This window comes from Cryptomeria japonica, chromosome 7, assembly GCF_030272615.1.
Source record: "Cryptomeria japonica chromosome 7, Sugi_1.0, whole genome shotgun sequence".
NCBI classification, from domain to species: Eukaryota; Viridiplantae; Streptophyta; class Pinopsida; order Cupressales; family Cupressaceae; genus Cryptomeria; species Cryptomeria japonica.
Genome location: NC_081411.1, coordinates 332,061,959 through 332,206,137, shown reverse-complemented (window position 1 = coordinate 332,206,137; position 144,179 = coordinate 332,061,959). Strand labels below are relative to the sequence as shown.

The 144,179-nt window shown below is 36.4% G+C and overlaps 3 protein-coding genes across 5 annotated transcripts; all 3 read right to left on the bottom strand.

Moving 5' to 3' along the window:
- Positions 1–4,884: 4,884 nt before the first annotated feature.
- Positions 4,885–11,310, bottom strand: LOC131046715 (putative flavin-containing monooxygenase 2). 2 transcript variants are annotated; one of them, XM_057980498.2, is made up of 5 exons: positions 10,622–11,310; positions 6,908–7,148; positions 6,601–6,803; positions 6,130–6,479; positions 4,885–6,006 (listed from the first exon to the last, which is right to left on the bottom strand). In XM_057980498.2, exons 1-5 carry the CDS (start codon positions 11,105–11,107, stop codon positions 5,670–5,672), a joined length of 1,617 nt encoding a protein of 538 aa, XP_057836481.2. In that variant the 5' UTR covers positions 11,108–11,310; the 3' UTR covers positions 4,885–5,669. The 2 variants fall into 2 exon arrangements, with proteins under 2 accessions (XP_057836481.2, XP_057836482.2); XM_057980499.2 differs by having other exon boundaries at positions 6,601–6,782; positions 10,622–11,308.
- A 75,022-nt stretch (positions 11,311–86,332) lies between these two features.
- On the bottom strand, positions 86,333–97,774 carry LOC131855856 (putative flavin-containing monooxygenase 2). Its single transcript, XM_059208638.1, has 6 exons — positions 97,152–97,774; positions 91,981–92,100; positions 88,356–88,596; positions 88,049–88,230; positions 87,578–87,927; positions 86,333–87,454 (listed from the first exon to the last, which is right to left on the bottom strand). The coding sequence occupies exons 1-6, from the start codon at positions 97,563–97,565 to the stop codon at positions 87,118–87,120; spliced, it is 1,644 nt and encodes a 547-aa protein (XP_059064621.1). The 5' UTR covers positions 97,566–97,774; the 3' UTR covers positions 86,333–87,117.
- Positions 97,775–136,339: 38,565 nt separating this feature from the next.
- On the bottom strand, positions 136,340–142,016 carry LOC131046676 (putative flavin-containing monooxygenase 2). 2 transcript variants are annotated; one of them, XM_057980461.2, is made up of 5 exons: positions 141,310–142,016; positions 137,929–138,169; positions 137,626–137,672; positions 137,179–137,528; positions 136,340–137,056 (listed from the first exon to the last, which is right to left on the bottom strand). In XM_057980461.2, the coding sequence occupies exons 1-5, from the start codon at positions 141,793–141,795 to the stop codon at positions 136,720–136,722; spliced, it is 1,461 nt and encodes a 486-aa protein (XP_057836444.1). In that variant the 5' UTR covers positions 141,796–142,016; the 3' UTR covers positions 136,340–136,719. The 2 variants fall into 2 exon arrangements, with proteins under 2 accessions (XP_057836444.1, XP_057836441.1); XM_057980458.2 differs by having other exon boundaries at positions 137,626–137,807; positions 141,310–142,014.
- Positions 142,017–144,179: the final 2,163 nt, after the last annotated feature.

Here is a 144,179-nt window from a genome sequence, read left to right as displayed (position 1 = left end):
TTGTCATTGATGACATAATCTATTTTTGTTGTGATTGTGTGTTGAGGTGAAGAGGAATTTGGAGTTGTTCAGTTGTGTTGATGTAATATGTAGTCCCAAAATGAGTGTATAGATGTTGTTATGTTGTTTGTTGGTGATGATAAGTGAGCATGAGGTATTTCCTCAAAGGCTATAGTAGTGGAAGTTACAATATATAGAAAATATTATTTAACGTCCTTATGGAAGAATGCATTGCATTCCTTCATTTTTTATGATGATGGCTTACCGTTTTGAATATAATTTCTACTTTATGTGGATGTTGCACTTTTATGTTTCCAAGTCCTCAGTTTCTTATGGTGGTTAGTTGAAATTGTGGTTGTCTACCAAGACTGGTTTGGAGAATGATTTGCATTACTCCTCTATGATTATTGAAGTGTTGCATTACAATGTTCTAGTTCAGATTTCTTGTGCTGGTTTGATCGGCAAGTGAATTTATGTTGTTCTATGTTCGACACTATCGGTTGTTTTGGTCTCTAGTTGACTCAATTGATTTATCTTATTTGGATCATACTTTTCTATTCTAAAAATGCATTGGAATTTGAGTTAAAATCCTGATATGGGACTTGATGTGGTGTGTGTAGATCAATATTAAGTTATTTGCATTGGGTGATGATTTTTGCCCAGCTAAATGGTTAACGTGTTTCATTATTTTTCTACATGTTACATTGGATGCCAGCTTTTGAGGATTTTCTAGTGTGTGTGCTTCATTAGAATTTACTTAGGAAGATGTATTCATGTGCACTTTATAACCTAGAGTGGACCACATTGTGTATAGTTGCTTGTGGTGGATGACTTTATGTAATTCATGCATATTCTACCTATGGTCGACCTAGTTGAGGGTTTCAATGAAAAACCTAGTATATTTATTGAAGTGTGGTTGTATGAATTAGTTTGGGGATTTTTTGAATTGGATGTGAATGATATGCAAGCATATGTGAAGAAAAAAATTGTGAATTTCATTTTATGATAAGCCTTGATTCTCATACCTATAGTGTTACGATGTTCTAAGATAGTGATTGAAGTGAGATATATTTTCCATGATATTTTTCACTTGACACGGTGTTTAAAGGACAATTTCATGATTAGGAGATATTTTTCAATTTAATTCATCATTTCCCTACACCCGTTGAAAGATAGTGAGTCCTTTTGGCAGCTTGTGCAATCTTTGTATCTTGCCTTGAGATTCTGCATCTCAGTAATGCAAATCCCTTATATCTTGTCCTAAGGTTGTGCACTTAGTTTTGCAAGTGCAATTAGGTATAGTGACATTCCTTGGCCTTGAGCCTAAAACATTGTAATAAGTTATTCATATTGCGAGTGTGATTATCACCATGGTTTTTCTCTTCTTGGGTTTTCCACGTAAATCTAGTGTTTTTTGTGTATTATTTTTCATGGTTTCATGTTTCATAAATTAACTGTGATTTTAAGTTTAAAGGATTATAAATAATTTGTTTTAAGGTTCAGATTGGTTCACCCCCCTCACTCATGTGGTGTGTTCAACAATGCAAACTTGGTATATTAATCAAGAAAGGAGAGTTAAAACTAAGTATTGGGATATAGTTTTGTGCTGATATTAACCATACATTTTCCTTCCAAGACAATAACAAACAAATCCAGAAAGCCCTTTTAAATTTCAAAGACATTATTTTCAAACGAGTACTGAAAAAGATCTCTTTAGAACCCAACCCGCCACCCTAAACTAGAGTATGGAAACTAACAGAATGGTAGGACAAAAAAGAACAAGCTATATAAAACTGATGTTATAAAGTCCACATCGATGAAGAAGACATAGATCCAACAATTAGTATTGAAATAGGAGAAGGAGAAAGGGAAATATAACTCCAAAAAGATTCTAAAATACATTACTATAATCAACCTGTCAAACTATAGGAGGGAATAATTGCACATCAAATATCCCAAAATTGGTGAAGATCGAATATTATTGGAATGAGGCTATTGTGAGAATCATTGCAAAATGATTAACAAAATATAAAGAATTGTTTCCCCTGACATTCACTAAGATGAAGGGCATCAAAGAAAAAGTAGGGACTATGAAAATATAGTAAAATAAAGGTGCCAAACTAATTTGAAAATGCCCATACTGATTAAATCCTAGCATGACTTTAAGAGAGTTAAGATAGAACTAGATAAGATAATGGACAAACTAGTTGACTTGAGGACAAGTCAAAGTCTTGTTGAGGGGATGATAGTGATTAGAAAACAAGATACAGAAACTAGTCCAAAGAGATAAGTGTGTAATATGATAACAAATTTCTCGAATAGATAGCTTAGGAGATAACTAATTTTATAAAGATATCATCTAAGGGTTGTGACCCTAATTGCTCTAGTCACTAAGTGATTGAAGTGACCAAAGATAAGAATAGAATAAAGAGATAGAGATAGAAAATAACTGGATATATACGAATGTACATTGCATATTAAGATATCAATATAAAGGATATTTTTTGTTGTCTCAATAATGTGTAAGACGTTTTCTTTCTAATTATGTACTTACACTAGATCTAGAATACATTTGATTACCACCTCAATAGGACTGAGTCTGGGGTTATAGATTACAACTAGCAGAAATCATTTGGGAACAAAACTTATATCTGTCTCGATCAAATTTATTACTAACACAAAGTGTTGAAGACCTTTTGATCTTTTCCATGTTGATCAAAAAGTCCTTGTGCCTTATTTTGTGTTCTTCCCCCTTTGCACTTGTAGCTGAACTACATTTGGGTAATGATGTCAATTCAAAACAACCATATTTATATATATTATTTATCCTATGGGCATACTTAGCCCAAATATTTGGATCCCTTATGCTAATTGCAATGCTCTTGTCTCTGTTTTATATCACATATATTTTCCTATATTTGGGGGTATTTCATAATTATGATCTTCTTGTCTTTGAATGTATACTACCTTAAAAGGAAATTGCTCTTGGTTGGGGTATGCAATTACTTTTAGATTGGTTCATACATTCCTATGCATTACACTTTTTGCACACATCATGAGATTGGTTGTACACTTTTACCACACACCGTGAACTTGTTTGTGCTATAATAGTACCCTTTTTGAAGCATTCTACCAATTTACATAGCAAGCATTGAATTTTTTTTCCTTGTAATTTGTATTGCCATGAAACTCACCTAGCATAATATAACTTGCTAACCCTCATGTGACCTTCACTTTTTCATGATTACCTAGCGAACATCAAGTTTTCCTTTCTATCATTACCTCTATTATACAACGAACAATATACTTCTAAACATGACACTGCCATATTAACAAAATTTTCCTCTCATAGTTAGCATTCCATAATTATAAAAAACATTTTCACATCTATAATAAGGAATAATGGAACAAGAAAGAAATTATTTCAACCAAAGAGAAATGTAGGAGAGTTCACAACAATAAATAAAAATTTGGTGGCCTAAAAATAATAAGGAATAATAACTGGATGCAAAGTTCCATCATTGAAAATCCTAGTAAAAGTGAACTCATTAAAGAAATACTACATGATCTATAAATAAATTCTCTCGTCAATATTTTAAATGGTTGAATGAAAGAATGAAAAAACTTAGTAACACTCATGTTGTAAAGAAAAACCAAGAGAAAACTTGAATAAATCAAGAAACTTTCATACATCGACTAGGTCGGCTAACAAAAAAAGAAGAAAATTGAGGATTCACAAACCATCTAAAAGTATAAGGTGGAATAAGTAAATAATAACCTCTTCATACTCATTTTCCATGTAAGATAAAACTACCAGAAATGTTGGAGAATCTTCTCATAGCAATCACACTACCAAAGCCAAATTCAATCATTTGAAAGCTTTATACATGCCACCAAGTTGTAAAATAAAATCCTTTTAAAAGTTTATGCTACAATTGAAAGGTAAGAAAAGAGCTTCAAGTTATAAATTTCATTTTACAATGTGATCACAATTTGCATACAACAATAATAATAATCAATTATCAAATCAACACTAAATAACATCAACACTCAAAGTAAATGTTTAAAAATTTCTTTATGTAGTAAAATATAAAGAGACAAGCACTTGAATGTAGTCTTTCTATCAAAGAATAATGCATAATTCTCCTCTATAAATTTTTTAACTCAACTAATAAATAATTTGAATTATGAAAACGAGTCTAAAATATATAAACAAACTAATAACAATAACCCTTTTGTAGCTTCTCCTATGAAGCATGTTGGCACAAGCTATAGAAACAACAATAAATAAAAATGTAGAAACAAAAATCACTAAAAAATTATTAATGTGGGATTACCTGTTGACCCAAATGTGGCATCTTCATCATGGAGTGTTATTCTTATGAGTGGTGCCTATTGGGATTTATGGAGACAAAGACATTATCAAAAGTTGGATTCTATCTTGGATACTTTGATTCAATGCATAGTGGGGGATGTTCTTTTGTTGTGTAGACAATGATTTTGATGACAATTGATTTGTTCCAACCACTTATGGTTTCTTATTTCTCTTTGATCTATATATGGATTATATTTTCCTCAATCCTAGTAGATTTCCCTCTAAGAATTTAGGTTTTCTTAAGTAAATCCATTTGTCTTATAAATCATAACATTTTTCTCTTATTTATGATTAAGTTTATTGTTATTTACTCACCTGGAAAGTGTAGTTCATTAATCATCATTGCCAACTATATATTATGACTAATTATAAGGTCCAACTTTGTCTAGCTTATGAATCCCTTTCATTGGAAAATTTATATAAAAGAAACAAATATTACTAATTAAAAAAAAAAACTAAAATGATTTGTAATCATTTTTCAAAGTAAAATAGTTTGTAAGTTCCCATAATTCTTAATACACAAAATATTTTACTAAAATAGGGGTAAAAAATTTAATCTACATAAATAAGAGATACAAAGCAAGAAGGGCTAACCGCCCAACAAAGAAGAAATCACTACACAATCCTATCTTTATCCACTAAGTGATCGAACATGTGAGACAATTCTAGAGATAATTGTCCCCTATCCACAATATTTCAACCCTGCATATGTTCAGAAGTCCCATTTGGCCAAACAATCTGCTACTCCATTCCACTCCCTAGGAATGTGAATAAAAGTAACAAATTCCAAAGTGCCACACAACCAAAGAATCTATCTAATAATCAAAGCTAAATGCCAACTGACATCATCTAGCCATTGCTCATTTGGCAAAGTCGCCACCACATAAGAATCAGATTCACAAAGAATCCTTTGCCAGCCAAGAACACAACAAGGCTCCACAACATACAAAATGGCGAGAGACTCCATGAGATTATTGATATAAAAACCCTTATAAATCAAAACAATAAAAAATAAACTGATCATCTCCACAGCTATCACACCATCAATATTAATTTTCAAAACTCCATGAGGAAAAGGGATCCAATAACCCTCCCAATTTAACTTTCACAAAAGATGTCTGCATCTATTCCTCATGATCTAGCTAGCCCTCCTCACCCCACAGAAAGGAACATCTGTTTATACACGTTATATTGATGTATCACACCTAGTGCTTTACTAATGCTTATATTATGGATCTTTTGATATCGGTCAAGACAGAAGAGGGCCCATGCTCTTCATCAAAAATAGGAACTTTTAATTATCCATTCCATAATCCATGTTAGAATATGGAGAGAAAAAATCATCATACCAATTCCCTTTTCGCATTTGGTTTCTTCCCATGTCTTTACAAAGATTGTCATTATCAGTAATTTGAAAAATACAAGCTTTCCAAAACATGGGTGTGAGTCTCTTTAGATATTTTTGAAGCTCTTTTGTATTTACCTCCATTTCCCTAACACTTGGCATCACTATTTTGTTAGACAGAAAATGGGCCAACCACTGGGAACGTATTTCTGAAGACTGCAAATTTGATGAACTCTCTGAGTAGCCAAGAATTGCCATTTGAGGAATGCGCGGATGAATGAGCCCCCTGCAATAGAATAGTTTAAACTTACATCTAAGCCCACTTTCCTACTATCAATTTTTTTAATACATTTATTTCATTCTACAATTATAATCAACCATAATAAATTGGAAATAATTTTTTTCATACCTGTACAAAGAGAGTGCAGCACCTGATTTGTCAAAAGCATCTCCAAATTTTGTTGGAAGGAAAGTCTTTAATTTCTCGTTTCCATCATAACCAGTACCCAAAACAACAACATCAGCTTCCACATTTGTTCCGTCATCTAACACAATGCCCTTACTATAAAAACTCCAACTACATGATTTTCGAAAACGTATGAGACCTTCTTCTACTTTTGGAAAAAAATTATTTGGGAATGATCCAGTGTTGCAGGAAGCTATTGACTGCAGAAAACTCGCATCTGGAACAAGCCCATACTTTCTCAATGGATATTTCCAGAGCAAGGAAAGCTCTACAAATTTGGACATTGACCATCTCTGTAGAAAACATCAATAGTTTTAATTGATTGGAAGAATGATCTGAATTAGTAAATCTATGCTGAAATTGTGTTAGTAAATCTATGCTGAAATTGATGTGTAATAAAAAAATAAAAATTACCAATAGAGCGAGTATGCATGATATTGAGTTCAACAGAAAACCCTGTGCCGGTTTACCAAGTAAAAATTGTGAGAAGCGTGTGCCATACAAATATGATAAGTGCACTCCCGAAATCAAATAATCCTCAGGAACAAACCAGTAAGGTTTTCTAAAGACCATTGTACAAGGAGGGCAATTTTCTCCTGCAAACATGAATCGATTATCTTGTACACCAAAAAGCATTTAGAATCAATTTTCTAATTTGGTTAGTTTAGAATCTACAATTGACTCAACAAAACACATATAATATTTAGAGTACTTATTATACCTTGATTTGCCTCAGCACATTCTACAGCAAAATCTATTGCTGATTTCTGATATCCAATAATCACAATTCTTTTCCCTTTGATATTTTCATAAGCATCTTTTTCATTTAAAGCAGAGTAGTCCATTGTATGCAAAACTTTTCCCTGAAATACTTCTGATCCTTTCTTTGGAGGAAACAAAGGAATTTTTGGCAGACCCCCATATTTACCAATGCATAAGATCAAGAAATCAAAATGATACCACTGCAAAGATCTCAAACAAAAACCATGTCAGTAGAGATGTAAAAACAGAGGATAAATACATTAATTCTACTACAAATAAACAATACAGAAAAAAGAGCTTTATTAAATTTAATAGTCCTAACATTAATCAATAGCAATTGCTAATTATGAATTCAGAGGCGATCCTGCACCAGTTATTCATGTCTGAGTCAAGGATTATGGTCTACAACGAGAGTTACTGAGGATTTCTATCAGATTACAGCACTTGCATTGTAGCCTAGTTCTTGCCAGTAGGTTTGCACAAGTTGTCAAGAACTGAAATTTTGGGAAAGACATAAATATTTGTAAGATACAAGTTGTTAAAAAACTAAATTCCATCCATTGCTCTGCCTTTATAAAAAAAAAATAATAATATTTCAATGGGACTACCAGAAACCGAAACTCCAACCAGCAGCAGCATGAATAAAGATAACCTAGAGACTACCCATAGGTTGTCAAACAGCTGAATGACCAGTGGAAAATTTCGGAAGGTTAATAGATATTACAAACGTAGAAAAGAGCCAGCAGGAGTGAGTGACACATAGAATATACTTCTAACCATATTTAAAGTATAATAAATTCGATATAACTCTCAAGACGACGTAATGCAAAGTTCAAATGGTTTACTTTTATGCTTTAAGTGTAACTGATGAATCAACTTGAGAGAAATACATCTTTTTGTTTTGCCAGATATCTGCTAACTTATCTTCAATAGAATAATATAGGTTATTACCACGCATAACCTGTTTAATTTCATTCCGTAAAATACATTGGGAACCCTGGATCATTTGAGTTATATTTTTTATTTTACATGCTGCAATGATGAAGTGGATATAGAACAAAATTCGGTATTGAATATTTCTGTATAACTCTTATTAACAAATGGCCAGCTCCTTAAAAAAGGATTATAAAATCAAATGCCACACAGTTTTATACATCCTAATTAAATTAAATCTCAGTAACATCTATAATAGAATATTCCTAGTCTAATAATTCTCAGATGCAGTGATCATGTTATTTAAAAAAGATCCTTTAGAATTATTCAAGATAGTATTACACTTGACTATCTATGGAACACAGCACACATGTTATGTCAAACTACTTAAGAAGTCCTGGCACGTACAACTTATAGAGCTTTATAAAAGGTACTTCAGTTTCATTGGCTCTATGAAGGGTAGGTGTATCTCAGATGGAAGGGGTGTATTTCGCATTGACAGTGAAAGACCTATCATGTCAAACAATGGCATTGATTTTATGTTTGCTTAGTATGGGTAAGGGGGGCAGGGTACACCAAGAGAAACAGTAACGTGCCACAAGTTTTGACAAGGTGTGAGATGTCTAATGACGTGGAACATAACAGGGTGCCTCTGCTTCAAGGTCTAATTGTCATAGCTATTTGTGCAGTGGAATGGTTGAGAAAGATTTTTAGATTCTTGGAAAATTGAAACAGGAGCAAAAAAGTATTATAGATTGTGGAAAATTGGTATTCAAGATCACATATTTAGGCATAGGTTAGTTTTTCAATCTATTTATCCAAGTATGCATCCATTGAGGAAAAGAGTAAGAGGAACATGAAGTGTGCAAGTTCTTTATGAAAAGAACTCAGACATCTTATAATCACACGTTCAGAGTTGGCAAAATAATATGTTGAGAATAATGATGGAAGGAGACACACTTTATAGGCATGCTAAGCATTCTATCGAATATACAGCATCTAGACTATGTAGGAGTTGAATGAAATGAAAACATAAGATAACAACCCTTACATTATATCGAATCAGAAAATATTGAGAGAAAAAAAACAAATTTGTTTTATTGATAACAATTTTTCAGCTCTATATAATTCATCTCAAAATCATTATTTCCATCATAATATATAATACTGTATAGTATTATATGTTCTAGTAGTTACATCTAATTTATTAAGGATAATAAAATTGAAAACATAAGTATAAAAGCACTTTAAAATAGTTGAAATATGATTACATAGCTATTACATATAAAGCATGAAGATATTTAAAAATAATAATAATAATAAATGTTGCAAGAGCAAATTATAACAAAAAAACAAAACAATAGATCATACAAATTAGATCATACAAACTACACCTGCAATCATATAACTAACATTATTGAGCATGCACTCATTCAATATCCCTCTAGATAATCTATGGGTATTAGGATAATTTATGGGTCAAAGTTACAAAATTATAGTTAAGATCTTTGGTGAAGATATTAATTATTTGTTTATATGTGGGAAAATTTTACGATTCCACTTTCCCATTGTGGATCAAATCTTGAACAAAATGATGTCAAATCTCTATGTGATTGATCTAGCAATAAACATAGTGTTCTTAGTAGTTGCATTGGTGCAACTATTCTCACAGTATGAAGTAGTTATTTGTTCTTCTACCAAATGTAGATCCTTCAAGAGCAATAATATAAAAAATAGAGCCATGATTTTATGTTTCTTACTAGTCCAAGATAAAGGTCTAGATTCAAGTGAAAAAACATAACGAGATATTCGAGTTTATATAATCTATTAAACCTAGTCAAAACCAATTAAAGTCTATTTAATGAACTAATTCACACATTTTCAATAGAAAAATAATATATGTCAAAGTTTTTTGAACCTTTCACGTACCTTAATAGTCTCTTGGTAGCATGCCAATGAGAGTCATGTGTATCCTACACAAAACTAAGAGAAGACTCACAGCCTACATTGTATCAAATCTAGTTGGAATGAGGTACATAAGGCCCCAACTAGACAACTATACAAAATAATTTCCGACTTGAAACTCACATCTTCCTTGATAACAAATTGATAAAGACAATTACAATTACTATGCCTGTTTTCAAATTGCTAAGACAATTGCAAATACTGTATATGTTTTCATTTTAAAGAAATTCAATAAATATGTTGTATACTTTATTTGAGAAGTGAATATAACTTTTTTATTATTACAAATTTATATCAAGATCATACCTAACATTTTAAATTTGTGTTTAATTTTTTTCCTTGAGACGGACATCCTTACAGAAAAGCCAGAAAACATACACGCTAAACCAGTTTCCCAGCTTCCAACCTTTTCTGACATTGTACATCCCTAAACATAGACAAATAACAGATTAGGTTGAAAAAGTTGGTTCCTGAATCGCAGAAAGTAAATCGTTTAATCACTAGTAAAAATCTGCCTGGGCGGCCTGAATTAGTAAAAGTTTGGTAGAATCCCATTTAAACCCCACCTCTTGTATATACTACACCTACAGGATCTACACATCTACCCTATATTTCATCTCAATTCCTGATCTTCCTAAAAACCCAAAATAAATACTTTTGTAAAACACAATTTGAAATAAATTCATAGACAAGGACAAATAAATCCATAAATATAATCGATGGTGGATACTAGATGCCAAAAAGTAACATGTGTTTTAAGGTTACAAATGACCACCTCGATGCTTTCTCCATTGCAATTGTGCACACCAACATCCCAGACCTCTCCGTCATCATAAGCGCCTCCATTCTTACCCCACAATCCAGCAGATGCACCGCTTTCTTTCCCACTATATCGAATTTCCACCACTTTGGTATTGAACTGAATGCAATCCAGCAGCCCGAATTGGTTTGCATAACTGTTAAAGTAATCCAAAACCTGGGAGTGATTGGGTAAAAGGGTGGTCACATGGCTTGGCCATAGAAAATCGGTGAATTGGTAGGCAGGACGAGGGGTTTGCAGTTTTGTTGATGCAAATGTTTCTCTCCACACTCCCCCTATTCCTTCTTTGGCTTCAAAGACAATGGGTTTCAGGCCTATACTGAGTAAATATTTAGTTACTAGAATCCCACTCAATCCTGCTCCCACAATACCCACCTTCTTTTGCCTATAGTCATTAGAACTCTCTCCTTCCTGCAATGAACCCCCTTTGGAACTAGCCATGACCGTAGGTTACTAAAGAAAACCGGAGAAACTTGTTATATGGTTTGAGTGCTTCTAGAATAGCAATAGTGGAATAATGGGTATGAATGAATAAATCAGCGTTTACACCTACTTTCAATTGACTTCCTTGCACTAAGAAAATAATGTCACACAATCATTTAGAAAATAATATTGGAAATATTAAAAATGGGTGAAAAAATATATACAAGATCTCTAAGCGATTAGTGAAATGGAAGAATCCTCATCATCCGATTTGCTCTAAGATTTTGAAACTAAAACGAATACAACACGATGCCACGTTGATCTTCATCACATGCATTACTATTTATTTGGTTTCGGGTAATCACTCTTTTGATCTAATCACCTTGATTTGAAGTAGATTTGAATGCAGGAAATTAAATTGAGACTTTATTGACCCTCCAGTAGCTGTCAGCTCTTTTTGTATTGAATAATTCTATACATAAATCTGAAAAACTGTGTTATTGACGAAATGATAATACAATACAGTACAAGGCAGCAACCTTTTTCCCAAATGGAACATGGAAAGATAATTGGCTTTTCAGACAGAGAAAGACAAAGGGGTCCATCAACAGTAACAGATAATTCTAAATCCTTTCAATAGCTTGTGGCATCCTCCAAATCATATATTTAAACCTTTTCCCCCGTCTCCAAATGAGGTGATAATATTGCATTTGACAAATTTAGTAGCATTCTGAATTTGAGGACAGGAGCTTAATGGTGACTGGTTAGAAGCAATCAGGTTGAGCTTTTAATTAGTTGAAAAGATAATGAAAGTATCACTCCACGTTTCCATTGTTCACAATAAACATTGAATAAAGTAAAATATGATGCCGCATTGGAGTTGTTATATATAGATGGCATATGGCTAATGTTAATAACCTAATATCGATTATAATGTTCATGATTTCTGAAATGAAATGAAAAGAAAAGTTTTAAACAACTTTGCATGTGATGAATATCAACGTGACATCGTGTGCTATTTATTTTAGTTTTAAAGTCTTAGAGCATGATCAAGATTCTTCTTTTTTTTTTCCGTTTTTTTTTTTTTTGATAGAAGTGGATGAGACCACTAAAATTATATTAATTATATATATTTTTTACATGGTGACTGGTTCAAAGAGCACAAAGAACCAGTAAGAAAAACCCTCAGTTTTGCTCAGAAACATAAGCCTACCTACCTAATACAATAACTCATATGCAACCCAATATACCCTGATTACATTCTCAATTACATTAGATATAAAGGAAGCTTTTACAGAAAGCTTGAATTAGTAATTCTGTAGAGAGGATATCATCCCAAAAATGCAGCCAAGTTCAGTGGCATCCCCAAACATTAATCCACTTATGCACCACATGAGTCCAGATATCTGTAGAGAACAAAAAACACAACGAAGAGGGAACCAAGGAGAAGTAGACCTGACAACATGAAAATGGTTAGCATACATAAACCAATCCACATAAGGAGTAGCAGAAGATGGAGACAACTTTCAGCAAACAGGGTGAAACCAATCCATATAATGATCCATAGAAGTAGCCAAACGAGTAACAACATGACAAGGAGCCATTTACCCCACCCAAAACATTGCATTTTCCAATTTCTCAGAAGAATCCACAACCCACCAGTTTTGCCCAATAGATTCCACATCCTACTAAGCATTGCATAATCCAAAAAAAGAAACAGACAAATATGAGCCATACCTGAACACCCATCCAAGATAAATAACAGAGCGGGGGTTATCATTATATGATTATCAGAATATCATAAGAAGAGAATACCCAACCAAATAACACCTCCAAATGATGAAAAAATGCTTCACATACAGCAAACCCAATCAATGAAGCAAATGACTCACCAACATTATACCCGCAAAGCATAAAGATTCACTCAATAGACCAATGCGCAGAACGTGAAACCCAAAAATCATGACACAATCACCCACCACTGCCCGCAAGAAAACATGATTGGCATAAAAGGCAGAGCACGTACTTAAGCTGAACCCCAACATCTAATGATTACCATAGAAAGCAATATAAACCAGTCCCAATAAACCAAAAAGAAACAATGCAACCAACTATCATGATGGAAGAGCTAAAAACTTCCAAATCTACCAATCGTACATAGAACACAACCTCAAACACCAAACGGGAACAAAAAGAAACCAAAACCAAGAAACCCCAACCACCCAAAGTGCAAAAAAATATCAAACCAATGTCGGCTAGTCTCAGAAACTACCACCCTCCATCCTTAAAAATGGCTCCACTTCCAGGAATGACTATAACTAAGGTGTTGTCATAAGGCAAGGCAACACCCCCCTTATAGACATTCAAAGAAGTAAACTCCCCATAAGGCGAGGAAAATTTCCAAGGCTAACACCAAAAACCTCCCTTCAAAATGGGAAGATTCTCCCAATAAATGTCAATAACAATGGTATTATTCCAAAGGCAAACACCCTCATTATAGGCACTTACGAAAGAACAGCCACATCAAGAAGGAATTTTAAGATAGAATTTTCATACATGAGATAGGAAAGTCTGAGAGTGCAAGTTTTATGTGGTTTGCACCATCACTAACAACCTTATTTGTAAGAAAATCTGCAAACACATTAATTTCTCTAAAGAAGTGAGAAATCGAGAAAGTGGAGAAGCCATTAAGTTAAAGAAGAATGTGCTCCAGAAGGTACTGCAAATGCCAAGAGACACATTTTTTGGCAACAACCGTCTGACAAACAAGCATTGAATCCCCTTCAATAACAATATCCTTGATATTTAAAGAATGAGAAAGATAAAGACCAAAGGATAGAGCCTGAAATTCAGCCATGTTGTTAGTGCCATAACCAATGTATTTGCCAACTGCCTTGACAATTTTTGAAGAATGGTCAAAGATAATTACCCCAATCCCAGACTTTCTCGGATTGCCCTTAGAGACCCCATCAAACTGAAGTTTGAAAGAAGGAAAAGGGGGAGGACTCCACTTAGCCATCTTTTGCTTAAAATGTGAAGAAAAAGCATCCGAAATATCCCCATGAGAAGGCACTAAATGCAGAGAGGGCCACCTCCAAGTAACCCAGTTATCCCAATGGGAAAAGGTTGTTAGTCACCCTAAATTTTTGTGAATGAAAAAAAGCACTACTTCACTAATGGAGGCTTGGATTTTACCTATGACGTCTGTCAAAGACATAGACTTATGATTAAAAATTCTTGAATTCCTTTCAAGCCACAGATTCCAAATCACCAGAGATGGAACAACTATCCACAAAGATGAATAGAACGAAGCAGGAAACAATAGGGGCTAGGATTGAAATTGTGAAAGTAGAGTTGAGCAAAGAGTAGAAGACCATCCTAACATACCAAATAGCCAATACCAACACTCAGAGGCAAAGGGACAAAGCAAGAAGAGGTGATCCACCGATTCCATGCAATAACCACAAAAAACACAAGGAAAAACTGTCGTAATCCCAAGCCTATCCAGACGCATTCCAGTGAGGATTCTATATTGAATTGCTAACCAGGAAAAAGCCCCTCCTTTTGGAAGACAAGCAGAATGCCAGAATAGCTTAGTAGGCCAGCAAGCAGATACAGGGGTCTGGATCAAAGAATTGTACCCTCTTTCACCAAATAGGAGCCTACCGCATTTTTAATCCAAACCAAAGAATCCTCTTTATATTGAAAAACTACAGATCTCTTACGAAGTTCTTCAATAAAAGCTAAAACGATATTAATGTTAATAGCTAGGGGAGGGATTTCCTTCCATTTGACCACTTCACAAGGCCCTGAATTGTCAATGATGAAATAATCTGCAACAAAAGGTCCCTAAAGAGTTGAAAGGATATCTGGCAAAGAGGACCAATCACAGATAGATGAGAGAGCAGGATGCCCATTCCAAAATTCATCCCAAAAATGGGCCTTATTCCCATTATGGACAACCCAGGATAAATGAGGCAAAATCACCTCTCTACAAGAAATCAGAAAATTCCAGAACGCAAAGCCCTTCGGAAGGGAAGTTGTTGTAAAAATCCTTTCTCTTGGTGATCCCCTTAAATATTTAGCATGCACAACGGAGGCCCATTTACAACTAGGGGTTGTGTATAATTTCCAAATCAACTTATCCCCCAATGCCTTATTTTGAATAGCCAAATCATGAATACCCACCCCCCCCAGCTCCTTGGGATGACAAACTTTATCCCACGCTAAAAGAGGAATCTTATTCTTTCCTCCTAAATTATCATTCCAAAGGAAAGACCTGAGGGATACCTTTAAACACTTAACAACTTGAGAGGGAGCCTATAGAATAGACATAAGATATGTAGGTATAGCACTCAAGATTGATTTGATTAGAAGAATTTTGCTTGCCATTGTTAACCATTTATGATTCCAGGAGTAAATTCTAGAGGAGGTAGAATGAACAATTTTATCCCAAAAAGAGTTCTTATCTGCCCCCAAAAAGAAGGGAATATCTAAATACATACAAGGGAAGACAAAACTTGAAAGTTCCAAAAGCGGATAAGATTATCCCTAACTAAAGTGGGGACATTGACAAAAAAGATTTTGGACTTTTCCTTATTAACCTTTTGGCCAGAAAAGGTTGTATAGTCAAAGATAACTTTCTCAATAGCTCGTCCTCTCTCATAGTGGCCTTCCCAAACAAAAGCATATCATCAGCGAATAAGAAATGAGATTGTGAGGAAGGGAGGCCATCCATTCTGATACCTGACCAAAGACCCAAGGCCGTAGCATTAGAAATAGCCCTACTTAACGCTTCTGCCAGAGTAACAAACAAAAAAGGGGATAAGGGATCTCCTTACCTAATACCTCGAGAGGAGGCAAAAAAACCCGAGGGAGTCCCATTAATCAATACTGAGAAGCAGGCAGAGGATATACATGAATAGATCCACTTAACCCAACACCTTGAGAACCCAAACCGGCTCAAGATAGCAAGCAAGGACTGCCAATTGACATGATCATATGCTTTAAGCATGTCTAATTTGAGGATCATTGCTAACACCTTTTGCTGAGAAATAGAATGCAGGATTTCGTGAGCTACAATGGTTCCTTCAGGGGTTTCCCGGCCAGGCACAAAACCACCCTACCCTAATGAAATAATCCAAGGAAGGAGCTTAGAAAATCTAACCGAAATTGCCTTAGTAAAAATTTTGTATAGTGTGGTACACAAGGCAATTGGATGAAAGTCTAAAAAAGATGTAGGATTATCTACCTTAGGGATGATCGCAATAAGAGTAGTATTTATTTCTCTTAGAATCACCCTATTCCTTCTAGACTCCTCCAAGGCTAACAACACATCTTTCCTTATAAAGTCCCAACATTTCTGGAAAAATAATGCCGTAAATCAATCCGGTCCTTATGCCTTTTCTAGGTGCATGGAAAAGACTACCTCTTTCAATTCAACCAAGGAAAATGGGGCCATCAGCATCTTATTATCTTCTTGAGAGACAAGGGGGGGGATCAAATTTACAAAACCCTCATCAACCACCATTGGCTCTGCTGAGAGAAGAGACTTAAAAAACCTAACAGCTTCAGAAGCTATTTCATCTTCATCTAGCAGAGTATTCCCATTAGAATCAATAATACAAGAGATTCGACTACGAAGTCTCTTGAGCTTAGAGGAGGAATGAAAGAATTTGGTATTTCGATCATCTTCAGAGAGAAAGAGATCCCTAGATTTTTGTCTCCAATAAGATTCTTCCCTAGCTATAATCTCATTCAACTGAACATTCACTAATTTAAGGTCATCGTACATTGCAGCAGACATACCAGAAGCAACAATTTTTTTGTTAAGTTGCTCATTCTCCTCCTGAATCCTATCCTTCTCCCCAAAGACGTTCTTAAAATGTTGTACGTTCCAATCCTTTATTCTTGTCTTCAAGAAGCCCAACTTTTTAACTAGCTAAAACATCCTAGACCTAGGAAAAAAAGGGGTTGAATTCCACCAAGATTTTAAGGAAGGCAAAAAAGATTGGTCCCTAAACTACATTGGCTCAAACTTCAAAGGTAACTTTTTAGGAGCCCTATCCTAAAAAATATCAAACTAGATAGGAAAATGATCAGAGCTGGTAAAGGGAAGGATTGAGGATACAAAATCCTATCCCAAACTAAACCAATTATCTGAAACCATGAAACGATCCAACCTTTCCGAAATTTGAGAAAATTCCCTGCGCATATTAGTCCATGTAAATGAACCATTAAGAGGCATACAATCAACTAGACTCAAGGACTGAATGAAATTGCAAAAATCTGAAATGACATGCTTGTTAAGAATAATTCCTCCAACCTTTTCATTCAAACTCATAATTGCATTAAAATCACCCCCAAAAATCAGAAAAACATTCTGTAGAGGATTAGCAAGAGAAATCAAGGAGTTCCAAAGCATTCTTTTCTCTAAAATCCCAGAAGGGCCATAAACATTAAAAAGCCAAAACTTTAAGTTTGATGTTCTACTCTTAACTATTCCAAGCATCCAATTAGATGATAACGCAACTAATGAGAAGTGAACAACAGAATCTCTCCAAATAATTTCTAGCCCACCTGACGCCCCTAAAGAGGGAGAGGAACAAAAATTCCAAACTTTCCAAGAGGAGAATAACCTATTCGCTGATTGCAAATTAAGCTTAGTTTCTTATAACAACACCAAATCACACTTCATTAAGTCTAATTGTGACTTAATCAAGCATTGTTTGTTAGGGGCATTTAAGCCCCTAACATTCCAGGAAATTAACCTCATTATTCCTGAGGGGAGGCCTCAACTCCCCTTGAAGCGTTCAACAAGACTGGGGAAAACACTCCTACCGAAAAAACCTTATGAAGACTATGTTTAGTAGCTAAAGCTCTTGTAAGAGGAGGACTAAAAGGTTTCTTCGACCTCTTCTTCTTCGAAGTTTCTAAGGAAGACAAAATAGTAGATTGGATCCCCGCATCAATTTCTAATTTTGTTTTAACATTCTTAGGCTTATGCCCCCTTTTCCCTAGAGTAGACAAGGGTGAGGAAGAAAGAAGAGGAGTTTGAACCAAAGGAAGCCCTGGAGCAGCCACCATGATGGCCTTAACTCCCCCATTCTCCTCCTTGTTTGAGACCACAGGAACTAGTGGTGACACAAATCCTGGAACCACCAACGCATTATCCCTATCAAGGAGATCAAAAGGGTTATTGATGGGAAAAGCAGCCAAATCATTCTCCAAAACACCTAAATCCACTGAAATCGAGGAGATTACCTTGTTAGCTAAAGGGGAATCCAGAAGAGCCTTATTAGTATTAGCTAAATCCTGAACCTGAGCAATGAGAAGGTCATCCGGAACAATGTCCACCGAATTAACATTTTCACCCTCATATAATTGCGAAGCATGATCTAACAAAGTCCCCTTAATTAATGCAACTACATTACCTATATCTTTATGAGGGAAACCAGAGGCACCTATATCAGCCCCAAACCAATTGCCCAAGTCAACCGTAGGCTCAGAGATGCCTAGATCAACCTCGAGCTCAGAAGATGGAACCAAATTAGGGACATTAGGTTTGTTCAACGGCAGAGAATTTGAACGGCCAATCCTCACGGAAGGAACATAATTATTGATAGCCACTGCAGAATCCATAGTAGAGACAGGTTTGTTCACAAGGGGAGGAGGGTTGAAAGCAGGACCCGACAATTGTATTTTTTCCTAGATATGAGGTTCCACAATATCAACAAATGGAGATTTAGTTTCCCCCAAACCAAAACGGATGGATTTCATGTGAAAAAACATTGGGGAATCCATAACTACAACAAATTGACCAAAAACCCCCGAATCTTTAACCAAATTTTGCCGCCATAAACCAAAGGGAGACCTAATATTACAAAAATTTGGCAGCGGAGTGTTAGGGCAAGTTAACACACAAATTTTAACAACCAGTACCCCATCCTCAAGCAATGAACAAGACATCAAAAATTTGCCCAATGAATCACCAATTTTTGTTAATATGTCAGATTCAATAAATTCAGATGGAAGGAGTGGAAGTTTAAACCACACAGAGACCTGTTTTGGACCAACTCTAGGAACTACCAAAAAAGGTTTCCAGCTTTCCACAAAACTCAGGTTTTTTCCAAGCCAAAAAAATGGAGTACTAAGAGCCTTATCCCTAGCAGATGCTGAATCAAACACAACAAGAAACAAGCTTACAAAAAGCACATGAAAGAACAAAGTGCCATACCATTGAGCGTGAATTTTACGGTGAAGCTTGAAAAGGGAAACAGGATCACCCCAGACCTGAATCACAACCGCAAGAGCTTGAAGATCCAGAGCTTTCTTCCCCAAAACGGCATCTGAGGCATCAATCAACAAAATCAAAATCGGAGCAGGCTGCAAGGGCAAAACTGAACTCTATCCATGACCCCCCAAATCCTTAACCAAGTTCGCAGAGGCATTTTCCAAATGACTCGGAGCCTTATTTTTTGAAACCCTCCAATTTTGTTTGCCCTTATGCCGAGCTCCTAGATTTTGAGCCCATTTTTGATCTCGCCGAAAAAACCCTCTGAAGTAAGCAGAAGAAGGGACAAATTGAAATGTTTTCTCCTCCAATGGGTGAGTGGGAGAAGCCAACACATCCACCCATCTACCTTCCTAGAAAACCCATTGCGGCACATGTCCAGCTCGAGTGCCAAAAGGGTCCTTTGGAGGAAGCGGATCAAACACCACCTCATCCCCCCAACGCGGAGCCCTCTACCTACCATTCGCATCAATCTCCAAACTTCTCATGCCCCAAAAATTTGCCATCATGGATTCTTCTTTATTATTGCATGAATTGATTATTTCATCTGATTTTATAAAAATCGGTTTTCTATATAGGATATGAAACAATCTTAGCCTTGGTTTTTTTGGTAAGGTTTCTTGATGGAACAGTCAATTCAATAATGTCATCATGACAAATAATACATTCAATAAGTACAATATTTCATTCTTAGACACATGAAAATTACATGGAAAATATGATTTATGGAATTTCTATAATTTTTACTAACTTTCTTAAATGTGCATGTTAAAGTTTCCAATTTTGATAGGAACATTCATGATCACTTCTGCAAAAGAATGAGAACATAAATGAAAGAAAGAGAATGCATATAAATGGAATTAGTAGCATCACATGGCAAAGAAAAACCTTATATCTCTAGATTAGAATTATTCTAGCTTTGAGTAAATTGCTTTCTAAATATAAGTTGTGCTAGAAAACTACAACAAATCTATAATGGTATTTGGACAAAATTTCAAAAGTACCATCAATTCAACACAAAAAAGGCTTTGAATTAATTGAGAATGTTGTGATAGATTGATGTTTGTGAAATATGTTTCTAATTGATATTTCATCTAATGGGAGGCATTATACAAATCTAGTTAATCACATCTCCTTCTAAGATAATTGTTCCATGTTTGGAGAAATTATGGTAGATTCTGTAATCTTGTAATTATTCCATTTTTTTCCCTTAGTCTATTGGAAGTAATGCTATTAAATTATTAAAGATAAAAATTACAGAACCAATAGGATGAGATCAATTGATACTCTAATTGGGTATTTCTTGTAGAGCTCCAACATCAAACCCTTGCAAGACATGTTTTGTGAATCTTGGGTATAGTATACAAGATGAGGCTTGGTGCATATTTTGGGTGAATTTGATAGGAAAGATACTCCCAACATGAATGGATGTCACTAGGCATGAAAATCTAAAATTTAGGTTTCCAATAAAGTGGTTATTCACCAATAAAAATAGTCCAACAAAGGCATACATGCTAACTAGAACTAATGATAAATTATTCAGGTTAAAACTAAGATTTCCTATGCATTATCTCAAAGAAATGTATCAAGATGCTCCAAGATACTTGTAAACACTTTAACGATCAACCAACTAATACTCACAAGCAAAAAACTAGACAAAACAAAACCATTTTATGATGATTAACTTTCTAGGATTGGGTCCATAGGATGAAACATATGTTAATTGCTCGAGAATGCAAGACTAGACAAATTCCATCCCCAATTGCATACAATTAGTTTCAACTTTTTATAAACTAACAAACTACATATAACTCTAGAATTTATATATAACAAGTGTAACTTATACAAAAGGGTATATAAGATACTACATCAATTTAACTCTCACTCCTCTAAATATATATAACTAGCAATTGCACCTTGGTGTGCGATGGGTATGCCAAAGAGGTAGGGAAGGTCAATAGGTAAAATTTTGGTCTATTTTTTGTATACATATTTATAGAACAACTAATTGGTAGGCCAATTAGAAAATGGTGTTGTCTATGCAAGTAAGGTATCAATGGAGAAGTGATGGTTCTATTTATATGGATCCAAACACTAGTGAAACAAAACCTCTAAATCAAGAGGATAATCAAGATCCATTATAAATAGGCTTATCATATGTTTACAATAGCAGAGAGAGAGATATAGAGGGGAAAAGAGTGAGAGAAATAGGGGTATGTAGATAGAGATGAAGATGGAGAAGGAGAGGGAGAGGGATATAATAGAAAGAGATGATGAGAGAGAGAGAGAGAGAGAGAGAGAGAGAGGTAGGAAGAGAATGAGAGAGTTAGAGATAGAAAGATAAAGATCTAGAGATAAGAAGTGATCCATAGATAGAGTTAGATAAGAAGAGATATAAGGAGAGAAAGAGATGGAAAGATAATAAGATAGAGATAGAGGGAGAGAAAAAAAATGGAGAAATAGAGATAGAGAGGTAAAGAGATATAGGGGAGAGAGGAAGATATAGGAAGAGATGAAGATAGAGCAAGAGAGAAAGTGGGAATGAATTTATCAAGAGATAGAGAGAGAGAGAGATAGGGATGGAGATTTAGAGATATAGAGGAAGAGAGAAATGAAGAGGGAGATATAGGTATAGGGATATATAGAAATGGAGAGAGAGAGAGAGAGAGAGAGAGAGAGAGAGAGAGAGAGAGAGAGAGAGAGAGAGAGAGAGAGAGATGGAGAAAAAAATAGGGGGAGATAGAAACAAGTAAAGAGAAAGTGTGAGGGATAATCAAACCTTTGAATCATGAAAATAATTAGGCTCAATTACCAATAGGCTCATGTTATGTTTGCAATAGGGAGAGAGGGAGAGAGGGAGGAGGAAATTTTTGAGAGAGAGGGGTAAGGATATAGAGATAGAGATGGAGGAGAAGGATATGGAGAGAAGGAGAGTGAGAGAATGAGAGAGATATAGAAAGATAAAATTAGATACAATGGAGTGATATATAAGATATGGATAGATAATGAGATAGAGATATATGCAGAGATGGAAAAATAAATATGGAGAGATAGAGATAGAGAGGTAAAAATCGATAAAGAGGAGAGAGGTAAGATAGTCTTCTTATCATATACATGTCAAGATAGAAGTCATCTAAAGGATCAAAATATAAAATATTTGCAACTATGATATTTGGCATGTCACCCACAATTATACTAATAGTATTTTGGATTTCGTAGTGGAGAGAGTGCTAAGAGAGGATGATACTTGTAAATTGCATAGGATGTGTCATTTTTGGTTGAATATACATGAAGTTATAAAATATTTGTTGGTTTGACTTTGTGACAATTGATCTATTGTATCTTCATTCTCAATTTTCTTGTTTGTACCTGTTTCTCACCTTTGAGAGTCTTAAATCACACTATCCCATTATTTTCTTTATACCCATAATTACTTTGTTTAGTTTCACATACAACATCATGACTAAATATACTATTTTGATTATATGTTCTTGACTATCAATACATTATCAGCTCAAGTTATCCTAAGGACATTACAACCTCACACCTTTCTACTAACTTTTTTGTGTTGATAATCACATTCTAAATTGAATTGACATTAGCCTTAAATTTCTATCCAACAACCATACCAAGTTTAATTTAATCTAATTTTTTTTAGACTATATCTATACATTATTTATAAATTAATTATTAAGTAAAAAATATTATAGCTATAAATACAAATAATATTAAAATAATTAATAAATAATTAATAATATTATTAAATTAACTTATCATTTTTTATAAAATATTACAAAGAATTTTCAAAATATCAAATATTGATTAATAATTTGAATATCATATAATATATATAGAATTCTTATTTGTATAATTATAAATTTTTGTTAGTATAGTTTATAAATTAGTATAATTATTCATTATATACAATATTAAAAAGAATTAATCATTTACATATATTATATTTAGTAATTATGTAAATATATATTATTAATCATTAAATATAATGGAGTTGAGGAAAATCAACTCTACAGCTCCCAAAGATCACCTGCATGCAAACCTGTCATAGAAGGAGAGAAGCAAAAAAGCTATGGAGGCCAGAATTCAAAGATCCAGAAAAGAGGAGTCATATTGTTGTGAAACAAGAATGCAATTCAATAATTACAGTTGTTATGAAAATACAAAGAGAGAATCCTTATAAGAGGATACTCGCAACCCTAAAGAATTATAAAATTCATAAGTTTAGCTTAAGCATAGAGTATAATAGACTAATAATTAAATAAATAATTATTAGCTAATAAAAGATTACTCTAACACCCCCCCTTAAGATGAAATTAGGGAGTATCTAAAAATCAACTAAGGACTAAAAACAAATGTAAAAAATGTATGAAAGCAACAATGGGTTCCGACAACTAGGCCTGATGAGGTACCCAGGTACAATAAAATCTCTGTAAAGTGGAGAAAAAAGGAGAAAACCCTGTGGGAACAAAACTCCTCTCCAAGAAAAGATGAAATCTCAAGTGAAGGACTAAGAAGCCTCAAAACAAGAGTGTTCCAGAAGATAGGAACAAAAAGAAGAGAATGAAGAACACCACTGAAGCATGAAATAGATGTAAACACCGTCGAAGAGTAACTGCTAATCTGAAGAACCTTCACTAAAATAGAACATGACCAGATAGAGAATATTGTAGTCTGCATGAGTGCTCTCAAATGACACTACTCGAATCAGATGGCAAACAAAGGGAAACAACTAAACTCAAAGATACACATGGCATGAAACACCAAAGCCTAAAGAGCTGATCAATCGAACCAAGGAAGCATTAGAACAACATGACAAACCTCCCCATAATGTTGAATAGGGAGAGGGACAGGTACATTGAAAAGAATGACCAACAAGAACTCCATGACGAAGAACCAGGAACAATGAAGTTGTAGAGAAAGTACATAGTGTCATGGGAGGAACACTCACTTGACACACATCATGAGGCTACTGTCGTGGAAGGAACACTCATGTGACAAAGGTAGATGGAAAAAATGGCAAATATCAACCCCCTATGACACTTTATAAGTAGTGCATGCACATTAAGACACAAGATGTGAAAGATCCCAAGTATACAATGCAAGGTGGCACTTTATCTTAGTGCATTTGCATAAATAAAATGCTACAATGATCAGAAGAGACAAAAGACTATAAATAGAAAGAACAACCAAAGATGAGACATCCTACTCAAAGAGAGAGATCCCAAGACCTAAAACATCCAAGATATTCACCTGAGTGCTGAAAAGAAAAATACTGAATAAAATATACCTGGAGCATAATCTAGAAAGCAAACTCATATGAATGGAAAGTAGACAGAACAAGCTTTCCAACGATATAAAGTTTTCAAAAAATGGTGTTCGAATGCTCAAGTTATGTCTCTCGGAGTGGAAAAATGAACCTCTGGATTTGACAGCGAAAAACACCATTAAATTTTTTTTTAAAAATTCAAACCTCCAGATTTGGATAGAGCTCGGAAATAGATTTCCGACTATATAAGGTTTTTGAAAAAGCGCCTCCGTATGACCAAGTTACGGCCAAAAGGAAAAAAAAAAAAAAAAAACCCCTCTTGTAGGGCATAAAGATGGTAAAAAAAAAAAAAAAAATTTCTGATGCATTTGTAGGTACAACTGTACGGATTTTTGTGCCTCGAAAAACATGCCAATAAAAAATCATGCCCCAGATGCCCTTGGAACTAAAATAGGTCAAATTATATATCAAAATTCGTGGAATCGGCCTCCTGAATCCAGCCGTGAGGTTCTTTTGGCATCAAAATGTACCAAAAAAATCAATTACCCCCAGAGAGAGAGAGAGAGAGAGAGAGAGGCAAAGATAAAGTTAGAAATAGATAGGGAGATACAGAGAAAAATAAAGAGGAAGAGATAGAGAGATATAAAGGAAGATAATTAAAATAAATTTAAACTTAAATCTAAATTAAAATAAAAATAGAATAAACTAAATTCAAAGTAAAATATATAAAAATTAAAATATTAATAAAAATAATAATTTTGTTAAATAATAATAAATATAAAACTTATTTAAATTAATAAGTAATTAAATAAAAGAGTAAAACTATTTTTAATTTATTATAACTGAAATATTAATAAACTATGTAGTTAAAAATATAGTTAATATATTAAAAACAATATTACAAAGATAATCTCAATATTAAAAATTTAAACATATAATATAATTGAAGGTAAATATAGTTAAATTATTAAATAAATCAAATTTAAAAAATTAAAATCATACTTAAATAATATTAAATTTTTAAATTTTAAATTTTGTTTTTATATTAGAAGTGACAAGTAAAACTAAATTTTATTTTATTTTTTATTGATCTTAGGAATTGTTTTTAGGAGAGAAAGGTCAAAATCTATCATGTTTTAAACATCAAAATCTCATATAATTTTCTTTGTCTACTCAAAACAGGATGAAGAAGTATAGGATGGGATGCACATAGCCTGAGGCAGGGTTTAGACCACCATGCAAACAAGTGACATTAGTTTTGAGGTAAGAGACTAGAAATGGGCTTGGATAAGATAAAAAAGCATACAGACTAGCTAAGGGTCACAAAAAATGGTATAAATTGTGTAGGGTTATAATTTATGATGGTACATTTAGCCCCTACTTTAGCGGGAGTAGTAACCTACATGCATATTCACCATAAAGTAGAAGAAAGAGATATAGATAGAAGAAAATGGGAGAAAGATTAAAAAGAGATAAGACATTAAAAAATTTAATGAATAGGCACACTTTATTAATATTAAAGATAGAAATACATATTCACAAAAAAAGGATGGGTGGTAAGAAAGCACACCCCCGAAAGTCACATGGGCCTAGCCCAGAGAATCAAAAATATTATAAAAATGTGGGCCTAGCCCGGAGATCAAAGTCACATGGGCCTAGCCCAAAGAGTCAAAAAATACAAAAACAGGCCATCAAGCTGCAAGAGCAATGCTCATAGAAGACAAGGGATCACGGTCATCAGGATGACCCCAACCAGAAGTGGGGGCTAGGGTGACGTCAAGAAGAGACCAATCGTCGTCATTGTGCTCCTTCTCTTTATCTTCTTCATCCCTAAAGGGGGGAATTTCCAGGGCAAGCCGTAGGAAAAATTTTCTAGAGGGCCCTTCAGAACCACTAAGAGGAGTGGAAGTAGGCCACCTAGAAGCACTATCAAGCCACCTAGAAGCACTTCCAAGACACCCAAAAGCACTTGCAAGCCACCCAGACATGCCACCATCAGGAGTTGTCGCTCCCCTGAGGGCCACCCCAGGTCCACTCTGAGAGGAGGAAAATGTGTTTGCCTGCAAGGATGAGAACCACATCAAGAAGCTTGAGAGCGGCTGGGCCGCCGGCCCGAAGAGGGCAACCGAAGGAGGAAGGAGGAGGGTGAGAGAGGCACATGCGCCACAATGCAAGGGGCATTGGCCCAATGGTCAAGCAACTTCTACATGTGAGAAACCTCAAGTGCAACTTTATTAGCTTGCACCTGATTCTACAAAAGCACATTGGAGCATATAAAAGCTTTAGAATAAAATGAAACATGTATATCCATGTGAGAATGAGAAAATATGCAAGCATTTTGTCTTTCCATATGTGAAAGAGAAACTCCACCCTAAAAATGCATCAAATTTGGGAAAATTTGGTGGGTAACTTGGGAGAATCTCCCAGTAGAATCATATACCAAGAAAAGGGTTTAGGCCTAAAGGGCCGAATGAAATCATGAATCCAACACCAAAGCTATTAAGCTCTCAAACAAAACCAGAAAAGATGCTTGAAAGATTCTACTTGCTCATAGAAAGGTCAGCGAGGGTCAATGACCCCTAGGTGAATGAGTTGCGACCCCACTGATAAGCGTTGGAAAAGAATACACCAAGCAAAGTGGGTGAGCTTAGGCTCAACTCTAGCAAACCACATAGTAGAGAAATGTCGGTGCCAAACACGCCTAGCAGACTGAAGATGTCATCTGTGATTCAAGGAATCCACCATCGGAAGATGCAGACAGAGCCATGAGTAACCCATATGTGGCTTATAACTCCTAAAACGAGAATCAAGATACCATTTCCAATCTTTCTACCAAGGCTTAGACCCACGAATGCCCACCTTGTGAAGCATATCAGAGGGGATGGTCTGCACCAACCCCTCAAAGGTGGCCCAATTATTAAGACCAAATAAGAGACGAAAGTCTTCCCAAAAAAGAATAAAAAAGAATATGCATGGAAGGCCTATGAAAAATATGATGGACGGACGAGATACCTTTCTTGTGAAATTGGAGCACCTTTAGCCTAGGGATTTTAGCGAGGGGTCTGCCATAAAAGGAAAACCGAGGCAACCACCAGACATTGTGAAGGTTGAGGGAGAGCCCATCTCAAAATTGAGCTCTAGACCAATAGAACCACAACTTGACCATTTCCCATGCCTTCCAAATGATTTTACCAACAAAAGACCCCACAATATGAACTGGTTCCCGTTTAACCAAAAGGGTTTGAAGACCAATGCCTTTCCAGGTTGGTCTATGTAACAAAAAACTAGACTGAATACAATGCCAGAGGAGAATTTTCCAGGCTTCATCACCAGAAAGGGCTCTGATAATCCATTTAACACAAAGTGGTTCCCTACCTCTGAGTGGAGAGCAGACCCAAACCTCCCAAGTCTTAGGCAAAGCAAAAGAAATCACAAGCGACTCTATGAAAACCTCTATGAGAATCTGATGAGGACCAGAACAAGTCACGCAGAAGCTTCTCAAGCTTCAAGTAGGAAGCTTTCAAAGGAGCCCAACATGAATAATTGTACACATGGGTGGCTGCCAACACTTTAGAGAAAATTTAAAACTTTTCTGCCAAAGAGAGAGGCTTGGTAATCTAGTAAGCCATCTTGTTCTCAATCCGAAGCAGAATAGCTTACCAAAGCTCAACTGACGAAGCTTCAAAGGCAAAGGTTTTGTCCAGGAAGCAAAAAATTCCCCTTTCGTGATCCATTTCCAATCATAATGTTGAAGCCAATCTAGGCTAGGGAGAGCAGACTATCTATAGAAAAGTGTTTTATGTCACTAGATAGCTGAGCTAGAGGCCAGGCAAAAATTTTCTAGGCAGGAAAGAGTGGCTTTGATATTATCCTCTTCCTCCAAAAGAGTGAGGAAAGAGTCATCAACAAAATGGCCATTGACAAGCTGAGAGGGAGAATCGAACAAATAGATCCCATGAACCTTCCCTTGTGAAACAGAGTGTGCCAGCAGATACCCAAACCCTTCACTAGCAAGCACATATAGAGAAGGCGCCAACGGACAACCCTAGTGGATGGAACAAAAGAGACCAGAGGCCTTAGATTGGCAGTCATTAATGGTGATACAAGAAGATGCCTCAACAAAGACCATCTCAACAAACTGAAGGAATTTGGGCCCAAACCCCAATGCAGACAACATGGCAAGGATGAAAAGCCACTCAATACGGTCATAGGCTTTGGAGAAATCAATCTTAATGAACATAGTTTTTTGGTGTGAGTGATGAGCCCATTCCATACCTTCCCAAACCATGATAATATTATCCAGGATGAACCTGGATTTGATGAAGCCTGTTTGTTCAGGAGGAACAACTAGTGACAACATGTGCTAAATTTTTAGAGCCAAAGCTTTAGCTATTATTTTGTATGACACATTGAGGAGTGTGATGGGACGCCAATTGCAGATATCCTCCAAATATCCTAACTTAGATATGAATTTAATATTTCCTTGATTGATAATATTTCCTAGGGATTTATTATGAAAAACCTCGAGATAGACTTTATGTAAATCAGGCTCAATCTAATCCCAAAGGACTTTGTAAAATTCACACAGAAAGCCATTAATGCTAGGGGCCTTGTCATTGGCCATCGAGCATATGGATTCCTTGATATCTTTAATAGTTAGGAGTCCCTCATAAAAAAATGTTGAGCTGAAATAAAAGCCTATTTGGCACGACAACCAAACATTCTTGGAGAGCACGTTGTTGCTTTGGAGTGTAATCCTGAGCTGTAAAAATAAGTTCATAATGATGAGAAAATGCTTGGAGAATATGGGGAAGCTCAAACAACACTTGAGTACACTCCTTAATTCTCTAAATACCTTGAGAGGAGTGTTGAGTTCGTAAAGCCAGAAAGAATTCTTTAGAGGCATGATCCCCAACCTTGAGCCCGTGCAATTTGGCCTTGATCTGAGCCCCTCTGGCAATGTAGCTATTAGCAACTTGTTTGTGATGATATAGCTCAGCAACCCTGACCTGAAGGGTTGAGGAGAAAGGATTGGCAGCCAAGGCTTCTGTGGCACTACGGAGAGCTTACGTAATCGCCTGATAAGACCGTCTATGAAAAATGGCCAGCTGGCACCCATAAATACAAAGGAACCTCACAATATGGGAAATGGCAGAATTCCACCAACAAATCCAACCAGTATTGTGAGGTGGTCTGTACTCCAAATTCCAAACAGTCATAAAGTGGGTCAGAGTGGGCTTATGATGAAGCAATAACATGTTAAGGAAAAATTGCATTATGCTAGCATGTGTCTATCTGGACTCCCATTCAATGCAAAAGTGAATGGGCAAATGATTAGACAATATGATATCAACAAGCAGCATCACCGGCAATGATGGGGAGTTTGAAAAACTAAAAAAGATTGAGCTGAGATCATGGCACGATCAAGCCGTTTAAATATCTTGTCAAAAACTGCTTGAAAGTTACTCCAAGTATGCCAAAGGGCATGATCATGGTGGTGGCCTATATTAGGATCGAAAAGACCCAATTTATTATGCATGTATACTAGGCCTCATGTTCATCAGTTGTCCATCTAAAAGGAAGGAAGGCATCCTTGTTATAGGTCATCTTCACCATATTGAAATCCCCACTAACCAGCTAGGTGGCTATGGGAAAAGAATCAACAGCCCATCACCAAAGAAGGTATCTTTCAACAGCATCATTAGAGGTGTAAATATTGACAATACCAAAAGAATGATTACCAATATTCAAGAGTGCCCAAACAAGCTGCTACATAGGATCAGTGCCATAATCGACAATGCAAGTATGCAAGCGTGGGGATAACAAAGTAACTGTGCCACCCGACCAGCCTCATGATAAGTATAAAAGGTAGTACTAGTAGGCTAAATAGAATGAGAAGTTGAGGCAGGCAAAAAACCAGCAACCTTAACTTCTTGAAGGAAAAGAATATCAATTCCGCCTATCTTATTCATGGTATCACTGATAGAATACTTCTTGGTGAGGTCAGTTAGACCCCAAATATTCCATGATCAAAAATTCATGGATTAAAGGCATCTATGTTCTAAATCTTGTGCTCTTCCAACTGGGAAAAGTTGTACAAAAAATCTAGAGGAAATGAACCTATTTGCAAGTTTGGCAAATATCTTCATTTCTCCTATACCTTCAACTCATCTCCGTGAGATCGAGAAGGACTGCGCGACAGCCTAAAGCAGGAGGACAAACATGGAGAACTAGAGTGTTGTATGGCCAAAATGGAAGCTGCCTATGACATAGTTGTGGGCTTAGGCTGAAGCGAGGTCTCATTTGAAACCGCATTCCCCTGGATGCTAGGGTTTGAAACCTCTTTCGAGGGATCAGCAGTTCTGGGAGTAGAACCAAAACTAGAAGCTTTATTCTTATAGCTAACAACCATAGTCCATTTTTCCTCAGTTTTTGGCACGCCCTTGTCACCCTGGAAGGAAGACTCACCCCACGCTTGCTACTAAGGATGGGGAGTGACTAAGGGACAATCCTTTATCTTATGCTTGATCGATTGACAACAATAACAAGTATTGAGAAAGTTGAAATAGGTGACCTTCTATGTATGTCATATTGATCCTATTTGAATATCCAATGACTCCTTTAAGTCTTGGGATAAATCAATTTCAACATAGACCCTCTTCTGAGGGCGAGACTAAAAGAACCTATCAGGTTCAACACACGGGACCTTCCTGATAGAAGCGATAATGTTTTGCAAAAAAGGCACGCATGGCAAGGATAACCCAAGAAACTCTATCCAAACTGGCACTTGAAGCCTTGTGTCATTAGAGTGTAAAGTCTCGGGTCCAAGGCTAAAAGACAAGTAGAGAGGACCTGACATACCAAGGTCCATGCTAGAGAATCTCAAACACATATCTAGTTAATTTGAAACGAAAGAGAAAAAACCCTTTGGTCAGGTTGTGGACCTTAGCAAGGAGGACCTCATGAGAAGCCCAGATCTTGGCAACCCAATCTTTAAGCACACTCTTAGGGAGAGTTATTCAAACAAATTAAGTGAAAAAAGTATGATTCTCTAACTAGTGAAATGCAAGATCAAATTCTCAGGTGGGTTAAACCACATCCATCGGGGATTTAGAAGACTTACGTCGTGAAAAACCTTCGAGACAAACTTCTGAGGTCTCTTTTTCTAGGGAGGATCCATTAAGCACAATCGAACCACCAACGCCAATGAAAATAGATGGGCTAGGGCCAGAGGTAGATATTTGGAAAGGCTCAAAGGCCCGCAGTAAATTTGTATTTACTAAAAGAAAACTTCAGAATCTTGTGCCAAAGGTGCGATATGATAGAGAAACTGCCAGGCAAGAGCCAAAAGCTCAAAACCCTAGCAGAGCACACACCATCCATTTTTATGTTTGACATAACTAAATTTAAGGGAACAAGCCTCCCACCATAAGAGATTAACTCACACAATCACATTGAAGGACACACAAAAGGAGATCAATACAAATAAAGACATAAGATGCACAAAAAGGTATTACTACTAAAAACAAAGGTTCCAAGTCAACAAGTTGAAGAGACCTTGATAATAAAAATGTCTGAATCGTTAATATCATACTTTGAATGCTAATATAAGAGCACATGTGGTCATGTGAAAAGAGAAAGAGCATACATCAAGTGATGATCCATGATCCAATCACTAGCAATGTATGTTATGCTATGGGTTCATGGGGAAGGAGAAAGTAAACATAGATTCCACTAGCTAGCAAGTTGTGTTATTCTAGGTGATCCATGGGAGAGAGAAAGAGAGGGGACGTGGATTTCACTGGCTAACAATTTGTGTTATGCTAGTTGATCCATAGAAGCATTGATTCTTATAGGACAACTACTTGTGTTATGTTGTGTTATGCTAGTTTCACTCATCCTACAAAAATGGTGCCAAGGAAAGATTTTTCTAAGTGAATCTTTTTTATCACAAGATAAGAAACTAATAATAAGGTGTTATTGGGACACCACAACTAAGATAACCAAACAAATTATTGCATGTAATAACATTCACAAAAATGAATTGAAACAAATTATTTTTTCAAGTGAAGATTTCTTATTTCAAGGCAAACAACTAAAAGGAATGTGTTACTACAACACCATAACAAGGATAACCAAACAAAGCATGTCGTTCGTAAGGAAACCCTATAACATGGATTAAGAATAACCAAATAAAGCACATTGTTTGTAAGCAAATTTTGCAACATAAAATTGAAAAGAAAGAATAAGGAGACTACATATATGCGCCCCCCCCCCCCCCCCCCCCTTCCTTCCCTTAAGATATCAACATATCCCTATGTTTATGTCTTAAGGTAGAAAGAAAAGATAAGGATAAAAACTTTCAACAATTAGGAGATATACCTTAATCAAAAATATAAATTAATCAAAGCTAAAGAGGCATAACTATTTTGAAGAAAGGAAGAGATAGTTGTAAAATAAATATCTTGCAAAAAGTGTAAAGGGTTCCTTTTGAGGGTATCAAAGTTAAAGGAGAAAGAATTCTTCACCTAAAGATAGACCTCCAAAAATAGAGGAGATCTTTAATAAAGATGAAATCTTTGAAAGGGGAAATAAGCTAAAAATACACAATTTCCCTATTGCTAGAAAAAAAAGTGGGTTCTTAATAAAGGATTGCACACATTCACTAAGGAGAGTTTATTCATAAAGATGTATTATTTCAAATGTTAAATAGACCTCCTAACTAAGGGATACACATGTACTCTCATGAAGGACTATCCTATGCAAGAATGAACATCAAGTTATGAAAGATGCAACTCAACAAAGGAAAAAGAAATCCTTGAAAAGATAGAAGAATGAAACACTATTCTTGGACCCCAATCATGGAGGCAAGAATAAGAAATACTATTATGTTTCTAACCAAGTATGATTGCACATGAAATTGTATTACCGTTAATGAAAAAGAGCCCTGAAAAGGTAAACTGCTAAGATCACATAGTAAGGAACAAAATAATAGGTGAAGGGATTTTTGTTCATCTATTATCTTAATAGTACCATTATCAATAAGTTTTGAAATTTTATTTTGTAAATCATGACATTCATTTATAAGATTGCCATTAATTTGATGATATGTGTAGAAAGGATTATTTTCTTGACTAGGTACATACGGATTCTTCTTTCTTTGAAAAATAATGGGAGGTTAATTGAGCTTTAAGGAGATTGTCCAAAGATGTTTGAGGTAATGAGTGAGGATATCCTAGCATTATGCCTTCTCTAGTGAATTGTGAGTTAGGATCTATAGAGATCCTGATTCCTTGTTCTAAACTTCCAAGGCCTTGTCCACTATAGGCTTATTTAGAAATTATATCATAGCCAACCTCATAAAATATTTTCAGTTGTGAAGGAGAAGGACTCTCATTATGGACTTCTTTATAATTTGTTGTGTAAGAACATGCTGAAGGGCCAAAGGGATGAATAGATGAGGAAGGAATATCCTTTGTAAGAAGATTCTCATTTCTATGACCACTATTCATGTCCACTTTTTTAGGTTGGGAAGAAGTATTCTCATTATCTAAAGCTTCACCTCTACTCAATGTTATGTTAGGAGATAGGTCATAAATAAAATGCATAACATAATCTTGTCTCGAGATATGTTGGTGATTAAGACAAGATCTAGGAGAATAAGAAGGATCTGGAGGGATATATTTACTAAGATTAACATGCTTACCTTGTCTCTCTTGCACCAAAGTATCTTTGTGAGAAGAGAATAACTCGATGTTACTCTTCAATCTTACATCTCCATTGGAGACATCATTGATAGGAGTATTGATTCTTTCATCATGAATAAAAGATTCTCTAGGAGAGACACAAGTATGATTCATTTCAATATCATCTCTAATATTATCAAGGGTTTCATTTGAAACATCTACCAAAGCTTGTATGAAATCCAAATATCACATTTATTTCTTTAAAAATATCATTATATGATAAAATGAAATATGTATGATAACTTTGAGAAATAAATTGAATGTAGGAAAAATTATTGAAACCCTCATAATGCAATGCATTAAAGTTGTATGAATGAATGAAAGCAACGTGAAGTAAAAGAAGCTATTATCCAATAGATGATTTTGATATAACTAATGAGTAATGTAATCACATGTAAAATATAAAACCAATCATATTTTGTAAATTTAATTATGAAAAATCAGATCTGAAAACATCGAATAAAAAATATGCAACATATTAAAAGCATCAGGTTCACCAAAATGTAATGCATTGAAAATAGGGTATTCACAAGTTTAGCTATGTAAAAAAGGAATAAGCCTATTTCCACTACTCAATTACATTATAGGGAGATGAAATAAAAAAAATCACTCCTAAAGGATGAATATTGATTGACTTCTTGGTTTTTCCTTTGTTTGAGTTGAAATGGGCTATGCAAAGATGTAAATGGAATGTTAGATCTAAGGATAAAGGTGGGAAATTGATGTAAATCATCATGAATAGATAATTTTAGATGTGATATGTAGTTGTAAACATAGATCTAGAATAAGGAGATTTTGGTGAATGCTCAAAGATCAATGAAAGAAAGGACAAAGGAATAAAGAATGCTACTGAGGATAAGAAGATTTTCATGCCTAATCAAAGCTTTCAAAAGTTTGTGATGGACTAGAGACCTCCTCCTATTTCTTCCAGGTATTTATCTTTCAAAGGAAAAATAATTTCATGTAATCAAGTAGGACACAAAGTGAGTGAATGCAGAAATCAGATAAGAAATTATTCTTTCAATGGAAATTGTCGTTATGCAATAAGTTTGGACACAAGGCTAGTGAATGTAGAAGCAAAATGAATATGAATAATAGAGTTGGGTCTTTCAATGGATGTTGCTATGCTTTCAATGGATATGGACACAAAGTTGTTGAATGTAGGATGAATAGGAATTTCAAAAGAAATGTGAATGCGAGTATGATGCTAAGTGGTCTGGTATGCTATAACTATAATATTGTTGGGCATATTGCAAAATTTTGTAAAGGTAGTAAAGGAAAGAATACTAGTTCGAATAATGTGGTAGACTCTAATGAAAAAGGAAAGAAGTTGTGGGTAAAGACATCAGAAGAGAAGAATGAGTGTTGAAGGTGGTTCGGAATTTGTTGAGGGTGTAGTTCCCTCTTCTGGTAATTGACTCAAACAATAGGGTTTAAGGGGTAGCTTCAATGAAAACACCTTTCAACCCCTCTTGGTTTGATGTTGGGTTTTCTCTCAGCATGGCAAATCTGTGCAATGTTTTTCCAAAGGTTTTGATCCTATCTTGTGGTTAAAATGTAATTTTTAGAGGTTTGATAGATAATGTATCTTCTTTTTGAAAACCTAATTCGTGAGTATTTATTTTGATGATTACATTCATTTGTGCACTTATGATTTGGAAAGCGAAGGAGTGAATTCAAGTGAAAGTGTGTGAAAAAATAATTGTAGAGTAGTGATTTGGCAAAATGGTGAAAATTGTATTGATGGGGTAAAAGTATGGATCTATGTCAGACTTAGAATTAATTCATATGATCCGGCCTGAACCGTTCCAGCCAAACCAATGTGGTAGTCATGTGGCAGCCGCGTGGCAAAGGGGTTCCAGCCAGAACCCCTTTGCTATATAAGTTGGAAAAAAGCCTTTTGCCTCATTTTTCACTAACCAGCTTAGAGTTTAGCAGCCAAGGAGAAGAAGGGGCAAAGAAATTAGTGTTAATATATTAATGTTTTAGTTTTTTTTCATAATTTGTATAGTTTATTAGCTTTTTAGTTTTTTAATGCTTAGTAATATATTAATTTTTAAAAATTTAAATGCTTAATAATATATCAGTTTTAAAATTATTTAATGGTTAAAATATTTTAATCGTTAAAATCTTTTAATGGATAAAATCTTTTAATGCTTGATATTTATAAATGTTGTACACATATACAATTAGATGTCAAAATGTTATCCTATGACTCCTTAGCACATACTAGGACCTCTTAAGACACTTAGGAAAACTTAGTACATCCTAGGACCTTTTAAGACATCATACAACCCCTTAGTACATCCTAGCAGCAATTAAGACATGAACTACCTCGTAATACATCCTAGGACATCTTTTGACCCCTTTTAGCATCCTAGCATGTATAACATAAGACCCCATATGACACCATAAGAACCGTTAAGTCCCCCTTATGAACGTTAATGACTCCTACTAACCCCTACTGACCCTTGCTGACCCCATATAATCATTTAGTGTCATAAGGGGTCATATGGTGTCCTAAGGGGTCATATGGGGTCCTAAGGGGTCACACATGTGTGACCCCTTAGGACCCCATATGACCCCTTAGGACACCATATGACCCCATAAGATCATATAGTGTCCTAAGGGGTCATATGGGGTCCTAAGGGGCCACACATGTGTTTTAACATGTGCGACCCCTTAGGACCCCATATGACCCCTTTTAACATTCGAGTAGGTACAACATAACTCTTAACGCACCATATGACCCCATAGGGTCATATAGTGTCCTAAGGGGTCATACGGGGTCCTAAGGGGCCACACATGTGTGACGAGGTCATATGGGGTCATACATGTTTTCCATTAGAACACATGTGTGACCCCTTAGGAGCCCATATGACCCTTTTTAAAGTCCTAGTAGGTAGAATATACTTCTTAGGACACCATATGAACCCATGGGGTCATATTGTGTCCTAAGGGGTTATATGGGATCCTAAGGGGCCACACATGTGTGACCCCTTAAGACCCCATATGACCCCTTAGGACACCATAGGGTCATATGGTGTCTTAAGGGGTCATATGGGGTCCTACGGGGTCACATATGTATTATAACACATGTTTGGCCCCTTAGGACCCCATTTGGCCCCTTAGGACCCCATTTGGCCCCTTAGGACACCATAGGGTCATATGGTGTCCTAAGGGGTCATATGGGGTCCTAAGGGGCCATACATGTGTGGCCCCTTAGGGCCCCATATGACCCCTTTTAAAGTCCTAGTAGGTACAACATACCTCTCAGGACAGCATATGACCCCATAGGGTCATATAGTATCCTAAGGGAGCATATGGGGTCCTAAGGGGCCACACATGTTCTAACACACGAGTGACCCCTTAGGACCCCATATGACCCCTTTTAAAGTAATAGTAGGTACAACATACCTCTTATGATACCATATAACCCCATAGGGTCATATCATGTCGTATGAGGTCATATGGGGTTACACATGTGTGACCCCTTAGGACCCCCCCTTTTAAAGTCCTAGTAGGTATGTAACATACCCCTTAAGACACCATATGACCCCATAGGGTCATATAGTGTCCTAAGGGGTCATATGGAGTCATAAGGGGCCACACATGTGTGACCCCTTAGGACCCCATATGACTCGCTTAGGACACCATAGTGTCATATGGGGTCCTAAGGGGCCACACATGTGTGACCCCTTAGGACCCCATATGACCTGCTTAAGACACCATAGTGTCATATGGGGTCCTAAGGGGCCACACATGTGTGGCCCCTTAGGACCCCATATGATCCTTTTTAAATTCCTAGTAGGTACACCATACCCCCTAGTACATCCCAGGAGCTATTAAGACATGAACAACCCCTTAATACATCCTAAAACATCTTTTAACCCCTTTTAGCATCCTAGCATGTATAACATAAGACCCCTTATGACTGTAATGACCCCTTATGACCTTTAATGATCCCCTAAGACCCCTTATGATCCCTAATGACCCCTAATGACCCCATATAACCCCATAAGATCATATAGTGTCATAAGGGGTCATATGGTGTTGTTAGGGGTCATATGGGGTCCTAAGGGGTCACACATGTGTTAGAAGACATGTGTGACCCCTTAGAACCCCATATGACCCCTAAGGACACCATATGACCCCTTACGACATCATATGACCCCATAGGATCATATGGGGTCCAAAGGGTCCAAAGGGGCCACAAATGTGTTATGACATGTGTGACCCCTTAGGACCCCATATGACCCATTTTAACATCCTAGTAGGTGCAACATACCTCATAGGACACCATATGAACCCATAGGTTCATATAATGTCTTAAGGGGTCATATGGGGTACTAAGGGGTCACACATGTGTTAGGACCTTATATGACCTCTTTTAAAGTCCTAGTAGGTACAATATACCTCTTCGGACACCATATGATGCCATAGGTTCATATAGTTCCGTATGGGGTCATTTAGGGTCCTAAGGGGTGACACATTTGTTGTGACACATGTGTCACCCCTTAGGACCCTATATGACCACTTTTAGAGTCCTAGTATTTGTTGGATATTGTTGGTCATTGTTGCTTCTAGGCTATGTTGTTGTCATTGATTTCAACATATTCCTATGATTTTCTCTAGTGATTGCTGATTGGGAAGATCTTATGATCCGGTTTGCAGTGTTGTTTTGTTGATCACTATTTTATAGAGTTAAGTATTTCCTCTGGTATATTCCAATGTGACCGGATCTTGTGCTAAGATTTTGGGATATTACTTGGGATGGTCTTGTGTATCTTTATTTCAGATGGTTCGTGATTTGGTGCTCCACAAGTTATCTTTCTTTGTGATAGTTGTTGATTAGTTGTACTCCTGAGTTTCAGATGTTGATCGATGAAGATTTGATAAGTGGTGTTGGTGCAGTTGTTCTTAATGATTTGCATTGATTGTTGTGTATGTTTTTGATAGTTTCTATGAACTGGTGATGATTTTCATGTTATGCGGTTGTTCCTGGTGGTGTAGCGTGTTGCATTTGATCTTGGTGAGATTTCTGGTGGTAATGAGTGTTTGGGAATTTGAATTAGGTCCATGTTATTTCATATAAATCATTATATTGGTCCGGTGGTCAATCATTGTATCATGTGATATAATTTTGTAATTGAGGGTTGAGGGTTTAGTCGACCTTATTGTCAAGGTTGATGAATTGTATATATAAGTGATATATTCTTGCAATTTAGGTGTCAATATCATTTATGCATTATCAGAGAGTGGTGCATGTGTGAACAAGAGATTTATCCTTTGGTGTTGTGATTGTGTGGAAATTAGTGTGGCAAAGAAAACAAATGTGCTTAACTAGAACTATAATTAGGCATGTGGAGATGCTATTCTTTCAGTTCATTTCTTCCAGATTGTAGTCTAAATCTTGTTGTAAGTCAATGAGACTTCTCTGAGGGTTGTAGCCTTCTAGGCCATTATATTTTGAGAAGTGAGCCATAGGAAGTGTGCTTGAATGCATGTGCATTCCCCATTGTAATATTTCACATACTACTGTAGAGTATCATCTTATTGTGGGAAGGTTCCCACCGTGGTTTTTTCCTTAACCGATTTTTCCACGTCAAAATCTTGGTGTTGTGTGTTGTGTTATTAATTTTCTTATCTTTATTATTGATACAGTTTATCAAATCTATTTTTGTGATTGAGTTAGGAGATCCGGTGAAGACTGACTCACTCCCCCCCTCTTAGTCTTCCTCCTCTTTTCTACTAACAATATTAAGGGTTCGTCCATGTCTTAATAGCTCCTAGGATGTACAAGGGGGTATGTTGTACCAACTGTAACTTTAAAAGGGGTCATATGGGATCCTAAGGGGTCACACGTGTTCTAAGGTGTTCTAATGGGTCTTGTATAGAGTCCTAAGGGGCCACACATGTGTTATAACATATGTGCAACCCCTTGGAACCCCATATGACCCCTTTTAAAGTCATAGTCGGTACAACATACCCCCTAGTACATCCTTGGAACTATTAAGACATGGACGACCCCTTAATACATCCTAGGACATCTTTTGACCCCTTTTAGCATCTTAGCATGTATAACATAAAACCCCATACAACACCATAAGATCCCTTAAGACCCCTTGGTACTTTAATGACCCCTTATGACCTCTAATGACCCCTTAAGACCCCTTATAACTCCTAATGACCCCTACTAACCCCATTTGACCCCATAGGATCATATAGTGTCGTAAGGGGTCATATGGTGTTGTTAGGGGTCATATGGGGTTCATACGGGCCACACAAATATTCTAACACATGTGTGGCCCCTTAGGACCCCATATGACCCATAACGGTACCATATGAACCCTAACGACACCATATGACCCCATAGGATCATATAGTGTCCTAAGGGATCATATGGGGTCCTAAGGGGCCACACATGTGTGACCCCTTAGGACCCCATATGACCCCTTTTAAAGTCCAAGTAGGTAAAACATACCCCTTAGAACACCATATGACCCCATAGGATGACATAGTGTCCTAAGAGGTCATATGGGGTCCTAAGGGGCCACACATGTGTTACCCCATAGGACCCCATATGACCCCTTTTAAAGACCTAGTAGGTACAACATACCCCCTAGTACATCCTATTAGTTATTAAGACCTAAATGACCCCTTAATTTCAATTATTAAAAAAACTACACAAACACTACAAATAATTACAAAAATCTTTAAAATAAGGTTTAATAAAATATAAATAATATTTAGTTTAATATAAGTACTTCAAAAAATTTGAAGCCTTCTAATATTAGATATTTATTTAATTAAAAAAATAATAATTTAATATAACATACTAGAAAAAATTGAAGCCTTCTACCAAAATCTTTTAAAAAATTGGAAATATTCATCACTTTATATAAAAAAATGTCGCTTCTATTTGCAAAAACAATTGAATTATTCAAAAATCAATTATATTATTTCACACACCTTTATTTTCATATTTTAAAACAAAAAAAAAATCATTATTTGTATGGGGTTGAAGAGGCATGGTCTCTCAAAGGACCGGTTGCACCAACCTCTAATGATCTGACCGAAAGGGTTCTGGTCGAAACGTCCTAAGTGGCATCCTAAGTGTCACCCACATCACTAAATTTGACAAATTTCTGAAACTTCTGACTTCTGCAACAAAATTCAATAGGTAAATTCAATTTATTAAAAGAACAAAAAATACCCTTTTGTAGAAATCAAAGTAAAGAATCTACTCATATAATATTTATGATGTTTTGATTAGATTTAATATATATTATTTCAAAAATTCTACAAGTAGGTATTCCAATATTCAGTAAGAGGCTAGTTTGAAAAACAAACAAAAAATATTGAGTCACCTCAAAAAAAATTGAAAAAAATATGGTTCACTAGAGGAGAGAGTCTTCTCCAAAAGGGTTTTTCTTTTGATTATCATAAATTTAATAGACAAAATGTGGTGGGAGAATAAAACTATCAAATTCAGGTATATTCAACTTTAAAATGTTATAACGAGAAAATATACATTGAATTTTTTATTTTTTTTTATGCACTGTATATGTATTTCATCTATTAAGGATATCAAAATAAAAAAAAATAAGTTGATTTATATATTTTTTTTGGTGGGAACTAGACCTCCTAATTTTCAGCATTTTTCAGCAATAAATTTTTTGACTTTAACAGTAAAAAAAAACATATCAATTATTGATAAATTTTTTTAAAAAAATAATAGACTTAAACTTCATCAAATTTTACACATTTCATCAGTTTACATCATCTAAAAATTCAAAATACAAATGCCGCTTTTATGACATCGAAATTGAACAGTTATTGTAGTGTTAACCTTTTCCTTTATAAAAGTGTGACACAGGTTTGTACTTTTACCCAATGATGAACCCGGACCTAAGTCTGAGTTGAAATCTTTTTTCCATCAAACATAGTTTTGATTGGAGTTTTTTCTAAAGTTGATGATCATGTTATTCATAAATAAGATGTTTTTCAGCATATTCATGTTGTTTTAGAATAGTATGATCATGCAAAGTGTTAGCACCTCAAAATTTTAGCAAACTTTTGAGTGCCTATGTTGAAAAAGTCAATTATATTAGTCAAAATCACATTTGCAAAATCTACCCCAAAGGCCTACTTTGGAGGACCATAATTTGAAACTGTATAACTTTCATGTAAAACCACTTGGTGAGAATGTTAACCTACTATCAATGAGTCTATTTAATCATTTGCAACCCCCCATAGTCAAATCTGGTATGTTTCCAAAGTGACAAGTTTTAGGGTTTTGAAACAATTTTACAATCTGCATATAACACATCTTTCTAATAGGCATTTTCAAATCTCAATATCTCGGTGCTTAGTGTCTTTCTAGCGAAAACAATTGTTCCTCTCAATTGTCCCTATGACGATGTACCCTCTTTGCCCATTTTAAGATCCTCATTATCAGATTTAATATCTTTTCAATGCCCAAAGCAAATGCAACTTTTAAGGTTTTACCACTATTGTTTACAATATCTGTTAAAGTACCCTTATGTAGAAATTAATATTTCACACTCAAATGACTTTTATGCCAAACCATTTGGTCTCTATAGTTTTCTATATCACAATGAACTCTTATGCAAGTTTTGAGAGCCCTGACACAACACGTGGTAGTTGGTTGCTTCATCGCAAGCCCTTTTTGATGATGTTGCCTATCTATGCGATTGTGTGATTTAAGTTTCATGTGAAGTCTCTCATCACATCGTGGACTAATTTTTAATTACTATCTCCAAGCTACAAGGATGCGGTGTAGCTTCTTCTATGATAATTCACGGTTAGATTGCAAGGTCACAAGTAATAGTAACAATTAACCCTAACGATTGTGAACTCACGCCTGACAATTCATCAAATCTTTGTAGTCTTCACTAGCGATTGGTCTTGACTGCTAGGATCTTGCGCCTAACATTTTATGTCACCATGATGCATGCTCCAAGTCAGACAACAAAAAGCATGTGAGCTATTTCTCACTTAAACTACACTCACCTCTCTATATAAAATCTTGATACTGCCACCATACTACCAATGTGGGATAAATGGTTAGAACCATTACACACACAGGTGTGTCCATTTTGCACCAGGTCTATCTTTTTTGCCCGATTGCACTAATTGATTCTCTGTCCATTGTCTTCTCTATCAAAATGCCCCTCCTACTATTAAGACAATAGAAAGAAAGGTGAAGGTGGTAATTGATGAGCTTAAATACATTTCTATAGAGGGTCCCGATGTAAAGGCTAAAATTGATTCATTCCATACACTCAAGCACTATACTATCCCACCAATTGTTGACCAAGACAAACATGTCAAAAAGTTTGATGACTAGAAGAGTGAATTTGGTCAAATGGTTCTAGGGATTCTTTTACATATGCAGGAAGAAAAGGATGTTAGTGTTTATAGCCTCAATCTCTTCCTTGATAGGATAATCACATTGGATAATGGATATGCAAGATTCATCTTTGAAGTGCATGGGATAATCGATAAAACTGTAAAGTAGAAAATCGCGATCGAACCCTAAGTGTTCCCCTCACCACTCCCAGGAGAGAGAAAGGAGGTCACTAGGGTTGACGGTTTTCACTTAGGGGAGACTTTACATTCAAAAGAGGGGTTGAAACCCACAAGATCCAATCCCACACAATGCAAGATTGGATTCTAAATGAGTTTCAAGGGTTAAGACAGCAAGGCTACCCTCTTTTGTAAAGAATGTAGATAGAAGGATTGAGCTAGGAATGCATGTAAAGTGAGAAAGATTTGCTTATAAACAGAGATAGGAATATATGATGAAGCTGCGGACCTGGAATTAGCAGTAAAATGTCGAGACGGCGCTGTCCTGCAAATTTGAGCAAAAATTGACAGGACGATGGCGCCCGGCATGCACACGGTCCTCCAAAAAATCTGCGAAATGAAGGGGGATCTGTTCGTCTCTGCACAAGGATTCCAGATCTTCAATTACAGCGACGTACCTACAACCTACACACAGAAAAGAGAGGACGATTGGGGGGTTAGGGATTAGGGGTTTGCCCTTAGGTCAAACCCCGGTTTTGGAATTAACCAAGAAATGAGAAATGTTGTAAATGTAAATAATTGTAATGTAATAAAGTGCCAATACCTTGTTGTAAGAATCTTTGTATTCTTACATGCGAAGGTGTAAATGTTGTTGTATGTTGTATGTTGTATGTGATCTCCTCTTCAATGGTTGAATCCTTGTCTTGAATGCAACACGTAGCCTTGAATGGAGACTTAGAATGCTCAATTGCTTGAAGGAATGCTTGAATGCTTGAATATTTGAATATCGCTTCCGCCTTTTTCCATCTACCAAAATGGGAGAGGAAATGTAGTTTATATACTTGCCAATTAGGGTTGATAGACTGATTTTTCCGAACTTAGACCGACCAAGAAACATTATTTCCCGAATTGCAAACATAAAGACCCGATGCCCAAAAGAGACCGGGCCCAAAAATAGGGCCAGGGACCAGGGCGCTGGGCGCCATGGTCCCACCTCCAGGGACAGCAGGGTGCAAGGAGGAGCAGGCCAGGGTGCTGAAAAATGCAGTTTTTGATGTCATGAACAAGTTTCGGGGTCTCCATTCAGGTTCTGTGTTGCGTCGCCATCGTGAAGACCCAAATGCGGTCGAAATTGCAAGTGTCGCAATTTTAGGACGCTACATTTAGCCCCCACTTTAGCAAGAGTATAAGTGTATGCTCATACTTCCAGTAAAGTACAAGAAAACAACATTGAAAAAATTTCACCACGTCAAGGAGGCAAGACACACCAAGCCCCCCAGTGGACTAAGGATCTTACAACTTCGATTGACAAAGTAAAAGGGAAGATCACGAGGGAGAACCATGACTGTCAGTAGTAAGGTTCCCTCACTATGAGTCATGCAAGAGAAATACCAAAAATTTTCAAGGCAAAGCTAAGTTCGCCAAGAAATTTTCAAGTATCCTAAAGGGATAGACGGGGTGTATGCCCCCTATGTTAAAGCGATCGCACACGCCTCAACGGGGGTGATTGCTTTAAGGTAGTGATACACATAAGAAATGAGAGGGGAAAGGAGCACGTTATCAAAAAGATTTAGCCCCCAAGTGTGAGATAAACCCAAGGATAATAGACACAAAACACAAAGCACGAGGTAACTTTGCTTTTCCTCGGGGTCAGTATGCTGTATGATAATTCATGTATATCATATGTATGTATGCATAATTGTTCTTCATTCCCCAATCAAGGAAGGTCACCTAGAACAAGGGAACACATGTGTCTTTTGAGTCAACATGAGAGAGACCAAAAGAGATCTCAATGCTTTGCATCGTCCTCAAGTAGACAACACTAAGGACAACAAATAGAAGAATGAGAATAACACATAGAAGAAGTAACAAAAGAGAGGAGGAGAGAGTCTACTATGCTAATGAAACTAGTCTAGCATGCCATCTACCCCCCGATCTTGCTGATCAATATTTCGGGAAGGCAGGAAACACGCTAGAGGAGGAACATCCAACACGGCAGATGGAGCTATCACAAGATCCAAACAAGGGCTATGTTCATGTTCCAAGCCACGTTGTTCTTGTCTAGGAGCTAGGATAAGTGCTTTAGAAAATTCGTTAGATAAATGGTTATCAACATCAACATATTCATATTCACTATCAGAAGCAAGAGAAGTAACATCTTCATCATGAATAACATTTTCATCTATATCATCATCAAGATTTATAAAAATAGGATCTTTAACTCGCACAGGATCAAAACCATCATGCATCTTATGTTTAGGAGATTTTGGAGAAAATGGAATAATGCTTGTTGAAGGTGTGTTTGGGGATTGCAAAGTTTGAGAAGCAGTTGCCTGATCTCTAAGACGATGCTTTCGTCGACGTTCACGCACAGAACGATTTCGTCTAGTCTTAGTAGGAAGTTCAGAAGATTGAGGAGGAGGAATGTTCTCATCCTTATCACTTGGGTGTTTAGGTTGTGGTCTCTTAGGCTAAATAATAGGAGAAGAGGAAGGTCTCTTCTCTCCATAAGAGGAAGGAGGAGGAACTGCTCCATATAAAGGAGGAATATTTGGTTTAGGAAGGAGACCAAGTCCATCATGACGAGGAGGTATAGGTCTTCTTTTTGAAATTTTATTAGACATGGACATAGTCACATCCATAGGAATGGGTTGGGAATCTTCTTGAGGAAAGACATTAGTTTTATCTTTCAAAGGAAGAACTTCCTTCTCAAGAATGATAGGAATATCAAGTTTGGGTGTTCTAGGTTCACTTAGAGATAGGATCATATCTATTTTCCACTTTTGATAAGATTTGAAAAGATGATCACTTCGTGGAGGAAGAGATTAGAATTGTTTAGGCCAAAAATAATCAATAGGAACGCTAGAAGTTCTTTCAGCTGGTTTAAAGAGACTATGATTGACAGTAACAACTTCACTATTACGGGGAAATTTCAAACATTTATGAATAGGAGAAGCAATAGCTTTCATGGAAGATAGCCAAGGATAGCCTAGCTTCACACGAAATTGTTCGGATGAAGGAATAATAGCAAAGTTCACATCAAAGGATTTGTTATGGACCTCAATAGGTAATGTAATAGAACCAATTGCAGGAGAAGAAAATGCATCAAATAATTTCACAATCACATCTGTTTTGTCATAGATCACTTGATTCAATTGCAAAGTAAAAATAAATTCTTCAGTAATAATTGTAAAGCGGAAAAAATCGCGAGCGAACCCCAAGTGTTCCCCCCACCACTCCGAGGAGAGGGGAAGGAGGTCACTAGGGTTGATGGTTTTCACTTAGGAGAGACTTTACATTCAAAAGAGGGGTTGAAACCCACAAGATCCAATCCCACTCAATGCAAGATTGGATTCTAAATGAGTTTCAAGGGTTAAGACAGCAAGGCTACCCTCTTTTGTAAAGAATATGGATAGGAGGATTAAGCTAGGAATACATGAAAAGTGAGAAAGATTCACTTATAGACTGAGATAGGGATATAGAATGAAGCTACGGACCTGGAATTAGCAGTAAAATGTCGAGACAGTGCTATCCTGCAAATTTGAGCAAAATTTGATGGGACGATGGAGCCCGGCGTGCACACGGTCCTCCGAAAAATTCGTGAAATGAAGGGGGATCTGTTCGTCTCTGCACAAGGATTCCAGATCTTCAATTACAGCCGCATACCTACAACCTACAAACAGAAAAGCGAAGATGATTGGGGGGTTAGGGATTAGGGGTTTGCCCTTAGGTCAAACCCCGGTTTTGGAATTAACCAAGAAATGAGAAATGCTGTAAATGTAAATGATTGTAATGTAAAACAAGTACTAGTACCTTGTTGTAAGAATGTTTGTATTCTTACATGCAAAGGTGTAGATGTTGTTGTATGTTGTATGTTGTATGTTGTATGTGGTATGTGATCTCCTCTTCAATGGTTGAATCCTTGTCTTGAATGCAACACTTACCCTTGAATGGAGACTTAGAATGATCAATTGCTTGAAGGAATGCTTGAATGCTTGAATGCTTGAATGTTTGAATATCGTTTCCACCTTTTTCCATCTTACCAAAATGGGAGAGGAAATGTAGTTTATATACTTGCTAATTAGGGTTGATAGACTGATTTTTCCGACCTTAGGCCGACTAGGAAAGGTTATTTTCCAATTTGCAAACATAAAGACCCGAAGCCACAAAAGAGACCGGGCCCAAAAATAGGGCCAGGGACCAGGGCGTTGGGCGCCATGGTCCTGCGGGACCAGGGCACTGGGAACCCTGGTCCTGAAGGACTAGGGCACTGGGCGCCATGGTCCCACCTCCAGGAACAGCGGGGTGCAAGGAGGATCAGGCCAGGGTGCTGAAAAATGCAGTTTTTGGTGTCATGAACAAGTTTCGGGGTCTCCATTCAGGTTCAGTGTTGCATCACCATCGTGAAGACCCAAATGCGGTCGAAATTGCAAGTGTCACAATTTTAGGATGCTACAATAACATTAACCATGAACGAAGGATCAATAAGCACTCCACGACAAGGTGTATTCTTGACTTTTGCAACTATGTATAAAGGACCATCAGGTGCCCTGATAGTTTCACTAGAATCAAATGTGATGGAAGGTTCTTTAGGGATTTTTTGTTGCTCTACAAAGTTAATCACATTCGGAGTCATAGACACAAGATCATCAGGTGAGACAGAGGAATCATCAGTATCAATCGCATTAGAGGTATGAGAAGGCAATGGATCAGTAAAAATCTTAAGATTTTGGTTAGGAGGAGCTACAAATGTGTTGCCTTTATCATTCACACCAGAAACAGAGATAGTATTATTATCAATCAAATCTTGAATTTTACCCTTTAAAGCAAAACATTTTTCAGTATCATGCCCAGGTTGACGATGAAATTGACAAAAAGATTTGTTATCAAAATAGGGTGAATTAATCTTTGTAGGATCTATTTGCCTTATAGGAGGAAGAGTAAGCACATTTTGTTCCAATAATTTATTCATAATACTATGCAATGATTCATTCAAAGGAGTAAACTTTCTTTCTTTCTTTCTTGAAAAACTTGGAAATAGGAGGCACACCTGATGCTGCATTCACATTGTTGTTGATGATGTTTTCATTGAATTCAATGGACTCTCTATTCGGTTTAAACTTCCCAAATGGTTGTTGACTACTATCACCCTTATCACTCGGAGCCATAGGATTTGCTTGTTCCATTTGACTCACAGTCAGTTGATAATTGTGAAGAGTTGCACACAACTGTTGGAAAGAAGTAAACTCAGAAAACAAAAGTTTTTCTCTAATGTCTTTTTGTAAATTAGAAATAAAGATCCTTTAAATATCATTTTCAGGCACTAGAAAAGAGATTTGAGCATACAAATGCTTATATCTACTGATGCCCTCCTAAATGGCACAATGGTTTAGTCTAAGATCAAACAACACAAAAACACACAAAGTATTAGCGTTAGTCAATCAAAAACTAAAACATATGAAGGCATTCCAAGAGAGACACTAAAAACATGCTAATGAATTTAACTAAAGAAGTAAAGACAATGAGACATCTCCAACTATCTCTTAGCATGATATTAGCTCCTTCTCCCTTGTTCCTCTCCTCTCCAAGTTCCAAAATAGTGTAGCTCTCAGTAGCTTTTTGCACTATGGATGCTTATGGAGGATTGAGATTGTAGTATAGCTCTAAATGTGAAATGAAAAGCTATTTTTATGCTAAAATGAAGTATTTTAACCAAAAAGACAAGATTTAGTTATGCTATGCTAAATGCTCTCTAAAAATGCCTATAGCTTAAATGCTTACAAGTTTTCAGGATCTGGATTATGAAGGAATGGGCTCTATTTATAGGAAAAATGGAGCAATGGATGGCTAGGATTGAAGGGTTTAATCAAGGGTCAAGCTTGAAAGTTGGGGATCCATGTGCACAATTGGCACCAATGAAATGGTGACAAATGTCAACATAGGGTTGGGTTGAAAGAAGAGGTTGGAGGCATTAAAGGCCTGAGAAGACCTCATGGTTATCTAAAGGCTAAGGGTCAAGCCTAAATTAGGATTACCCACTCGATTAGGAGTTAATCCAAGGATAAACCTTTGTGCAAATGATTAAGAGATAATCATGGTCAAAGCATTAAAGGCTTGATGAGACCCTTGGGTTGGGTAGAGGTTGAGTCAAAACAAATGTTTTAACCATGTGGGAGGGTTGAATTAACCATTAATGGTTTTTGAAGACTTTGGGGGATTAAGTGGTTGAAAGTTGAAAGCCTTTAATGGTTATCAAAGACTTTGGGGTCTTTGAGAAGTGACTCCATTTTGCTTAGGAATGTGACAAAGTTTAGAAGATGGATTAGACTAATTAGGAAGGGGTTAGAAGAATCTAGAAGGGGATTAGATTTTGCAAGTGGATTTGGTGGGTGAGGGAAAATAGGCTTTTATTTAAAATAAAAATTCATTTATTTCAATAAATGTGTGCAAGTTGCATTTGTAGGAAAATGCAAGTGGGGTGGGGATAATGATTTAAATAAATGTTTTATTTGATTTATTTAAAAGAAGAGAAGGGGATTTAATTAAATAAATAGATTTTATTTATTTAATTGATTTGTATTTGGTTTAATGAATTAATTAAAATAAATTGAATAATTTATTTAATTAATAGGAGAATGTTTGGGGATGAATTAATTAAATATTAATTTAATTAACTGATGGCTAGTGGATTTTTAACCAAATAAATAGCAAATATTCATTTAATTAAAATGGACAGATTTATGTGACTACATTTGCCCCTCTTTGAAACGGTGTGGTTTATCGCGTCATTTCAAAGAAAGAAAAATAGGTGTGAAGAAATGCCCCATAAAATGTAAATTTAATGGGTGGTATGCCCCCTCGAGAGATGGGCCGAAAAATTTCAAAAAACCGGGCGATCTCTTGAAAAAGAATGAAAATTGGCGAGGTGATAGAAAAGAATAAGTTAGCAACGTGGGTGAAAAATAGAAGAAAACGGGGATAAAATGGAGAAACATCAAGCCAGTGAGTACCCTAAGGTCATGCAAGAGATACATAGCAAATGTAGTGTGGGGTTTGGATTGATGCTATACAATTGATCAAAATTGGTTGGACAATCTGGTGCAATCGGTTTAATTGCCCCGGTCAAGTCAAAGCATGACAGTTGATGCCAGTTGTTTGCTTGGACAAGATAAAGTCTGAGTAAGTGAATCAAAGTGACCTGATGGTGACTTAGACAATTGATGTAATTGCCCGATGAAGTCAAGGTATATGAAGCGAAGATACTCGTTGAGACTTAGACAATTGATGTAATTGTCCGTTGGATTGTGTTTGATTGGTTGATCAATTGATAGTGTGTGCATGTGATGGATGGTTGTGGGGAATCATGGCAACCCCGTTGAGACTAGGTCATTATGATAAATGCCTGATGTAGTCTAGGATTACCATAATCGATTACCTGTTGAGACCCGAAGATACTTGATCAGAGTATCTGTTGATAGTCTAGGTGTGTGGGAGTCGATGTATCTGTGTAGACAGAGTAACTTGCTTGATTGTGTGGATGAATGAGGATGGGAAACACAATCCCTCCTATTAGAGATGGATGGTGATGAACGTGGCTTGATTGGGTTGATTGAGAAATGATGTAGGGTATATGATGCTGATTATCGAGATGGGGAGGGTGAGGGGGGGGGTTCAATGTTAGATAGAAGAAATGGAGAACTTATGACTCATTCCTATGGAAGAAGAGGAAAATAGAGTATGCATTATTATGACTATGTATGCATGATATGTAGCTATTATGAATGTATGGATGGTTGGAATGCAACGGAATGCAGTATATACAGATGAGATGAAATGACGATCCATAGTGCTCTATTTTCATCATTGAGCTTTAAAATGTTGGAAGAGAATACAAGCATCTTGACACAATGATTCAAGATGACCTGAGTATTTCTTTCATGGATTTTAATATAGCAAGTTAATACAAACGACTTGATATAAGGGTCAAGTCGACCAGAGTATTGCTTGCGGAACAGACAAGGATTATCTCCGTTCATGCATGACTTGGATTGTCCTCCTTGATCTTAGGCTGATCATATCCTGAGACAAGTGCATACCGTAATAAGAGATAAAACCTTTATCCAGTTTGGATGAGGTAGGAGGAACCAAAGAAAGAGAATTGTACCTGCAAACAAATAGTATATACATAAAGAATAAAGAATATGGATCCTTGGTAATGGTTCATGCTCATATGGTCGAGGTATACGCTGTAGTCAGCAAGCCGTAGTGATCGATGACTGTATTTTGCATAAGATCACGTAGCTTGGTGAACTTCCCACGTAGACACCATTAGTACATGCCCCAGAACTTCATCGGAAATAATGCACAAATGATACAAAACAATGCTAAAAGATTCTGATACAGATAAACAAACGATTGTACTCACAAATCAACCAAGTATTTGATAGCCTAACAGAATTTTCTTTTCAAAGAAAATGTCATCTTGTCTTTGTTTTGGTAAGGAAGGATGCATCCTTGTTTAAAGACAGGTTTGGATTGTTGAAGTCGATTGTGTTGGTTTGATTGGTAAATGGTCAGTGTGTGAGTAGTTGTCAATGTTTATTTTGTATCTGATTGGATAAATATGTACAAGGTGTTGCCATGTTTTTGTGTGATTTTTGATGGGTTTTCGGATGTTTTTTGGATTTTGTGAAACAATTTTGAATGTTTTTGGTATTTTGAGAGTCATTTTTGAATGTTTTTGATATTTTCTGATGATTGCCTAAATGAAGAGCATAATGATATATAAGACAATGTAGAATCCACTTCCATCACTAGGGTAAGGGTATTGCCCCCAGTTTGTAGACCTAACTGTGAAAAGGTGGGATGTGAGATGCATGGAGTACTTTCTTAATTGTAGATCAAATAACAAGCCATGGTTGGGATGGATGGATGTGTGTGTGCATGAATATGATCGCAACGAGTCTGAAAAGATAATGGAGCCATTGCCTTTACGAGTGGCGCCTGTTTGCTAGGTTTTCACCATCGTACTTACCCAAGGTGCCACCGGAGTGGTTGTTCACCATTTGGATGCATGATTTTTCTTTACTTTTTTGAATGTTTTTGTATTTTCTTCAGGACATTTTTTGAATGTTTTTGGTATTTTTTGATATGCAGTGGAGCCTGATGCTCTGTACACCTTAGGTATAAAACCTTTTGAGGTGCATGCTATTGATTGGATCTGCAAGCGGTTCTCCTTCTGAAGTAGCCAACTGATATGCCCCGGACCCGAACACAGCAGTGACAACATATGGGCCCAGCCAGTTTGATTCGAACTTGCCCTGATGTTCTCGGTTTGGTTGGTTACGAGGATTCTCTCGAAGAACAAGATCACCTACCTCAAATATACGAAATCTAACTCGGTGATTGTAGCTTCTACTCATGCGCTGCTGATAGGCTTTGAGGTGATTGTATGCAGCTTGTCGCTTCTCATCTAGTAACTCCAAGTCCTAAAGACGGGATACTCTATATGCTTCATCATCGATGAGTTTATGCAAGGAAAATCGTAATGATGGTATCTCAACTTCAATAGGTAAGATAGCTTCTGTACCATAGACCAATGAATAAGGAGTTGCACCTGTAGGGGTTCGAATGCTAGTTCGATATGCCCATAGCGCTGGATTTAATTGAACATGCCAATCACGACCGGCATCATTGACTGTCTTCTTTAGGATTCTCAATATGTTTTTATTGGATGCTTCGGCCTGACCATTGCCTTGTGGGTAATAGGGGGTGGAAAAGCGGTGTTGGATATGAAATTTCTCACAAAGCTCACGGACATCCTGATTTTTGAAAGGAAGACCGTTATCTATGATGATGGACATGGGCACACCATACCGGCAGATGATGTAGTTGAGGATGAATGAGGTGATCTGCTTGCCGGTGACTTGGGTAAGTGGAACAGCTTCGATCCACTTGGTGAAATATTCAGTGGCGGTAATAATGAATTTATGGTCGTTGGATGAAGATGGATGAATCTTACCCACAAGGTCAAGGCCCCATTGACAGATCGGCCATGGTGTTGTGATTGGTTGCAGTTCTTGTGCTGGTGCATGTATCAGGTCGCCATGAACTTGACATTTCTTGCATTTCCTGACAAAGTAGTAGGAATCCTTTTCCATAGATGGCCAATAGTATCCAGCTCGCATGATTTTTTTGGCTAGTGATGGACCACTTGAATGAGTCCCGCAAATTCCTTCATGTACCTCTTCCAAAACCTTTGTTATCTCACCTTGTTCTAGACATCGAAGGAGAGTACCATCAAGACTACGTCGGTATAGGGTTTCGGCAATAATGGTATATCGAGCAGTTTGGCGAATGAAGGTTTTACGTTGGTTATTTGATTGGTTGGGAGGAAGGGTGTGATCGCGGAGATAGGTGTAGAACTCACCGTACCATGGGGATTCGGAACCAACAAGGTGACATATCATTTCAGATTCGGGGATATCATAAGCGGGAATCCAAAGTTGTTCTACCAAGAACTCGCAGCGTGTTGAATTTTGTGGAAGATCTAGGAGAGATGCGATGGTAGCCATGGCGTCAGCAGCTCGATTCTGATCTCTTGGTATCTGCTCAAAAGTGATAGTAGTAAATGATGTCTTTAGACTGTCCACCATTTGTTTGTATGGCATGAGTTTATCATCTTTGGTCTGATATTCATCTGTTGCTTGTCGAATGACTAGTTGGGAATCGCCATATACTTGTAGTTCTTTTAATTTCCATTGTATGGCTAGCCTGAGTCCTGTGATCAAAGCCTCATACTCTGCTATGTTGTTTGTGCATGGAAATGTGAGCCTGTAAGACTTCGGGATGCTATCACCTTGAGGTGTGATAAATAGAATGCCTGCCCCCGAGCCATGCCTAGTGTATGAACCATCAAAGTATAATTTCCATGGCTGTGCTTCTGTGATCATGAATATCTCTTCATCTGGAAAATTGGAAATGAGGGGATGATCGCCTATGAGTGGTGCATCGGCCAACTGATCTGCAATAACTTGACCTTTGATAGCTTTACGGTCTACGTAGTCAATGTCAAATTCACTTAGAATCATCACCCATTTGGCCAAGCGACCTGTCAATGCTGCTTTGTTGAGTAAATACTTGAGTGGATCAATCTTTGCGATGAGTTGTACCTTGTGTGTCAACAGATAGTGCCACAATTTAGTGGCTGCCAAGATTACTGCTAGGCAAGCTCGCTCAATAGGTGTGTAATTGAGTTCATAGCCAACCAGTATGCGAGAGATGTAGTAAACAGCACACTCTTTGCCTTCTGCATTATGTTGTGCCAATAATACACCTAGTGCTGTACTTGTCACTGAGATATAAAGTAACAACGGTCTACTTGGATCTGGTGGCATCAACAAGGGTGGATTCATGAGATAGCCTTTAAGTGCCTGAAATGCTTGCTGGCATCTGTCATCCCACTGAAAGCGGATGTTCTTGTGTAGTAGATGTGTGAATGGGTGACACTTATCAGCCAATTGTGCAATGAATCTTCGGATGGATTGAAGTCGCCCTTGTAATGTTCTTAGCTGACTGATATTCTTTGGTGGTGGCATGTCCATGATTGCCTTAACCTTTGCTAGGTCGACCTCAATACCTTTGATTGAGACAATGTATCCTAGAAGCTTCTCGGAGGTTACTCCAAAGACACATTTCTTTGGGTTGAGTCGAACATGGTATTGTTCCAGTCTATCAAAGATTTTATCTAAGATGTGGAGATGTCCATCTCTAGTGAGTGATTTTGCTAGTAAGTCATCCACATAATCTTCCATCATAGTATGCATCATGTCATGGAAGATGGTGGTCATTGCTCTCTGATAGGTCGCTCCTGCATTCTTTAGACCAAAAGGCATTACATTCTAGCAGTATGTGCCCCATGGACATGTGAAGGCTGTCTTATGTTGATCTTCGGGTGCGATCTTTATCTGATTGTAGCCGGAAAAGCCATCCATGAGTGAAAGCATTGCATGTCCTGCTGTCAGATCCACTATGATGTCGATATTTGGTAAGGGGAAGTCATCCTTAGGACAGGCCTTATTCAGATCTCTGAAGTCTGTACAAATGCAGATGCCCCCTTTTGGTTTGCCGACTGGCACAATGTTGGAGATCCATTCTGCATAATCAATCGGTCTAATGAAACCAACATCCAGGAGTTTCTTGAGTTCTGTTTTGACTAGCACGGCAATCTAAGGATGCATTTTACGAAGCTTTTGTTTGACAGGTTTGGCTCCTTTTTCTACTGTGAGATGATGCATAACTAAATCCGGATCAAGCCCAGGCATGTCTGCATATGACCATGCAAAGTTGATCTGACGCTACTGGAAGAACTCTATGAATTGAGGCTGTTCCTCTGGAGTGAGAAGAGATGCCAGATGTATGATATGAGGATTTTCAGGAGTCCCCACATTGTATTCTTTGGTTTCCTCGATGAGAATCGTTGATCGTTCCTGTTGTGCGTTAGCAGGGAGAATGTCAAACCCTTCATCCTCAGGTGCCTCAAAGAGGTTTTCACCATTGGATACGCTCTTTCTTTTTACTTTTGTGGGATCAAACAGTGCCACAATGTGGTTTTCACTGGAAGATCCATGTTTCATTGTTATATTTTTGCAGCTGAAAGGTTTGGCATCCGCCCCGAAGTATGTTGCGCTATTAAGTTCAATGGCAAATCCAGCTTTGTGATCCCCGCTTGGTAGATTATCCCGTAATTCCAAAAAGTCAATGATAGCCTCATCGTTTTGGAAGAGGTCAAGGCATGGAGGATTTGATTGGTTCCATTCGATGAGTTCAGGGTGGATAATGGGCATTACTTCATCGATTAGGTTAAGTGCAGGAGATGTATCAGTGAGGGTTAAGACGTTATGGTGAAGGTCATTAATGGTACTCTCCCTATCAGAATCAGGCGTAGGATGAGAAGTAGGGTCTGTGGAAGATGTTTCCACCTCAGGTACCCAAGTGGTCTTTATCTGTGCTTCTCCGTAAACAGGGATGTCTTTGCGGGGCGGAGGTGGTGATGTGTCTTCCTCATCTGAAGTGTTAAGTTGTACAGAATCAAATTCCCACTCATGTGAGTCGGTCTCTGAATCACTCTCCAGCATCCGATTGCTATACCATACTGGGATGTCACTGGAGTTGAATACTGCAGGTGTGATTGGTTTATGTATCTTTGTAGTGATCGGTGCTGCAGGAACCGTGATGGGATTTAAAGGATTTGTCACTGGAAGTATCGGCAGTGTTGACTTAGTGGCTTCTTTTGGAACGGCTGGTGCCATAGATGCTGCTGCGGGTTCGGATACAGTTGCTGCTATGAATGGTTTTATGGATGTGATGGCTGCCGCGGATGGGATTACTGATTTGATTGGTGGGATGTTTGGCACTGGTGATTGTTGCGGTGGAGTTGTGAGCCTCGATGGGGCAGTGGGGATAGTGTTTGATGGTGCTTTGATTATGAAAGGTGTCCTCTTTGCAGTAGGTGGGCAAAATGGTTTGCTGGGTTTTCCTTTGAATCTGAGTTTAGGAAGGACTTCTCTTTCAAAGCCTAGGCCTGTATTACCTTTGGGTTTGAACTCTGGTAACAGCGGTTCATGTCATCCTTGTTTGCAGGATCCCAAAGCACTCTGACCATCATACCCCATTCTTTGCATAATGAGGAGGCCTTTACCATACTATTCCATAGGAAGTGTAACTTGCGGTTTATCAGTGGTGATGGGATCCTTATAGATCCATTCCGCTAGGTCCTCATCTTGTGTTTCTTCCTCTTGACTCTTCCCAAGGATGAAAGGCGTCAAAGCACATGCGGGCGTGACTATGGGTTTTTGGAGTAACTGCTGTGGTTTACCATGCGTTCTAGGAGAAGTAGGCATTTGTCCCACACAAAAGAGCTGACTTAAGTTATATTCCCCGGGACCTTCCTCTGCAACTTTCATCTTAAGCTTTTCTTGCTTGGGTATAGTGGTGTTCGAACTGGCAAGAGAGGCAGGATTTACATATGATGTGGAGGAAATGGCTTCCCTATTATTAGGAATAGTAATCTCTGGTTGATGGCTGATATTATGGCAAAATGCAAAGGGATTTGCATCACCCAGGATTGTGATCTCTACACCATTATGTGGGAACTTGATACATTGATGGTAGGTAGATGGAATGGCTTGCATGGCATGTATCCAAGGTCTCCCTAATAATAGATTATATGGCAGCGGAAGGTCCAGAACCTGACAAATGATGTGCTTTACCACGGGGCCTACTCAGATTGGTAGTACCACAGCTCCTTTGGATGAACGCTCTGCATCATCATAGGCCTTGATGGTGATCTTCTTGCGAGGATCCACTGATTCTATTGCATATCCCAATGCTGTGACCAACTGTAGTGTACAAATGTTTAGGCCTGCTCCATTATCTATCAAGACTCGCTTGATCCTGTGTTGGTTGATAAAGCCTTCAATGTGTAGTGAAGCATTATGAGGTTGTTGGAAAGAAGAGTTGTCACTTTCAGAAAAAGTGAGACAAGGTGATGACTTTAGATTTCCAACCATGGCTTGAAATTGGTCCGTGTTCAGGTTTGCAGGGACTGACGCTTCTTGGAGTGCTTGATCCAAGATTGTTTTATGAGATGGTGATAGGCGTAATAGCTCTAAAATGGATATGAGCGCAAGCGTTTTATCTAATTGTTCCACAAGATTGTACTGCTTTGGGATGGAGGTGGTGCCTTGTGGAGCTGCCTTGATGGTGACCTTGCCACGACGCGTAACAACATTGCAATTGGAGTTGGGATTTTTGAAGGTTATAGTTGCAATTTGTTCATTGGCATCATACAGGTGATTTACAGTGTAGTTATACGCAGCCTGCGTATAATCAGTGGTATCGGTGCCTCTCCTGGAAGTGGAAGGACCCCTTTGATCTTGTGATGGAAGTGGATTCTTGAACATTAGGTGATCATTATTTGTCATTTTTGGATCATGTCCTTCAATCTCAATTTCTCCTCGATCAATAAGATCTTGAATGAGATCTTTCAATCGGTGACAATTACTTGTCTTGTGTCCTCTTCCTTGATGGAACTCACAATGTTCAGTATCTCTCCACCATGCCGGTTTGACTTGAGGCTCATAATTCGATAACTTAGGTAGAGTGACCAAATTTTGAGAGAGGAGTTGTCGCAACACTGTTTCAATGGGTTCCCCTAAGGGAGTGTATGTGCATTTTTGTTTTTGCTGACGAGGTCTTGGTTCATCATGAGATGTGATGTGACCTTGATTAGGAGGAACATTTGTGTTATTTTGAGGTGGAGGATTTTGTCCTACAAACCGAACCACCGGTTGTGCATTTTGGATAGTTCGAGCATCCACAACTCCATCATTGACGGTATTTTTGTTCTTGTTCCAGAAGTTCGGTATATCGCTATTGAAGCGCGTGCGAGGACCATCTTTTGGTTCATTAAAGATTTTGATGAGTCCTTTTTTGATGAGTGCCCTTTCACATTTTATACCTTTGGTGATCATATCGTTAAAAGAATCTGTGTCTTTGACATCCAGGTGAAATTCCATTTCTTCGTTTAAGTTGGAAATGAAAATTTCCACTAGTTCTCGTTCAGGTAACTGAAGAGAACGTCTGCTAGACATTTGTCGCCATCATTGCAGGAATACTGAGAATAGTTCACCTAGTTTTTGTTTGGTGTTGCACAGATCAGCCATGGTGATGTCGTGTTCAATATTATAAGAGTAATGAGATAGGAACTTCTGGATGAGTTCCTCAAATGTTCTAATGCCACCTGGTAGTCGGGAAAACCATGATGTGGTTGTTCCTCCCAAGCTTTGGGGAAAAAGACGCATTAGATATGTGTCCTCATAAGCTACTTCAAGACAAGCAGAATGAAATTCTCGGACATGATCACGGGGATCCCCCTTTCCTCTATATTTTTCAAATTTGGGTGTTTCAAACCCGCGTGGAAAGGGTGGCATATAAAGATTCCTATCAAACGGATAGGGATAGATGTCGTTAAGTGAAAATTGATTGGTCTTAACACCACTATGAAGTTGTTGGGCGAGATTCGCGACTTGTTGCCGCAACATCTCCATTTCATTTGGAGGAGGAGGTGGTGGGTTACCTCGAGGGATGTTATATCTGATGGGATCTCTACGCCTTTCCTCCTCATGGCAACTTTGTCTTTCTGATGCTTGTCTTAATTGGGCAAGATCAAAGTCTGAGGGGAGTTTGGCTCCTTCTTGAGCAAGTCTTAAGAAGTGAGCATCCGCATTACTCCTAAGTATTTCGTCAAACAATCTGTTAAAGTGAGGTTTATGTTGAACCCTTTCAATTGTTGAAGGAGTGGGACTACTTGGGTTTTCATCATTTACATTTCCTCCAAGTGCTTCTTGAAATTCATTGAGGTTGTCCTCTTCTTCCTCAATTTCTATTTCTCGTTGCCTTGATCGCGATTGGGTTTGAGCCATTTTGTTTGCATGTTTGTGTTGAAGTTGATTGAAGATGATGATGAGTTGTTCGATCAAAGATGGATGATTAGTGGATTGTAGATTTCTAGCACTCTAAAGATAAATGTAACCAGAATTCTTTCGTTGAATTGCTTGTTTGTTTTGATGATTTTGGATGTGATAAGGTGTAGAGAAATCTGAGATGTGTTACAGATTTTGACTACCTAGTAATGAGAGGATTCACTCATGAACTAGTTTTAACATGCGTAGATGTGTCTCTTAGGATGAGCTTATCCTAGATGTAGAAACAATCTAAAAAGTGATGCGATGTGTTTGATTTCAAGCAATATCTAAAAGAGAATTTGGGACAAGAACCTCTTAATGTTTTGAGAGTTTTGGGATGGATTGATGATGGAATAATGATGTATGAATGAGATGATGGATGAAAATGTTTTCAACTTCAATAAAAACTTTGTGTTACAAATGGAACAAACGCTACCTCTTCCCTTTCAGGCGTTGGTGGCACTTCTCGAGGTGTGTTGTAGGTGATACAGATGTTTGGGAAGAAGTTGGGATTAATCTTTCCTCCTTGATTTTTGTGATAACTTAGAGCTCTATATTGCATAAAAGCTCTGCGGTTCAATGATTCAGAATCAAATTCGTTTGTTTTTCCTTGAAGGTATAGACGCATGCGATGTAGAAAGATTCTATGTGAGACAAAGATTTGTCTATTTAGATAGAAGAATTTCCTCCTTTTGATTAAAGCCTTTGAGCTTAGTGGTCTCCTTTTCAAGGTGATATTCTGATGACACTTCTTCTTTCGCAAGATGTGAAGAATGGTCATAAAATTTGACTCTTTGTTGTTTGCACTTTGTTTTTGGTACTTTTGTTTTTGAGAAATGTTGGATGAATACTTTGTTTTTGGGAAGTGATTTTCTGATTTTTCTTTGACAAGAAAACAAAGCAAGCACACAAACACAAAATTGTAGCCTCAAAGGCACAAATGAGTATGGGTCTAGATCAACCCAATCCTTGGACTTGTTTTTGACCCTTCCTTTAGATTTATTTTAAGGTGTATTTCCAAAGCCTGAAGTCAGCTCAATTTGCACTTGGTCTTTAAAACAAACACACTTCAAACACTTTTTATCCCTAAGGTCAAATGGCCAGTTGTGATAAATTTAGCCCACATCTTGATATTTCTTCGACTTTGGTACTACATACCTTATAAATCCCGCCTTGGCAGGTAAGGATGTGATATACTAAGTCTTGCATGAGCATAACAAATAGATGATCCCTATGATGGGGGAGTCACCACTTTTATCAAGCCACAAGTGACTTTTCAAAAAGCTATGTTTCTACTCAAGGAAATATGTATGGTGAGTATCTTGGGAGCAAAACCGTCTATGCTCTTGCACTAAATTCTATCTCAAATATCCTCAATCAATAGAACAGGTGGGCTACTACTTAAAGGTGTTTAGTCATGTTCGATGTTTTTGGACATAAGTTCATTCTGCAGTGACTCACTTAAGAGCCTTGTAACTGGTGGTGGGGCCCATTTGTCCTTTCGGCCAGTTACACTGTAGGAACAGCTATACCCAAGGCTACAGCTTTCGCTCTCACCTGATTTCTATAGCAGCTCGAAGGATTTAGCGCTCGAGGTCGTTCCCAAGAGTATCGATCCCTTGGCAGGCCTCTCTTAAAAAGATAAAATGTGAGTGTTACTAACACTTTTCTCTTGCACCTAGGACCACGAAAGCCAAGGGAGAGGACCTGAATTGCAAACATAAAGACCCGATGCCCAAAAGAGACCGGGCCCAAAAATAGGGCCAGGGACCAGGGCGCTGGGCGCCATGGTCCCACCTCCAGGGACAGCAGGGTGCAAGGAGGATCAGGCCAGGGTGCTGAAAAATGCAGTTTTTGATGTCATGAACAAGTTTCGGGGTCTCCATTCAGGTTCCGTGTTGCGTCGCCATCGTGAAGACCCAAATGCGGTCGAAATTGCAAGTGTCGCAATTTTAGGACGCTACATTTAGCCCCCACTTTAGCAAGAGTATAAGTGTATGCTCATACTTCCAGTAAAGTACAAGAAAACAACATTGAAAAAATTTCACCACGTCAAGGAGGCAAGACACACCAAGCCCCCCAGTGGACTAAGGATCTTACAACTTCGATTGACAAAGTAAAAGGGAAGATCACGAGGGAGAACCATGACTGTCAGTAGTAAGGTTCCCTCACTATGAGTCATGCAAGAGAAATACCAAAAATTTTCAAGGCAAAGCTAAGTTCGCCAAGAAATTTTCAAGTATCCTGAAGGGATAGACGGGGTGTATGCCCCCTACGTTAAAGCGATCGCACACGCCTCAACGGGGGTGATTGCTTTAAGGTAGTGATACACATAAGAAATGAGAGGGGAAAGGAGCACGTTATCAAAAAGATTTAGCCCCCAAGTGTGAGATAAACCCAAGGATAATAGACACAAAACACAAAGCACGAGGTAACTTTGCTTTTCCTCGGGGTCAGTATGCTGTATGATAATTCATGTATATCATATGTATGTATGCATAATTGTTCTTCATTCCCCAATCAAGGAAGGTCACCTAGAACAAGGGAACACATGTGTCTTTTGAGTCAACATGAGAGAGACCAAAAGAGATCTCAATGCTTTGCATCGTCCTCAAGTAGACAACACTAAGGACAACAAATAGAAGAATGAGAATAACACATAGAAGAAGTAACAAAAGAGAGGAGGAGAGAGTCTGCTATGCTAATGAAACTAGTCTAGCATGCCATCTACCCCCCGATCTTGCTGATCAATATTTCGGGAAGGCAGGAAACACGCTAGAGGAGGAACATCCAACACGGCAGATGGAGCTATCACAAGATCCAAACAAGGGCTATGTTCATGTTCCAAGCCACGTTGTTCTTGTCTAGGAGCTAGGATAAGTGCTTTAGAAAATTCGTTAGATAAATGGTTATCAACATCAACATATTCATATTCACTATCAGAAGCAAGAGAAGTAACATCTTCATCATGAATAACATTTTCATCTATATCATCATCAAGATTTATAAAAATAGGATCTTTAACTCGCACAGGATCAAAACCATCATGCATCTTATGTTTAGGAGATTTTGGAGAAAATGGAATAATGCTTGTTGAAGGTGTGTTTGGGGATTGCAAAGTTTGAGAAGCAGCTGCCTGATCTCTAAGACGATGCTTTCATCAACGTTCACACACAGAACGATTTCGTCTAGTCTTAGTAGGAAGTTCAGAAGATTGAGGAGGAGGAATGTTCTCATCCTTATCACTTGGGTGTTTAGGTTGTGGTCTCTTAGGCTGAATAATAGGAGAAGAGGAAGGTCTCTTCTCTCCATAAGAGGAAGGAGGAGGAACTGCTCCATATAAAGGAGGAATATTTGGTTTAGGAAGGAGACCAAGTCCATCATGACGAGGAGGTATAGGTCTTCTTTTTGAAAGTTTATTAGACATAGACATAGTCACATCCATAGGAATGGGTTGGGAATCTTCTTGAGGAAAGACATTAGTTTTATCTTTCAAAGGAAGAACTTCCTTCTCAAGAATGATAGGAATATCAAGTTTGGGTGTTCTAGGTTCACTTAGAGATAGGATCATATCTATTTTCCACTTTTGATAAGATTTGAAAAGATGATCACTTCGCGGAGGAAGAGATTAGAATTGTTTAGGCCAAAAATAATCAATAGGAACGCTAGAAGTTCTTTCAACTGGTTTAAAGAGACTATGATTGACAGTAACAACTTCACTATTACGGGGAAATTTCAAACATTTATGAATAGGAGAAGCAATAGCTTTCATGGAAGATAGCCAAGGATAGCCTAGCTTCACACGAAATTGTTCGGATGAAGGAATAATAGCAAAGTTCACATCAAAGGATTTGTTATGGACCTCAATAGGTAATGTAATAGAACCAATTGCAGGAGAAGAAAATGCATCAAATAATTTCACAATCACATCTGTTTTGTCATAGATCACTTGATTCAATTGCAAAGTAAAAAGAAATTCTTCAGTAATAACTGTAAAGTGGAAAAAATCGCGAGCGAACCCCAAGTGTTCCCCCCACCACTCCGAGGAGAGGGGAAGGAGGTCACTAGGGTTGATGGTTTTCACTTAGGAGAGACTTTACATTCAAAAGAGGGGTTGAAACCCACAAGATCCAATCCCACTCAATGCAAGATTGGATTCTAAATGAGTTTCAAGGGTTAAGACAGCAAGGCTACCCTCTTTTGTAAAGAATATGGATAGGAGGATTAAGCTAGGAATGCATGAAAAGTGAGAAAGATTCACTTATAGACTGAGATAGGGATATAGGATGAAGCTACGGACCTGGAATTAGCAGTAAAATGTCAAGACGGTGCTGTCCTGCAAATTTGAGCAAAAATTGACGGGACGATGGAGCCCAGCGTGCACACGGTCCTCCGAAAAATCCGCAAAATGAAGGGGGATCTGTTCGTCTCTGCACAAGGATTCCAGATCTTCAATTACAGCCGCATACCTACAACCTACACACAGAAAAGCGAAGATGATTGGGGGGTTTAGGGATTAGGGGTTTGCCCTTAGGTCAAACCCCGGTTTTGGAATTAACCAAGAAATGAGAAATGCTGTAAATGTAAATGATTGTAATGTAAAACAAGTACTAGTACCTTGTTGTAAGAATGTTTGTATTCTTACATGCAAAGGTTTAGATGTTGTTGTATGTTGTATGTTGTATGTGGTATGTGATCTCCTCTTCAATGGTTGAATCCTTGTCTTGAATGCAACACTTACCCTTGAATGGAGACTTAGAATGATCAATTGCTTGAAGGAATGCTTGAATGCTTGAATGCTTGAATGTTTGAATATCATTTCCACCTTTTTCCATCTTACCAAAATGGGAGAGGAAATGTAGTTTATATACTTGCTAATTAGGGTTGATAGACTGATTTTTCCGACCTTAGGCCGACTAGGAAAGGTTATTTTCCAATTTGCAAACATAAAGACCCGAAGCCACAAAAGAGACCGGGCCCAAAAATAGGGCCAGGGACCAGGGCGTTGGGTGCCATGGTCCTGGGGGACTAGGGCACTGGGCACCCTGGTCCTGAAGGACTAGGGCACTGGGCGCCATGGTCCCACCTCCAGGAACAGCGGGGTGCAAGGAGGATCAGGCCAGGGTGCTGAAAAATGCAGTTTTTGGTGTCATGAACAAGTTTCGGGGTCTCCATTCAGGTTCAGTGTTGCATCACCATCGTGAAGACCCAAATGCGGTCAAAATTGCAAGTGTCACAATTTTAGGATGCTACAATAACATTAACCATGAACGAAGGATCAATAAGCACTCCACGACAAGGTGTATTCTTGACTTTTGCAACTATGTATAAAGGACCATCAGGTGCCCTGATAGTTTCACTAGAATCAAATGTGATGGAAGGTTCTTTAGGGATTTTTTGTTGCTCTACAAAGTTAATCACATTCGAAGTCATAGACACAAGATCATCAGGTGAGACAAAGGAATCATCAGTATCAATCGCATTAGAGGTATGAGAAGGCAATGGATCAGTAAAAATCTTAAGATTTTGGTTAGGAGGAGCTACAAATGTGTTGCCTTTATCATTCACACCAGAAATAGAGATAGTATTATTATCAATCAAATCTTGAATTTTACCCTTTAAAGCAAAACATTTTTCAGTATCATGCCCAGGTTGACGATGAAATTGACAAAAAGATTTGTTATCAAAATAGGGTGAATTAATCTTTGTAGGATCTATTTGCCTTATAGGAGGAAGAGTAAGCACATTTTGTTCCAATAATTTATTCATAATACTATGCAATGATTCATTCAAAGGAGTAAACTTTCTTTCTTTCTTTCTTGAAAAACTTGGAAATAGGAGGCACACCTGATGCTGCATTCACATTGTTGTTGATGATGTTTTCATTGAATTTAATGGACTCTCTATTCGGTTTAAACTTCCCAAATGGTTGTTGACTACTATCACCCTTATCACTCGGAGCCATAGGATTTGCTTGTTCCATTTGACTCACAGTCAGTTGATAATTGTGAAGAGTTGCACACAACTGTTGGAAAGAAGTAAACTCAGAAAACAAAAGTTTTTCTCTAATGTCTTTTTGTAAATTAGAAATAAAGATCCTTTAAATATCATTGTCAGGCACTGGAAAAGAGATTTGAGCATACAAATGCTTATATCTACTGATGCCCTCCTAAATGGCACAATGGTTTAGTCTAAGATCAAACAACACAAAAACACACAAAGTATTAGCGTTAGTCAATCAAAAACTAAAACATATGAAGGCATTCCAAGAGAGACACTAAAAACATGCTAATGAATTTAACTAAAGAAGTAAAGACAATGAGACATCTCCAACTATCTCTTAGCATGATATTAGCTCCTTCTCCCTTGTTCCTCTCCTCTCCAAGTTCCAAAATAGTGTAGCTCTCAGCAGCTTTTTGCACTATGGATTCTTATGGAGGATTGAGATTGTAGTATAGCTCTAAATGTGAAATGAAAAGCTATTTTTATGCTAAAATGAAGTATTTTAACCAAAAAGACAAGATTTAGTTATGCTATGCTAAATGCTCTCTAAAAATGCCTATAGCTTAAATGCTTACAAGTTTTCAGGATCTGGATTATGAAGGAATGGGCTCTATTTATAGGAAAAATGGAGCAATGGATGGCCAGGATTGAAGGGTTTAATCAAGGGTCAAGCTTGAAAGTTGGGGATCCATGTGCACAATTGGCACCAATGAAATGGTGACAAATGTCAACATAGGGTTGGGTTGAAAGAAGAGGTTGGAGGCATTAAAGGCCTGAGAAGACCTCATGGTTATCTAAAGGCTAAGGGTCAAGCCTAAATTAGGATTACCCACTGGATTAGGAGTTAATCCAAGGATAAACCTTTGTGCAAATGATTAAGAGATAATCATGGTCAAAGCATTAAAGGCTTGATGAGACCCTTGGGTTGGGTAGAGGTTGAGTCAAAACAAGTGTTTTAACCATGTGGGAGGGTTGAATTAACCATTAATGGTTTTTGAAGACTTTGGGGGATTAAGTGGTTGAAAGTTGAAAGCCTTTAATGGTTATCAAAGACTTTGGGGTCTTTGAGAAGTGACTCCATTTTGCTTAGGAATGTGACAAAGTTTAGAAGATGGATTAGACTAATTAGGAAGGGGTTAGAAGAATCTAGAAGGGGATTAGATTTTGCAAGTGGATTTGGTGGGTGAGGGAAAATAGGCTTTTATTTAAAATAAAAATTCATTTATTTCAATAAATGTGTGCAAGTTGCATTTGTAGGAAAATGCAAGTGGGGTGGGGATAATGATTTAAATAAATGTTTTATTTGATTTATTTAAAAGAAGAGAAGGGGATTTAATTAAATAAATAGATTTTATTTATTTAATTGATTTGTATTTGGTTTAATGAATTAATTAAAATAAATTGAATAATTTATTTAATTAATAGGAGAATGTTTGGGGATGAATTAATTAAATATTAATTTAATTAACTGATGGCTAGTGGATTTTTAACCAAATAAATAGCAAATATTCATTTAATTAAAATGGACAGATTTATGTGACTACATCTACCAATGAAATCAATCAATTTTTCTTTAACACCTTGTTTACAATGCATTAAATCAATCAAAGTAACTTTAGGACTTATATTGTTTTGAAATTGTTGAATAAAAGCATTTGCAAGTTGTTCGAAAGAAGTAATAGAATAAGAAGGCAACGAGCAATACCATTGTAGGGCTTTATCTCTTAATGTTCTAGTAAACAGTTTTGCAAGCAACCTTTGGTCATAAGCAAAATCAGTACATATTGTTTGAAAAGTCTTAACATGTGTTAGAGGATCACCTTTACCATTATAAAGCTCCAAATGCGGGATTTCAACATGTTTAGGAGGGATAGCTTGAACAATGTCAAGAGAAAGTGGGCTCGCAACATCAAATGCGGGCACACTAAACTTAGATTGATTCATAGAGGCAATTTGTTGCTGTAAAGAAGAGACAGTTTGTGCAAGATTATTAATGGTCGCTTCAGTCGAAGAGTTCATATTAGACGTGTTAGATTGAGATGGAAGTATTATGTTATTGAAAGAAGGTATTGATTGAGAGTAAGGTGGTGGGACACTATGATAGTTAGTCATAGGAGATGATTGGAAAGGAGGAACACTACAAGGAGGAATGGAATGGTTAAATGAATTGCCCCCTTGCGTCATGTTCATTTGTGGAGATGTAATAGGGACACTCATTGAAGGAATGAATGAAGAAGTTGGATTGAATGAAGGAAGAGGGTTTATTGAAGAGGAAGGATTGCCCCCATGACTGGTGACCATAGGCGGAATGTCTTGTATAGAAGTAGTCATTATGTTTGATGTAAAGGTAGGTATGCTAGCAATAGAAGTTGTCAAAGGAATAGAATGATTGACTTGAGTGGGAGGTTGTATATAACCTAAAGTTTTGGCACAACTCTTCATAGGCATCACATTCGAATCCACAATGTGTGCAATACCACGCAAAATATCGATTCCATTCTTATCACTTTGAACCATACATTTTAGACCCTCAATTAATGAAAGAGCTTGGCTATCGGGATACTCTTGAGACATCCATTGCTGAAAATCATCAAATTGGTTATCCAATTTCAAAAGTTGTTCTACAGAAACCTCATGGAGAGCTTCTTCATCATTAGGAGGATTAGAGGAATTACCCGTGTCCTCGTTAAAAAGGCCATTCAAATTAGGTTCCATCTCCTCAGTAATTAAACCTTGGAAAGACTTAATTCTACGGCTTCATCTAACGGGAATAGTGTAAGTAGGGCTTATTGTTGTAAAACTCATGCACTAGAGAGAGAGAGAAAATTTTGAATTTAAAGGTAGCAAATTTCAGTAAAATCAGCCAATCTCCTAGATTTAGGCTGGTAAATGCAATCACAACAATCTCCCGAAATTTTGAAAAAAATGTCAGGGACCGTGGCGCTCGGGGTGCACACGGTCCTCGCAACTTTGTTCGAAATTTTCAGGGATGAAAGTTATGATGATTTTAAAGCTAATCTGAAAAAATTGAGTGATTTTACGATCAGTAGATAGGCCAAATTAAAGTTGCAATCTCAAAATTGAACCCTACCAAGATTGTTGAAAAATGCAAAATTTGAATTTTGAAAAAGAGAGGGAAACTGAAATTTTGAATTTTATGATTTTAGAGGGAATACTAAAAGCAATGCAGGTTTTGAAATTTAAAAATTGACTCAACTTCACGCAAAATTCAATTTTGAAAGCGGATATCAAAGTGGGTATAATTAAACACTTAATTTCAAAAGTCACAAATTGCAAGAATTTGAATAAAGCACTAAAATTTCGAATGAATGCCAACACACTTTTCAGATTTAGGACAGTAAGAACAAAATTTCGACACAAAATTTCAATTTCAACAATTTTTGAATGATTAGGAGCCTTAATCCAAGCAATCACTAGACCAACTTTGACTTTAATTTTGAAAGTGTTAGAATTGATAAAATCAGCCAAAATTCTGGATTTTAGCAGAAAAATACAGTAAGATCTAACTCCCAAAATTTTGGAAAAAATGTTGGGGACGATGGTGCTCGGGATGCACACGGTCCTCGCAACTTTTTTCCAAATTTTCAGGGATGAAAGATATTATGATTTTGTTGCGGAATCCAAAGTTAGAGCTGATTTGGAGATGTTTTGATCAGTGAAATTGTCGGTCAAAGGTTGAATCAAGAGGGTTTTAAAAATTAGGGTTTTGACACTTAACCACTTAATTTTCAGAATTAAAGCACAAATATGAACTGATAATTTGCAATAGAAGGGTAGATCTGAAACAAGCATTAACAATTAAACATTTCACAAGCTCAATTACTAAAAAGAAAATTTAGGGTTTTTATGCAATTAACCTCTAAAATTTGCAAAAGATCAAACATAAAAATGTAATTAAGGAAGCAAATTTTTCAGATCTAACCATGAATAATCAGAAAGGATGTTCACGTTGGGTTCACCAAAATGTAAAGCGGAAAATCGTGATCGAACCCTAAGTGTTCCCCCCACCACTCCCAGGAGAGAGAAAGGAGGTCACTAGGGTTGACGGTTTTCACTTAGGGGAGACTTTACATTCAAAAGAGGGGTTGAAACCCACAAGATCCAATCCCACACAATGCAAGATTGGATTCTAAATGAGTTTCAAGGGTTAAGACAGCAAGGCTACCCTCTTTTGTAAAGAATGTAGATAGAAGGATTGAGCTAGGAATGCATGTAAAGTGAGAAAGATTCGCTTATAAATAGAGATAGGAATATAGGATGAAGCTGCGGACCTGTAATTAGCAGTAAAATGTTGAGACGGCGCTGTCCTGCAAATTTGAGCAAAAATTGACAGGACGATGGCGCCCAACGTGCACATGGTCCTCCGAAAAATCCGCGAAACGAAGGGGGATCTGTTCGTCTCTGCACAAGGATTCCAGATCTTCAATTACAGCCACGTACCTGCAACGTACACACAGAAAAGAGAGGACGATTGGGGGGTTAGGGATTAGGGGTTTGCCCTTAGGTCAAACCCCAGTTTTGGAATTAACTAAGAAATGAGAAATGTTGTAAATGTAAATGATTGTAATGTAATAAAGTGCCAATACCTTGTTGTAAGAATGTTTGTATTCTTACATGTGAAGGTGTAAATGTTGTTGTATGTTGTATGTTGTATGTGATCTCCTCTTCAATGGTTGAATCCTTGTCTTGAATGCAACACTTAGCCTTGAATGGAGACTTAGAATGCTCAATTGCTTGAAGGAATGCTTGAATGCTTGAATTCTTGAATGCTTGAATATTTGAATATCGCTTCCACCTTTTTTCCATCTACCAAAATGGGAGAGGAAATGTAGTTTATATACTTGCCAATTAGGGTTGATAGACTAATTTTTCTGACCTTAGGCCAACCAGGAAACATTATTTCCCGAATTACAAACATAAAGACCCGATGCCCAAAAGAGACCGGGCCCAAAAATAGGGCCAGGGACAAGGGCGCTAGGCGCCATGGTCCCACCTCCAGGGACAACAGGGTGCAAGGAGGATCAGGCCAGGGTGCTGAAAAATGCAGTTTTTGATGTCATGAACAAGTTTCGGGGTCTCCATTCAGGTTTCGTGTTGCGTCGCCATCATGAAGACCCAAATGCGATCGAAATTGCAAGTGTCGCAATTTTAGGACACTACAAAAACGTGAAAGGGTCACTTGACTAACATCCTAGATGTTCAATAATATAAATGGCCCAGTGATTGTGATGTGTACCAATGGGAGAATATGTATTTGAAGCCATCAAAGGAGTGATGAAGTACCATAGCAACTAGCGAATATGAGAATATGCTCCATCTTTCAATAGAACCTTGTCAGGCCAACAGGTCACAAATTGCTACCTGAATTTTGAAGATAAGGAGTTATGTTCATTTTTTTTTATGTTGACTTTTCTTTTGTTGTTACAATTTGGAAAAATATAATCGTATTATGTTATCTTTTTAATGAACAGACATGTCTTTTCATTTTTTGGTGGGGATATAAACGGTTCCTGTGAACTGTTTGAAGATTGTTGCTTCTCCCATTTTTGTATATAAGGGAGAAACCAAGACAGTGTAAGAAGTAAGATATTATTTTATAACATTGTATTATACATTTTTAGGGCTTTGAAAGAGGACATGCAGAAAATATTTTGTTCTGATGATGTTTTCAGTTGTTTATTGATTTTAATTTAAAAATATCAGTTAACTATCTCCACATTTATGTCTTCCCAAACATATAAACCAATGCATCAAGGATGCTTCTGATTTGTCAATGTACCTTAATGTATTTGCGTATCCTATTTGGTGGGTCTCTTCAAGGAAGAGTTAAATTCTATTGAACAAATACAGTGATTTGGAGGAATAAACTAGATCAGTAAGTAGGGTTATGTGATTAGTATTCTTTCACATTTATGCAAGGCATAAACAAGAGTAGTGATAAGTAGTTCAAATTTCTAGACATTACCTGATAAAATACTCATTATTACTTGGTTTCCCTAGATCACGGCACCAATCATTCAACTTTTGAAGACAAACATTTAAACTTTTCATATATTTTAGTTTTATGTTTTAAGAGTGGGAGTAGGAGTAGGAGTTGGATTAATATATTTCAGACATTCATGCCAGCTTGAAGTACAGAATGATTTAAAACTTCATAAGGAATTTTAATCTACTTAGTTATCAAAACGGTACACCCACCTAGGCAAAGCAGAACCTGAAGAGTAAGGAATTGCAACCATATTGGGTCATTTCATTTGTTGGCCAAAATCAATTGTTAAGATTGATCATAAAACCTATCATATTCTTTGAGTTTGGCGAAACTGCGATTTTGGGAACCATGAGAATATTAAGGCTTTCAATTAGAATAATTTGGTTGGCAGTTCGCAGAGGTTGAAGAATGAATTCAATAGCCTAGGGCACAAGGGTTTCGATACATGGAATTGTTTTCCAATGTTTGAAGATGACAAAATTATCAAAATTGTTCTTAGTAGAATTCATGACAAATATATCTGGCTTGGTAAACCATACTTGATTTTGAAGGAAGTGTTGAAGGTTGTGACAGGGTTATGTGTGAGCGTAGAAGAACCGATGTTGAAATCTATAAGAATATCGAATTAAATTGATTGTCTAGAGTGATTTAAGATGGAAGAGCATTAAGAATTGATTCTATCAGAGATGTAGATGTCAAGTATGCAACAATAGGGATATCATACAAAGTTTATTATAGGAATAGAGAAGGTTCTTGTGCATATACCAGAGCATATGTGGCTTACATGATGGCTAGGGAAAATGCTAAATATGATCTATGTGAGATTCTGAGGCAATGGTTGTTCGATAATCTCAAGATGACAAAGAGTGATATGTATCCATTCCATTATAGTTCTCTAATTGTTTGTTTAGCTATCTATTTTTTGAATGCTTTACCTAGTGTTGAGAATGTTTCATGGAGAGGAGATATGATTGTTGGATGTATATTAAGAGTTACTTAGATGGATTGGATGATAGCTTGAAAATGTATAGAAATTTCTTTGAAAATATTAAAGGTGTGTTGATTTTGAGGAACCATATTCCTCCTAAGATATTAGATTGGTATGAGAATGACATTATGTTTTTGGTAGATAAAGATAATTGCTTTTTATAAGTTATGGTTTTGATATTTTTTTGGATAGCTCCATTATCCTATGAAGTTTTAGAAGATGAACGCATGAGGTTAGTAGAAACACTTCTCAAGATGCCAAATGATCAAAATGCAGAGAGATTTGGAACTAGGGAAGATATTCTTAGAAGGTCCATAATGATGAAGCCGAAGAAGAAAGTAAAGAAATCTAGAAGACTATCTATAGAGGTTCATCTACTACCTATTCTAAGGTTTGGAAGAAATGAAAAAGAGTTCTCGAGAAGAAGGATATTCAACTGGTGACTATATAAATAGTGATGATGAGGAAGAAGAGATGAATGCAAACTAGAAAGTTGGTCAGAGTAAGAAAGCCGAATGGTGTAGAAAGAAGACGTTGAGGAAGCTGATGATGATGAACTTATAGAGGAAAAGGTATTGGAAATGATCAAGAATCCTAGCAGTGTGAAGTCTTTTGGTGATTCATATCAAAATTATGTATCCTATGAGTAGGAAGTTATTGAGAAAGAATTTATAAATTATTTGATTTAGAAAATTTTTGTTGATATTGATGTTGTTGATATTCTTCTTGAGAAGCTTGTTGAGTTACTTATAGAGAGAATGGCTGAAGAAGATGACAATACTGCTAAGGATTTACTGAAGGAAATTTAAATGGTATGATGACGAAGAAATTTAGGAAGGAACATCAAGTGCTAATTATTTATTCATTGAATTTCAGGAAATCTATAGGAGTGGCTGAAAAGTTGTATAAATTTTTTTTGAGGTGGCCTATTGCCACACAGAAGTTAAAAGATGAAATTGGTTGAATTGAGTCTCAATTGTTTGAAATGGATAAATATTATATTTGTCTAAAAATATTTATGGAAAAGAAAGGGATAAGGTATGAGAGCTGCATAGCCAATTATCTCTAAGAAGGAGACAAAGAGATGAGTTTAAGAGAATGTTTGGAGAGCTAAGAGTTGACATGGAATTAAAACTTTTTTCTTATTTGAGATTTCTAGTTGAAGCAGAGTGTTGAGAAGGTTGCTAAAGACATAAAATCTTTTGATGATACCGTAAATAATTTTGGATGCCACTACTCGTGCTTGAAAGGCCTCAGTGATCAAGTTGAAGAATCAATTCAAAGATATCTAGCTAGGTGATTTTGAATGATTTCGGTGCTTTGTGTTCTAGCCTTTGTCCTTGATGCTAAAGGGGAAGAAAGGTACTGAAAAATGTTTTGTTATTTGTTTTGGTAATGTTATTGTTAGGGGGATTTGTTATTGGTGGTTGTTATTCAAAGGCTTGATGTGAAAACTTTTTTTTGGTTCTTTACCATCAATGACAAAGGGGGATATTATTACAGATGTGTGCATTGTTGTGAAACAGTGTGGTCTAGATATGTTATAGTTTGGACATTTGTTGTGTGGAATTCAATGTTGAAGTATTTCAAGTTATGCATTTGTATCGGTTGTTATGGTTATGGTAGTACTGGAGGTTGTTATGGTTGGTTTTGTGGATCAGATGTAAACAGGTTGTGTTAGTAGTTGTTCCAATTGATATCAGCTTGTTTTATATGTTGATGACAATTGGAAGATTTATCTATATGGTTTGGGTATTGCCTATTTTGGTTTGGACTCTTTCATTTGTGTAATAACATGATTGATATATGTGTTCATGTTTATAAGTGACATACATTTATTGGTCTGATGATTTCATGTGATGTATCATTTTGGCCCAGTGTTGCTCGTTGGATATTGGTTTAGATCCAGTTTATGTTCCATATTTTATATTTTTTATCTAGTTGTATATCTTGGTTTGGAAATGTGTGTACACGTTACAATCTATCTTTTGGCTGACTTGGTGAAGATGTTTTTGTTCCAGTTTGGTATATATACATGATGATTTGTTCAAAAGAATATAGATAAGTGAGATGCATGTAAGTTGGATCATTATGAACATGCGAGTGGAGTTTGGAAGTAAGTATGTGCGAATTGATGTAAGGATGTCGATTTGAGTTACTATATCAGATGGTATTGTAGTGTAGAAGTGATAGTGGATGTAGATATAGTGATCTAGAAGGTTTGGTGGTCCGAATATTTTAGTAAGGTCAAAGATTGTGCTTTAACAGTGACTGTAATTATCATATTGAGATGATTTTTCTCATACAGTTCTTTTCTCAAAAGTTTTAAATCTATATCTTTCCCTATTGCAGTTAACTTCCGGTTTACAAGTCCTCTTTTGTATCTTGCCCTATTGCAGTTAGCTTTAGGTTTGAAAGTCCTCTTTTGTATCTTGCCCCATGCACAGTTAGCCTTTGTTTGCAAGCCTGGAGTAGTGATCTCTCTCTTTTATAAAACATTTCTATATAGTGGATTGATTATGTGAGTTGGCACTCACTGCATGTTTTTTCCTAGTTTAGGTTTTCCACATATAAAATATTGGTGTTCTTGTGTGGATGGTTTATGATGTTATTGTTTAAATCTCTTTGACATGCATATCTAAAATTAACTAGTTAAGATAAGTTTGTAATTCAGAATTTTAATTTTTGTTGATTCACCCCCCCCCCCTCCTCTCAGTATCCAGTGTGTGTTCAACTGTTCGCTTCATGACCAAAATAATATAGTGAAAGATCAATGACTATGAAGATTGCATTGCATATAAAATTAGAACTTGGAGCTTGGATAAGTGATTTCAGATGCTCAAATCATATGACAGGAGACAAAAACAAGTTCATAGACTTTGAAAAATATGATGGTGGATCAATGGAATTTATTGGTAAAAAGGCCACAACTATTTGTGGTAGAGGAACTATTTTTATTGATGGTAAGAATAAGACAAATGATGTTTATTGTGTTAAATATTTGAGATATAATCTTTTGAGTGAGAGTCAAATGGGCAATAAAGGCTACAAGCTCATATTTCATGAGTCCAGATGTGAGATCAGAAAAGGAAATTATAGAAGGTTAGTTCGAGAAGGCATAAGAATAAATGGTGGCATAAGAACAAATGGTAATGTATACTATGTGAAAGAAAACAATGGAAGTAGCTGACTATTGGTGCAGAGAAGTGAATGATAGTTATGACGAAAAAGGTTGGCACATATTAAAATTGACAACATGGTGAAGATCAGTCCTACTCATGCTATGAGAGATTTGCCAAAGATTATCAAACCTACTAGTACAATGTGCAAGGAATTTCAAATGGGAAAGAAAACAAGGAACATATTCAAGAACAGGACAAGGCCTTACAAGTTAATTAATACAGACTTAAGAAGACCTACAAGGACAAAATGACTAAATTGTGAAAGGTGTTTTATGTTTCTCATTGAAGATTAATCTAGAATGACATGGGTTACTCTCTTAAAAGAAAATTCTAAAGTATTTGATAGATTTAAGATATTCAAATCTATGGTTGAGATTCAAATATATGTTAAAACCAATTTTTTGAGGTATGATAGATGAGGAGCTTACATCAAATGAATTTGATATATTTTGTGGAAAACATGGTATTAGGTGGCAATTATTTGCACCTAGGACTCCACAAAAAAATGAAGTGGTTAAAAGAAATTAAAGAATAAAACTTATGTTAAGATGTCTAGAACAATGTTGAAATATGTTAACTTGCCTTATGTGTATTAGAAGTAAGTTATGCATACTATTGTATATATATAATGAGGTACAAGTAAGAGTAAATCATGCAAAGAAACCTTATGAGCTATGACATGAAAGATCACCTATTGTTAAGTATTTCAGGATATTTGGAAGCATACATGGTACATAAGATGAGATGAAGATGACTTGGGAAAGTTTGATGAAAGATCAAATGAAGGAATATTCTTGGGATACTCTACAAAGAGAAAGTAATGTTGATGTTACAACAAAAGGTTGAAGAAAATTGTGGAAAGTATGAATGCCAAAGTGGATGAAGAATGGAATCATGTTACACTTGAATTTGAGGTTGAGATAGAGGATGTTTTTGTTGTTAGGGTTTCAAGCAGATCCGAAGCAAATATGAACAAACAATTATATGCAGATTTAAATACAAAAGATAAAGAAATAAAATAGGACACAGATAACATAGAGATTTAACGTGGTTCACCTAGAATGGTTTACGTCCACCATACACAGTCGTCCAATCTTTCTTATTATCCAGCAAAAATAGTACATCAACCTTACAATGCCTTGAGCATCCAACCGCTTATAACATGCATTTTTAGGGCAACAAACAAAGTCAGCCTTTTTAGGGTTTAATTACAATGTCGGTTTTCATCAACAAAAAATGGCAAATTTTTTTTTTTCTTGGGGGCTGCCACCCCCAAACCCCTCGTAGAGAGCTCTGCCCACTTTCCTAGGGCCCAACCTGACCTAGGACCCTAGCGAGAATATGTGTTGAGTGTACAGTACTTTGTTGATCAGTCACCACATATCAACATTTTTTATTGCAGAAGATAAGAAATCTCTAAAAGACAAAGAATAAACAATTTCAAAAGAGAAGGAACCTAAACAAGAACCTAAGACACCTACGAAGTATGTGTGAAAGAACTATTAAGAAGATCAAATCATTGGAGACAAAGACAAAGGAGTTCAGACATGAATAAGACTTTCTAAGACTATTGAACAAGAAAACTTCTTCTTCCTATCTCATATGGAGCTTGTAGTCACATGAATCTGTCCATTTTAATTAAATGAATATTTCGTATGTATTTGATTAAAAATCCACTAGCCATCAGTTAATTAAATTAATATTTAATTAATTCATCTTCAAATTATTCTCCTATTAATTAAATAAATTATTCAATTTATTTTAGTTAATTCATTCAACCAAATTCACACTCAATTAAATGAATAAATTCTATTTATTCAATTTAATCCTCTTTCCTCTTTTAAATAAATTAAATAAAATATTTATTTAAATCATAAATCCCCTCACTTGCATTTTCCTACAAATGCAAGTTGCAATCACAAGTTGAAATAAATTAATTTTATTTTAATTAAAATCCCATTTTCCCTCACCCACCAAATCCACTTGCACTCCTAAACCCCCTTCTAGATTCTTCTAAACCCTTCCTAATTAACCTAATCCATCCCTTAATTATTGTCACATTCCTAAGCAACTTGGAGTCACTTCTCAAAGACTTCAAAGTCTTTGAAAAGCATTTAATGCTTTGTGTGTTCAACAATCTAACCTCTAAAGTCTTCCAAACCATTAATGGCTCTTACATGACCATTTATGGTTAACCCCTAACTCAACCCTCATATGACTCGTGTCTCCTCAAGCATTTATTGTTTTGACCATGGTTATCCCTTTTACCTTTGCACAAGAGTTTATCCATTGGATAAAAGCTTTATTCTTTGAATAAAGAATTTATTCACTCAACCCAACCTTGACCTTAACTCCCAAGTTAACCTTCAAGTCATGTCAAACATTTAATGCTTATTCCCTCTCCTCTCAACCTATATCATATTGACACTTGTCATCCTAGGATTGGGTTGAAATCCTTCACATGGATTTGATATCATTCAATCCTGACCCTTGTTGAGGTTACTCAATCTCAGCCATCCTTTGCTCCATTTTTCCTATAAAGAGAGCCCATTTCTTCATAATCCAGATCCTGTAAAACTTGTATACATTTAATCTATAGTTAATTTTAGAGAGCATTTAGCATAAATCACATATATTGTCATTTTGAACTAAAATAAATCTTAGTTCATTAAGTTTGTTTTACACTTGCATAACATAGTTAAAACATTCCAATCTTGAACCTCCATAAGCATCCATAGTGCAAAAAGCTGCTGAGAGCTACACTAATTTGGAACTTGGAGAGGAGAGGAACAAAGCAGAAGGAGCTAAGAGAATGTTAAAAGGCATTTGGAGATGACTTGTTGTATTTACATCCATAGTTGAATACTTTAGCATGTTTTTAGTGTCTCTTTTGATATGCCTGCTTAGATTAGTTTTTGGTTGAATAACGCTAACATTTGATCATTGTTTCTTGTGTTTTTGTGTGTTATACGACCACAAGTTTTAGTCTAACCATTGGGTATTTTGCAAAGCATCAGAGCCAAAAAAAATTGTGGAAGGTAGAAAAGATGAAGGTTGGATGAAAGCAATGAAAGAGGAGCTAACTCATATAGAAAAGAATCAAGCTTGAGAATTGGTACCTAGACCATTGGACAAGAATGTGATAGGAATAGAGTGGATGTTCCAGAATAAGCTGATTGAAGATGCATAAGTCACAAGGAACAAAGATAGACCAGTTTGTAAAGGCTATTCATAAGTTGAAGGTATAAAATTTGAGGAGACTTTTGATCCGATTGCTATGATGGATTCTATAAGTATGTTTATTGCATTTTATTCTTATAAGAACTTTAAGATATATTATATGGATGTCAAGTCAGAATTCTTGAATGGATAACTTGAAGAAGAGGTGTATATTTCAAAGTTGAAAGTTATAAACTTTTAATAGTTGTTGTGTATGTTGATGATATCATTTTTAGAGGATATGGTGGATTTTGTAATAGATTTGTAGAATAAATGCAAAAAGAATTTGAGATGTCCATGATTGGTGAGTTTATCATTTTTCCTTGGTCTTTAAGTGACACAATTAGAAGATGGTATTTTCATTTCGTAGACCAAGTATATCAAGGATATGTTGAAGAAGTTTCGTATCCAATGGAGAATTGTAAACTAGTTGGAACTCCTATGGCTACTGGTTGCAAGTTATGTAAGGATGATGGATATCTAAAATTTGATCACAAATATTATAGGTCCGTGGTTGGAGAATTGGTGTATTTGACTACTTAAAGACCAGATATTATGCATGCTATTTGTTTGGTTGCCATATATCAAGATAATCCAAAGCAATAGCATGATTAAGAAGTCAAAAGGATATTCAGATATTTGAAAGGGACTCTGGATTTTGGTTTGTAGCACAAGAAGAATGATTATTTCACTTTGAAGGAATACACAAATGTTGATTGGGCCAAATGTACTAAATGATAGAAGAAGTACAAGTAGTGGTGCATTTTTTATTTGGAGATAGATTGGTCTCTTGGTTGAGAAAAAAGAAGGATTTAGTGTTTTTATCTATAGGATAAGTAGAATATATTGTATCAATATCTTGTTGCACTCAAGTTTTGTCAATGAAGAAAACTCTCAAAGATATCAAGGTGATGTATGATGAGGCAATTTCTATTATATGTGACAATACAAGTACAATCAATATTTCAAATAATCTAGTAATGCATTCAATGACTAAACGCATCTCTATCCAGTATCATTTCTTAATAGATAATATTATAGAGAAGGAATTTAGATTAGAGTATGTGCCTACAAAGGATCAGATTATAGACATCTTTACCAAGGCATTGGAAAAGGATACTTCTGAGTATCTTCGACAAAAAATAAGGGTTACTTCCCCTCCTTCAAACTATATGCATAGAAGAGGTGCATCTTTCTAGGGAGAGATCAAAAGTTTATCTTTTGTCTCCTAGATTGTTGTGGTGGATACTCTAAATGGGAGCAATGAGGGTTGTGACTTTCTATTTGTAGGAAAATGGTTGGAAGAGAGATATACCTGTAACAGGGAGTGTTGCAGTTATCAAAGCTATACTCATTAAAGGGAAAGGTAGATTTACTATTGGGGAGAGAGTTATAGAGTTCAATACAAAAAATTACTGTTTACAATTTTCTGCCCTTTTTCCTTGATGTCGAAGGGGGAGAGAGTGCAGTAGAATGAGTTTATTGCTAGATAGTGGTACAAGTGTTGTCATCAATGACAAAGGGAAAGATTGTTGGAAACTTGAGGTGCATTGTCATTGATGTCAAACTTGTTTGGTGTTGTCATTGATGACATAATCTATTTTTGTTGTGATTGTGTGTTGAGGTGAAGAGGAATTTGGAGTTGTTCAGTTGTGTTGATGTAATATGTAGTCCCAAAATGAGTGTATAGATGTTGTTATGTTGTTTGTTGGTGATGATAAGTGAGCATGAGGTATTTCCTCAAAGGCTATAGTAGTGGAAGTTACAATATATAGGAAATATTATTTAACGTCCTTATGGAAGAATGCATTGCATTCCTTCATTTTTTATGATGATGGCTTACCGTTTTGCATATAATTTCTACTTTATGTGGATGTTGCACTATTATGTTTCCAAGTCCTCAGTTTCTTATGGTGGTTAGTTGAAATTGTGGTTGTCTACCAAGACTGGTTTGGAGAATGATTTGCATTACTCCTCTATGATTATTGAAGTGTTGCATTACAATGTTCTAGTTTAGATTTCTTGTGCTGGTTTGATCGGCAAGTGAATTTAGGTTGTTCTATGTTCGACACTATCGGTTGTTTTGGTCTCTAGTTGACTCAATTGATTTATCTTATTTGGATCATACTTTTCTATTCTAAAAATGCATTGGAATTTGAGTTAAAATCCTGATATGGAACTTGATGTGGTGTGTGTAGATCAATATTAAGTTATTTGCATTGGGTGATGATTTTTGCCCAGCTAAATGGTTAACGTGTTTCATTATTTTTCTACATGTTACATTGGATGCCAGCTTTGGAGGATTTTCTAGTGTGTGTGCTTCATTAGAATTTACTTAGGAAGATGTATTCATGTGCACTTTATAACCTAGAGTGGACCACATTGTGTATAGTTGCTTGTGGTGGATGACTTTTTGTAATTCATGCATATTCTACCTATGGTCGACCTAGTTGAGGGTTTCAATGAAAAACCTAGTATATTTATCGAAGTGTGGTTGGAATTGGATGTGAATGATATGCAAGCATATGTGAAGAAAAAAATTGTGAATTTCATTTTATGATAAGCCTTGATTCTCATACCTATAGTGTTACGATGTTCTAAGATAGTGATTGAAGTGAGATATATTTTCCCTGATATTTTTCACTTGACACGGTGTTTAAAGGACAATTTCATGATTAGGAGATATTTTTCAATTTAATTCATCATTTCCCTACACCCGTTGAAAGATAGTGAGTCCTTTTGGCAGCTTGTGCAATCTTTGTATCTTGCCTTGAGATTGTGCATCTCAGTAATGCAAATCCCTTATATCTTGTCCTAAGGTTGTGCACTTAGTTTTGCAAGTGCAATTAGGTATAGTGACATTCCTTGGCCTTGAGCCTAAAACATTGTAATAAGTTATTCATATTGCGAGTGTGATTATCACCATGGTTTTTCTCTTCTTGGGTTTTCCACGTAAATCTAGTGTTCTTTGTGTATTATTTTTCATGGTTTCATGTTTCATAAATTAACTGTGATTTTAAGTTTAAAGGATTATAAATAATTTGTTTTAAGGTTCAGATTGGTTCACCCCCCTCACTCATGTGGTGTGTTCAACAATGCAAACTTGGTATATTAATCAAGAAAGGAGAGTTAAAACTAAGTATTGGGATATAGTTTTGTGCTGATATTAACCATACATTTTCCTTCCAAGACAATAACAAACAAATCCAGAAAGCCCTTTTAAATTTCAAAGACATTATTTTCAAACGAGTACTGAAAAAGATCTCTTTAGAACCCAACCCGCCACCCTAAACTAGAGTATGGAAACTAACAGAATGGTAGGACAAAAAAGCACAAGCTATATAAAACTGATGATATAAAGTCCACATCGATGAAGAAGACATAGATCCAACAATTAGTATTGAAATAGGAGAAGGAGAAAGGGAAATATAACTCCAAAAAGATTCTAAAATACATTACTATAATCAACCTGTCAAACTATAGGAGGGAATAATTGCACATCAAATATCCCAAAATTGGTGAAGATCGAATATTATTGGAATGAGGCTATTGTGAGAATCATTGCAAAATTATTAACAAAATATAAAGAATTGTTTCCCCTGACATTCACTAAGATGAAGGGCATCAAAGAAAAAGTAGGGACTATGAAAATATAGTAAAATAAAGGTGCCAAACTAATTTGAAAATGCCCATACTGATTAAATCCTAGCATGACTTTAAGAGAGTTAAGATAGAACTAGATAAGATAATGGACAAACTAGTTGACTTGAGGACAAGTCAAAGTCTTGTTGAGGGGATGATAGTGATTAGAAAACAAGATACAGAAACTAGTCCAAAGAGATAAGTGTGTAATATGATAACAAATTTCTCGAATAGATAGCTTAGGAGATAACTAATTTTATAAAGATATCGTCTAAGGGTTGTGACCCTAATTGCTCTAGTCACTAAGTGATTGAAGTGACCAAAGATAAGAATAGAATAAAGAGATAGAGATAGAAAATAACTGGATATATACGAATGTACATTGCATATTAAGATATCAATATAAAGGATATTTTTTGTTGTCTCAATAATGTGTAAGACGTTTTCTTTCTAATTATGTACTTACACTAGATCTAGAATACATTTGATTACCACCTCAATAGGACTGAGTCTGGGGTTGTAGATTACAACTAGCAGAAATCATTTGGGAACAAAACTTATATCTGTCTCGATCAAATTTATTACTAACACAAAGTGTTGAAGACCTTTTGATCTTTTCCATGTTGATCAAAAATTCCTTGTGCCTTATTTTGTGTTCTTCCCCCTTTGCACTTGTAGCTGAACTACATTTGGGGAATGATGTCAATTAAAAACAACCATATTTATATATATTATTTATCCTATGGGCATACTTACCCCAAATATTTGGATCCCTTATGCTAATTGCAATGCTCTTGTCTCTGTTTTATATCACATATATTTTCCTATATTTGGGGGTATTTCATAATTATGATCTTCTTGTCTTTGAATGTATACTACCTTAAAAGGAAATTTCTCTTGGTTGGGGTATGCAATTACTTTTAGATTGGTTCATACATTCCTATGCATTACATTTTTTGCACACATCATGAGATTGGTTGTACACTTTTACCACACACCGTGAACTTGTTTGTGCTATAATAGTACCCTTTTTGAAGCATTCTACCAATATTACATAGCAAGCATTGAATTTTTTTTCCTTGTAATTTGTATTGCCATGAAACTCACCTAGCATAATATAACTTGCTAACCCTCATGTGACCTTCACTTTTTCATGATTACCTAGCGAACATCAAGTTTTCCTTTCTATCATTACCTCTATTATACAACAAACAATATACTTCTAAACATGACACTGCCATATTAACAAAATTTTCCTCTCATAGTTAGCATTCCATAATTATAAAAAACATTTTCACATCTATAATAAGGAATAATGGAACAAGAAAGAAATTATTTCAACCAAAGAGAAATGTAGGAGAGTTCACAACAATAAATAAAAATTTGGTGGCCTAAAAATAATAAGGAATAATAACTGGATGCAAAGTTCCATCATTGAAAATCCTAGTAAAAGTGAACTCATTAAAGAAATACTACATGATCTATAAATAAATTCTCTCGTCAATATTTTAAATGGTTGAATGAAAGAATGAAAAAACTTAGTAACACTCATGTTGTAAAGAAAAACCAAGAGAAAACTTGAATAAATCAAGAAACTTTCATACATCGACTAGGTCGGCTAACAAAAAAAGAAGAAAATTGAGGATTCACAAACCATCTAAAAGTATAAGGTGGAATAAGTAAATAATAACCTCTTCATACTCATTTTCCATGTAAGATAAAACTACCAGAAATGTTGGAGAATCTTCTCATAGCAATCACACTACCAAAGCCAAATTCAATCATTTGAAAGCTTTATACATGCCACCAAGTTGTAAAATAAAATCCTTTTAAAAGTTTATGCTACAATTGAAAGGTAAGAAAAGAGCTTCAAGTTATAAATTTCATTTTACAATGTGATCACAATTTGCATACAACAATAATAATAATCAATTATCAAATCAACACTAAATAACATCAATACTCAAAGTAAATGTTTAAAAATTTCTTTATGTAGTAAAATATAAAGAGACAAGCACTTGAATGTAGTCTTTCTATCAAAGAATAATGCATAATTCTCCTCTATAAATTTTTTAACTCAACTAATAAATAATTTGAATTATGAAAACGAGTCTAAAATATATAAACAAACTAATAACAATAACCCTTTTGTAGCTTCTCCTATGAAGCATGTTGGCACAAGCTATAGAAACAACAATAAATAAAAATGTAGAAACAAAAATCACTAAAAAATTATTAATGTGGGATTACCTGTTGACCCAAATGTGGCATCTTCATCATGGAGTGTTATTCTTATGAGTGGTGCCTATTGGGATTTATGGAGACAAAGACATTATCAAAAGTTGGATTCTATCTTGGATACATTGATTCAATGCATAGTGGGGGATGTTCTTTTGTTGTGTAGACAATGATTTTGATGGCAATTGATTTGTTCCAACCACTTATGGTTTCTTATTTCTCTTTGATCTATATATGGATTATATTTTCCTCAATCCTAGTAGATTTCCCTCTAAGAATTTAGGTTTTCTTAAGTAAATCCATTTGTCTTATAAATCATAACATTTTTCTCTTATTTATGATTAAGTTTATTGTTATTTACTCACCTGGAAAGTGTAGTTCATTAATCATCATTGCCAATTATATATTATGACTAATTATAAGGTCCAACTTTGTCTAGCTTATGAATCCCTTTCATTGGAAAATTTATATAAAAGAAACAAATATTACTAATTAAAAAAAAAAAACTAAAATGATTTGTAATCATTTTTCAAAGTAAAATAGTTTTTAAGTTCCCATAATTCTTAATACACAAAATATTTTACTAAAATAGGGGTAAAAAATTTAATCTACATAAATAAGAGATACAAAGCAAGAAGGGCTAACCGCCCAACAAAGAAGAAATCACTACACAATCCTATCTTTATCCACTAAGTGATCGAACATGTGAGACAATTCTAGAGATAATTGTCCCCTATCCACAATATTTCAACCCTGCATATGTTCAGAAGTCCCATTTGGCCAAACAATCTGCTACTCCATTCCACTCCCTAGGAATGTGAATAAAAGTAACAAATTCCAAAGTGCCACACAACCAAAGAATCTATCTAATAATCAAAGCTAAATGCCAACTGACATCATCTAGCCATTGCTCATTCGGCAAAGTCGCCACCACATAAGAATCAGATTCACAAAGAATCCTTTGCCAGCCAAGAACACAACAACGCTCCACAACATACAAAATGGCGAGAGACTCCATGAGATTATTGATATAAAAACCCTTATAAATCAAAACAATAAAAAATAAACTGATCATCTCCACAGCTATCACACCATCAATATTAATTTTCAAAACTCCATGAGGAAAAGGGATCCAATAACCCTCCCAATTTAACTTTCACAAAAGATGTCTGCATCTATTCCTCATGATCTAGCTAGCCCTCCTCACCCCACAGAAAGGAACATCTGTTTATACACGTTATATTGATGTATCACACCTAGTGCTTTACTAATGCTTATATTATGGATCTTTTGATATCGGTCAAGACAGAAGAGGGCCCATGCTCTTCATCAAAAATAGGAACTTTTAATTATCCATTCCATAATCCATGTTAGAATATGGAGAGAAAAAATCATCATACCAATTCCCTTTTCGCATTTGGTTTCTTCCCATGTCTTTACAAAGATTGTCATTATCAGTAATTTGAAAAATACAAGCTTTCCAAAACATGGGTGTGAGTCTCTTTAGATATTTTTGAAGCTCTTTTGTATTTACCTCCATTTCCCTAACACTTGGCATCACTATTTTGTTAGACAGAAAATGGGCCAACCACTGGGAACGTATTTCTGAAGACTGCAAATTTGATGAACTCTCTGAGTAGCCAAGAATTGCCATTTGAGGAATGCGCGGATGAATGAGCCCCCTGCAATAGAATAGTTTAAACTTACATCTAAGCCCACTTTCCTACTATCAATTTTTTTAATACATTTATTTCATTCTACAATTATAATCAACCATAATAAATTGGAAATAATTTTTTTCATACCTGTACAAAGAGAGTGCAGCACCTGATTTGTCAAAAGCATCTCCAAATTTTGTTGGAAGGAAAGTCTTTAATTTCTCGTTTCCATCATAACCAGTACCCAAAACAACAACATCAGCTTCCACATTTGTTCCGTCATCTAACACAATGCCCTTACTATAAAAACTCCAACTACATGATTTTCGAAAACGTATGAGACCTTCTTCTACTTTTGGAAAAAAATTATTTGGGAATGATCCAGTGTTGCAGGAAGCTATTGACTGCAGAAAACTCGCATCTGGAACAAGCCCATACTTTCTCAATGGATATTTCCAGAGCAAGGAAAGCTCTACAAATTTGGACATTGACCATCTCTGTAGAAAACATCAATAGTTTTAATTGATTGGAAGAATGATCTGAATTAGTAAATCTATGCTGAAATTGTGTTAGTAAATCTATGCTGAAATTGATGTGTAATAAAAAAATAAAAATTACCAATGGAGCGAGTATGCATGATATTGAGTTCAACAGAAAACCCTGTGCCGGTTTACCAAGTAAAAATTGTGAGAAGCGTGTGCCATACAAATATGCTAAGTGCACTCCCGAAATCAAATAATCCTCAGGAACAAACCAGTAAGGTTTTCTAAAGACCATTGTACAAGGAGGGCAATTTTCTCCTGCAAACATGAATCGATTATCTTGTACACCAAAAAGCATTTAGAATCAATTTTCTAATTTGGTTAGTTTAGAATCTACAATTGACTCAACAAAACACATATAATATTTAGAGTACTTATTATACCTTGATTTGCCTCAGCACATTCTACAGCAAAATCTATTGCTGATTTCTGATATCCAATAATCACAATTCTTTTTCCTTTGATATTTTCATAAGCATCTTTTTCATTTAAAGCAGAGTAGTCCATTGTATGCAAAACTTTTCCCTGAAATACTTCTGATCCTTTCTTTGGAGGAAACAAAGGAATTTTTGGCAGACCCCCATATTTACCAATGCATAAGATCAAGAAATCAAAATGATACCACTGCAAAGATCTCAAACAAAAACCATGTCAGTAGAGATGTAAAAACAGAGGATAAATACATTAATTCTACTACAAATAAACAATACAGAAAAAAGAGCTTTATTAAATTTAATAGTCCTAACATTAATCAATAGCAATTGCTAATTATGAATTCAGAGGCGATCCTGCACCAGTTATTCATGTCTGAGTCAAGGATTATGGTCTACAACGAGAGTTACTGAGGATTTCTATCAGATTACAGCACTTGCATTGTAGCCTAGTTCTTGCCAGTAGGTTTGCACAAGTTGTCAAGAACTGAAATTTTGGGAAAGACATAAATATTTGTAAGATATAAGTTGTTAAAAAACTAAATTCCATCCATGGCTCTGCCTTTATAAAAAAAAAATAATAATATTTCAATGGGACTACCAGAAACCGAAACTCCAACCAGCAGCACCATGAATAAAGATAACCTAGAGACTACCCATAGGTTGTCAAACAGCTGAATGAGCCAGCAGGAGTGAGTGACACATAGAATATACTTCTAACCATATTTAAAGTATAATAAATTCGATATAACTCTCAAGACGACGTAATGCAAAGTTCAAATGGTTTACTTTTATGCTTTAAATGTAACTGATGAATCAACTTGAGAGAAATACATCTTTTTGTTTTGCCAGATATCTGCTAACTTATCTTCAATAGAATAATATAGGTTATTACCACGCATAACCTGTTTAACTTCATTCCGTAAAATACATTGGGAACCCTGGATCATTTGAGTTATATTTTTTATTTTACATGCTGCAATGATGAAGTGGATATAGAACAAAATTCGGTATTGAATATTTCTGTATAACTCTTATTAACAAATGGCCAGCTCCTTAAAAAAGGATTATAAAATCAAATGCCACACAGTTTTATACATCCTAATTAAATTAAATCTCAGTAACATCTATAATAGAATATTCCTAGTCTTAATAATTCTCAAATGCAGTGACCATGTTATTTAAAAAAGATCCTTTAGAATTATTCAAGATAGTATTACACTTGACTATCTATGGAACACAGCACACATGTTATGTCAAACTACTTAAGAAGTCCTGGCACGTACAACTTATAGAGCTTTATAAAAGATACTTCAGTTTCATTGGCTCTATGAAGGGTAGGTGTATCTCAGATGGAAGGGGTGTATTTCGCATTGACAGTGAAAGACCTATCATGTCAAACAATGGCATTGATTTTATGTTTGCTTAGTATGGGTAAGGGGGGCAGGGTACACCAAGAGAAACAGTAACGTGCCACAAGTTTTGACAAGGTGTGAGATGTCTAATGACGTGGAACATAACAGGGTGCCTCTGCTTCAAGGTCTAATTGTCATAGCTATTTGTGCAGTGGAATGGTTGAGAAAGATTTTTAGATCTTGGAAAATTGAAACAGCAGTAAAAAGTATTATAGATTGTGGAAAATTGGTATTCAAGATCACATATTTAGGTATAGGTTAGTTTTTCAATCTATTTATCCAAGTATGCACCTATTGAGGAAAAGAGTAAGAGGAACATGAAGTGTGCAAGTTCTTTATGAAAAGAACTCAGACATCTTATAATCACACGTTCAGAGTTGGCAAAATAATATGTTGAGAATGATGATGGAAGGAGACACACTTTATAGGCATGCTAAGCATTCTATCGAATATACAGCATCTAGACTATGTAGGAGTTGAATGAAATGAAAACATAAGATAACAACCCTTACATTATATCGAATCAGAAAATATTGAGAGGAAAAAAACAAATTTGTTTTATTGATAACAATTTTTCAGCTCTATATAATTCATCTCAAAATCATTATTTCCATCATAATATATAATACTGTATAATATTACATGTTCTAGTAGTTACATCTAATTTATTAAGGATAATAAAATTGAAAACATAAGTATAAAAGCACTTTAAAATAGTCGAAATATGATTACATAGCTATTACATATAAAGCATGAAGATATTTAAAAATAATAATAATAATAAATGTTGCAGGAGCAAATTATAACAAAAAAACAAAACAATAGATCATACAAACTACACCTGCAATCATATAACTAACATTATTGAGCATGCACTCCTTCAATATCCCTCTGGATAATCTATGGGTATTAGGATAATTTATGGGTCAAAGTTACAAAATTATAGTTAAGATCTTTGGTGAAGATATTAATTATTTGTTTATATGTGGGAAAATTTTATGATTCCACTTTCCCATTGTGGATCAAATCTTGAACAAAATGATGTCAAATCTCTATGTGATTGATCTAGCAATAAACATAGTGTTCTTAGTAGTTGCATTGGTGCAACTATTCTCACAGTATGAAGTAGTTATTTGTTCTTCTACCAAATGTAGATCCTTCAAGAGCAATAATATAAAAAATAGAGCCATGATTTTATGTTTCTTACTAGTCCAAGATAAAGGTCTAGATTCAAGTGAAAAAACATAACGAGATATTCGAGTTTATATAATCTATTAAACCTAGTCAAAACCAATTAAAGTCTATTTAATGAACTAATTCACACATTTTCAATAGAAAAATAATATATGTCAAAGTTTTTTGAACCTTTCACATACCTTAATAGTCTCTTGGTAGCATGCCAATGAGAGTCATGTGTATCCTACACAAAACTAAGAGAAGACTCACATCCTACATTGTATCGAATCTAGTTGGAATGAGGTACATAAGGCCCCAACTAGACAACTATACAAAATAATTTCCAACTTGAAACTCACATCTTCCTTGGTAACAAATTGATAAAGACAATTACAATTACTATGCCTGTTTTCAAATTGCTAAGACAATTGCAAATACTGTATATGTTTTCATTTTAAAGAAATTCAATAAATATGTTGTATACTTTATTTGAGAAGTGAATATAACTTTTTTATTATTACAAATTTATATCAAGATCATACCTAACATTTTAAATTTGTGTTTAATTTTTTTCCTTGAGACGGACATACACGCTAAACCAGTTTCCCAGCTTCCAACCTTTTCTGACATTGTACATCCCTAAACATAGACAAATAACAGATTAGGTTGAAAAAGTTGGTTCCTGAATCGCAGAAAGTAAATCATTTAATCACTAGTAAAAATCTGCCTGGGCGGCCTGAATTAGTAAAAGTTTGGTAGAATCCCATTTAAACCCCACCTCTTGTATATACTACACCTACAGATCTACACAGCTACCCTATATTTCATCTCAATTCCTGATCTTCCTAAAAACCCAAAATAAATACTTTTGTAAAACACAATTTGAAATAGATTCATAGACAAGGAAAAATAAATCCATAAATATAATCGATGGTGGATACTAGATGCCAAAAAGTAACATGTGTTTTAAGGTTACAAATGACCACCTCGATGATTTCTCCATTGCAATTGTGCACACCAACATCCCAAACCTCTCCGTCATCATAAGCGCCTCCATTCTTACCCCACAATCCTGTAGAATTTTGAACCTGACCTATCCTCTCTGAACCAACTGATTAGCAAAAAATAACAACAAAAAGAAGAAAACACCAATATCTTTATTGAAGCTTAATTAAAAAAATTACATAGAGGCTGTATATATAAAGAATTTGCAGTCTAGAAGAATAAATAATAACTGCAGTTCTAAATATATTCCTAGCTTTGCATGGAAAGCTACTAAGGCTCTCAAACTAAAAAAAGCAAACTGCTCCCTAAATTAAGAATACAATAAGTGCATGCACAACATGCTTTATTTACTAAAAAACAAACTCATGCAAAAAGCAAAACTAAAAATAGTCCTAAGGATTCATGCATGTTGGAGTACATGCTTTATTTGCATGAATAAACAAAAAAACTATTAACTAAAAATAGCTTATGCATGGTGATGAATGGATAGCTTCATGTCCAAACTGGAGTTGCATGGAGCTGCATGCTAGAGCAGCATCACTTATCAACATACTCCCCCTTGATGCTGAGAGGGCTAACAATCTTATCTCGTAGTGCTATAAACTGAGCTTTCGCAACCACTTTGGTGAATATATCTGCTAGCTGATCCTGGGTGTTGATGTGCTTCAATTCGACATCCTTCTTTTGCACCAAATCTCGTATGAAGTGATATTTCAAATCAAAATGCTTTGTTCTGCTGTGATAAACCAGATTCTTAGCTAACTTGATGGCACTCACATTGTCACAATAAATTACTATAGGCTGAATTTGTTTTTCTCCAATTTCTTCCAAAACTTTTCTGAGCCAAAGGGCTTGTGTACCTGCTGAGGTAATTGCAACATACTCTGCTTCTGTAGATGAGAGGGCAACAATACTTTGTTTTTTCGAGCTCCTGGTAATCAAACCAGAATCAAAAGAAAAACAATTTCCAGGTGTAGATTTACGGTCATCCATACTACCTCCCCAATCTGAATCACTAAAGCCTACAAGATTGAACTTTTCAGAAGAGTAGTAATGAATACCAAAACTTGAATTCCCTTTCACATACCTCAAAATCCTCTTGGCTGCCTTCATATGTATTTCAGATGGATTTGTCATATACTTTGAAACAAGTGAAACTGAATAAGCAATATCTGGCCTCGTGTGGGTTAGAAACATCAAGCTCCCCACAATACTTCTGTAAGTTGTCTCATCAACTAAATCAGCACCATCATCTCTACATAACAAATCTCCATGAGCACTTGGAGTGGACGCAGGGTTACAATCAGTCATATTAAATTTCTTCAGCATATCTTGTGCATACTTTGTTTGACAAATGAAAATCTCATCCTTACTTTGATAAACCTCCATTCCTAGAAAATATTTCATTAGACCAAGATCTTTCATCTCAAATTCTTTCATCATAGCAGCTTTGAATTCATCTTTCATCTTAGAACTACTACCCATATACAAAAGATCATCAACATACAAACTTATGATGAGAATATCAGTACCTTCTTGTTTGTAGTATAGGGTAGGATCACTCTTACTTCTCTGGAAGCCATTCTCCTAAAAGTATCCATCAATCCTGGCATACCACGCTCTTGGTGCTTGCTTGAGGCCATACAAAGCCTTCTTCAACTTGTAGACATAATTATCTTTTCCTTCCACTTCAAAACCTTGTGGCTGCTCCACATATACTTCCTCTTCTAAGTACCCATTCAAGAAGGCACTTTTCACGTCCATATGATGTATGCTCCACTTCTTCTGAGCTGCTAATGAAATCAACATTCGTATGGTCTCTTGTCTTGCTACTGGTGCAAATGTCTCTTCATAGTCAACTCCATATTTCTGTGTGAAGCCTTTAGCAACTAATCTTGCCTTGTGTCTTTCAACACTCCCATCACTATTAAATTTGGTCTTGTAGACCCATTTGGTGCCAATCCTTTTTTTGTCATGTGGAAGTTCTGTTAACTCCCAAGTGTCATTCCTGTGAATGGAATCCATCTCTTCTTCCATGGCTTTCACCCAAACTTCATTAGTACATGCATCTTCAAGACATGATGGTTCAAAATCAGCCTTGGCTAATAAAGCAAAATTCATTGTCTCACCTATTGGGTTTTCTTCATGTACTTGATTTCCACTCTTTTGGTAGATATCACTCAATCTCCTTACTTTCCTTGTAGAACTTGGAGAAGAAGCTGGACTTGAACTTGGTACAAAAGTACTTGATGAAGGATTGCTTGGTGGAGTTAAACCACTGGATATAGAAACATTAGATGGCTGCTCATGATCAATATCAGCAATTATATCATCATTCAAAATAGATTTTAGCTTCTCAACATGGCCTTTTTTATGACCATAAACTCCCCCTTCATCAAAAATCACATCTCTTGAGACAATAAGCTTGTTAGTGAGGGGATTATACAATCTATAAGCCTTGCTTTTCTAACTATACCCAATAAAAATACATGACTCACTCTTTGCATCTAACTTCTGTCTATTCTGATCCGGTACATGCACATAAGCCAAACAACCAAAAACTTTGAAATGATTAACATTAGGCCTTTTACCATACCAAGCTTCATAAGGAGTCCTCTTTTCTAGTGTACTGGTGGGGCTACGGTTGAGGATGTACACCGCTGTAGCAACTCCATCTCCCCAATAAGAATTGCTCAATCCCTTGGTTTGTAACATGCACCTTGCCATTTCAACCACAGTACGATTCTTCCTTTCAGCTACTCCATTCTGTTGAGGTGTGTATGCAGTAGTAAGTTGCCTCTTGGTGCCATTAAAATCACAATAATTTTGGAAAGCCTTTGAGCAAAATTCTCCTCCACGATCAGTCCTTAAACATTTGATCTTGCACCCTTTCTCATTTTCCACAAGGGCTTTAAACTTCTTGAATGTATCCAAGGCTTCATCTTTGGCCTTCAAAAAATATACCCAACAATTTCGTGAGTAATCATCAATAAAAGTGATGAAATATGATGACTTACCCAAACTCTTAGTCTGCATAGGACCACATATATCTGAATGAACAAGCTGAAGTGGGTGATGAGCCCTCCATGCATTGCCCTTTGGAAAATTTTCTCTTGCATGCTTTCCTTTAGCACAACCTTCACAAACCTCCTTGTGTTCCTCAACCTTGGGCAAACCAAAAACTAATGCATGTGAGGTTAGAAACTTCAAACTATGAAAATTTAAATGCCCATACCTGAGATGCCATAACCAACTTGAATCCTCATAAGCCATATTTGCCAAACTGTTGTTACGTTCACCAAACCTCAAAGGGAACATCATATTTCTTGTCATAGGAACAACAGTGATCACCCTATTATCCTTATTCTTATCATAGATAGTACAAGTCTTATTCTCAAAGACTACTTTATAATTTTTCTCACATAGCTGCCCAACACTTAACAAATTGTGCTTCAATTGTGGAGTATAATAAATATCATGAATATTCTTTATACCTTCTTTTGTTTGGACCTCCATAGCTCCTTTGGCAGCAACCTCCAATGATTTATCATCATCAAGCTGGATCTTGGATTTGAAACTTCCATCCTTTGTTGAGAACAACTTCTCATTCCCTATCATATGGTTAGAGCATCCAGAATCTAGGTACCAAACATCTTTACTAGTATTTTCACCCTTGGCATAAGATAAAAATAAGTGATCACGAGGATTGTCACTACTTTCTTGAGCATAGTTAGCACTTTTACCTTCTTTCAATCTGCATTCTCTTTCAAAGTGGCCATACCTATTACAATGGTAACATTGAACATTTCTCTTATCAAATCTGCCTCTACCTCTTCCTCTGAAACCACCACTTCCTCTTGAGCCACCTCTTCCTCTACCTCTTGAAGAATTTTGGCTTTGCCCTTTACCTTGGCCTTGATTGATTTTGGCACTACTACTGCTTGTATCTTCATCTTTTGTGATTAGCAATTTAGAGGAAAACGCTTTCTCTACACCTTCAAAAGAATCTTTCAATCTTTCTTCATGAGAGATCAGGGATCCAACCAGTTGATCAAACTGTAGTTTTGTCAAATCCTTGCTTTCTTCTATGATTATTGCTACATGATTCCATCTGGGTGTCAAAGATCTCAACACCTTTTTAATCAAAACTTCATTGCTTACAATTTCTCCAAGTGTAGCCATTTTATTGACTACATCTTTGACTCTGACACAATAATCACTTATACTTTCAGCTTCTTGCATCTTCAAATTCTCGAACTCTCGCTTCAATGTCTGAAGCTTTACCACTTTAACTTGATCACTACCCTGGTAAGCTTCTTGTAGAGTCTTCCAGGCATCTTTGGCAGTTGTTGCTCCTGATATTCTTGGAAATAAGCTCTTATCAAGAGCTATCTGAATGTGAAACAAAGCTTGAGCATTCTTTTTCCTTGCTTCCTTTCTTGCTGTTCTTTCATTGGCTGTAAGGGCATTCCAATCAGTTGGCTCTTCATAACCTAATTCAATAATCTCCCACAAATCTTTTCCAATCAAAAAGGTCAGCATCTTAATGCACCAATAATCATAATCATTCCCATCAAATTCTGGAATGGGCATATGGTTAGAATTCGACATGATTAACTTTGGTGAAATTCCAACAATAAAACTTTAACCCAAAACAATTTTACCTGCTCTGATACCACTTGTAGAATTTTGAACCTGACCTATCCTCTCTGAACCAACTGATTAGCAAAAAATAACAACAAAAAGAAGAAAACACCAATATCTTTATTGAAGCTTAATTAAAAAAATTACATAGAGGCTGTATATATAAAGAATTTGCAGTCTAGAAGAATAAATAATAACTGCAGTTCTAAATATATTCCTAGCTTTGCATGGAAAGCTACTAAGGCTCTCAAACTAAAAAAAGCAAACTACTCCCTAAATTAAGAATACATTAAGTGCATGCACAACATGCTTTATTTACTAAAAAACAAACTCATGCAAAAAGCAAAACTAAAAATAGTCCTAAGGATTCATGCATGCTGGAGTACATGCTTTATTTGCATGAATAAACAAAAAAACTATTAACTAAAAATAGCTTATGCATGGTGATGAATGGATAGCTTCATGTCCAAACTGGAGTTGCATGGAGCTGCATGCTAGAGCAGCATCACTTATCAACAAATCCAGCAGATGCACCGCTTTCTTTCCCACTATATCGAATTTCCACCACTTTGGTATTGAACTGAATGCAATCCAGCAGCCCAAATTGGTTTGCATAACTATTAAAGTAATCCATAACCTGGGAGTGATTGGGTAAAAGGGTGGTCACATGGCTTGGCCATAGAAAATCGGTGAATTGGTAGGCAGGACGAGGGGTTTGCAGTTTTGTTGATGCAAATGTTTCTCTCCACACTCCCCCTATTCCTTCTTTGGCTTCAAAGACAATGGGTTTCAGGCCTATACTGAGTAAATATTTAGTTACTAGAATCCCACTCAATCCTGCTCCCACAATACCCATCTTCTTTTGCCTATAGTCATTAGAACTCTCTCCTTCCTGCAATGAACCCCCTTTGGAACTAGCCATGACCGTAGGTTACTAAAGAAAACCGGAGAAACTTGTTATATGGTTTGAGTGCTTCTAGAATAGCAATAGTGGAATAATGGGTATGAATGAATAAATCAGCGTTTACACCTACTTTCAATTGACTTCCTTGCACTAAGAAAATAATGTCACACAATCATTTAGAAAATAATATTGGAAATATTAAAAATGGGTGAAAAAATATATACAAGATCTCTAAGCGATTAGTGAAATGGAAGAATCCTCATCATCCGATTTGCTCTAAGATTTTGAAACTAAAACGAATACAACACGATGCCACGTTGATCTTCATCACATGCATTACGATTTATTTGGTTTCGGGTAATCACTCTTTTGATCTAATCACCTTGATTTGGAGTAGATTTGAATGCAGGAAATTAAATTGAGACTTTATTGACCCTCCAGTAGCTGTCAGCTCTTTTTGTATTGAATAATTCTATACATAAATCTGAAAAACTGTGTTATTGACGAAATGATAATACAATACAGTACAAGGCAGCAACCTTTTTCCCAAATGGAACATGGAAAGATAATTGGCTTTTCAGACAGAGAAAGACAAAGGGGTCCATCAACAGTAACAGATAATTCTAAATCCTTTCAATAGCTTGTGGCATCCTCCAAATCATATATTTAAACCTTTTCCCCCGTCTCCAAATGAGGTGATAATATTGCATTTGACAAATTTAGTAGCATTCTGAATTTGAGGACAGGAGCTTAATGGTGACTGGTTAGAAGCAATCAGGTTGAGCTTTTAATTAGTTGAAAAGATAATGAAAGTATCACTCCACGTTTCCATTGTTCACAATAAACATTGAATAAAGTAAAATATGATGCCGCATTGGAGTTGTTATATATAGATGGCATATGGCTAATGTTAATAACCTAATACCGATTATAATGTTCATGATTTCTGAAATTGAAATGAAAAGAAAAGTTTTAAACAACTTTGCATGTGATGAATATCAATGTGACATCGTGTGCTATTTATTTTAGTTTTAAAGTCTTAGAGCATAATCAGGATTCTTTTTTTTTTTTCTTTTTGTTTTTTTTTTTGATAAAAGTGAATGAGACCACTAAAATTATATTAATTATATATATTTTGTACATGGTGATTGGTTCAAAGAGCACTGAGGGGAAAGAACCAGTAAGAAAACCCTTCAGTTTTGCTTAGAAACATAAGCCTACCTACCTAATACAATAACCCATATGCAGCCCAATATACCTTGATTACATTCTCAATTACATTAGATATAAAGAAAGCTTTTACAGAAAGCTTGAATTAGTAATTTTGTAGAGAGGATATCATCCCAAAAATGCAGCGAAGTTCAGTGGCATCCCCAAACATTAATCCACTTATGCACCACATGAGTCCAAATATCCGCAGAGAACAAAAAACACAATGAAGAGGGAACCAAGGAGAAGTAGACCTAACAATATGAAAATGGTTAGCATACATAAACCAATCCACATAAGGAGCAGCAGAAGATGGAGACAACCTTCAGGAAATAGGGTGAAACCAATCCATATAATGATCCATAGAAGTAGCCAAACGAGTAACAACATGACAAGGAGCCATTTACCCCACCCAAAACACTGCATTTTCCAATTTCTCAGAAGAATCCACAACCCACCAATTTTGCCCAATAGATTCCACATCCTGCTAAGCATTGCATAATCCAAAAAAAGAAACAAACAAATATGAGCCATACCTGAACACCCATCCAAGATATATAACAAAGCAGGGGTTATCATTATATGATTATCAGAATATCATAAGAAGAGAATACCCATCCAGATAACACCTCTGAATGATGAAAAAAACGCTTCACATACAGCAAACCCAATCAATGGAGCAAATGACTCACCAACATTATACCCGCAAAGTATAAAGATTCATTCAATAGACCAATGCGCAGAACGTGAAACCCAAAAATCATGACACAATCACCCACCATTGCCTGCAAGAAAACATGATTGGCATAAAAGGCAGAGCATGTACTTAAGCTGAACCCCAACATCTAATGATTACCATAGAAAGCAATATAAACCAGTCCCAATAAACCAAAAAGAAACAATGCAACCAACTATCATGATGGAAGAGCTAAAAACTTCCAAATCTGCCAATCGTACATAGAACACAACCTCAATCACCAAACGGGAACAAAAAGAAACCAAAACCAAGCAACCCCAACCACCCAAAGTGCAAAAAACTATCAAACCAATGTTGGCTAGTCTCATAAACTACCACCCTCCATCCTTAAAAACGGCTCCACTTCTAGGAATGGCTATAACTAAGGTGTTGTCATAAGGCAAGGTAGCACCCCCCTTATAGACATTCAAAGAAGTAAACTCCGCATAAGGCAAGGAAAATTTCCAAGGCTAACACCAAAAACCTCCCTTCAAAATGGGGAGATTCTCCCAATAAATATCAATAACAACGGTATTATTCCAAAGGCAAACACCCTCGTTATAGGCACTTACGAAAGAACAGCCACATCAAGAAGGAATTTAAAGATAGAATTTTCGTACATGAGATAGGAAAGTCTGAGAGTGCAAGTTCTATGTGGTCTGCACCATCACTAACAACCTTATTTGCAAGAAAATCTACAAACACATTAATTTCTCTAAAGAAGTGAGAAATCGAGAAAGTGGAGAAGCCATTAAGTTGAAGAAGAATGTGCTCCAAAAGGTACTGCAAATGCCAAGAAACACATTTTTTGGCAACAACCACCTGACAGACAAGCATTGAATCCCCTTCAATAAGAATATCCTTGATATTTAGAGAATGAGCCAGATCAAGACCAAAGGATAGAGCCTGAAATTCAGCCATGTTGTTAGTGCCATAACCAATGTATTTGCCAATTGCCTTGACAATTTTTGAAGAATGGTCAAAGATAATTACCCCAATCCCAGACTTTCCCAGATTGCCCTTAGAGGCCCCATCAAACTGAAGTTTGAAAGAAGGAAAAGGGGGAGGACTCCACTTAGCCATCTTTCACTTAAAATGCGAAGAAAAAACATCTGAAATAGCCCCATGAGAAGGCACTAAATGCAGAGAGGGCCACCTCCAAGTAACCCAGTTATCCCAATGGGAAAAGGTTGTTAGTCGCCCTAAATTTTTGTGAATGAAAAAAAGCACTACTTCACTAATGGAGGCTTGGATTTTACCTATGACGTTTGTCAAAGACGTAGACTTATGATTAAAAATTCTTGAATTCCTTTCAAGCCACAGATTCCAAATCACCAAAGATGGAGCAACTATCCACAAAGATGAATAGAATGAAGCGGGAAACAATAGGGGCCAGGATTGAAATTGTGAAAGTAGAGTTGAGCAAAGAGTAGAAGACCATCCTAACATACCAAACAACCAATACCAACACTCAGAGGCAAAGGGACAAAGCAAGAAGAGGTGATCCACCGATTCCATGCAATAACCACAAAAAACACAAGGAAAAACTGTCGTAATCCCAAGCCTATCCAGATGCATTCCAGTGAGGATTCTATCTTGAACTGCTAACCAGGCAAAAGCCCTTGCTTTTGGAAGACAAGCAGAATGCTAGAATAGCTTAGTAGGCCAGCAGGCAGATACAGGGGTCTCCTTGCCTAATACCCTGGGAGGAGGCAAAAAACCCGAGGGAGTCCCATTAATCAATACTGAGAAGAAAGCGGAGGATATACATGAATAGATCCACTTAAGGGTATGTGCAAGATCATGGTGTGCCAAAACAGGCCCTTAAGTGGCAATGAAATTTTAAAAAATCAGAGTTTTGCAACTTGACATGAAAAATTGAATAAGTTATGAACATTATTTTTAAAATATGTAAGAAGAGAATCTATAGGAAATTGAATGTAGTTTCTAAGCTACTACTTGTTTTTTGAAAAAAAAAAATTCTATTTGATGAAAATTTCAAATTTCAATGCAGTGGTACAAAAATTTCAGGAAAAAGATAAGAAGTAGGTGTATGTCTGACCACCCTAATCACAATCAAATCATAATATTTTTTTATAAGATTTATAATATAAGTATTAGACTCATGTCCGGATGTGACACATATTTTTTTATAATTTTTTATAAAGTAAATAATTATTTATGAAATTTTTACTACAGCTTTTCAAAAATCCAGAAACTCGTACGTCTGACCACCTTAACTTGGTCAAAACCTTATGAAATTCAATTTTTTTTAATTTTTCCGTATAGTAGATGAAGCATAGGATGTGACGCATGTTTCAAATTCAAAAAATGTTATGCGGTTTGAAAGTTATGAGTATTTTTCAATCAGTTCATCAATCAGGACTTTTGTCAGAATTCAATTAGAAAATAAATAATAATTAGTTATTAAAGTCAAAATAAGACAAGCCTTATATTGTTGGAAAGCTGAGAACGTCCTTAAAAAACCCTTTTCATTTAATTAATTTTGGCTATAAAAAAAGTCGTCAGCCACTAGTGTAAAGTCTGGAAAATCAACGAATACTGAAAAACACGTTTTTTCAGTTGACTTTCCAGGCTTGTCACTTCCAAGCCAAATCCCAAAGCAAACCCGAACCAAAATATGGAGGGAAAAATTTATGTTTTAAAATCAGATATCGGATAAAATCAGATATCAAATTTTATTGGATAAAATCGGATATTTGATAAAATCGGATATCAGATTTTATTGGATAAAATCGGATATCAGATTTTATTGGATAAAATCGGATATCCGATTTTTGAAAAAATAAAAAAATATATTTTAGTAAATTGGGCATAACTTTTGCGTTTTATATCGGAATTTTGATTTTTTGCAGGCGTTGGAAAGGTAATTAAGAGCTCTATGATATGGAATAGGTATATTTTAAATTTATTGTTTTAAAAAATAATTATAATTCATTTAAATTCATCCTTCATTTTTAAAACATAAAAAACTCATGACTTTTTCATATGATTTCTCTATTGCATGAATTTTTGTAACAATCATCTCAAAATAAACTAAATAAGTAATTAATTAATAATAGAAAATTTATGAATTTTATTGAGTTTGATAAATTTTGATAAACCATGTTATCTATGTTTGTTCCTTTCTCCACCTCTCTCTCCTAAACCTATCACACCACCTATTTGTTTCTTCCTCCCTCTCTTTTGTCCATATTTATACATCTCTCTCTAGACCTATATCTCTAGCTATCAATGAATACCTCATTAAATCTCTCAAGCTCTACAAGGTGCTTATATTTCTACCTCTTCATAATTTCCTCCTCTATGTCACTCTCTCTTCCCTAAGATCTAGACTAGTCTCTCTGCATTTCATTCTCATCTCTAGCAACAAAATTCAGAGGGGACAAGGAGAGGCGTAGGGAAGTATCAAAAAAAGGAGAGGGGGAGAGAGGTGAAAAGGAGAGATTAATTGGGGGGAAGAAAGAGTGTGAGAGAAAGAGCTATAGGTAATTAGGTGGAAGGCAAAGAGAGAGAGGGAGGGGGTGATTGGGGTGAAGAGAGAATGAGAGGGAGAGTTTGAGATTATTAGGGGGTAGGAGGAGAGGGGGAGAGGGGAAATTATCAACAAAGAGAGAAGAGAGATGGGGATAGAGGTGAAGAGAAACATAGAGAGTAATTAGGGGGTGGGTAGAGGGGGAGAGGGAAGTATCTATAAACCCATAGGAGGAGAGAGGTGATTGAGGGTAATTGAGGAAAAGAAATAATGTGAGAGAGAATATGATGTCCTAAAGGGTCATATGGTGTCTCATGAACCTTTAGGACACCATATGACACCTTAGGACACCATATGATGTTGTTATAAGTCTTATGGTGTCCTAAGGGGTCATATGGTGTTCTATGAGCTCTTAAGACACCATATGGTGTCATTACAAGTCGTATGGTGTGTTAAGGGGGTCATATGGTATCCTATGACCCCTTAGGACACCATATGACCCCTTAGGTATTTTTAGGGGTCATATTGTGTCTGAACGGGTCATATGGTGTCATTGGGGGTTGTATGGTGTGCTAAGGGGTCATATTGTGTCCTAAGGGGTCACAAGACATCGTATGACCCCTTAGACACCATATGATCCATTAGGTTTTGTTAGGGCTCATACTATGTCCTAAGAGGTCATATGGTGTCCCATGACCCTTTAGGGCACCATATGACCCCTTAGGACATCATATGGTGTCTTTATAGGTCTTATGGTGTCCTAAGGGGTCATATGGTGTCCTAAAACCCCTTAGGACACCATATGACCCCTTAGGACATTATATGACCCCTTAGGATACCATACGATACCTTGGGACACCATATGGTATCGCAAGGAGTCGTATGGTGTCCTAAGGGGTCATATGGTGTGCTATGAGCCCTTACAACAATATATGACCCATTAGGTGTCATTAGGGGTCTTATTGTGTCCTAATGGGTCATATGGTGTCGTATGACCCCTTAGGACACCATATGCTTGGAGACAATATGGTGCTATGGGTCGTATGGTGTCCTATGACACCTTAGGATACCATATGACCCCTTAGGATACCATTTAGTGTTGTTATGTGTCGTATGGTGTCCTATGACCCTTAAGTGTCATTAGGGTTATTTTATGTCCTAAGGGGTCGTATTGTGTCCTAAGGGGTCATACGGTATCCTATGACCCCTTAGGACACTATATGATGTCGTTAGTGGTCATATTATGTCCTAAGGGGTCATATTGTGTCTTATGACCCCTTAGGACACCACATGGTGTCGTTATGTGTCGTATGGTCTTCTAAGGGGTCATATGGTGTTCTATGACCCCTTAGGACACCAATTTTATGTTATTATGGGTTGTATGGTCTCCTAAGGGGTCATATGGTGTCCTATGACCCCTTAGGACACCATATGGTGTCATTAAGGGTGGTATGGTGTGCTAAGGGGTCATATGGTGTCCTATGACCGTTTATAACACCATATGACCCCTTAGGTATCGTTAGGTGTCATTTTGTGTCATTAGGGATCATATGATGTCCTATGACCCCTTAGGACACAATATGACCCCTTAGGTGTTGTTAGGGGTCATATTGTGTCCTAACGGGTCATATAGTGTCCTATGACCCCTTAGGACACCATATGGTGTCGTTTGGGATTGTATGGTGTGCTAAGGGGTCATATTGTGTCCTAAAGATTCCTGAGACATCATATAACCTCTCTAGACACCATATGACCCCTTAGATATAGTTAGGCGTCATATTGTGTCCTAAGGGGTCATATGGTGTCTCATGACACCATATGACCCCTTAGGACACCATATCATGTCGTTATGGGTCTTCTTATGTTCTAAGGGGTTATATGGCATTCTAAGGGATCATATGGTTGTATATGACCCCTTAGGATACCATATGACACCTTAGGACACCATATGGTGTCGTAAAGGGTTGTGTGGTGTTCTAAGGGGTTATATGGTGTTCTATGGGGTCATATGGTTTTGTATGACCCCTTAGGACACTATATAACGTTGTTAGGGGTCATATTGTGTCTTATGACCCCATAGGACACCACATTGTGTCATTATATGTCATATGGTGTTCTAAGGGGCCAAATGGTATTCTATGACCCTCTAGGACATCATATTATGTTGTTATGGGTCGTATGGTCTCCTAAGGAGTCATATAGTGTCCTATGACCCCTTAGGACACCATATGTTGTCATTATGTGTGGTATGGTGTCCTAAGGGGTCATATGGTGTTATATGACCCCTTAGGACACCATATGATCCCTTAGGACACCATATGGTGTCGTTAGGGGTTGTATGGAGTGCTAAGGGGTCATATGGTGTCCTATGACCCCTTAGCACACAATATGACCCCTTAGTACACCATAAAGTGTCCTTAGGGGTCATATGGTGTCCTATGACCCCTTAGGTGTTGTTAGGGGTCATATTATGTCCTAACGGGTTATATGGTGTCGTACAACCCCTTAGGACACCATATGGTGTCGTTAGGGGTTGTATGGTGTGCTAAAGGGTCTTATTTTGTTCTAAAGGTTCCTAGGACATCATATAACCTCTTAGGACACCATATGACCCCTTAGGTATCGTTAGGGGTAATATTGTGTCCTAAGGAGTCATATGGTGTCTGATGACACCATATGACCCCTTAAGACACCATATTGTGTGGTTATGGGTCTTCTTGTGTTCTAAGGGGTCATATGGTGGTATATGACCCATTAGGATACCATATGACCCCTTACGAAACCATATGGTATCGTAAAGGGTGGTATGGTGTCGTAAGGGGTCGTATGGTGTCCTAAGGGGTCATATGGTGTCTTATGACCCCTTAGGACACTATATGACGTTGTTAGGGGTCATATTATGTCCTAAGGGGTAATATTATGTCTTATGGCCCCTTAAAACACAACATGGTGACGTTATGGGTCGTATGGTGTTCTAAAAGGTCATATGGTGTTCTATTACCCTCTAAGACACCATATTATGTTGTTATGGGTTTTATAGTCCTCTAAGGGGTCATATGGTGTCTTATGACCCCTTAGGACACCATATAGTGTTAGTATGTATCAAATAGTGTCCTAAGGGGTCATATGGTGTTCAATGACCCCTCAGGACACCATATGACTCCTTAGAACACCATATGGTGTCTTCAGGGGTCATATGGTGTGCTAAGGGGTCAAATGGTGTCCTATGACCCCTTAGGACACCTTATAGTGTCACTGTGCATCGTATGGTGTCCTAAGGGGTCATATGGTTTTCTATGACCCCTTAGGACACCATATGACTCCTTAGGACACCATATGGTGTCATTAGGGGTCATATGGTGTGCTAAAGGGTCAAATGGTGTCCTATGACCCCTTAAGACACCACATGGTGTCGTTATGGGTCGTATGGTGTTCAAAGGTGTCATATGGTGTTCTATGACCCTCTAAGACACCATATTATGTTATTATGGGTTGTATGGTCCTCTAAGGGGTCATATGGTGTCCTACGACCCCTTAGGACACCATATAGTGTCATTATGCATTGTATGGTGTCCTAAGGGGTCATATGGTGTTCTATGACCCTTTAGGACACCATATGACTCCTTAGGACACCATATGGTGTCATTAGGGGTCATATGGTGTGCTAAGGGGTCAAATGGTGTCCTATGACCCCTTATAACACCATATGACCCCTTAGGTATCGTTAGGTGTCATTTTGTGTCGTTAGGGGTCATATGGTGTCCTATGACCCCTTAGGACACAATATGACCCATTAAGACACCATATAGTGTCATTAGGGGTCATATGGTGTCCTATGACCCCTTGCGACACAATATGACCCCTTAGGTGTTGTTAGGGGTCATATTATGTCCTAACGGGTTATATGCTATCCTACAACCCCTTAGGACACCATATGGTGTCGTTAGGGGTTGTATGGTGTACTAAAGGGTAATATTGTGTTCTAAAGGTTCTTAGGACATCATATAACCCCTTAGGACACCATATGACCCCTTTGGTATCGTTAAGGGTCATATTGTGTCCTAAGGAGTCATATGGTGTCTAATGACACCATATGACCCCTTAGGACACCATATCGTGTGGTTATGGGTCTTCTTGTGTTCTAAGAGGTCATATAAGTGTGGTTATGGGTCTTCTTGTGTTCTAAGAGATCATATAAGTGTGGTTATGGGTCTTCTTGTGTTCTAAGAGGTCATATTGTGTTATATGACCCATTAGGATACCATATGACCCCTTAGGAAACCATATGGTGTCGTAAATGGTGGTATGGTGTCGCAAGTGGTCGTATGGTGTCCTAAGGGGTCATATGGTGTCCTATGACCCCTTAGGACACTATATGATGTTGTTAGGGGTCATATTATGTCCTAAGGGGTAATATTATGTCTTATGACCCCTTAAGACACCACATGGTGTTGTTATGGTGTTCTAAAAGGTCATATGGTGTTCTATTACCCTCTAAGACACTATATTATGTTGTTATGGGTTGTATAGTCCTCTAAGGGGTCATATGGTGTCCTATGACCCATTAGGACACCATATAGTGTCATTATGTATCGAATGGTGTCCTAAGGGGTCATATGGTGTTCAATGACCCCTTAGGACACCATATGACTCCTTAGGACACCATATGGTGTCATTAGGGGTCATATGGTGTTCTAAGGGGTCAAATGGTGTCTTATGACCCCTTAAGACACCACATGGTGTCGTTATGGGTCGTATGATGTTCTAAGGGGTCATATGTTGTTCTATGACCCTCTAAGATGCCATATTATGTTGTTATGGGTTGTATGGTCCTCTAAGGGGTCATATGGTGTCCTATGACCCCTTAGGACACCATATAGTGTCATTATGCATCGTATGGTGTCCTAAGGGGTCATATGGTTTTCTATGACCCCTTAGGACACCATATGACTCCTTAGGACACCATATGGTGTTATTAGGGGTCATATGGTGTGCTAAGGGGTCAAATGGTGTCCTATGACCCCTTAAGACACCACATGGTGTTGTTATGGGTCGTATGGTGTTCTAAGGTGTCATATGGTGTTCTATGACCCTCTAAGACACCATATTATGTTATTATGGGTTGTATGGTCCTCTAAGGGTCATATGGTGTCCTATGACCCCTTAGGAGACCATATAGTGTTATTATGCATCGTATGGTGTCCTAAGGCATCATATGATGTTCTATGACCCCTTAGGACACCATATGACTCCTTAGGACACCATATGATGTCATTAAGTGTCATATGGTGTGCTAAGGGGTCAAATGGTGTCCTATGACCCCTTAGAACACCATATGACCCCTTAGGTATTGTTAGGGGTCATATTGTTTCCTAAGGGGTCATACGGTGTCTTATGACACCATATGACCCCTTAGGACACCATATCATGTTGTTATGGGTCTTCTTGTGTTCTAAGGGGTCGTATGGTGTTCTATGACCCTCTAGGACACCATATTATGTTGGTATGGGTCATATGGTCTCCTAAGGGGTCATATGGTGTCCTATGACCCCTTAGGACACCATATAGTATCAATATGCATCGTATGGTGTCCTAAGGGGTCATATGGTGTTCTATGACCCCTTAGGACACCATATGGTGTCATTAGGGGTTGTATGGTGTGCTAAGGGGTCATATGGTGTCCTATGACCCCTTAGAACACCATATGACCCCTTAGGTATCATTAGGTGTCATTTTGTGTTGTTACAGGTCATATGGTCTCCTATGAACCCTTAGGACACAATATGACCCCTTAAGACACCATATAGTGTCATTAGGGGTCATATGGTGTCCTATGACCCCTTAGGTTGGTAAGGGTCATATTGTGTCGTAACGGGTCATATGGTGTCCTACAACCCCTTAGGACACCATATGGTGTCATTAGGGGTTGTATGGTGTGCTAAGGGGTCATATTATGTCCTAAAAGTTCCTAGGACATCATATAACCCCTTAGGACACCATATGACACCTTAGGTATCGTTAGGGGTCATATTGTGTCCTAAGGGGTCATATGGTGTCTCCTGACACCATATGACCCCTAAGGACACCATATCATGTCGTTATGGGTCTTCTTGTGTTATAAGGGGTCATATGGTGTTATATGACCTCTTAGGACACCATATAGTGTCGTAAGGGATCGTATGGTGTTATAAGGGGTCATATGGTGTCCTATGACCCCTTATGACACTATATGACCCCTTAGGTGTCGTCATGGGTCATATTGTGTCCTATGACCCCTTATGACACTATATGACCCCTTAGGTGTCATCATGGGTCATATTGTGTCCTAATTGGTCATATGGCATTCTTTGACCCCTTAAGACACCATATGACCCCTTGGGACACTATATGGTGCTATGGGTCGTATGGTGTCCTAAGGGGTCATATGGTGTCCTATGACCCCTTAGGACACAATATGACCCTTTAGGATGCCACATTGTGTCATTAGGGGTTGTATGGTGTCCTAAGGGGTCATTTGGTGTCTTATGAGCCCTTAGGACACCATATGGTGTCATTAGGGGACTTATTGTGTCTTAAGGGGTCATATGGTGTTTTATGACCCCTTATGACACCATATGACCCCTTAGGAGACCATATGGTGTCGTTAGGGGTCATATTGTGTCCTAAGGGATCATATGATGTTCTATGATCCCTTAGGACACGATATAACCCCTTAGGAGACCATATATACTAATTTTCAAATAAGGAGAGATATAAAGGTGAAGAGAGATGAAGAACTAAAGAGAGGGAAAAGAACTAAAGGACAAGGACATAAATATAGATATAGATATTAAGGAGTATGAAGTGAGAGGGAGAAAAACTAAATGACAAGGATGGATAGAAAGAGGTAGATATATCTAGATATTGAAAAGGAGAGAGGAAGATAGAGATAAAAGATGAAGATAAAGGGAGAGGGAGGTGAATAGATATAGAGAAAGAGAGAGGTAAAGACAAAGATAAATATATTAAGAGATGGAGAAAAATGGATAGAGAGGGGTAAAGAGAGAGATAAAAAGAGGAAGAGATAGAGAGATATAAAGGAAGAGAAATATTGATAGATAGAGATATATAGATAGTACAAGAGAGTGAGAAAGAGAGATAGAGATTATAGATAGGGATAGATAGAGAGGGAGAGAGAAAAAGAGGAAGATATAGAGATACATAAAGGCACTATAGAGAAGGATGTGGGGAGAGAGAAAAAGATATGTAAAGATCGAGTAAATAAAGAGATAAAAGTAGAGAAAGGGAAAGATACTTCAAGAGGGCGATAAAGGAAGAGACAGAGAAGTAGATTAATCATGTATAGAGGAATATATATAAAGATAGAGGAACATATAAAAGAGATATTGATAGGGAAAGAGATGGAGATGTGAAGATGGAGGTAGAGATAGATATGGATAGAACATGATAGAGGGAGTAAGATAAATGGAGGGAGAGATGGAGTGAATAAGTGAGATTTAGAGATAATGAAATATAAATATACATGAAGATAGATCTATAGGGATATAGAGAGAGAGGGGACAAGATAGGGAGAGAAAGGAGGTGATAGAGACAAGTAATATATAAGTATAGGTAGGATAAGGTAAAGGAGGGAGATAAATAGAGAGAAGAGAGATTATTAGAGAGAAATATAGAAATAAGGAGTGACAATGATGGAGTGGGAGAGGAAGAGATATGAATAGAAAGATGGAGATATATGCAGAGATGCATGTAACTTGGGAATTTATTTATCTACATGGAATGAGAAAACAAGTGACATAAGTAGAGAACAAAGAGATATATAAAATATATTATATAAGTATAGATAGACAAGTGATAGATAAAGGAGGTGATAGGAAAAAAAATGAGACTTTGTATGCAAAATTTGTGAGTATTTAAAGTTTTAAAATTGAAGGAATAACTTTAAATGATTATAATTAATTTTTGGTCTATAAAATAATCAAACTACCTCATCCATTTGATAGGTCTATGAATTTCCTTTCCAACGCCTGTAAAAAATCAAAATTTCAATAAGAAATGCAAAAGTTATGGCCATTTTACTAAAGTATATTTTTTATGTTGATAAAATCGGATATCCGATTTGAAAAGTATGATATCACACTAGTGACATCACAAATCGGATATTCGATAATATCGGATATCCGATATTATCGGATATCCGATTTGGTGTGGTATTACCAAACCAAATTCAAATTTCACCCGACCCAAACAAAAAGTCAAAGCGGATTTTGGCATGTTTGGAAAGGTTGAAAGTGCATTTTTTTCTCTACTGCCACTTTTTAGCCCCCCTTGATCTTGCACATACCCTTAACCCAACACCTTGAGAACCCAAACAGGCTCAAGACAGCAAGCAAGGACTGCCAATTGACACGATCATATGCTTTAAGCATGTCTAATTTGAGGATCATTGCTGACACCTTTTGCTGAGAAATAGAGTGCAGGATTTCGTGAGCTACAATGGCTCCTTTAGGGGTTTCCCGACCAGGCACAAAACCACCCTTCTCTAATGAAATAATCTAAGGAAGGAGCTTAGATAATCTAACCGAAATTGCCTTAGTAAACATTTTGTATAGTGTGGTACACAAGGCAATTGGATGAAAGTCTGAAAAAGATGTCGGATTATCTACCTTAGGGATTATTGCAATAAGAGTAGTATTTATTTCTCTTAGAATCGCCCTATTCCTTCTAGACTCCTCCAAGGCTAACAACACATCTTTTCCTATAAATTCCCAACATTTCTAGAAGAATAATGTCGTAAATCCATCTGGTCTCGACACCTTTTCCGGGTGCATGGAAAAGACTACCTCTTTCAATTCAGCCTAGGAAAATGGGGCCATCAACATCTTATTATCTTCTTGAGAGACAAGGGGGCGGATCGAATTTACAAAACCCTCATCAACCACCATTGGCTCTACTAAGAGAAGAGACTTAAAAAACCTAACAACTTCAGAAGCTATTTCATCTTCATCTAGTAGAGTATTCCCATTAGAATCAATAATACAAGAGATTCGACTACAAATTCTCTTGAGTTTAGAGGAGGAATGAAAGAATTTGGTATTTCAATCACCTTCAGAGAGCCAGAGATCCCTAGATTTTTGTCTCCAATAAGATTCTTCCCTAGCTAGAATCTCATTCAACTGAACGTTTAGTGATTTAAGGTCGTCGTACATTGCAGCAGACATACCAGAAGCAACAATTTTTTTGTTAAGTTGCTCAATCTCCTCTCAAATCCTAGCCTTTACCCCAAAGACATTCTTAAAATGTTGTATGTTCCAATCCTTTATTCTTGTCTTCAAGAAGCCCAACTTTTTAACTAGCTGAAACATCCTAGACCCAGGAAAAAAAGGGGCTGAATTCCACCAAGATTTTAAGGAAGGCAAAAAAGATTGGTCCCTAAACCACATTGGCTCAAACTTGAAAGGTAACTTTTTAGGAGCCCTATCCTAAAAAATATCAAACTAGATAGGAAAATGATCAGGGTCGGTAAAGGGAAGGATTGAGGATACAAAATCTTGTCTCGAACTAAACCAATTATCTTAAACCATAAAACAATCCAACCTTTCTGAAATTTGAGAAAATTCCCTGTGCATATTAGTCCATGTAAATGAACCATTAAGAGGCATACAATCAACTAGACTCAAGGACTGAATGAAATTGCAAAAATCTGAAATGACATGCTTGTTAAGAATAATTCCTCCAACCTTTTCATTCAAACTCATAATTGCATTAAAATCACCTCCAAAAATTAGAAAAACATTATGCAGAGGAGTAGCAAGAGAAATCAAGGAATTACAAAGCATTCTTTTCTCTAAAATCCCAGAAGGGCCATAAACATTAAAAAGCCAAAACTTTAAGTTTGATGTTCTACTCTTAACTATTCCAAGCATCCAACTAGATGATAACGCAACTAATGAGAAGTGAAAAGCAGAATCTCTCCAAATAATTTCCAGCCCACCCAATGCCCCTAAAGAGGGAGAGGAACAAAAATTCCAAACTTTCCAAGAGGAGAATAACCTATCTGTCGATTGAAAATTAAGCTTAGTTTCTTGTAACAACACCAAATCACACTTCATTAAGTCTAATTGCGACTTAATCAAGCATCATTTGTTAGGGGCATTTAAGCCCCTAACATTCCAGGAAATTAACCTCATTGTTCCTGAGGGGAGGCCTCAACTCCCCTCGAAGCATTCAACGAAACTGGGGAAAACACCCCTACCGAAAAAACCTTATGAAGACTACGTTCAGTAGCTAAAGCTCTTGTAAGAGGAGGACTAAAAGGTTTCTTCGACCTCTTCTTCTTCGAAGTTTCTAAGGAAGACAAAATAGTAGATTGGATCCCCGCATCAATTTCTAATTTTGTTTTAACATTCTTAGGCTTACGCTCCCTTTTCCCTGGAGTAGACAAGCGTGAGGAAGAAAGAAGAGGAGTTTGAACCAAAGGAAGCCCTGAAGCAGCCACCACGATGGCCTTAACTCCCCCATTCTCCTCCTTGTCTAAGACCACAGGAACTAGTGGTGACACAAATCCTGGAACCACCAACGCCTTATCCCTATCAAGGAGATCAAAAGGGTTATTGATGGGAAAAGCAGCCAAATCATTCTCCAAAACACCTAAATCCACTGAAATTGAGGAGATTACCTTGTTAGCTAAAGGGGAATCTAGAAGAGCCTTATTAGTATTAGCTAAATCTTGAACCTGAGCAATGAGAAGGTCATCCGGAACAATGTCCACCAAATTAACATTTTCACCCTCAAATACTTGCGAAGCATGATCTAACAAAGTCCCCTCAATTGATGCAGCTACAACACCTATATCTTTATGAGGGAAACCAGAGGCACCTATATCAGCCCCAAACCTATTGCCCAAGTCAACCATAGGCTCAGAGATGCCCAGATCAACCTCGGGCTGAGAAGATGGAACCAAATTAGGGACGTTAGGTTTGTTCAATGGAAAAGCATTTGAATGGCCAATCCTCGCGGAAGGAACATAATTATTGATAGCCACTACAAAATCCATAGTAGAGACGGGTTTGTTCACAAGGGGAGGAGGGTTGAAAGCAGGACCTGACAATTGTATTTTTTCCCAGATATGAGGTTCCACAATATCAACAAACGGAGATTCAGTTTCCCCCAAACTAAAACGGATGGATTTCATGTGAAAAAATATTGGGGAATCCATAACTACAACAAATCGACCAAAAACCCCGGAATCTTTAACCAAATTTTGTTGCCATAAACCAAAGGGAGACCTAATATTACAAAACTTTGGCGGCAGAATGTTAGGGCAAGTTAACACACAAATTTTAACAACCAGTACCCCATCCTCAAGCAATGAACAAGACATCAAAAATTTGCCTAATGAATCCCCAATTTTTGTTAATATGTCAGATTCAATAAATTCAGATGGAAGGAGTGGAAGTTTAAACCACACAGGGACCTATTTTGGACCAACTCTAGAAACTGCCAAAAAAGGTTTCCAACTTTCCACAAAAATCAGGTTTTTTCCAAGTCAAAAAAATGGAGTACTAAGAGCCTTATCCCTAGCAGATGCAGAATCGAACACAACAAGAAACAAGCTTACAGAAAGCACATGAAAGAACAAAGTGCCATACCATTGAGCGTGAATTTTACGGTGAAGCTTGAAAAGGGAAATAGGATCACCCTAGACTTGAATCACAACCGCAAGAGCTTGAAGATCCCGAGCTTTCTTCCCCAAAACGGCATCTGAGGCATCAATCAACAGAATCGAAATCGGAGCAGGCTGCGATGGCAAAACCGAACTCTATCCATGACCCCCCAAATCCTTAACCAAGTTCACAGAGGCATTCGCCAAATGACTCGGAGCCTTATTTTTTGAAACCCTCCAATTTTGTTTGCCCTTATGCCGAGCTCCCAGATTTCGAGCCCGTTTTTTATCTTGCCGGAAAAACCCTCTGAAGTAAGCAGAAGAAGGGACAAACTGAAATGTTTTCTCCTCCAACGGGCGAGCGGGCGAAGCCAACACATCCACCCATCTGCCTTCCTAGAAAACCCATTGTGGCACATGTCCAGCTCGAGTGCCAAAAGGGATCTTCGGAGGAAGCGGATCAGACACCACCTCATCCCCCCAACGCGGAGCCCTCTGCCTGCCATTCGCATCAATCTCCAAACTTCGCGTGCCCCAAAAATTTGCCATCATGGATTCTTCTTTATTATTGCACGAATTGATTATTTCATCTAATTTTATAAAAATCGGTTTTCTATATAAGATATGAAACAATCTTAGCCTTGGTTTTTTTGGTAAGGTTTCTTGATGGAACAGTCAATTCAATAATGTCATTATGACAAATAATACATTCAATAAGTACAATATTTCATTCCTAGACACATGAAAATTACATGGAAAATATGATTTCTGGAATTTCTATAATTTTTACTAACTTTCTTAAATGTCCATGTTAAAGTTTCCAATTTTGATAGGAACATTCATGATCACTTCTGCAAAAGAATGAGAACATAAATGAAAGAAAGAGAATGAATATAAATGGAATTAGTAGCATCACATGGCAAAGAAAAACCTTATATCTCTAGATTAGAATTATTCTAGCTTTAAGTAAATTGCTTTCTAAATATAAGTTGTGCTAGAAAACTACGACAGATCTATAATGGTATTTGGACAAAATTTCAAAAGTACCATCAATTCAAAACAACAAAGGCTTTGAATTAATTGAGAATGTTGTGATAGATTGATGTTTGTGAAATATGTTTCTAAATGATATTTCATCTAATGGGAGGCATTATACAAATCTAGTTAATCACATCCCTTCTACGATAATTGTTCCATGTTTGGAGAAATTATGGTAGATTCTGTAATCTTGTAATTATTCCATTTTTTGCCCTTAGTCTATTGGAAGTAATGCTATTAAATTATTAAAGATAAAAATTACAGAGCCAATAGGATGAGATCAATTGATACTCTAATTGGGTATTTCTTGTAGAGCTCCAACTTAAAACCCTTGCAAGACATGTTTTGTGAATCCTGGGTAAAGTATACAAAATGAGGCTTGGTGCATATTTTGGGTGAGTTTGATAGGAAAGATACTCCCAACATGAATGGATGTCACGAGGCATGAAAATCTAAAATTTAGGTTTCCAATAAAGTGGTTATTCACCAATAAAAATAGTCCCACAAAGTCATACATGCTAACTAGAACTAATGATAAATTATTCAAGTCAAAACTAAGATTTCCTATACATTATCTCAAAGCAATGTATCAAGATGCTCCAAGCTACTTGTAAACGCTTTAATGATCAACCAACTAATACTCACAAGAAAAAAACTAGACAAAAACAAAACCATTTTATGATGATTAACTTTCTCGGACTGGGTCCATAGGATGACACATATGTTAATTGCTCGAGAATGCAAGAATAGACAAAGTCCATCCCCAGTTGCATACAATTAGTTTCAACTTTTTATAAACTAAAAAACTACATATAACTCTAGAATTTATATATAACAAGTGTAACTTATACAAAAGGGTATATAAGATACTACATCAATTTAACTCTCACTCCTCTAAATATATATAACTAGCAATTGCACCTTGGTGTGCGATGGGTATGCCAAAGAGGTAGGGAAGGTCAATAGGTAAAATTTTGGTCTATTTTTTGTATACATATTTATAGTACAACTAATTGTTAGGCCAATTAGAAAATGGTGTTGTCTATGCAACTAAGGTATCAATGGAGAAGTGATGGTTCTATTTATATGGATCCAAACACTAGTGAAACAAAACCTCTGAATCAAGAGGATAATCAAGATCCATTATAAATAGGCTTATCATATGTTTACAATAGGAGAGAGAGGGAGATATAGAGGGGGAAAGAGTGTGTGAAATAGGGGTATGTAGATAGAGATGAAGATGGAGAAGGAGAGGGAGAGGGATATAATAGAAAGAGATGATGATGTGTGTGTGTGTGTGTGTGTGTGTGTGTGTGTGTGTGTGTGTGAGAGAGAGAGAGAGAGAGAGAGAGAGAGAGAGAATGAGAGAGGGAGAGATAGAAAGATGAAGATCTAGAGATAAGAAGTGATGCATAGAGAGAGTTAGATAAGAAGAGATATAAGGATAGAAAGAGATGGAAAGATAATAAGATAGAGATAGAGGGAGAGAAAAAAAATGGAGAAATAGAGATAGAGAGGTAAAGAGATATAGGGGAGAGAGGAAGATATAGAAAGAGATGAAGATAGAGCAAGAGAGAAAGTGGGAACGAATTTATCAAGAGATAGAGAGAGAGAGATAGGAATGGAGATTTAGAGATATAGAGGAAGAGAGAAACGAAGAGGGAGATATAGGTATAGGGATATATAGAAATGGAGAGAGAGAGAGAGAGAGAGAGAGAGAGAGAGAGAGAGAGAGGGGGGGGGGGATAGAAAGAGGTAAAGAGAAAGTGTGAGGGATAATCAAACCTTTTAATCATGAAGATAATTAGGCTCGATTACCAATAGGCTCATGTTATGTTTGCAATAGGGAGAGAGGGAGAGAGGAAGGAGGAAATTTTTGAGAGAGAGGGGTAAGGATATAGAGATAGAGATGGAGGAGAAGGATATGGAGAGAAGGAGAGTGAGAGAATGAGAGAGATATAGAAAGATAAAATTAGATATAATGGAGTGATATATAGAGATATGGATAGATAATGAGATAGAGATATATGCAGAGATGGAAAAATAAATATGGAGAGATAGAGATAGAGAGGTAAAAATTGATAAAGAGGAGAGAGGTAAGATAGTCCTCTTATCCTCATATACATGTCAAGATAGAAGTCATCTAAAGGATCAAAATATAAAATATTTGCAACTATGATATTTGGCATGTCACCCACAATTATACTAATAGTATTTTGGATTTCGTAGTGGAGAGAGTGCTAAGAGAGGATGATACTTGTAAATTGCATAGGATGTGACATTTTTTGTTGAATATACATGAAGTTATAAAATATTTGTTGGTTTGACTTTGTGACAATTAATCTATCGTATCTTCACTCTCAATTTTCTTGTTTGTACCTGTTTCTCACCTTTGAGAGTCTTAAATCACACTATACCATTATTTTCTTTATACCCATAATTACTTTGTTTAGTTTCACATACAACATCATGACTAAATATACTATTTTGATTATATGTTCTTGACTATCAATACATTATCAGCTCAAGTTATCCTAAGGACATTACAACCTCACACCTTTCTACGTAACTTTTTTGTGTTTGATAATCACATTCTAAATTGAATTAACATTAGCCTTAAATTTCTATCCAACAACCATACCAAGTTTAATTTAATCTAAATTTTTTTAGACTATATCTATACATTATTTATAAATTTAATTATTAAGTAAAAATATTTATAGCTATAAATACAAATAATATTAAAATAATAAATAAATAATTAATAATATTATTAAATTATCTTATCATTTTTTATAAAATATTACAAAGAATTTTTAAAATATCTAATATTGATTAATAATTTGAATATCATATAATATATATAGAATTCTTATTTGTATAATTATAAATTTTTGTTTAGTATAGTTTATAAATTAGTATAATTATTCATTATATATAATATTAAAAAGAATTAATCATTTACATATATTATATTTAATAATTATGTAAATATATATTATTAATCATTAAATATAATGAAGTTCAGGAAAATCAACTCTACAGCTCCGAAAGATCACCTACATGCAAACCTGTCACAGAAGGAGAGAAGCAAAAAAAGGCTATGGAGGCCAGAATTCAACGATCCAGAAAGAGGAGTCATATTGTTGTGAACAATGAATGCAATTCAATAATTACAGTTGTTATGAAAATACAAAGAGAGAATCCTTATAAGAGGATACTCGAAACCCTAAAGAATTATAAGATTCATAAGTTTAGCTTAAAAATAGAGTATAATAGACTAATAATTAAATAAATAATTATTAGCTAATAAAAAGATTACTCTAACACCCCCCCCTTAAGATGAACTTAGGGAGTATCTAAAAATCAACTAAGGATTAAAAAACAAATGTAAAAATGTATGAAAGCAACAATGGGTCCCAACAACTAGGCCTGATGAGGTACCCAGGTACAATAAAATCTCTGTAAAGTGGAGAAAAAAGGAGAAAACCCTGTGGGAACAAAACTCCTCTCCAAGAAAAGATGAAAGCTCAAGTGAAGGACTAAGAAGCCTCAAAACAAGAGTGTTCCAGAAGATAGGAACAAAAAGAAGAGAATGAGGAACACCACTGAAGCATGAATAGATGTAAACACTGTTGAAGAGTAACTGCTGATCTGAAGAACCTCCACTAAAATAGAACATGACCAGGTAGAGAATATTGTAATCTGCATGAGTTCTCTCAAATGACAATACTCGAATCAGATGGCAAACAAAGGGAAACAACTGAACTCAAAGATACACATGGCATGAAATGCCAAAGCCTGAAGAGTTGATCAATCGAACCAAGGAAGCATTAGAACAACATGACAAACCTCCCCATAATGTTGAATAGGGAGAGGGACAGGTACACTGAAAAAGAATGACCAACAAGAACTGCATGACAAAGAACAGGAACAATGAAGTTGTAGAGAAAGTACATAGTGTCATGGGAGGAACACTCACTTGACACACATCATGAGGCTAATGTCATGGAAGGAACACTCATGTGACAAAGGTAGATGGAAAAAATGGCAAATATCAACCCCCTATGACACTTTATAAGTAGTGCATGCACATTAAGACACAAGATGTTGCAAGATCCCAAGTATACAATGCAAGGTGGCACTTTATCTTAGTGCATTTGCATAAATAAAATGCTACAATGATCAGAAGAGACAAAAAACTATAAATAGAAAGAACAACCAAAGATGAGACATCCTACTCAAAGAGAGAGATCCCAAGACTTGAAACATCCAAGATATTCACCTGAGTGATGAAAAGAAAAATACTAAATAAAATATACCTAGAGCATAATCTAAGAAAGCAAACTCATATGAATGGAAAGTAGACAGAACAAGCTTTCCAACGATATAAATTTTAAAAAAATGGAGTTCGAATGCTCAAGTTATGTCTCCCGAGTGGAAAAAATGAACCTTTGGATTTGACAGTGAAAAATACCATAAAAAAAAAATAAAAAAATTCAAACCTCCAGATCTGGATAGAGCTCGGAAATAGATTTCCGATGATATAAGGTTTTTGAAAAAGTGCCTCTGTATGACCAAGTTACGGCCAAAAAAAAAAAAAACCCTCTTGTAGGGCATAAAGATGGTAAAAAAAAAATTCTAATGCATTTGCAAGTACAGCTGTACGGATTTTTGTGCCTCGAAAAACATGCCAATAAAAAATCATGCCCCAGATGCCCTCGGAACTAAAATAGGTCAAATTATATATCAAAATTCGTGGATTCGGTCTCCTGAATCCAGCCGTGAGGTTCTTTTGGCATCAAAATGTACCAAAAAAATTAGTTACCCCCAGAAATGGAAAAAAACAACTGAACAAACCCCCGAATACATAGATCTTAAGAACAAGGCCCAAAATCTCTCATGAAGAGAACAAGGGGATTTAGATCTGGAGTTTTGATACCATAATGAAGTTGAGGAAAAATAAACTCTACACCTCCCAAATATCACCTGCATGCAAACCTGTCACAAAAGGAGAGAAGCAAAAATGTTGTGGAGGCCAAAATTTAGAGATCCAGAAAAGAGGAGTCATATTGATTGTGCAACAAGAATGCAATTCAATAATTACAGTTGTTATGAAAATACAAAGAGAATATCCTTATAAGAGGATACTCGAAACCCTAAAGGTGAAAACCCTAAAGAATTATAAGATTCATAAGTTTAGCTTAAGCATAGAGTATAATAGACTAATAATTAAATAAATAATTATTAGCTAATAAAATATTACTCTAACAAAATATTATTAAGTTTAAGAGTTAATCTTGAATATGTCAAAACATGGAAAATCTTGGAAAAATGCAAATGATTGACACGTCAAAGGTAAGAAATCAAGAAAAATTATTTTTCATTACTTTACATGTTAGTTGTCTATGAGATCACAACTTAAATAGTTAATCCATGTCACAGACTAGATAAATGCATTTATAGACCTTCCAAAATAAATTGAACACGAATATATTTGGGAGATTTGGCTATTGACTCAAAATCCTATAATTTAAATTTCTTGAATGAAAAGGTTAGACACTTTGAGTGTTTAATACATGTAAGGATAAGATAAATGCATTTATAGACCTTCCAAAAAGAAATTGAACATAATATACTTGGGAGATTTGGCTATTAATTCAAAGTCCTATAAATTAAATTCCTTAAATAAAAAGGATGGTCACTCTAAGTGTTTTGGAAGAATTGGTATCTAGATACTCCTTTGTTAGACAATAAAATGAGGGGTTTGATAGTTTTAGTAGTGATAAAGCTAATGGTTTAAGGACTTATTTTCTTTCACAAAATAACTCAAATTATGTTGAATGTAAATTAGTCTAAGGAATGGTAAACTAGGTATGGAGTTTTAAAACAATTTACAAATTGCTAGAAATGGGAAAATAACTCTAATAAGAATAGTTATCATATGAAATATTCTATGAATTGTTCTCTTCCCAAGTAATGTATTGGATTAAGAGGTGGCTAGAAAGTAGCATATATAATCTAATTCAAATGAGTGTACAAGTTTAAGGAGATATATTTATAATATAACTATTTCTTGAAACATTTAGGTCTCAATGGAGATGTGATAGCTTCAAATTAAAGTTATGCATCCACTTATATGAATCCAACCATGATTAAAACAAAACCTATAAATTAAGAAGATAATTAGGATTTATTACCAAAGTCCTCATGTTATGTTTGTGAGAGAGAGAGAGAGAGAGGGGTAAGGAGAGAGAGAGAGAGAGAGAGAGAGAGAGAGAGAGAGAGAGAGAGAGAGAGAGAGAGAGAGAGAGAGAGAGAGAGAGAAGAGAGAGAGAGAGAGAGAGAGAGAGAGAGAGAAGAATATGGATATGGATAGAAGAAGAGGGAGAGATATATTGAGAGATAAAGACCTATAGAGGAAAGAAGATATAAAAATAGAGGTCTAAGAGAAAGGAGAAGGAGAGATATGAATGGATAAAAAGAGGGAGACATTTCTAAATATAGAGAGGGAGAGAGGAAGGCAAAAGGAAGATAGAGATAGAGATGAAGATAGAGAAAGAGAGAAAAAGGGGAGAAAATAGAGAGAGAGAGAGAGAGAGAGAGAGAGAGAGAGAGAGAGAGAGAGAGAGAGAGAGAGAGAGAGAGAGAGAGAGAGAGAGGAGAGAGAGAGAGAGAGAGAGAGAGAGAGAGAGAGAGAGAGAAAAATAAAGAGGAAGAGATAGAGAGATATAAAGGAAGATAATTAAAATAAATTTAAACTTAAATCTAAATTAAAATAAAAATAGAATAAACTAAATTCAAAGTAAAATATATCAAAATTAAAATATTAATAAAAATAATAATTTTGTTAAATAACAATAAATATAAAACTTATTTAAATTAATAAGTAATTAAATAAAAGAGTAAAACTCTTTTAATTTATTATAACTGAAATATTAATAAACTATGTAGTTAAAAATATAGTTAATATATTAAAAACAATATTACAAAGATAATCTTAATATTAAAAATTTAAACATATAATATAATTGAAGGTAAATATAGTTAAATTATTAAATAAATCAAATTAAAAAATTAAAATCATACTTAAATAATATTAAATTTTTAAATTTTAAATTTTCTTTTTATATTAGAAGTGACAAGTAAAACCAAATTTTATTTTATTTTTTATTGATCTTAGGAATTGTTTTTAGGAGAGAAAGGTCAAAATCTATCATGTTTTAAACATCAAAATCTCACATAATTTTCTTTGTCTACTCAAAAGAGGATGAAGAAGTATAGGATGGGGTGCACATAGCCTGAGGAAGGGTTTAGACCACCATGCAAACAAGTGACATTAGTTTTGAGGTAAAAGACTAGAAATGGGCTTGGATAAGATAAAAAAGGGTTACAGACTAGCTAAGGGTCACAAAAAATGGTATAAATTATGTAGGGTTATAATTTATGATGCTACATTTAGCCCCTACTCTAGCGGGAGCAGTAACCTACATGCATATTCACCATAAAGTAGAAGAAAGAGATATAGATAGAAGAAAATGGGAGAAAGATTAAAAAGAGATAAGACATTAAAAAATTTAATGAATAGGCACACTTTATTAATATTAAAGATAGAAATACATATTCACAAAAAAAAGGATGGGTGGTAAGAAAGCACACCCCCGAAAGTCACATGGGCCTAGCCCAGAGAATAAAAACTATTATAAAAATGTGGGCCTAGCTTGGAGATCAAAGTCACATGGGCCTAGCCCAGAGAGTCAAAAAATACAACAACAGGCCATCAGGTTGCAAGAGCAGTGCTCATAGAAGACAAGGGATCATGGTCATCAGGATGACCCCAACCAGAAGTGGGGGCTAGGGTAACATCAAGAAGAGACCAACTGTCGTCATCGTGCTCCTTCTCTTTATCTTCTTCATCCCTGCAGGGGGAAATTTCCAGGGCAAGCCGTAGGAAAAATTTTCTAGAGGGCCCTTCAGAACCACCAGGAAAAGTGGAAGTAGGCCACCTAGAAGCACTGTCAAGCCACCTAGAAGCACTTCCAAGACACCCAAAAGCACTTCCAGGCCACCCAGACATGCCACCATCAGGAGTTGTCGCTCCGCCGAGGGCCACCCCAGGTCCGCCCTGAGAGGAGGAAAATGTGTTTGCCTGCAAGGATGAGAACCACATCAAGAAGCCTGAGAGTGGCTGGGTCGCCGACCCCGAGAGGGCAACCGATGGAGGAAGGAGGAGGGCGAGGGAGGCACATGTGCCACAATGCAAGGGGCATTGGCCAATGGTCGAGCAACTTCTACATGTGAGAAACCTCAAGTGCAACTTTATTAGCTTGCACCTGATTCTACAAAAGCACATTTGGAGCATATAAAAGCTTTAGAATAAAATGAAACATGTATATCCATGTGAGAATGAGAAAATATGCAAGAATTTTGTCTTTCCATATGTCAAAGAGAAACTCCACCCTAAAAATGTATCAAATTTGGGAAAATTTGGTGGGTAACTTGGGAGAATCTCCCAGCAAAATCATATACCAAGAAAAGGGTTCAGGCCTAAAGGGTCGAAAGAAATCATGAATCCAACACCAAAGCTATTGAGCTCTCGAATAAAACTAGAAAAGATGCTTGAAAGATTCTACTTGCCCACAGAAAGGTCAGTGAGGGTCAACGACCCCTAGGTGAATGAGTCGCGACCCCACTGATAAGCCTTGGAAAAGAATACACCAAGCAAAGTGGGTGAGCTTAGGCTCAACTCTAGCAAACCACACAGTAGAGAAATGTCGGTGCCAAACACGCCTAGTAGACTGAAGATGTCTGAAGATGTCATCTGTGATTCAAGGAATCGACCATTGGAAGATGCGGACAGAGCCATGAGTAACCCATATGTGGCTTATAACTCCTAAAAGGAGAATCAAGATACCATTTCCAATCTTTCTACCAAGGCTTAGACCCACGGATGCCCACCTTGTGAAGCATATCAGAGGGGATGGTCTACACCAACCCCTCAAAGGTGGCCCAATTATTAAGACCAAATAAGAGACGAAAGTCTTCCCAAAAAAGAATAAAAAAGAATATGCATGGAAGGCCTATGAAAAATATGATGGACGGACGAGATGCCTTTCTTGTGAAACTAGAGCGCCTTTAGCCTAGGGATTTTCGCGAGGGGTCTGCCATAAAAGGCAAATAGAGGCCGACCACCAGACATTGTGAAGGTTGAGGGAGAGCCCATCTCAAAATCAAGCTCTAGACTAGTAGAACCACGACTTGACCATTTCCCATGCCTTCCAAATGCTTTTTAGCAACAAAAATCCCCACAATATGAACTGGTTCCCGTTTAACCAAAAGGTTTGAAGACCAATGCCTTTCCAGGTGGGTCTATGTAACAAAAAACTAGATTGAATACAATGCCTGAGGAGAATTTTCCAGGCTTCATCGCGAGAAAGGGCTCTGATAATCCATTTAACACAAAGTAGTTCCCTGCCTCTGAGTGGAGAGTAGACCCAAACCTCCCAAGTCTCAAGCAAAGAAAAAGAAATCACAAGTGACTCTATGAAAACCTCTATGAGAATCTGATGAGGACCAGAACAAGTCACACAGAAGCTTCTCAAGCTTCAAGTAGGAAGCTTTCAAAGGAGCCCAACATGAATAATAGTACACATGGGTGGCTACCAACACTTTAGAGAAAATCTAAAACTTTCCTGCCAAAGAGAGAGGCTTGGTAATCCAGTAAACCATCTTGTTCTCAATCCGAAACATAACAACAAAGGGTTTGTCCAGGAAGCAAAAAATTCCCCTTTCGTGATCCATATCCAATCATAATGTTGAAGCCAATCTAGGCTAGGGAGAAGCAGACTATCTATAGAAAAGCGTTTTATGTCACTAGATAGCCGAGCCAGAGGCCAGGCAAAAAAGTTTCTAGGTAGGAAAAGAGCGGCTTTGATATTATCCTCTTCCTCCAGAAGAGTGAGGAAAGAGTCATCAACAAAATGGTCACTGACAAGCTGAGAGGGAGAAATCGAACAAATAGATCCCATGAACCTTCCCTTGTGAAACAGAGTGTGCCCAGCAGATACCCAAACCCTTCACCAACAAGCACATATAGAGAAGGCGCCAGCAGACAACCCTGGTGGATGGAACGGAAGAGACCAAAGGTCTTAGATTGGCAGTCATTAATGGTGATACAAGAAGACCACCTCATCAAAGACCATCTCAACAAACTGAAGGAATTTGGGCCCAAACCCCAATGCAGACAACATGGCAAGGATGAAAAGCCACTCAATACGGTCATAGGCTTTGGAGAAATCAATCTTAATGAATGTAGCTTTTTGGTGGGAGTGATGAGCCCATTCCATACCTTCCCAAACCATGATAATATTATCTAGGATGAACCTGGATTTGATGAAGCTTGTTTGTTCAGGAGGAACAACTAGTGACAACATGTGCTAAATTTTTAGAGCCAAAGCTTTAGCTATTATTTGTATGACACATTGAGGAGTGTGATGGGACGCCAATGGTAGATATCCTCCAAATATCCTAACTTAGATATGAATTTAATATTTCCTTGATTGATAATATTTCTAAGGATTTATTATGAAAAACCTCAAGATAGACTTTATGTAAATCAAGCCAATCTAATCCCAAAGGACTTTGTAAAATTCACACAGAAAGCCATTAATGCTAGGGCCTTGTCATTGGCCATCGAGCATATGGATTCCTTGATATCTTTAATAGTTAGGAGTCCCTCATAAAAAAATGTTGAGCTGAAATAAAAAGCCTATTTGGCACGACAACCAAGCATTCTTGGAGAGCACGTTGGTGCTTTGGAGTGTAATCCTGAGTTGTAAAATAAGTTCATAATGATGAAAAAATGCTTGGAGAATATGGGGAAGCTCAAACAACACTTGATTACACTCCTTAATTTTGTAAATACCTTGAGAGGAGTGTCGGGTTCGTAAAGCCAGAAAGAATTCTTTAGAGGCATGATCCCCAACCTTGAGCCCATGCAATTTGGCCTTGATCTGAGCCCCTCTGTAAATGTAGGTTGTTAGCAACTTGTTTGTGATGATATAGCTCAGCAACTCTGACCTAAAGGGTCAGGGAGAAGGGATTGGTAGCCAAGGCTTCTATGGCACTACGGAGAGCTGACGTAATCGCCCTGATAAGACCATCTATGAAAAATGGCCAGCTGGCACTCATAAATACAAAGGAACCTCACAATATGGGAAATGGGCAGAATTCCACCAACAAATCCAATCGGTATTGTGAGGTGGTCTGTACTCCAAATTCCAAAACAGTCACAATGTGGGTCAGAGTGGGCTTATGATGAAGCAATAACATGTTAAGGAAAATTTGCATCATGCTGGCATGTGCCTGTCTGGACTCCATTCAATGCAAAAGTGAATGGGCAAATGATTAGACAATATGATATCAACAAGCTGCATCACCGGCAATGATGGGGAGTTTGAAAAGCTAAAAAGATTGAGCTAAGATCATGCACGATCAAGCCATTTAAATATCCTGTCAGAACCTGCTTGAAAGTTACTCCAAGTATGTCAAAGGGCATGATCATGGTGGTGGCCCATATTAGGGGTCAAAAAAAACCCAATTTATTATGCATGTATACTAGGCCTCATGTTCACCAGTTGTCCATCTAAAAGGAAGGAAGGCATCCTTGTTACAGGTCATCTTCACCATATTGAAATCCCCACTAACCAAACTAGGTGGCTATGGGAAAAAGAATCAACAGCCCATCACCAGAGAAGGGATATTTCAACGGCATCATTAGAGGCATAATTATTGACAATACCAAAAGAATTATTACCAATATTCAAGAGTGCCCAAACAAGCCGCTGCATAGGATCAATGCCATGAACGACAATGCAAGTATGCAAGCGTGGGGATAACAAAGTAATTGTTGCCACCCGATGATAAGTATAAAAGGTAGTACTAGTAGGCTAAATAGAATGAGAAGTTGAGGCAAGCAAAAAACCAGCAACCTTAACTTCTTAAAGGAAAAGAATATCAATTCCCGCCTATCTTATTCATGGTATCACTGATAGAATACTTCTTGGTGGGGTCAGTTAGACCCCAAACATTCCATGATCAAAAATTCATGGATTAAAGGCATTTATGTTCTAAATCTTGTGCTCTTCCAACTGGGAAAAGTTGTACAAAAAATCTAGAGGAACTAAACCTATTTGCAAGTTTGGAAAATATCTTCATTTCTCCTATCCCTTCAACTCATCTTCATGAGATCGAGAAGGACTGCGCGACTTGCCTAAAGCAAGAGGACACAGATGGAGAACTAGAGTGTTGTATGGCCAAAATGGAAGCTGCCTATGGCATAGTTGTGGGCTTAGGCTGAAGTGGGGTCTCATTTGAAAACCGTGTTTCCCTTGGATGCTAGGGTTTGAAACCTCTTTTGAGGGATCAACAGTTCTAGGAGTAGAACCAGAACTAGAAGCTTTATTCTTATAGCTAACAACCATAGTCCCATTTTTCCTCAGTTTTTGGCACGCCCTTGTCACCCTGGAAGGAAGACTCACCCCACACTTGCTACAAAGGATGGGGGAGTGACTAAGGGACAATCCTTTTATCTTATTGCTCGGTCGATTGACAACAATAACAAGTATTGAGAAAGTTGAAATAGGTGACCTTCTATGTATGTCCGATTGATCCTATTTGAATATCCAATGACTCCTTTAAGTCCTGGGATAAATCAATTTCAACACAAACCCTCTTCTGAGGGCAAGACTGAAAGAACCTATCAGGTTCAACACACAGGACCTTCCCGATAGAAGCGACAATTGTTTTGCAAAAAGGCACGCATGGCAAGGATAACCCAAGAAACTCTATCCAAACTGGCACCTGAAGCCTTGTGTCAATAGAGTGTAAAGTCTCGAGTCCAAGGCTAAAAAACAAGTAGAGGAGGACCTGACATACCAAGGTCCATGCTAGAGAATCTCAAACACATATCTAGTGGATTTGAAACGAAAGAGAAAAAACCCTTTGGTCAGGTTGTGGACCTTAGCAAGGCGGACCTCATGAGAAGCCCAGATCTTGGCAACCCAATCTTTAAGCACACTCTTAGGGAGAGTTATTCCAAAAAAAATAAGTGAAAAAAGTATGATTCTCTAACCAGTGAAATGCAAGATCAAATTCTCAGGTGGGTTAAACCACATCCATCGGGGATTTAGAAGACTTACCTCATGAAAAACCTTCGAGACAAACTTTTGAGGTCCTCTTGTTCTAGTGAGGATCCATTAAGCACAATTGAACCACCAACGCCAATGAAAATAGATGGGCTAGGGCCAGAGGTAGATATTTGAAAAGGCTCAAAGGCCCGCAGTAAATTTTTTCTATACTAAAAGAAAACTTTAGAATCTTGTGCCAAAGGCGCGATATGATAGAGAAATTGCCAGGCAAGAGCCAAAAGCTCAAAACCCTAGCAGAGCACACACCATCCATTTTTATGTTTGACATAGCTAAATGTAAGGGAAACAAGCCTCCAAGCATAAGAGATTAACTCACACAATCACATTGAAGGACACACAAAAGGAGATCAATACAAAAAAAAGATAAAAGGACAAACAAAGACATAAGATGCACAAAAAGGGATTACTACTAAAAAACAAAGGTTCCAAGGTCAACAAGTTGAAGAGACCTCGATAATAAAAATGGTCTGAACCGTTAATATCATACTTTGAATGCTAATATAAGAGTACAAGTGGTCATGTGAAAAGAGAAAGAGCATACATCAAGTGATGATCCATGATCCAATCACTAGCAATGTATGTTATGCTATGGGTTCATGGGGAAGGAGAAAGTAAACATAGATTCCACTAGCTAGCAAGTTGTGTTATTCCAGGTGATCCATGGGAGAGAGAAAGAGAGGGGACATGGATTTCACTGGCTAACAATTTGTGTTATGCTAGTTGATCCATGGAAGCATTGATTCTTATAGGACAACTAGTTGTGTTATGTTGTGTTATGCTAGTTTCACTCATCCTACAAAAATGGTGCCAAGGAAAGATTTTTCTAAGTGAATCTTTTTTATCACAAGATAAGAAACTAATAATAAGGTGTTATTGGGACACCACAACTAAGATAACCAAACAAATTATTGCATGTAATAACATTCACAAAAATGAATTGAAACAAATTATTTTTTCAAGTGAAGATTTCTTATTTCAAGGTAAACAACTAAAAGGAATGCGTTACTACAACACCATAACAAGGATAACCAAACAAAGCATGTCGTTCGTAAGGAAACCCTATAACATGGATTAAGAATAACCAAATAAAGCACATTGTTTGTAAGCAAATTTTGCAACATAAAATTGAAAAGAAAGAATAAGGAGACTACATATATGCCCCCCCCCCCCTTCCTTCCCTTAAGATATCAACATATCCCTATGTTTATGTCTTAAGGTAGAAAGAAAAGATAAGGATAAAAACTTTCAACAATTAGGCGATATACCTTAATCAAAAATATAAATTAATCCAAGCTAAAGAGGCATAACTCTTTTGAAGGAAGGAAGAGATAGTTGTAAAATAAATATCTTGCAAAAAGTGTAAAGGGTTCCTTTTGAGGGTATCAAAGTTAAAGGAGAAAGAACTCTTCACCTAAAGATAGACCTCCAAAAAATAGAGGAGATCTTTAATAATGATGAAATCTTTGAAAGGGGAAAGAAGCTAAAAATACACAATTTCCCTATTGCTAGAAAAATTGGATTGCACACATTCACTAAGGAGAGTTTATTCATAAAGATGTATTATTTCAAATGTTAAATAGACCTCCTAACTGAGGGATACACATGTACTCTCATGAAGGACTAACCTTTGCAAGAATGAACATCAAGTTATGAAAGATGCAACTCAACAAAGGAAAAAGAAATCCTTGAAAAGATAGAAGAATGAAACACTATTCTTGGACCCCAATCATGGAGGCAAGAATAAGAAATACTATTATGTTTCTAACCAAGTATGATTGCACATGAAATTGTATTACCGTTAATGAAAAAGAGCCCTGAAAAGGTAAACTACTAAGATCACATAGTAAGGAACAAAATAATAGGTGAAGGGATTTTTGTTCAACTATCATCTTAATAGTACCATTATCAATAAGTTTTTGAAATTTTATTTTGTAAATCATGACATTCATTTATAAGATTGCCATTAATTTGATGATATGTGTAGAAAGGATTATTTTCTTGACTAGGTACATACGGATTCTTCTTTCTTTGAAAAATAATGGGAGGTTAATTGAGCTTTAAGGAGATTGTCCAAAGATGTTTGAGGTAATGAGTGAGGATATCCTAGCATTATGCCTTCTCTAGTGAATTGTGAGTTAGGATCTATAGGGATCTTGATTCCTTGTTCTAAACTTCCAAGGCCTTGTCCACTATAGGCTTATTTAGAAATTATATCATAGCCAACCTCATAAAATATTTTCAATTGTGACGGAGAAGGACTTTCATTATGGACTTCTTTATAATTTGTTGTGTAAGAACATGTTGAAGGGCCAAAGGGATGAATAGATGAGGAAGGAATATCCTTTGTAAGAAGATTCTCATTTTTATGACCACTATTCATGTCCACTTTTTTAGGTTGGGAAGAAGTATTCTCGTTATCTAAAGCTTCACCTCTATGCAATGGTATGTTAGGAGATAGGTCATAAATAAAATGCATAACATAATCTTGTCTCGAGATATGTTGGTGATTAAGACAAGATCTAGGAGAATAAGGAGGATCTGGAGGGATATATTTACTAAGATTAACATGTTTACCTTGTCTCTCTTGCACCAAAGTATCTTTGTGAGAAGAGAATAACTCAATGTTACTCTTCAATCTTACATCTCCATTGGAGACATCATTGATAGGAGTATTGATTCTTTCATCATGAATAAAAGATTCTCTAGGAGAGACACAAGTATGATTCATTTCAATATCATCTCTAATATTATCAAGGGTTTCATTTGAAACATCTACCAAAGCTTGTATGAAATCCAAATATCACATTTATTTCTTTAAAAATATCATTATATGATAAAATGAAATATGTATGATAACTTTGAGAAATAAATTAAATGTAGGAAAAATTATTGAAACCCTCATAATGCAATGCATTAAAGTTGTATGAATGAATGAAAGCAACGTGAAGTAAAAGAAGCTATTATCCAATAGATGATTTTGATATAACTAATGAGTAATGTAACCACATGTAAAATATAAAACCAATCATATTTTGTAAATTTAATTATGAAAAATCAGATCTAAAAACACCGAATAAAAAATATGCAACATATTAAAAGCATCAGGTTCACCAGAGTGTAATGCGTTGAAAATAGGGTATTCACAAGTTTAGCTATGTAAAAAAGGAATAAGCCTATTTCCACTACTCAATTACATTATAGGGAGATGAAATTAAAAAAATCACTCCTAAAGGATGAATATTGATTGACTTCTTGTTTTTTCCTTTGTTTGAGTTGAAATGGGCTATGCAAAGATGTAAATGGAATGTTAGATCTAAGGATAAAGGTGGGAAATTGATGTAAATCATCATGAATAGATAATTTTAGATGTGATATGTAGTTGTAAACATAGATCTAGAATAAGGAGACAAAGGAGAACTTGTGTTTTGAATCTAGGCCTGAAAGTCTGAGACAATGGTGCTTCAGTCGACCCTATCCTGAGAATATCAAATGTAGACAAAAGCCACTTTTTTGGGATCATAATGCAATATCAAATATCCTCCTAAAGATTTGTTAGAAATTTGTTAGACATGGGTGTGTGGGGTGATCTTTTCCTCCAATTTTCACTCTTACAAAAGTTGGATATGATCATCTGTCTACTTTGTTTGATTTCATAATTATAACTTTTGAACCTGTAACCCACACACAGAAGAAGCGAAATTGTGTTGGGATAGGGGTTTTCCTAAGTCAAACCTTGTGTTCGGAATTAACCCTTGAATTTAATTGAAATACTAAAATATTATATCTCAGATTTGTTGTAATTGATGAAGGTTGATAATGCAATGCTCTTTGAATGTGATGACAAGTGTTGATGAAATAACATGACGAGAACTAATGGAATCAAACTTAAACACATGTTAGCATGAAGATTGATGTAATTTGATTCTTCATGATGTATATATCTTGAAGAGTGCTTGAATGATATGGTGGAATGAAATGTCACCTTCATGTTGTATAAACACTTTATGATGGGTGTGGTATGAATGCTTGTGATATCAAAATAAACTGGAAGAATACTCTTATATAGGTTTCTCAAGGTATTTCACAAATTAGGGTGACCTCCGACAATCAAATTGAGGCATTGTGATTAAGGGTTATCTAGCAAGAAGTGTGCAGTAGGATATTGAAATTTGGGCTCAATTTTGGGGGATAAGGATATCCAAGATGCCCTTTTCTAGAACAAGGAAATCCAAGATGTCCTTATCTAAAAATAGATTCCCTGGGTGCCCTTTTTTAGGACAAGGACACCCCAAACACCCTTGTCTAAGACAAGGACACCCCAAATGCCCTTAACTATCCAAAACATGATGAATAGGTTGAGGATGGGGTGCACACAACTTGAGGTAGGGTAGAAACCACCATGCAAACAAATGACATCACTTTTGAGGTAAAAAAGCTAAAACATCACTTGGATAAGAGAAAAAAATAGAACACACTAAGGTAGGGGCACAAAAGTTGTGTAAATTATATAGGTTTACAATTTACAATGGTACATTATTTTATTTAAAAAATACGACATACTAAAAAGTATGAAAACATTTAGCTTTGGGTACTACAAACTACACCAAGAGCCAAACCCCTACTGTTAGTAACTCTAGGACCACACTCAACTAGGTTGAGAACCTACAAGAAGGATACATTTCTCTAGGAGATTCACTTTTAAGTCCATAATCTAGTTATGTCGCTAAGGGTCCAACCTCTTCACTCTTTCCTTGATGATTCTAGATGTTCCCCTCAATTAGAGTATCCAAGTCACAAGGGTGTTGTTCAAGAGCTAAAAGTAGGTTATTTGAAGACTTTTTGGTCCAGACTTCATAACATGAGGAAAAAAATATGCAAGTTAGTTTCAAGATTAAGACATAATATTTGAAATGACTCTAATCAAATAGATCCTTGCCAAAAGGATTTAAGTATATCCCACTAAAAGAAAACCATGTGAATAAAAAACCTAGCTCAAATTGAATCAAAAAGAAAATTTTATATTTTAAAGAGACAAGAAGGATTCAAAAGCTGTTGTACACTGTCATCCAGTTGTTGTCACCATTTAGAGACTCCTTGGATTAGTTATAAGGGAGTTACATTCTCATTAGTTTGTCATGTATGTTGGTAGAGTGGATAGAGGTGTAAGATATAGATGCAATAATGCAAAAATAGATTTCTACTTTGTGTCAGTCTCCTAGTTTCCAGCTTTCAATAAAAGCCCTCCTAAATGTTAAGAGTGGAGCAATTTTTGTAGTTAGGGAGTTAAGTCTTTTTTTTCTATAAATTCTCATAGTTGCTCTTAAAAGAACTAGTTAGAAAAAAAATATAATTTTGAATTACTGTTCAAGAATTTCAATAAAGATACAATTTATCTCCCTTTGTTATCAGCATGAGTGGTGATGTGATTATGTGTGTGTAGTATTTGAGATTGCACTTAACAACTGAGAAAACTCATCCAAGGGGGCTCACTTGGTGAGGATTCTATGTATTTACTTTCTGCATATTTATTTCCATTCACTTTCATTCTGGTTCTAGTAGATTTAGTAATTGATTGTTCCTGCAACCATAGGACTGTAGCTCTATGACTATTCCTATAGTTGAGGTAGAGCAATGTAGTTATTCTTTTTAGTTAAAAGGATTATTATCTCAGAACCAATTTTAGTTGAAGTAGAATGCAGTCAATGTACGTTAGAAGTATTTTCATTGCAATATTCCTTTCAACACTTTAGTTGTTTAAAGCTAGGATAGAATAACTCCAAAAAGTTATTAGTGCACAAATAGTGTTGTCCCATTTCAAGTCATATATATCCCTGGGTTTGATATGATAAATGAGCTTTATTGATGAAATCTAATGGCTATTTAGTAAAGATACCATATCTCTGAGTTGAGGTGTCATGCACAGTTATCTATTCATTGTTTGAGGATGACAAAGCTCACCTAGCATAATATAACTTGCTAAGTCTAAAATATATAAATAAACTAATAACAATAACACTTTTGTAGCTTCATTTCGAAGGGTAACAGAGTCTGATGATAGGTGGCTTCCGGAGAACTCCACCCGCAATTCAATGTGCATTGGTGAATTTGCTGCAGTGATCTATGAAGCCATTGGGGGGCAGGTGTAATTTCAGGATAGGGTTGGATTAAGAATTTTGGGCTTATTTGGTTAGTATGGGATAATAAATTTTTGGATCTTTTTGTAATTTTGGGTCTATGTGTATAATACTGGCAACACATAGTCGAATGCATTTCTATTGTACAAAACTATATGTAATTTTCATAATTCCATGCAATATAGGGAGCTACCCCCATTAATGGTAGTACTTATCTTATTAAAAAAAAAAAACCAAACCAAACCCTTTTGTAGCTTCTCCCATGAAAAATGTTGGCACAAGCTACTGAAACAACAACAAATAAAAATGTAGAAACCAAAATCACTAAAAATTTATTAATGTGGGATTACCTATTGACCCAACTGTGGCATTCTCATCATGGAGTGCTATTCTAATGAGTGGTGCCTAATTGGATATATGGAGTCAAAGACATTATCATTAGTTGGTTTCTATCTCGGATACATTGATTCAATGCATAGCGATGGATGTGCGTTTGTTGTGTAGACCATGGTTTTGATGACAATTGATTTGTTGCAACCACTTGTGGTTTCTTATTTCTCTCTAATCTATATACGAAGTATATTTTCCTCAATCCTAGTGGATTTCCCCCTAAGAATTTTTCATAACATTTTTCTCTCATCTATGATTAAGTTTATTTTTATGTACTCACCTAGAAAGTGTAGTTCATTAATCATCATTACCAATTATATATAATGACTAATTATAAGGTCCAACTTTGTCTACCTTATGAATCCCTTTTATTGAAATTTTTTTATAAAAGAAACAAACATTACTAATTAAAAATAATAATCTAAAATGGTTTGTAATCATTTTTCAAAGTAAATTATTTTCTAAGTTTCCACAATCCTTAATACACAAAATACTTTACTAAAAGAGGGGTAAAAAAATTATTCAACACAAAGAGAGATACAAAACAAGAAGGGCTAACTACCCAGCAAATAAAAAAGCACTACATAACAATGTCTTTATCCACTAAGTGATCGAACACGTGAGACAATTTGAGAGATAATTGTCCCCTATCCACAATATTCCAACCCTACATCTATTCAGTAGCCCCATTTGGCCAAACAATCTGCTACTCCATTCCACTCCCTAAGAATGCGAATAAAAGTAACAAATTCTAAAGTGCCACACAACCAAAGAATATGTCTAATAACCAAACCTAAATGTCAACTAGCATTATCTAGCCACTGTTCATTCAACAAAGTCACCACCACCTGAAAATCAGATTCACAAAGAATCTTTTGCCAGTCAAGAACACAACAACACTCCACAACATACAAAATAGCGAAAGCCTCCATGAGATTATTGGTATGAAGACCCTTATAAATTGAAAAAATAAACTAAACATCTTCAGAGCTATCACACCCTACTTCGCCAACAACAACATGACCAAGATTCCTCAAAGAAGAACCATCAGTATTAATTTTCAAAACTCAATGAAAAAAAGAGATCCAACAACCCCCGATTTTGCTTTCGCAAAAAATATCTTCATTTATTCCTCATGATCTCCCTAGCACTTCTCACCTCAAAAGAAAGAACATTTGTTTATACAAATTATATTGGTGTATCACACCTAGTGCTCTATTAATGCTTATATCATGGATCTTTTCATATCGGTCCAGACATAAGAGGGCCCATGCTCCTTATGAAAAACAGAAACTTTTAATTATCCATTCCATAATCCATGTTAGAATATGGAGAGAAAAAATCATCATACCAATTCCCTTTCCGCATTGGGTTTCTTCCCATGTCTTTACAAAGATTGTCATTATCAGCTATTTGGAAAATACAAGTTTTCCAAAACATAGGTGTGAGTCTCTTAAGATGTTTTTGAAGCTCTTTTGCATTTTCCTCCATTTCCTTGACACTTGGCATCACTATTTTGTTAGACAGAAAATGGGCCAACCACTGGGAATGTATTTCTGCAGAGTGCAAATTTGATAGACTTTCTGAGTAACCAAGAATGGCCATTTGAGGAATGCGCGGATGAATGAGCCCCCTGCAATAAAATAGTTTAAACTTACAACTAAGCCCACCTTCCTACTGTCAATTTTTTAATATATTCATTTCATCCTACAATCACAATCAACCATATTAAATTGAACATAATTTCTCCCATACCTGTACAAAGAAAGTGCAGCACCCGATTTGTCAAAGGTATCTCCAAATTGTTTTGGAAGAAAAGTCGTTAATTTCTTGTCTCCATCATAACCAGTACCCAAAATTACAATATCAGCTTCCACATTTGTTCCGTCATCTAACACAATGCCCTTGCTATAAAAACTCCAACTAGATGATTTTCGAAAACGTATGAGACCTTCGTCTACTTTTGGAAAAAAATTATTTGGGAATGTTCCAGTGCTGCAGGAAGCTATTGTCTGCAGAAAACTCGCATCTGGAACAAGCCCATACTTCCTCAATGGATATTTCCAGAGCAAGGAAAGCTCTACAAATTTGGACATTGCCCATCCCTGTGGAAAAAATCAATAATTTTAATTGATTGTAAGAATGATTTGAATTTGTAAATTTATGCTGAAATTGATGTGTAATAAAAAAAATTTAAATTACCAGTGGAGCAAGCATGCATGATATTGAGTTCATCAGAAAACCCTGTGCTGGTTTACCAAGTAAAAATTGTGAGAAGCGTGTGCCATACAAATATGCTAAGTGCACTCCCGAAATCACATAATCCTCAGGAAACAACCAGTAAGGTTTTCTAAAGACCATTGTACAAGGAGGGCAATTTTCTCCTGCAGACATGAATCAATTATCTTGTACAACATAAAGCATTTAGAATTTTCTATTTTGGTTAGTTTAGCCTCTACAATTGATTCAATAAAGAATATAAAATGCTTAGAGTACATATTATACCTTGATTTGCTTCAGCACATTCTACAGCAAAATCTATCGCTGATTTCTGATATCCAATAATCACAATTCTTTTTCCTTTAATCATTTCATAAGCCTCTTTTTCATTTAAAGCAGAGTAGTCCATAGTATGCAAAACTTTTCCCTGAAATACTTCTGATCCTTTCTTTGGAGGAAACAATGGGATTTTTGGCAGACCACCATATTTACCAATGCATAAGATCAGGAAATCAAAATGATACCACTGCAAAATCTCAATTAAAAGCCATGTCAGTAGAGATATAAAAACAGAGGATATACACATTAATTCTACTACGAATAACCCTACTAAAAAAAAAGATTTATGAAATTTAATTATCCTACTATTAATCAATACAATAATTCTACTACAAATAAACCCTACTTAAAAAAAGAGATTTATGAAATTTAATAATCCTAACATTAATCAATAGCAATTGCTAATTATGAATTCAGAGGTGACCCTGAGACAAGGATTATGATCTACAACGAGAGTTACTGATGTAGAGGATTTCTAATCGGATTACTACACTTGCATTGTAGCCTAGTTCTTGTCAGTGGGTTTGCACAAGTTGACAAGAACTGAAATTTTAGGAAAGACCTAAGTATTAGCAAGATACAAGTTGTAAAAGACCTAAATTCCATGGGACATAAGCTTATAACATAATGCAAGAAACCGAAACTCCAATCAGCAGCAACATGAATAAAGATAACCTACAGACTGCCCATTGGCTATCAAAGAGCTGAATGATTATAACATCTGGACAATAAAACACCAACTGCGAAATACTTGAGAAAATACTATAAATTAGACTGATCAGTGGAAAATTTTGGAAGGTGAATAGATAGTGCAAACATACAAAAGAACCAGCAGGAGTGAGTGACACATAGATACTTCTAACCATATTTAAAGTATAAGAAATTTGATATAATTCTCAAGACGTAATGCAAATTTCAAATGGTTTACTTTTATGCTTTAAATGTAACTGATGAATCAACTTGAGAGAGAGACATCATTTTGTTTTGCCAGATATCTTCTCACTTATCTTCAATAGATTAATATAGATTATAATGCTAATAGAGAGTTATTACCACTCATAACCTGTTTAACTCCAGTCCTTAAAATACATTGGGAACCCTGGATCATTTGAGTTATATTTTTATTTTACATGCTGCAATGATGAAGTGGATATAGAACAAAATTCGGTATTGAATATTACTGTATAGCTCTTATTAGCAAATGCCCAGCTCCTTATAAAAGGATTATAAAATCAAATGCCACATACCTTTATATACATCCTAATTAAATTAAAGCTCAGTAACATCTATAATACAAGATTCCTAGTCTTTATTATTCTCAGAATCACTGACCCTGTTATTTAAAAAGGATCCTTTAGAATAATTCAAGATAGCATTACACTTGACTATCTATGGAACAGAGCACCCATGTTATGCCAAACTACTTAAGAAGTCCTGGCACGTACAACTTATAATGTTTAATAAAAGATACTTTTGTTTCAATGGCTCTGTGGTGGGTAAGTGTATCTTAGGTGAAAGGGGTGTATTTTGCATTGATAGTGAAAGACCTATCATGTCAAACAGTGGCATTGAATCTATGTTTGCTGAGTATGGACGAGGGGACCAGAATACACCAAGAGAAACAGTAACGTGCTACAAGTTCTGACACTGTGATTTAGCCAGGTGTGAGACGTCCAATGACATAGAACATAACAGGGTACCTCTGCTTCAAGGTCTAATGGTCATAGCTATTTGTGCAGTGGAATGGTTGAGAAAGATTTTCAGATCCAGAAACAGCAGCAAGAAGCATTATAGATTGTGGAAAATTGATATTTAGGATCAGATATTTGAGTACAGGTTAGTTTTCATTCTATTTATTCAAATATAGATCCATTGATTAAAAAAGAGTAAGAGGAACATGAAGAGCAAGTTCTTTATGAAAATATCTCAGAAATCCTATACATAAGATGATTGATTGATGTAGCCATAAGGGATACATACTTGTAGGAATAGCATGTTCAATACTAAACAAAGGTGGAAAAGTAAGCAGAAGTTCTTAGTGCTCAGAAAATCACAAGTTCAGAGTTGGCAAAATAATATGTTGAGTATGATGATGCAAAGAAACACACTTTATAGGCATGTACAGAATTCTATTAAATATATAGGATATATACTAATGTAGTAATTGAAAGAAATGAAAACATAATATAATAACCTTTACATTATAGATAAAGCTCTAGATTCAAGTGAGAAAACATAACAAGAAATTGAGTTTATATCATCTATTAAACCTACTCGATCAAAATCTATTTAATGAAATAATTCACATTTTTTAAATGAAAGAATAATATATATCAATGTTTTTTTGAACCTCTCACATACCTTAATAGTCTATCGGAAGCATGCCAATGAGATTCATGTGGATCTTATACAAAACTAAGAGATGAGCCTCATAGCCTACATAGTATCAAATCTAGTTGTAGTGAGGTACATGAGGCTCCCAACTAGACTACCATACAAAGTGGTATCCAACTTGGAGCTCGAATCTTCCTTGTAACAAAGTGCTAAGACAATTGCAATTATTGCACATGTTTAAATCTTACAGAAAAACCAAAAGAAAACATGCACGCCAAACCAGTTTCGCAGCTTGCAACCGAAATGCTTCTCTACCTCTGTTTTCTAATGCCCTCCTTTTGTTATACTACCCATTACTCTACTCTCCACTGTTTCACATTCCAGCGACATCTGTCAACGCATCCCCTCTGCATGTTCAACAGCTATTTGTAAATCCAACGGCAAAAGTAACTAAAACCCTAAATCCTCACAAGTAGTCATACACACGTTTGCAAACAGGGAAATTTCCAGAACACAAGCCAGCTCAGCAGAATAGCAGACAGCATTAACTCTGCAGCCGGAAATCTATGCCTTCTCTAACCTCATGAAATTCTGACATTCTATATCTCTAAACGTAGACAAATAACAGGCTATCCCTAAATTAACAGTGAAAAGTAGGGGGAGAAAAAGTTGGTTCCTGTTTCGCAGAGAGTAAATCGTATAATCACTAGTAAAAATCTGTCTGGGCGGTCTTGCATATATTACATCTGCAGATCTACACAGCTACACTATATTTCACCTCAATTCCTGATCTTCCTAAAAACCCAAAATATTCAGGTACATCGAAATCCCTTTTTTTTCAGACTTCTGTATAACACTACTGTAGAAACTTAAAAAATGCTTTTAAGGTGAAATGCATTCATAGACAAGGACAAATAAATCCATTAATATATTCGATGGTGGATACTATAGATGCCAAAAATTAAAATATGTATTATAGTTACAAAAGCCTACCTCAATGCTTTCTCCATTGCTTTTGTGCACACCAACATCCCAGACCTCTCCATCATCATAAGCTCCTCCATTCTTACCCCACAATCCAGCAGATGCACCGCTTTGTTTCCCACTATATCGAATCTCCACCACTTTGGTATTGAATTGAATGCAATCCAGCAGCCCAAAATGGTTTACATAACTGTTGAAGTAATCCATAACCTGGGAATGATTGGGTAAAAGGGTGGTCACATGGCTTGGCCATAGAAAATCAGTGAATTGGTAGGCAGGACGAGGGGTCTGCAGTTTTGTTGATGCAAATGTTTCTCTCCACACTCCTCCAATTCTTTCTTTGGCTTCAAATACAATGGGTTTCAGGCCTATACTGATTACATACTTAGTTGCTAGAATCCCACTCAATCCTGCTCCCACAATGCCCACTTTCTTTTGCCTATAGCCATTAGAACTCTCTCCATTCTGCAATGAATCCCCTTTGGAACTAGCCATGACCGTAGGTTACTAGAGAAAACCTGAGAAACTTGTTATATAGTCTGAGTGCTTCTAGAATAGCAATAGTGGAGAAAACCTGAGAAACTTGTTATATAGTTTGAGTACTTCTAGAATAGCAACAGTGGAATAATGGGTAGGAATGAATAAATCAGCGTATACACCCATTTTCAAATAACTTGCTTGCTCTAAGATGTATTTAATGAATAAATGTCTCTTGAATCATTTAGAAAATAATGTTACAAATATTAAAAATGGGTGAAAAAATATAAGCAAGATCTCTAAGCGATCAGTGAAATGGAAAAATCCTCATCATCCGATTTCCTCTAAGATTTTAGAACTAAATTAAATACCGGATGATGCCACGTTGAACTAAATTAAATACCGTATGATGCCACGTTGATCTTCATCACATGCATTTGAAATTAAAAATTCATACGTCATTAAAAACTTTCCTTTTCTTTTCATTTCAGATATTATTGACATTATAATCGATATTAAGTTATCAGCATGAGCTACATGCCATCTATAGATAACAAATCCAATACGGCATCATATATATTTTACTTTATTCAATGTTATAGTCAACAATGACAACGTTCATAGATAATGCTAAATCATTGGACTGTGGAGTGAAACCACGTTCATTATCTTTTTGATTTCTTTAAAGCTCAACTTTTTTGCTTCGAACTTTATTGTATTCACCACTGGCCATTATTATATGTTTAAGCTCCTCTCCTCATATTCAGAATGCTACCCAAAGAAGTCAAATCCAACACTATCACCTTGCTTGGTGACGTAGAATAATGTTTGAATATATGTGTTATTGTTGGTCGACCCCACTCTCTTTCACCGTTTGAAAACCCAGTGGTCTATCTACTATCTTAATTTACTATTCTGAGAGCTTGTTAGGACTTTAGTGTTAAAGTAATTGGGTCTTTATTTGATTAATTAAATAATATTTGTTTATTTAATTAAGTTCTTTTTTATCTCTTTTACACTTAAGCTAACATTAGATGCATAATATTAATTATTATGTACAAGCATAGGGTCTGACAGTCAAAAAAATCAAATCGGTAAAGTTTTTTTCAAAAAAATCAAAAAAAAATTTGGGGTTTCGTTCTCCCGCCAGTCTGACAATCCGGTCGTCCCGGTCTCTGGCCTCCGGCCACTGCCGATCTCCTCTCCGGCCGCCCCTACACCACACGCCCGCCACCACTCAACTCCGTCGCTCCACCACCGGAGCGCCGCCCACAAGCCACCTCCGCCCAGCCCTGCCACCAGACCCCTCTTGCCTTTTTAGGGGAGGTTGGTTTTTTCTTCATAACTTGAGCATCCGGAGTCGTTCTTTCGAAAATGAATAGGCAACGAAAAGCTGGTTCCGAGCCGGATCTCGTGGTATTGGAATTTTTTACCAATTTTGTTGTTTGACTGTACTTTTTTCCAGTCAAACTGGGGTCACTTTTCTACACTTTTGGGGTCATAGAATGGGCAAACGGACTCCATTTTTCGAAAACGAATACACATTGAAAATCTCTCAGCATGATCTATTCAAATATGTGATCTTATTTCTCAATTTTTTCATCAGGTACATGAGATTTCATTTTGAATCTTTTTTGCTTATGCATTGATTCCTTTTCACCAGTATGTACTAGGGTTTGGGTTTATCTCTTGTGGGGGGTGTTTTTTTCTCACTTTCTATCATTTATATCAGAAATCTAGAACACCAAAACTCTCAAAACTAACAAGCCCTTCTGCATCTTCTATCTATTCTGAAATATCCTTCAGTTGAGTTGTTGACATCACACAACTATCACACTGGAAACCTCGCATCACAAGGCTTCTCCGAGCACGAGGGTTGTGGTCTTGTTTGGATGAGGTTCAACCTCTGTTGCAGCGTCCTTTTGAGATTCTTCACCATCGAAACAAGATGGATGAGGCCATGGGTTTTCTCTCTTTACATGTTTCTGACAGTCTTCTATTTCACCTTGATGAGTTGCTCACTCCTCACGATATATGGTTAAAGTTTGAGACTCTCTTCAGGAGAGTTAATGAGATCCAGGCATTACAGATTGAGGCAGAGTTGGTTTCCTTGTCACCTGATTCCTTTCCCACCATTGAGGATTTTTTGAATAAATTTAAGACTACTAGATCTGTTCTCCAGGGGTGTGGAAAGACCAAGACAAACACAGAGTGCATTCACTTGATCCTTTTGAAGCTTCGGGGTCATTTTAATTTTTTTGCCTCTGCTTTCTACTCCACCATGGATGGCTTGGGTGCTCGTTTTAACATGCCTACCTTTGATGTGTTTTGTGAGTGTCTGTCTCGTGAGTAGTCTCACCTTTCTTAGTTGGACATGCTCTCAGAGTCCAAGAACAAAGCAT

Coding starts and splice junctions, on each gene's coding strand:
- LOC131855856 (XM_059208638.1), bottom strand. CDS start 97,565: ATGGCTAGTTCCAAAGGGGGTTCATTGCAGGAAGGAGAGAGTTCTAAT. Junction 88,231..88,355: donor ATGTGCTGAGGCAAATCAAG/GTATAATAAGTA, acceptor TCATGTTTGCAG/GAGAAAATTGCCCTCCTTGT. Junction 87,928..88,048: donor CATGCATACTCGCTCCATTG/GTAATTTTTATT, acceptor TGTTTTCTACAG/AGATGGTCAATGTCCAAATT.
- LOC131046676 (XM_057980458.2), bottom strand. CDS start 141,795: ATGGCTAGTTCCAAAGGGGATTCATTGCAGAATGGAGAGAGTTCTAAT. Junction 137,808..137,928: donor ATGTGCTGAAGCAAATCAAG/GTATAATATGTA, acceptor TCATGTCTGCAG/GAGAAAATTGCCCTCCTTGT. Junction 137,529..137,625: donor CATGCATGCTTGCTCCACTG/GTAATTTAAATT, acceptor TTTTTTCCACAG/GGATGGGCAATGTCCAAATT.
- LOC131046715 (XM_057980498.2), bottom strand. CDS start 11,107: ATGGCTAGTTCCAAAGGGGGTTCATTGCAGGAAGGAGAGAGTTCTAAT. Junction 6,480..6,600: donor CATGCATACTCGCTCTATTG/GTAATTTTTATT, acceptor TGTTTTCTACAG/AGATGGTCAATGTCCAAATT. Junction 6,007..6,129: donor GCTGCACTCTCTTTGTACAG/GTATGAAAAAAA, acceptor ATTCTATTGCAG/GGGGCTCATTCATCCGCGCA.